General features: G+C 47.3%; 2 protein-coding genes, 1 long non-coding RNA gene and 2 pseudogenes across 5 annotated transcripts; 4 read left to right on the top strand and 1 right to left on the bottom strand.

Moving 5' to 3' along the window:
* Positions 1–13,576: 13,576 nt before the first annotated feature.
* On the top strand, positions 13,577–14,051 carry LOC114883457 (annotated as a pseudogene).
* A 37,997-nt stretch (positions 14,052–52,048) lies between these two features.
* Positions 52,049–94,162, top strand: ANXA11 (annexin A11). Its single transcript, XM_029245521.1, has 15 exons — positions 52,049–52,269; positions 76,902–76,964; positions 78,515–78,627; positions 79,575–79,961; positions 81,268–81,355; positions 81,603–81,697; positions 82,325–82,438; positions 84,436–84,526; positions 84,915–84,994; positions 85,127–85,183; positions 86,896–86,989; positions 90,059–90,154; positions 91,173–91,231; positions 91,444–91,566; positions 93,378–94,162. The coding sequence occupies exons 2-15, from the start codon at positions 76,910–76,912 to the stop codon at positions 93,435–93,437; spliced, it is 1,512 nt and encodes a 503-aa protein (XP_029101354.1). The 5' UTR covers positions 52,049–52,269; positions 76,902–76,909; the 3' UTR covers positions 93,438–94,162.
* On the top strand, positions 71,861–72,582 carry LOC114908839 (annotated as a pseudogene).
* Positions 94,163–102,673: 8,511 nt separating the features above from the next.
* PLAC9 (placenta associated 9) lies at positions 102,674–115,744 on the bottom strand. Of its 3 annotated transcripts, none has more exons than XM_029201079.1 (4): positions 115,650–115,744; positions 105,407–105,504; positions 103,906–104,230; positions 102,674–103,613 (listed from the first exon to the last, which is right to left on the bottom strand). In XM_029201079.1, exons 1-4 carry the CDS (start codon positions 115,711–115,713, stop codon positions 103,603–103,605), a joined length of 498 nt encoding a protein of 165 aa, XP_029056912.1. In that variant the 5' UTR covers positions 115,714–115,744; the 3' UTR covers positions 102,674–103,602. The 3 variants fall into 3 exon arrangements, with proteins under 3 accessions (XP_029056912.1, XP_029056913.1, XP_029056911.1); XM_029201080.1 differs by lacking the exon at positions 115,650–115,744 and adding an exon at positions 112,330–113,080 and having other exon boundaries at positions 104,105–104,230; XM_029201078.1 differs by lacking the exon at positions 115,650–115,744 and adding an exon at positions 112,330–113,080.
* Positions 115,745–120,015: 4,271 nt separating this feature from the next.
* Positions 120,016–129,078, top strand: LOC114883440. Its single transcript, XR_003790568.1, has 4 exons — positions 120,016–120,148; positions 127,650–127,788; positions 128,653–128,743; positions 129,034–129,078. It is a non-coding gene; the product is annotated as an uncharacterized LOC114883440 (long non-coding RNA).
* The last annotated feature ends 8,821 nt before the right edge of the window (positions 129,079–137,899 follow it).

The raw sequence follows: 137,899 nt of genomic DNA on the forward strand, positions 1-137,899 counted from the left end.
TATCATCTATATCTACATATAGAGAGAAGTTTATTGTAAGGGATTGGCTCCCTCGGTTATGGAGACTGAAAATTCCCAAATCTGTATGGCAAGCTGGAGACCCAGGAGAGTTGATGATCCAATTCCAGTCTAAATCCAAAGATCTAAGAGCCAGGAGAACCTATGATGTAAGTTCTGGTCGCAGTCTGAGTCCGAAGGCAAGAGAAGACCAACGTCCCAGCTAGAAAATGGTCAGACGGAGAGAGAGAATTCTTTCTAACTTAGCTTTTTATTCTATTCAGGACTTCAATGGACTGGATGAAGGAGGAGGGCAATCTGCTTAAGTCAGCCCATGGAGGGTGCTTCTGGATGGTCATCTCATCTCATAATGTATGGCCAGGTATCTGGGTGCCCAAACAGACACCCAAAATTAACCATCACCACATGTAAGCAATTAAAATAAATAGTACATTAAAAAGCGTAAGTGCTAAGGAGAAAAAAAATAAAGGAGGAAAGGAGAATAAGAAAAGTTAGCTGTCGAAGTTTTCCATGGGGCAGTCAGGGTCAGCCCCTCTGAGGAGGTGACAAGCGAGGGCCTGAATGAAATGAGGGGGTAAAACTTTGGGATATCAGAAGGAAATGCATTCCAGGGAGAGGAAACAAGAGTTCAAAGGCTTCAAGGTGAGACTAGGCTGGCCATGTTCAAGGGACACAGAGTAGGACCCAGGAGAGCAAGAAGGAAGGTAGACAGTGATAAGGTTTCGAGAGGAAACGGGGTCCCATGCAGAGCCTTGTGGGTCATTGTAAGGATCGTGGCTTTTATTGGGTGTGACATGCAGAGGCACTGGAGGGTTCTGAGTGGAGTGACAAGATCCGACTTTCACTAGAAGCAAGTGACCGTGGAAGCATAGACGCTGGTTGGAAGCCACCATAGTGATCCAGGCAGGAGATGATGGTGGCTCTTCCCAGGGCCTCTGAGCTTAGCAGGGATATTGGACTCTCGACCCAAACACCCACACACAGTGTGCCAGGCCCGGTGCTGAGGTCCTGACACAGGCACACGGTAGGAGTCCTCTAGATGACTCCAGATCGCAATGTGCTAGTGAGTTCTGCCAAAGCCCACGGGTGTGGGCAGCCCGGAATCTGAGGTGGGTCAGCTGTGGTCCATGTCTGCTGGCAGAGTGTGTCTTGTTCATGGCTGGCTTGCTGTGGCACGGCCTAGGAAGATCCCCAGGCACAAGCTTCCCACAGGGGTCAGCTCCAAGTCGGCCGACCTAAAACAGCTAGAGCCCACAGAGATGCCTCTGCAGACCAGGGGCCAAGCAGCCACCCTGCTCAGGTCCCCGCGTCTGCCTTTCTCATCCGTGACTCCCTTTAGCCAGAGCTGACAGGGTTGGACACTTGATCTTGCCCAGGCGGCAAAGTTTTCTCTCTTGGAGTGAGAGAGACCCAGCCAGCTCCCAGCCCCCGCCATCATCCCAGAGCAAACCCTGCCCTTGGCTTGGTAGAAAGCCAGGCTTAGTGGAAACTCTTGCTCCCAGTGGGCAGGCTCCAAGCAGGTCAGCCACTCCTGACCCCTTCACTGTGTCCGAGGGGCTCCCCTTTCTCTGGAGCCTTCACATCAGTCCTCCTCAGAACCTGTGAAGGGGAAATGGATTTGTTCTTGAATAAGAGGTTAGACTCAAGGGAGGACTCACTGACCCCCTGGGTCATTATCATGATCATCATTAAAGCTTTAATTAATTTCACAGTGTGGACTTGTTTTTCAGAGTTGGTCACTGCCCCTGGGAATTTGTAATCTGAGACAGATAGACTTGTTTAAGACACGAGTGACAGAAAAGACATTTGCAAACCTCAGGCAGAATTCAAAACTCCACAGATGGAGAGAACCTGAACTTATGCTGAGTATATCTTAGATATGCCACCAAAAGTATAAGCAACAAAAGAAAAAAATAGATAAATTGGACTTCATCAAAATTAAATTTTTTTGTGCACAAAGTAAAATTTTAAAAATAAGTAAATAAAATAAAGTGAAAGGACAACCAACAGAATGGGAGAAAATATTTGCAAGTCATATTATCTAATAAGGAATTTGTATTCAGGATATATAAAGAACTATTACAGCTCGTTAATAAAAAGACAACCCATTTTTTTTTTCCAAAATGGGCAAAGGATCTGAATACATATTTCTCCAAAGAAGATATACAAATGGCCATTAAGCACATGAGAAGATGCTCAACATCATTAGTCATTAGGGAAATGCAAATTAAAACCACAATGAAATACCACTTCACAGACACTAAGATGGCTATTTCTTTTTTTTTTTTTTTTGCGGTACGCGGGCCTCTCACTGCTGTGGCCTCTTCCGTTGCGGAGCACAGGCTCCGGACGCGCAGGCTCAGCGGCCATGGCTCACGGGCCCAGCTGCTCCGCGGCATGTGGGATCTTCCCAGACCGGGGCACGAACCCGCGTCCCCTGCATCGGCAGGCGGACTCTCAACCACTGCGCCACCAGGGAAGCCCAGATGGCTATTTCTTTTTTTAAAAAAATGAAAATAGCAAGTGTTGGTGAGGATATGGAGAAGTTGGTGGTAGGAATGCAAAATGGTGCAGCTGCTGTAGAAAACAGTTCCTCAAAGAGTCAAACGTAGAATTACCATGTGGACCGAGAAATTCCACTCCTAGGTATATACCCCAAAGTGTTGAAAACAGGTACTCAAACAAATATTTGTACAGACATGTTAATAGTAGCACTACTCACAAGAGGCAAAAGGTGGAAACAACCAAAATGTCCATCAACTGATGAATGAATTTTTAAAAAGTGAATATTATTCAGCCATAGAATGGAATGAAGTACTGATGCATGCTACAGCATAAACCTTGAAAACACTCTGCTAAGTGAAAAAAGACATACACAAAAGAATTCATTTTGTATGATCCCATTTTATATGAAATGTCCAGAACAGGGAATTCTACATGTAGGGAGAAAGCAGTTTAGGGGTTGCCAGGGACTGGGGAGAGAGTGGGGAGAACCGGGAATGATTGCTAATGGGTATGGGGTTTCTTCTTGCGGTGATGAAAATGCTCTGGAATCAGACAGTGGTGATGGTTGCACAACTCTGTGAATACACTAAGAAACACTAAACTGTGCACTTTAAAAGGATGAATTTGTGTACGTGAATTACACCTCAATTAAAAAAAAAGACCCGGTGTAAATTTTCAAGTCCTGTAGGGACCCGTTCTCCAGCGCCCCCTAGGGGTGAACAGACTCTGGTGTGTTGCCTCCATCTTGGGCTGTGTTGAAAGAAGGACAGCTGGGGGCATGGAACAGGAGCCCTTTCAAAGTAGCTCTAGCACAGGGGAAGATTTGCCCGGTAAATGCAGGAATAGCTCGTGATGCCTGAGGCCAGGCAGTGCAGGACTCACAAGGTGTGAAAACAGGAAGGGAAAGTTGTCTGGAACTAAAGCAGCCGCTCTCCCAGCCTCCCTCCTGTCTCTGCTCCAGGCTCCTCAGCCCCCGGGGGATGCTCTTCGTCTCTATTTATGTACGAATCCTCATGACTGCTCCTGAAGGCTCTACCCCTGAAGAGCTCAGCGCTGGCTAATATCTGACCCCGACACGGCATGCTCCAATTCTAGGAGACACAATCTGATAGGACTGAATCCAGCTTCTGGATTGATTCCCCCAGGTCAAAGATGTTCACCCACAGTCCAATTAGCTGTACCTCAGAAGAGGCTGGGGGAAATGGGCCGTTTCTCTTGTATCTTAAGTATGGTCTGCACCACTACGCAGTAGGACGGACAGGGCCGAAGATCACTTTTGTTCTGTTTCTCTCTGTGTGTCGGCTTTGCTTCCTTACTGCAAGCTGGTGTTTTCCATGTGGCTGCAAGCAGCTCCAGATCTACGCACCTTGGAGAAGGAAGGATTCGTCTGCTTCTAACCTGAAGAATCTCAGAGAAGGGACTTCCCTGGTGGCACAGTAGCTAAGAATTCCCCTGCCGGTGCAGGGGACTCGGGTTCGAGCCCTGGTCCGGGAAGATGCCACATGCCGCGGAGCAACTAAGCCCGTGAGCCACAACCACTGAGCCTGACCTTTAGAGCCCACGAGCCACAACTACTGAGCCCGTGTGCCACAACTACTGAAGCCTGCACACCTAGAGCCCGTGCTCTGCAATAAGAGAAGCCACCACAGTGAGAAGCCTGCTCTCCGCAACGAAGAGTAGCCCCCGCTCGCCGCAACTAGAGAAAGCCCGCACGCAGCAGCGAAGACCCAGAGCAGCCAAAAATAAATATACTAAAAAAAAAAAAAAAAAAAAAAAGAATCTCAGAGAAGAATTCTGTTTGGTCGAGTTTAGGTCATGAGAAGGTACTGAGGTCAGCGGAAACCCAGAGGATGGGTAATAATCCAGCAAGGTGCTCCCTCTGTAGACATGTGAATGGGGTGGGCATGGCTCCCAAGAAGAGGAAGGGATCCAGAACTACAAGGTCCTCTGTAGGGTCCATAAGAGTTGGAGATTAGGAGAGGATAAGACCACTAGCCTATCTAAGCAATAGATGTGAGAGCATCTTGGAGGAAGGTAGGAGTTGAGGAGTATTTCCATGATAGAAGAGTTATCATCTGGTGCCTTCAAAGCTGCAAAGTCACTAGAACGAGGCATCGGGAACCATCTCAACAGATTCTGATAATCAGAGGAGCATCCAGGGAAGCCTTCACCAATAAAGCACCCTAATACACGTGCCTGGTAAGAACCTAGCACATGCTCAGTACTTTCACATGCCAAGAGCACCTCCGCAAATGAGTTCCTTTCCCTGCTTTTCAGATAAGGGGAACCGTGGCTCTGAAAGGCAAAGTCACCCATCCTGGTGGAGCAGGATTCCTTGCAAGGCTTCTGACTCCAGCTCAGACTCCTCCCGTTGTCGTGTACTGCCTCACCCTTTGCAGAGCTCTGAGATGGTGCGGGGGGTCAGGGCCGGGGCTGGGTGTGGAGCCTGGATGTGTGCGGCCAAATGGAAGAAGCCCAGACCTCAGGAACTACAGTCACAGAGCATGTGGCCGTCGCTAGGCACGTCGAAGCTCCTGTGGGAGCTGCAGGGGCGGAAGGCAGGCGGAGTATGTGTGTGTCTGGGAAGCCACATCCTCCAAATAAACACATCCGTGAGGGAACTGGGGCACCTCCCTGTGACTGAAGCCATTTGTTTCCGTGCAGTAAACTGTGGCTGACCGGGAGACTGGCTGATGCTTCCAGGAAAGAAGCTCATCTGATGCTCCACCAGCCCCAAGATGCCTGCCTCCAGGGCCTGCCCCAGCCCCCGACTCCAGATGTTGGAGCCCTTCTGTGGTCACCATCTCTGAGCTGACAGACCTGGAAGTGGTCGCTTTGTTCCAGGGAAGTCTTGAGGGAAATGCAATCACTGCCTACACGTCCCTGTAGGGCTCAGATTTAGGGCAGAAGCAGCAGATGTGTCCTGGAAACACCAGAGACGACAGAGAAAGGAAGATTCCCACCCGACGGGACGAGAGGCCCTGTGAGTGAGCGGGCTCCTGTGGTTAGAGGTGTACCAGCTGAGCTTGAATGGAGGAGAGACGAGGAGGGAATTGCGGCCACGCCGGTGGATTAGGCTATGTGACTTTCCTGGGTTTTTTGGGGGGGAGGGTTTTTTTTACATCTTTATTGGAGTATAATTGCTTTACAATGGTGTGTTAGTTTCTGCTTTATAACAAAGTGAATCAGTTATACATATACATATGTTCCCATATCTCTTCCCTATTACGTCTCCCTCCCTCCCACCCTCCCTATCCAGGCTATGTGACTTTCAAAGTCCTCCCCCAGCCCTGAACTCAAGCAGTACTCCCCCTCCTCCAAGCTTTATCTCCATTCCATTCCTTTTGTTCTAGGGAATACTTCTGTGATGAACATTGCCGTTTGCTTCCCAGCATCCTTCCCACTCTCCCGGCGTTCCAGAGCAGCTGCCATGCAGTTCTGGTGGGACTGACCCTACCCCCGGCACTGGGAAGAGGCCTTGCTTTGCCTCAGCCAATCAGCATGACCCCATCTCTTGCCAGAGTGATGGGTTACTGGGCAGGCAGGGACTGAAGATGAAAGCAACCAGGGCAGATTATTCCCCCAGACACAGGTTTCGGTTCAGGGGTGGGCGCGGGACCTCAGCAGGACAAGCTGGAGGGCAGCCCAGGACCACCATGTGATGGCTGTGGGAAGGATCCCTCCCTGCCCCCGTGGGCATGACTAAAGCAGCACATACCCAAAGTAACAGGTGCACACCGTGCCCTCCCCACATCTCCTGCCCCATATCCCATTGCCAGCTCTTGATTTCTGTTATTTTTCAGCCGGAAACTTTTTCTGGCTGCTGGAGCCCACTCTGCCTGCTCCCAGGACAGGCCAGAGTAGCTGGTCCACTCGGTGGGATAACTCTGACACATAGTTCCCCAAAATTCCTCAGTAGGATTGCACTCTAGTTTTCCAAAGATAATTTTCTTGATAACCTTTTATGGACTATTTCCCTTCTCTGTCTACTAGTGTTTCCTGGGATATCTTCCCAAATAAACTACTTATTCTCACATTCTCATCTCAGGATCTGGGGCCGGGGGTGGGGCTGGGAGAAGGGATCTAGCTTAAGGCACCTGGATTGTTGCTGACAGCCATCCTGAGGCTACACGGGAGCCAGTGTTAGGATGAGACCAAGATATGGAAGAAGGCAGGACAATGAAAAGTGGGTCCTTGGGAACACTGATGAGCTGTTGAATCCACCGTGCCTGAAGTCTGCCTTCCCTCTAGACGTTTCATTTTTGTGAACAACACATTCCCTTTCTAGTTTAAGCCGCCTGGAGTTGGTTTTCTATTACTTGCAACTGAAAGCATGGTAAGCGATGTGATTCACAACGTGGATAACCTCAAGCATGGCCTTGCAGATTGGGGTGATGGACAATGAATGTTTGTTAATGAGGCAGGGAGAGACAACCTGCCATGGGAGACGGAGGAGATGGACGCAGTTAAACTCGCATCTCTGCCACTTAGCATTTAAGTGGATGAGGCACTTACTTTCCCTCTCTAAGGCTCAGTTTTCTTATCCATAAAATAGGAGCCTTTCAGGGTTATTGTGAGTTCTGAAAAAATAACACTTGAAAAGTAGCTAGTCTGTAGCAAATGGTCAGTAAATCATAGGTATAACTGATAATAGAAGAAGGAAAAGAAGGAGAAAGAGAGAACAGAGAAGAAAGAGAATTTATTCTGTGCCCTTGAAGACACTAGTGAACAGAAGTTCAGAGTGGAGGAGGAGAACAGGGCGTTGTTCAGACTGATTGGAGAGGGCCTACCTTGGGATTCAGGGAGGTAATAATAGTAGCTGACAGCTCTTTCTCAGCACCAGGCACTGTTCTGAGCCCTTTTCACTTGTAAATTCATTTAGTCTTCTCAAAAACTCTATGAGGCACATACTAGTATTACCATCACTCACCACTTTGCAGAGAAGGAAACTGAGGCACAGAGAGGTTGAGTAACTTTCCCAAGGTCACACAGTAAGTATGTGGCAGAGTCAGATGGGAACCCAGGCGGTCTGAATGCAGAGCCCATACTCTTAACCTCTACTGACTCTTTTCAGCCCCAAGATAAGGGAAATGCCACAAACGTTGAACGGTTTTCATTACAGGATGAGGCGTCTGGGCTCTACCCGTAGGCAGTAAAGCTTTACTGACACTGGCCTGGGGAGAGTGAGAACGTTGCATAAACCCCTGGTAATTGGTTAAATAGCTATGGAGTCATCCCAGGAACCAGATTTTCATCCCATTCTTCCCATGGTAACAAAACCTCCAGTGCATTTTCCAAAAGGGAAACCAGAGAGCTGAGAAGCTGCTCTTAACCCCTCTGAAAGATAAGAGATGATGTAGGAGAAAGAATGAAAGATAAAATAAAGTAAGAAAAACTTCCAAGTGCTTGTGAGACCCTGAACTTTGCTCTCATAAGAGGTTGGGAAACATCTTTTTCCAAAGAAGGCAGACTTTCACCCATCTTAGGATGGTTTCGGGGCTGCAGGAATACCATGGGACCCTTCAAAGATGAACTCCAGCAAAGGAGATAACTGTTCTTTCAAGTTTCGTGTCACATAGCCCTTCACCCAAAGACCTAAAAAACTATTGCAAAGATATTTAAAAGCTACGAAATAAATACATCACAGTTTTCAGAAATAAGAAGATATAGAAGTGAACCAGAAACTTGGAGGAACCTTTAGGAAACCCAAAACAGATGATGGGCTCTGAAGGGAAGAGGGAAAGCGTGGCACAGGGTATACATGGCTGTGATAGCCATGGTACGTCCAGGGCAAGGCATCTCGACTCAGCTGGAGTTCGGGAAGGGGACTGTGGCTGGAGCTATGACGTGGGGGAGGCCTTAGGATCCTGGCTGTGAGCGAGGGCTCTGAGGGGATGGAATCACCAAGGAAGAAGTCACTCTGGGTAGAGTGAAAAGAGATCAGGGCGAAGGATATCAGAGGCTGGGCAGAGGGAGGTGACTGTTCAATGACCAAGTATGTAATTGCTTCACTGTAACCCTGACTTCCCTTCTTTGTTGGCTTCATCACCTCTGTCACATCCCCCTGAAGGTTCGCTGTAAGACATTGTCTGTTAGGGAGGTGAGGGTGGATGTACCAAACAGGGACTAGAAAATGTTTGGGTTCCAGTCTGTTCATGGGGTCTCGCTCTCTTTGCCCTTTCCTCCTGTCCCACCATTTGTGTCATCTTCCCAGGCTGAGCCTATCCACACATGACCTTGCTCTGAGGCCTCCAGCTCAGAATGTTGAGCCAATTCTCCTCCCTTCCCGACAGGTTCGGGCCTTCAAAGCCCTGAGGTCGGGATCGTTAAGGGCAGGGGGTTGGGACTGAGGACCTGACTGGACGGGCACTGGGAGAGAGTTTGGGAGCAGAGGGTCTTCTCACGGGACTGGAGTCACAGCAGCCCTGACTTTACATCTCCAGGGAGATCAAATCTCTGCTTCTGAGAAAAGAAGGGGGGATACTTCTGGCCGAAACTGGTGGGTTGAACATTGACATTAGGGTTCACTCCGTCCCACTAAAATGACAATAAAAAGGTCAAGATATAAACCCGCAAAAATAACAGGACAAGGAGAGGGGATTATGCAACATAATTTTCCAGGGTGGAAAGCTGACGAGAGAGTGTAAATGACTTAGCAGACCAGAGGGAACGGAATCACCAACGGGCAGGTAGGAAGCCAAGAAGCACGTCGATCTACATTGCAGAACCCCTCACAGGCTTGGAAACAGAAGACATCCCTTTCCTCTGGAAGTGGGTGTGAAGGTGAAGCCAAAAAGAGGAATGATCGGTTAAAAGTCTGTTTAATTATCCAACTGATCTGAAAACTTACATCAACACAAAAACCCTCACACAAATGTTTACAGCTGCTTTATTCATCATTGCCCAAAACTGGAAGCAACTAAGATGCCCTTCTATAGGCGAATGGATAAACAAACACACAAAATTGTATATCCATACAATTGAATATTATTCAATGATAAAAAGAAATGAGCTATGAAGCTGTGAAAAGACATGGATGAATTTTTTTTTTTTGGCCACATTGTGCAGCTTGTGGGAGCTTAGTTCCCAGGCCGGGGATTGAACCCGGGCCCTCGGCAGTGAACGCATGAAGTCCTAACCACTGTACTGCCAGGGAATTTTCACACGGGTGAATCTTAAATGCATATTGCTAGGGGGAAGAAGCCAGTCTGAAAAGGCTACATACTGTAAGATTCCAAATATGACATTCTAAAAAAGGCAAAGCTATAGAGAAAGTAATGGCCAGTGATTGCCAGGAAGCAGGGGAGGGTTGAATTGGTAAACCACTGGGGATTTTTTTAAGGACTTTGAAACTGTCTTGTATGTAATGTAATGGTGCATTTGTCAAAACCCATAGAACTTTATAGCACAGTGAAACTTAACATATGCAAAATTTTTAAAAAATCACTTAGGAGGTCATCAGACCCCAGGATGGAATGTATAATGTGACAAAACAATCTAACTCTATTGCAAATGTATAAATGAGCCTGATTGAAAGGGGCCAGGGCGGGAGGGGGGTGGGGAGAAGTTGCTGACCTAAGTAACTTTGGAAATGAAACAAGACTAAAGGGAAAAGAAACTGTACATAATCACTATATTCTAGTTGCACTCTAATGCTTTCCCATGAGTTTACAGGCTAACAGTTCTGATACTGCTATACATGTGCAGTGGAAGTGAATAATTAGGTAAATGCATGGAGACTGGTTTCTCGCTGTTTGAGTGGGAGGTTACAAACAAGTAAGAAGAAGAGGCTAGGATGATCCGTTTCTTAATGGATTAGAGTGGGAGGTAACAGTATGAATTTATATTTAACTTAGTATAGATACCATACAGACGGTTACATATAGAACTATTTATAGATATGTATATATATATGGTTTAGTGTACACACATACAATTTTTGCTCTGTCAGCTGAGCAAGCCTAGAAGCTACAACATCTCAGTATCAATGAACATACCCAGCACCCAGATCTTGGTTTCTAATACCTCTCTCGAATAAAAGGAACCAGGACTCCTCGGAAAAATGTCTGGTTCTAGAACTGGGGCAGGAAATATACAAACAAGCCTGGGATGGAAAAGTAAGAAAGTGCTCGCACATACATAATGCACACGCAATGGTGAGGGCATGTCCAAGGACAAGGGCACCAATTGGAAAAGCTCCTAACAGCCAAAGTTGGAACAATTTGAGCAACTAAATAAAGTAGTAGTGATTTATAACTCAAAGTATAAAATAAATGCCCATACTGATATAAATAATGATTACATAAACAAGCAGAGGAGGCTAGTCAAATCTCCTGTACAGAAGAACTCCAAATGATTTATGTAGATACTCTGCCCTCAAGGAGGTAGAACCTAACACCCCAGTCCTTAAATATGGGTTGTGCATAGTGACTTCCTTCCGAAGATGACAGTATTGGGAACTGGTGAAAAGAGTCACTTTAGAAGGGAGAAACCTGACAATCAGTACCTCAGTCAGGTGATCAAAGTTAATATCATCGGTGATAAGCCATGTTGGTATTATGTCCTCTTGATATAATGTGATGAGAATGGTGCTGTGCCTCTGTGGTCTTTCTCTCAAGAACACATAACCCAAGTCTAATCACTAGACAAACATCAGAAAGATTCCAGTTGAAGGACATTCTACAAAGTACCTGAACAGTATTTCTCAAAATTGTAAAGATAATTTTAAAAAACATGAAAAGTTTGAGAAATTGTCATACCTAAGAGGAGCCTAAGGAGACATGAATACTAAATAGAAACTTTATTTTTTAAATCCATAGAAACAATAAATGCTAGATAATGCTAGCTAGAACCTAGAACGCCTTGAAGAATCTACTCAACTAAAATATATAGAGGGGGAAAGAAAGGAGGAGGAATAAACTGGGAGACTGGGATTGACATATACACACTACTATATATAAAATGGATAACTAATAAGAACCTACTGTATAGCACAGGGAACATTACTCAATACTCTGTAATGACCTCTATGGGAATAGAATATAAAAAAGAGTGGATATATGTATATGCATAACCGATTCACTTTGCTGTATAGCAGAAACTAACACAACACTGTAAATCAACTGTACTCCAATAAAAATTAAATTAAAATTAAAATATATAGAAATACTCTCTGATAGAATTTTTTGTTCAAGTTCATTCATTATAGGTACAGATTGAGGGTAAAAAAGCTGGATCTTTGGATGAACAAGTGATAGAAAAGTATACATTTTAGTAAAATCTCATTTTAGGGGTGACAAAATAATTCCATCAAATTCTTATTAAAAGGAGATTATTAGAAATTAGTGTATATTACATCTTGTCTAGTATCACCACTTCTGATTTTAAAATTTAAGTCTACAAATAACATGAAAAGACATTAGATATTATTCTTGTAGACTGTTAAAACACTTGGGGAAAATGAAAATTTTCCTTTGGAATAAACTCAATGTATTATGCCCAAAAAAGTCTAAGAAGCAGTTTAACCCCAAATCCATTCCCTCCCTCACTACACAGGTGGAGGACTGTCTGTTCTGCACCTCAGTAGAAGCCTGAAGCTTCACTATCTGGAGAAGATAAAATAAGGATATCCAGACAGGAAGACAGCAGACACAGATGGGTGTAGAGTGTTAAAAATAGGGATGAAATGGAAGTTTACTTACTAGATGGTGAAACTGCTGGTCTTCTTCCCCCACTCAAATCCAAAACTACTAGTAGCCATGTTTACAAGGTCCAGCAAGGACTGGGTAGGCAGGCTCCCCAACAAAATGTTGGCCTAGGGCTTCCCTGGTGGCGCAGTGGTCGAGAGTCCGCCTGCCGATGCAGGGGACGCGGGTTCGTGCCCCGGTCCGGGAAGATCCCACATGCCGCGGAGCGGCTGGGCCCGTGAGCCGTGGCCGCTGAGCCTGCACGTCCGGAGCCTGTGCTCCGCAACGGGAGAGACCACAACGGTGAGAGGCCCGCGTACCACAAAAAAAAAAAAAATGTTGGCCTGATTACCCTAGAGAGAAGCCCACAGTCACCAAGCACACACCCCTACCTCCAAAACACAAACATACACAGAGTGTACAGTCAGATTTTGGTGTCTTCCTCAGACAAGAAGACAGACAAGAATCACCTGTTGTTTTGGGGAGAGCCTCTACTAAGAAATAAAAGCAACCTGGGAGAAACAGAGGCTTGCGGGGAGAGGAACACTTCAGGAAAAACTATCACGAATATTTTCAGAGAGATGAGAAGAATTATTCCATACATGAAACAAAAAGAAGGAACTATTAAAAAGAAGATCCAGAGAACAAAAATGAGCTATTAGACGTTAAACATATAATAATAATAAAAGCTCAGTACCTTAAGAGAAGGAAAAGGCACATCAAAGACTGGGAGAAAATATTTGCAAAACACACATCTGATAGAGGCTTGCATCTAAAATATACAAAGAACTCGTAAAACTGAACAATAAGAAAACCAACAAAAAAAAAGAGAAAGAAAACCAACAAATAAACCAAAAAATAGACAAAAGATCTGAACAGATACCTCCTCAAAGAAGATACAAAAATAAACATATGAAAAGATGCTCAACATTATATGTCATTAGGAATTAACAAATTAAAATAATGAGGTACCAGGAATTATCTAAAAGCCAAAACACTGACAACACCAAATGCTGGTGAGGATGTGGAGTAACAGGAACTCTCGTTTATTGCTGGTGGGAATGCAAAATGGTACAGCCACTTTGGAAGACAGTCTGGAATTTCTTACAAAGCTAAGTGTAGGTTTGCCATCTAATCCAGAGATGGTGCTCCTTGGTATTCACTTAAATGAGCTGAAAACTTATGTCCACACAAAAACCTACACACAAATGTTTATAGCAACCTTATTCATAGTTGCCAAAAACTAGAATCAATCAAGATGTCCTTCAGTAGATGAATTCAAAAAGTACCAATAGCGCCCAGTCTCTCGGCTCCTTGGTGGTAACTGTCTCTTTGGCCTTTTTACTTCTTCATTTCCAGGACTCAAATTCACTGCCATGTCCTCTGAAGAAGAGAAGCTCTTCGTGGGAGCCCACAACTTCAACACTGATGAGCAGGCTCTGGAAGACCACCACAGCAGCTTCAGACCTATTTCTGAGGTGGTTATTGTCAAGGACTGGGAAACTCAGCGATCCCGGGGTTTAGGCTACATCATTATCACCAATCCAGAGCATGCCTCAGACGCCATGAGAGCCACGAATAGAGAGTCTCTGGATGGTCGTCAGATCCGTGTAAACCACGTGGGCAAGTCGGCCCTGGAGAACAAGAGGGGGTTCCTTTGGAGCCTATGGGCGTGGTCACAGTTACTCTAGAGGTCGTGGGGACCAGGGCTATGGAAACGGCAGGTATGACAATCAACCTGGAGGATATGGATATGAAACGTCCAGAGACTATGGCGGCAGAAGCCAGGGTGGTCATGACCGCTACTCAGGAAGAAATTACAGGGACAATTATGACAACTGAGATGAGGCATGCACACCTAATATAGATACACAAGGAATGAAACTTCTTCTGATTCAGGACCATCCTTCCAAATGGCTGTATTTATAAAGATTTTTGGAGCTGCACTGAAACATCTGTTTTAGTACATCAACCTCTGTTTTTGAATTGAGCTCCCAAGGTAGCTTGTTAAAGACCTTTCAGAAAGCTTCATATGTTTTTTAAAATTTTTCTCCCATTTAAAGACAAATTCTGAGCCATTTGTAGAGTATGGGTATTTTTCCTTTTTTTTTTTTTTTTTTTTTAACCAGATTTTTAGTTCAGGCTCTTAGGATTATTGGTTCTGGCAAAAAATGTTTGGCCAGACTGATTGTTCTTAAAAATGTGTATCTAGGAACATTTTAAAAACCTGTACACAATGTTTAATCACGGTTAGGAAGCAATTTCCAACTGTTAACTATAAGAAATCAAGAACATGATTACTTAGGGGTGTTTTATACTCCCGATCTCTGTCTGATTATATAGAAATTTCTTCAAAATATTTGTGTATGTTTTTTTGTTTTCTTTTTTTTTTTTGGCCGAGCTGCGTGGCTTGGGGGATCTCAGTTTCCCAACTAGGGATTGATCCCAGGCCACAACAGTGAAAGTCCGGAATCCTAACCACTAGGCCACCAGGGAACTCCCCTATATATCTTTTTTAATACTGGAAGAAAAAAATATTCTGTTGTGTTTCATGGAGCATTTAGGACATCCTTCACCAAGTTGATTCAAAAGATGAAACCTGAAAACAAAATAAAAAAAAAAAAAGCACCAATACAAGCAAGTTATTTTGAAATATGCAAGTAAATAAAAGCTTGCATATTTTGAAGTTGTGGGCTCCCACGAAGAGCTTGTTTAAAAGAGTTGAAAGTGGTTGCCTCTGGGGAAAAATAAATAGTGAGGACGGGGTAAGAAACTAGTCTTTGTTGTAACAAAAGAAGAATTTGCCTCTTAAACAGTGTTAGTGGATCACTGTGATAAAAGTAAAAACAAAAATAGAGAAAAAGAAAAAAAGAACTGGAGGGGAAGGAAGACTCACACATAGACTGAGCCCCCACTCTGGGCCAGTGCTGTTCCAGACACATCTTCATGCTTTGTCTCTTGTAATCCCCACCAGCCTAGAGCATGTATCACTCTCCTGTGAGCCAGGTGATAAGACAGAGGCCCGGAGTCACCGAGAGCATGCCTGGGGACACATATCTAACAAGAGCTGCCCAATCTCTTCATCTCCCTGCTCCCACCACTTTGGGCAGCTCCCACCAGCACGTTATTTTTCTTCTGAGTTAGTTGCTCTAAGGAGAAAAGGTCTTCCCCAAAGCCTTCCTCCAGCCCCTGCTGACTTGGGGACAGAACTCTGTCAGTGATTTAATACAACCCAGATGGAAGGCTCCAATTGGCTCTTAAAGCATGCCTTTTGGGAGATTTGCAGATAAGCCTTGGGATGTGAGCGGAGAACAATAAAACAGGAGGGTGACAGAATACAAAGGCTGCGAGAGGGGGAGTCACTTAGGGATGAGTATGAACCTGACAAAGCAGCCTCCTGCACAGCTGTCAGGCCTGTGGCCCGGGTTTGGGGCTCGGCCACCAGCCCAGAATCTTAGAGTCAGAGACACATGTGCTCCACACATTCACAAATTCCGGAAACACTTTTGAAGACCCAGTGGCAGGCTTTGGGGTGGGAGCTGGGATACAGTGTTGAATCAGACACAGACCTCTGCCTTGAAGGGCTCACAGACTAGCAAATGAGACAGAAAGATGGACGGATGGATAGCCAAATATTTATGATCCAGTGGGATCATAAATAAACATTACAGTAGAGGCAGGGACAGAGTATAAGAGGAGGACAAGAGAAGAGTCCTTGTTATGGAGGAAATGACGTAGGGCTGGGTCGTGAAAAATGAACAGACACATGCCAGCAAAAGACGTTGGGAGGGGCACCCCAGGCAGAGAAAAGAGCAGGTGCAAAGGCATAGCAGCTTGAATGGATGGTGAATCATAGAAGCAGAGTGAAAGGAGCTCTCAGGGCTGTTTGGAGCAGCCCCGCAGAGCTCAGAGGAGCTGATGTCGTGAGATATGACATCCATTCCTGGTCCCTCCCCTTCCTAGTGTTGTGACCTAAACAAAGTCACCTCACCTCTCTGAGCCTAAGTTTCTTCATCTATTTTAATGGGTATGATAGATTTTAATTTTTTTAACAACATGGAAATAATATATTACGTTGCATTTTTTTAAAATCAAGAAATGTTGGGCTTCCCTGGTGACGCAGTGGTTAAGAATCCGCCTGCCAATGCAGGGGACAGGGGTTCGATCCCTGGTCCGGGAAGATCCCACATGCCGCGGAGCGACTAAGCCCGCTCGCCACAACTGCTGAGCCTGCGCTCTAGAGCCTGTGAGCCACAACTACTGAGCCTGCGTGCCACAAGTACTGAAGCCCACGCGCCTAGAGCCCGTGCTCCACAACAAGAGAAGCCACCGCAACGAGAAGCCGGCACGCAGCAATGAAGACCCAACGCAGCCAAAAATAAAATAAATTAAATTTTTTAAAAAAAGAAATGTTATACACATGTGTCATGAAAAACAGGTTTCTTGGTCCAATCCTTTCTACCCCTGACTCACATCCTCAAGGCAACCTCTTTTAAACATCTATATTTTTGTTTACTTAGGTGGTAAGCCTCTGAAATTATTCCATTTCTTGATTTACAGATTTTAGGTAATCTATTGACTCCACGGTATGAAAAATGAAAATTTAGTTCACATAAATGCCCTTCTTTTTCTTTTCCTCTCTGTTTTGCCTGCTTATCTATCTATCTATCTAGTCTATCTATGTCTTCTTCTGTTTACATTTGAACATTTAAACAATGTACTTACTCTTCTATCCCTTGTTTGTTTTATCAACTCTGGTCAATATCTCAGCAATCTTGTATGAGAATTAGACTATTAACTTCTCCACTTTTTATTTCATTTCCCCACCTCTAATTCAAGTATTCCACTGACTTTACATTTATTTTTATATTGTCAAAAATTTTAACATTGACATTCTATCTTCAATCATCACTGAGTTTCTATGCTTTGTCTACAAATTGTTTCTAAAAATTGAAAATAGTGTTTATATTCTTATGACTACATATTGTTTACTATGTAACCAATAGGATGCTATGATTATATTACCTCGATTGGGTTTTTTTGCCTTTTTTTCTTTTTTTTTTTTAATATGTTGTCTTTTGCCTTTTTTTTTTTTAATTTATTTATTTATGGCTGTGTTGGGTCTTCGTTTCTGTGCGTGGGCTTTCTCTAGTTGTGGCAAGTGGGGACCACTCTTCATCGCGGTGCGCGGGCCTCTCACTATCGCGGCCTCTGTTGTTGTGGAGCACAGGCTCCAGATGCACAGGCTCAGTAGTTGTGGCTCACGGGCCCAGTTGCTCCGCGGCATGTGGGATCTTCCCAGACCAGGGCTCGAACCCGTGTCCCCTGCATTGGCAGGCAGATTCTCAACCACTGAGCCACCAGGGAAGCCCTTGCCTTTTTTTCTTGACATTTATAATCGCCTTTCATTTTCCCCCTGCATTACCTTATTTTGCCCTATCCCTAAGTTCTTCCAGTGTCTCTAGGATAACATAAAATCTATGTAATTTCTAGACTGTGAGCTCCACAAGGGCAGACATTTTTATCTGTTTTGCTCACTGTTGTGTGTCCTCAATCTGCCATCTTGAACCTGAAGTCAGAAGTTTTTTTTATCTACCTCTCAAGACTATTTTCTTGGCCATGCCGCATGGCATGTGGGATCTCAGTTCCCTGACCAGGGATTGAACCCGTGCCCCCTGCAGTGGAAGCGTGGAGTCCTAACCACTGGACCGCCAGGGAATTCCCTGAAGACTATTTTAAGAGGCAATTGTGCCAAAACAACTTTTTAAATGTCAAGTAGGACTTCCCTGGTGGCGCAGTGGTTAAGAATCCGCCTGCCAATGCAGGGGACGCGGGTTCAAGCCCTGGTCTGGGAAGATCCCACATGTCGCGGAGCAGCTAAGCCCCTGCGTCACAACTACTAAGCCTGTGCTCTAGAGCCCATGAGCCACAACTGCTAAGCCCGCGTGCCACAGCTACTGGAGTCCTTGCGCCTAGAGCCCGTGCTTCGCAACAAGAGAAGCCACCACAGCGAGAAGCCTGTGCACAGCAACGAAGACCCAACACAGCCAAAAATAAATAAATAAATAAATTTATAATAAATAAATAAATGTCAAGTACTATAAATATAAAATTATTATTTCTATTAAATTTTTTTATTTTTATTTTATCCATCACCTCCCAGACTGATGACTGTTCAACCTCTGTATGCAGTAATGAGAAGCTCACTTTCTATATTTAGGCATCTCTGATTCCTAAAACATCTTTCCTCTATTAAGCTTAAATTTGCATCTCCGTACTTTCTTGCTATTAGGCTTAGCTCTTCTTTCTAGGGTCTTAGCATGTCAGATAGCTCATTGCCTCCTGGGCCTTCCTTCAGAAACAGGGCAGCCACATCATGACCTTCCTGGTGCTCATCTGTAGAGTTCACTCCCAGCTCCTCCCTTCATTCCCCCGACCATGCAAGTTCCCACCCTTCACTGTCCTGACCATGCTGCCCAAAGGGCAGCGCCTACAACTGCCCACAGACTCTAGGCCCATCTCAATCCTCACAGTAGACAGTAAGTATATGAATGGTATTATTTTCTTAAACTCTCAATCCTTAAAACAGCATGAGGACCAAATATAGAAAACAACAATCTCTTTCTCATTTAAAATGTCAGGTCTTGTTAATACACAAAATATGTACTGAAAAGCCAGTATTGACACTCTGCCTTATTACTGCAATCACAACACAGCCTCCTAACGTGGAGTTCTTCTCAAACCAGGTCCTCACGTCAGCTTGCTCCAAAACCCCAGCCCAAGGACACAAACTGGTTTGTGGTGAGTTTTTCATTTGTTTGTGCAAAACAGAAAAATTGAGGGCAATAGAGTGAATGTTCCATAAAGTTAAATGTATTAATTTAGAGGACTTTTCTTTATTCAGACACTCTGTTCCTCTTCCTTGTTTTGGTATTAAAATAAAAGTATCGATATTAAACTTTGTATTAAAATTATTTTATAAAATGATGAGTGATTCCTATTCAAAAGTTCAAGGAACTACATTTTGGGAAAACTGAAGTGCAGATCAGATCATATTTTAATGGACTTCTTGGAAAATAAAAAGTAGGGAACCTTATTTAGCCCTCCAAATTGCAGGCAGTGGACACGGGGGTGGGGGGTTGTCGCTTATACGCCCTTAAAATCCAGGAGTCTGGGAACTGGGCTAGATGGGTAGAGAGTAGAAATCCAGACGGTCTCTGATGTTAGTGGCAGGAACTTTAAGTCTGTTCTGAGAACGTGCAATTACCTTTGCTATCCTGAAGATCAGCCCGGGGCAGTGGTGTGTGAGTTAGGCAGGGTTGCTGGATGAGATGGTAAACTGGGACGGGACCAGGGCCGACTTGCTGCGGCTCAGGCTATGGCACAGGCTGGCTCGTGGGGCATTGGAATGAGTCTTCTCATCTCTTCCTCTCTTGGAGATATTGTCCAGGAGGGCCTGTGCCTGTATTTGTTACAAATGAAGGGAGGGAAGAGGTTTTGTTATACTAAGATGGGTAGAGCTGAGCATCCAGTTAGTGACAAAAAATGAGGTATCAGAGGACTTCCCTGTCAAATAACCTGGGGAATGCTACATTTAACAAAATCATACAGGCTTATTCACTACAGGGCTTTTAACATGTGTTAACTCCATGTGAGATGCTTAATCTCCAGGAATCAAATATGCTATGTTTCCTCAAATTATGGACCCTTTACCCAGAAATGACTATGGAAAATAGGGGAGAAACATGATGAAGAGGTTTGACAGGCTAAGATCATAGAAAGCCTTGAACCTGAGGTTCTCAGTCCTTCCTGTGTATGAGAGGAATGTGGGCTGAGTATTAAAAATGCAGACACCTGGGCCTCATCTCCTGACAAGCGGTCTGGAGCAGGGCCCAGGAATCTACATGTCTACAAACTAGTTCCCACGCAAGGGCTCTAGGGACCACACTTTGCGAACGTGGAGTGCAGATGAGACGGTATCCACAAACAGAAGGCCTGGAAGCTACAGTTCAGACGGCGTGCAGGAACTCAAGCCTCTGAGCAGGTAGAAGTCTGGAGCTGAGAACCTCGTGGGCAACTCCACCCCTGCCCAAAGGAATGGGAGTGGGGAGAGCTGAGCTGTCTTCTCTCTGTCAGAGCAGAGGACATCCCAGCAAAGCCACTTGTCTTCCCCCTGGTGTCTGAACAAGATACTGCAGGGCAAGGCTCACAGACCTAGAGAGCAACAGACCAGCAGCTGCCCTGGGAAAAGTAAGTGGACAGGACTCAGCCCAAACCTTGCCTCTTCCAGAAAACTTCTCTTAATTTCATCCTCTCATCGGTGCTCCGAGAGTTTCTGAAACATACCAATTCACTCTGCCATGCCTCCTTCTGATGTCTCTGAAATGCTGATTTTCGAGCTTATGGGGACACGGATAGCTTTATTTCAGAAAGTGCAGAGCCTTAGGGGTACTTTTACAGCTGGAGGTATACATATGCTAATTAGAGCTATGAAGATAACAATCAAGGAACAAATACCAGCCATGTAGCTGGACAGGGAGAAAGGGGGAGGGCAGATAGAATAATCTCCCATCTAATACGGCCGAACCTCAATAAAGTAGGTAACTTAAGAGACAGCAGAAAGGCTACATACTGTAACCCTCCATTTCTATGACATTGTGGAAAGGGCAAAGTCATGGAGACATAAATTGGATCCATGGTTGTTAGGGAAGATTTGAGGATGAGCTGGAGAGGGTAATTGCTTTGCAATCAGGCTTGGAGGCAGGAGGAAGGGGAAATATACTGGGGAGCGGGAGTGGGTTAGAGAAAGTCCCAGAAAGCATCCTACCTCGGCAGACCATGCCACAGTAGTGCGGAAAGCAGCCTGCTGGGCTATGCACAGCACTCTCCCAACTCTGCCCTGGCCGCTGACTAATGTCTTAGGGATGTGAGAGGCCCAGGAAAGGATGCTGCCAACGATTCCAGGAGGGGCAGGTCACAGAATCTTGGGTAGGAACGAGAACAACAATTAAAGCAACTGACTTGATTCAAGCTTCCCATTTGCCCGGCACGGTATGCTATAGACTTTACATATATTATCTCATCCAATCCTTGTAACAGTTTTTGGCATTATTACCCCCATGTAACAGAGGAGGAGACTACTGGAGCCCAGAGATGTTAGGTAATCTGCACAAAGTAACACAGCTAATAAGAGAGAACAGGATTTGAACACAGGCACCTCTGTCTCCAGAGCCCTAGCCCTTACCCACCACCATGCAGGCCATCTCCCATCACCCCAGCAATGGCAGTCTCCTCCAACACCTTCCTGCAACGTGCCCATCCTGCCTTGGCTTGCATACCTCTGTTGGTGGGTACGTATTATTCCCCTGCGAAGGTCATGCTTCAGTGGACTTAAAATTGACTTCTGAATGCATTCACCCATAGCCCAGTTACCCCTCCCGGCCCTGAGATCATCATTAGTGCTGCCCGTCAAACATTTCCATCTGCTCCTGGGTCCTGGGTGGGTCTGCACTTCCAGCCCCCTGAAATTACGTGTTTCCACGTGACTTCCTTCAACCAATGAAATGTGAAGCTTTAGAAGTCAGGGTGCAGTTCACCTCTTTACTCTGCCACGGTGTTTGGGGGGCAGGGGATGCTCATGTCTGGAGGAAACCCCACTTGGCTTGGATCCCTGAGTGACCAGGATGAGCAGAGCCCCTCCTGCTCTGTACTGTGATGTCAGCAAGGAATGAGCCTTGGGTGCGTAAGCCACTGAGACTTGGGGATTGTTCCTCATCGCAGCCAAACCTAGCCTGTCCTGGCTGAATCGGTCCCACAGAGCAAGTCAGTCTGCAACAACCCAGCCTCCTCTAAGCCTTCTCTAAGCTAGTTAGCCCATTTTTTTCCAGCTGAGCCTCCTATGACTTGGTTTGTTGACTTGTCACCTGATCTTTTCTTCTAGACAGGTTGCAATGTGAGAACTCTTGCAGGAGCAGTTGGCAAAGCCGTTGCCTCTCCCCTCCTCCTCAGCTCTCGACCTCAGTTACGCAGCCGTGATTGCACTAAGCCTTGGGCAGGCAAATAAGTCTTCCCTCTCCCCGGGGTTCCATTCTGACCTGCCTGGTTCCAATTCTTTGGGCCCTGGCTAAAAAGAACACTCAGGATTTGGAATTAGAGTGACCTGGGTTTATATCGTGGCTCTACTACTAACTTACTGAGTCACTGTGGGCACGTTACTTAACCTCTCTGAGCCTGTTTTCGCAAAGGGATAGAAATAATAAGACCCAACCTTGGTATAGTTAGAAGTACCAGGTCAAGTGCCCAGCACCCCCCTGGTATCTAGTGGGCCTGTACAGATGTTATTTTCCCTCTTTTCCTCCTAAACCCCATCTCCTTCAGGTTCACAAAATGAGGGGAGTGGAAGGCATTTTTGGAATGAAGCCCCAGGTGGCTCCTCTACCACTGCTGTGCCCTAATCCCCACGTCTCAGGCCACTCAGGGGCCCCTCCTACGTCCCCTCCCAGGTCGCAGCTGTCTGCTCCCCCTTCCTCCCCCTCTGCGTCTCAGGGGGCTGGGAGAGAGGGAAGTGGACGCCAGGGTGCAGATGTTCAGAGCTCAGAGAAGGCTGCTGAGCTAATCCCAGGTCTGCTGGTGAGACTGGGCCAGCGCCTCAGAAGTGGGCGTCCAAGAGGCCCTCTCCTGCCTGCCGGCAGCCTGAGGCTCAGCTCGAATTTCCGAGGCCCCAGCTCGGGAACAGCTGCGTGGCTTCCCCTCCCCTGCCTCCGTTTTCTCTCCTCTCTCCTCCCGACATGAGTCAAGTAGACAGTGGGGCAGGGCTAGCCAGGGGTCTGGATGGAATCCAGAAGGCTCCCAGCCACTCAACCCAGGTCTCTAAACCCCCAGGGAGCTCAGATACACAGCGTTTCTTGGGCCTTTCCACTCCCTACTGCTCTCATCTGGCCAAAAATCTCAGGCCCTGCATTGATGTTTGGATTGGTGTCCACCCCTCTGCTCCGAGCCTGGCTGGCCTTCACAAGACAGCTCCCCAGTGCGGCGGGCAGGACTAGACTTGGGGTGGGGCCTCTTGGTTCAGTGGTACCCTCACCTACAAGCCTCCGCCGCTTCCTCCCCCCCCCCCCCCCCGGCCCAGTTCCTAAATGCCTCTTCCAACTGTCTCCCAGGGTGCTGGATCTCTGACCTCCCTTTTCACATCCCCATCAACAGCCCCCCTCCTCACCCTCCGCCAGCAGAGGTATGTGTGCACGCTCACCACCACTTCCTGCATGTTTGGTACATGAAAATCTTGTTTCCTTTTATCCTCAACAGTCTTGCTTTTTCCTCTTTGACAAATAAGGAAATGGAGAACCAGAGAGGCTAACTTGTTCACAGAAATATGAAATAGCAAAGTCAGGATTTTGAACCCAGTTCTGATGTGTTGATGACTTTTGAGCCCAGGCCCTCTCTCCACCCAACCACCTGGCCTAGTAAACACGAGCCCAGTCCTCTGGCCTGGAGCACGCAGGGCAGCTGCACCTGCTAACTTACTTACGGAGCACCCTGGGAGCCGTGGATCTACGTGTGCCATTTCAGCTGAACACATCTGGCCAAGGGCGAGAATGAGGAGAGGATGACTTAGCTAGTGACTTAGGAAGCGGGCGACGGGAGGGCGGAATCCACCACCCTTGGCTGGGTCCCCAGTCTCCAGCACAGTTCCTTTTCATGCTGGGAGTGATTCTGGATGAATATAGGGGTACCGTTTGTGTGTGACCTTGAAACACAAGCCTGCTACCACTCAAGGATCTGAGCCCGGGCGGGAGGGAAGCCCACCCCCGTGGGTGTATTGAGGGGCTGCGTGGAGGGTCCCCCAACTGTCTCTTAAGATGTCTTTAAGGGTAATTTTGACTCTACGCAGTCCCTGCCTGTGATTGTGAACTAACTCTAAATGGGAATAGTTGTTCCTTATTCCCAGGGAACTGGCCTATAAGGGTGGGATTCCAGAAATGGGGGGAAGTCAGGGGACCTGAGGCCTTTCAGGACCTCAGTCTCACGCTCCCCCTTGTCCCTCTCCATCTAGGTTTTCAGTGTGGAGCCACGAAGGAGTGTTGGACAGGAAATGAGTTCTGTTTCTGCGGTGGGACCCTGGGCAGGTCACTTATATCCGCAGTTTCCTCAACTGTCGGATGAGGCTGCTGGACAAGCAATGCTGATGAGATGCTAGAGGCCCCTGGGGACTCCACCTGGGCTGGGGAAGGCTCAGAACACTGGCCCGGGGGCAACCCCGCCTCCAGTACCGGCTGTCCTGCCTGAGGCCCCTCTGCCACCAGTGGTGGCTGCTTTGGGTTCGGGGCTGGCGACTAGATCTGCTTCCACGGATGGTGTCATCACCTCATTTTCTAGGTGAGAAAAACACCTTTGTTGCCTGTGTGGCCTGTGCAGCCTTCCCCTAGCCCTACCCGCTTCCCAACACCTCCATCCTCCCTGTGTTCCCCTGTTTCTAAGCCCCATCTTCCAGCATTGTCCCTCCAAGTCCTGCCTTTCTGCTGAGCCTCAGGCTCAGGTCCCCGCAGGCCTCCCCCATAACCAGCTAGGTGCCCCATCCCCCAAAGAACTGCCCCTGCCCTTTCCCTCTGCTTCAAAAAGTCCATGTTTTGGCTCGAAATGGTCATGGGCCCAATTGCTCATTAATATCGGCTAGGTGACCTTCAATAGATCACTTCAGCCCTCTGAGCCTTAGCTTTGACATTGGCAATATGAAATATGAACAACAATAATAACAGTAATTTGAGCATCAATCTTATACTGGGCGCTTACCCTGAGCCGGGCTGAAAACCAAGTCTTCACAACAAGCCAATGCAAGGAAAGCAGTTGTCTCTCAGATGAGGAATTGAACTTCAGAGAGGTTAAGTAACTTGCCTAAGGTCACAGAGTGAGTAAGTGGTAGAACTGGGACTGAGCCCAGGGATGCCAGTTGCCGAGGTCACTATGCCACGCTGTACTTCTGGGACCTCTGTGAGGCTGAAGTGAGATGACAGTGCTAAGGGACTCAGCAAACAATGGCAGGTCTTTCTTCATGATCTTATTGAATCAAAGTTCATCATATCCAGTGAGAATGTGAGTGCCTGGTCGTCTCCAAAGCCCTGGGGATTGTGTCTTAGAAGGAAGAGTGTAGCCCTGACCTTGGGCCCTTACCCCAGGAGGGCCAGGTCTTGCCTAAAGTTTGGGACATTCTCTAGGCACTGCCCAGGCTAAAGGCTAATGCAGCGGGAGGCCTATACATATGCACCTGCCCTGGGGTGGGGAGGCCTATACCCATAGCGCCCTGGGCACAGCAGAAGGTTGGGAGTGAGGCAGAGGGGGAAGTTTGCGCTGCTGTGTCTGAGGTGTTGTGGGGGGACGGTAGGCCTGTTGGCAGTGCAAGGGGCTGGACTGAGGTCTAGCCACCCACGGGAGAGCCACAATGTAGAGGCATTGGGCACCTCACAGCTTCTCCTCTGGCAAGTGGGGAGAAAGTTCCCGCCCGGCAGGGGGTTGTAAATGTTCAGCGGGGCGCTGCTACACGGTAGGGTTAGCTAAATAGGGACAGCTGCATCAAGCTTGCTGGATCCCCGGAAGGACGGGCTCAGTGTGAGTTGGCTGAAGAACCCCCTGCCTGCAGTCAGGGCTGGCCTGGAGGGGGGTTGAACCTCACTGGTAGTAGAGGAGGGGGTGTTGGTGGGACAGCGGCAGTATCTGGATGCAGCAGAGGCTGGGGAGGGAGGGAGGGGAGGTGCAGTCACCCTGGGACTAATGCATTCACTGAAGTAATAGTCAGGTAACATACAATTCACCACTTTTTAATTTATTTATTTTTTTTTAATTCACCACTTGAGGATTATAATTTAGTGGCATTTAGTACATTCACAGTGTCGTGCAACCACCACTTTTATCTAGTTCCGAAACATGCTTAGCATCCGCAGAGGAGACTCTTTACCCACGAAGCCTTTGCTCCCCTGCTTTCCCGCTGCCCGGCCCCTGGCCGCCACCAAATCTGTTTTCTGTCTCTTGGATTTACCTGTTCTGGACGTTTCAGATACATGGATTCAAGCAACATGTGACTTTTTATGACTGGCTTCTTGCACTCAGCATAACGCTTTCAAGGTTCATCCATATTGCCCCATGGATCAGTATCCCATTCCTTTTTTATGGCTGAACAACATTCCATTGGATAGATACACCACATCTTATTTATCTATTCATCATTCATCAACCATTCACCGAATGCTGGTGGACATTTGGGTTGTTTCCACCATTGGCCCCATTTTGAAGTGAAAGTCATTGAAAGGCTGAGGTCCCACCATCATCACTCAAACGTCGGGGTGAGCAAAGCTCCAACCAGAGTCCCCCCACGAAGCGTCAGTCCTTTCCTGCCCGGGCAGCTGCCACGATGGTCACAGCAGTGCTCTGGGGCGGCTGCTGAGCATTGCCCCTTGGAGAACAGCTGAGTTTCTTGGTCTTTATTCAGATCCCCTGGCCCAGGGCAGAGGGACAAGAGGATGGGAAGAGAAAGGGAAGGTGGGAGGAAAGAAAGAATGAGTATAAGCTCCCACAGGAGCCTCTGGAAGCTCCGGGCCAGTGAGTGGTGTCCACGGTGGAAAAGCCTAGTTGTGCCTGAGTCTCAGTGGAGCCCACCTGAGCACCATCAGCTGGACAGGCTTGTCCAGGTGGGGAAGCTGAGCCCTGGGGAGCAGCGGTGGCTTGACCAATCTGGAGCCAAACCGGAGATCAACGCTGGCTGTTCTGATTCCCAGCCTGGGTGTTCGCTGCCTTCCTGACGTCAGCACGGGGCCTGGTACGGGCTTGGAAGGGCTGCCCCACCTCGCCAGTGGGCCCATTCTGCAACCAGGAAGCAGGTAAGGGGTCTGTCTCCTTCCATCACACGCAGGAGACGGAAGAGGGAGGAGCGAGCACTGGATCTGGAGCCCTGGGTTCCAGCTGCCCTCCTGAGAGCCCCTCCTGCCCTTGCAGCTTCCCTTCGCGTCCCCCCCCACCTGTAAAATGGAAATTTTAGCTCCCTGGCAGGGGACTTTGGGGCCCAAATGAGACCACACCTGCGACAGGCACATGCAGGCTGTAAAGCCGTACGCCGACGCTTCGCTCACCGTGGCCCCGGCAGGCGAGATCCGGCCGTCCTGTCCTCCTGGAGGAAGGACTGTCACAAGAGGGTGTTTATCTCACCCTGGGCCAGTAACACACTTGACCCAACCCAGCCCCCAGCCTCAGCCCCAGCCGCAAGGAAAGAACAGCACCTGATCTGCATTAATCTCCACTCCCTGCTCCATGCCAGACTTGGGCTAAATTAAGTGCATCCTTGGCCAGCAGTTCCTTCCCCAGAAACTGAGCACATCCTTCCCGGCTCCCCTCCCACCCACAGCTGTGCCTTCCCATCAGGCTGGTGGCTGGAAAGCAGGCAGGCCTCCCACCCATCTGCAGCCCCGATCTGCCCCCTGGCCTCTGGCTGTCCCCAGTAGTACCAGGGAGGGGACGCTCTGCCACACCCCTCACCATGGGCCTGGCCCAGGGGGGCGGATGTTGGCATTAAGTCCCTCCCTCCTTCCCTATATATGTTTTGAGCACCTTCTAAACGTCCTGTATCCTCTCCTCTAAGTACAGATCCCTGCCCTCAAGGAGCTTACATCGTAGTAAGGGGAGACAAAGAGGAAACATAACAAGTAAATTATACAGTGTGTTAGAAGGTGAAAAGTGCTATTTTAAAAAAGAGAGAGAAAAGGGACCAGTGTGAGGGGTCAGGGTGCAGGTGGGTGAGAATGAGGGGTGTGTTGCTGTCTGAAAGAGGGAGGTGGGACAGGCCTTACTGAGAGGATGGCAGCTGAGCAGGGCCCACCCTCCCCACCTAAGGATTTGCGTACGTTTGCAGAGCGCTGGCAGCAGGCACTCGTTTTGACTATTTTCAGGGGCAGCGAGGGCAGCTGCTGACGTGGCTCTTCTGTCCGGCCCAGGCACGGCTCCTCCCGTCCTGGGCAGGGAGCGTTTCTGCTGTGGGTGGAAGTCCCAAGGGAGCGGGGCTGCTGGCCTGGCCTGGAGGGCACCTGCCGTTGGGGACGAACCAGTGTGAAACCTCGGTCTGTGCCAAGGATGTGGGCCTGTTTGGAACAGAGGAAGCCCCAGCTGACACACTGAAACAGGCCTCGGCTGGGCATGCTGACCAACTAGGCAGGGACGCCAGGGCGGGTACCTGGGGGCCGTGAGCCACAACACACATGCCGCTAAGACGTGAGCGTCCTGTCCCGGCTCCCTCCGCGCCAGACCCGCCACCCCCAGATACACACACTCCCACCACCCCACACGTACGGCATCAGCAGACTCAGAAAGACCCACCGTCACACTCTCACACAAGAATATCACAGCACAGACACACAACGCACATACACGCACAGTATATCACACACACACCAACCATCACGTCACATACATGACACACCCACCCCACACACCCTCAAGTGAACACACCCAACATATACACGCTACTTCACACAGACACATACATGCCACACCTCACTGACACATATCATACATCCACCCATTGCCATATACACAGCACACATGCCATCCACACCCCACACTTTGTCATAAAGTACAGGTCTGAAGCGCCTAGATGAGCTCTCTGGTACTGTCTCTGTCACTTACAGAGTTGGGACACCTGCGATGTGTCCCCTGACAACCACTTTATCTCTGTTCCACGGCAGGGAGGAGGGAGACCTTCAGAATTCTTGAAGTGTCACTTCATAAAATGTCCACTAAGGAAGGGGAGTTCTCTTTCACCACGCAGAGCTCTCTGGAACAAGGGGAAGATCTGGCATAAATACCAGAAACTGGGTTTTACTGCTAGCCTGACTGATTACCAGTTACATGTCACTAGGTAAGTTACCTTTCCCCTGTAAACCTCAGTTTCTTCTTCTGCAAAATGGGAATAAAAACTGCTCTTTCCAAACTTCTCAGATGAAGAGAAACTCTCTGTGAAATTGCTTTGTAACCTGAAGAAATACTGATACAAAATAGGATTGTCAGAAATTCATACAGGACTTCCCTGGTGGTGCAGTGGTTAAGAATCCGCCTGCCAATGCAGGGAACACAGGTTCGAGCCCTGGTCCGGGAAGATCCCACATGCTGTGGAGTAACTAAGCCTGTGTGCCACAGCTACTGAGCCTGTGCTCTAGAGCCCGCGAGCCACAACTACTGAGCCCACGAGCCACAACTACTGAGCCCATGTGCCACAACTACTGAAGCCCACACGCCTAGAGCCCGTGCTCCGCAACAAGAGAAGCCACCGCAATGAGGAGCCCGTGCACCACAACGAAGAGTATCCCCCGCTCGCCGCAACTAGAGAAAGCCCGCGCGCAGCAACGAAGACCCAATGCAGCCAAAAATAAATAAATAAATTTATTTTTTAAAATAAGAAAGAAATTCATACAATTGTACATGCCTTGTTGTTCCTCCCTCATCTCAATCCCCCCACGCCCACCCCCACCCCTGCCACACACACACACTTCCGGTCAAGTCCCGGCATCCTACGCTCCGTGGGGTGGTATGAGCAGGGGTCCCTGCTGCTTCCAGGGGAGGCTGAATGGAGTTACACAGGAAGTGAGATGGTGCTGCAAGATGGGCTCTCTCTTTCTTCTCAACCCAGGCCCCAGCAGGAAGTGATTCTTGCCAGCGACTGCCCTCCCATGGGCTGTCTGGGGCAGGGAAGTCACAGCCACGATGAGGAAAACACCAGTGCAGGACAGAGAGCCCAGCTAGGGAGGAGAGACACAGAGCTGGGGCATCTATCACTCGGCGCCAACCTGCCCATCTGCTCGGGGCTGACACTTTGCAGAGAGCGCTGGAAGGACGTCTACACTGGAAGAGAGCTTCTCTGGGCAAGGTAATAGCTGCTCCGAGCCATCGCAGGGCTGGGGGGTCCTAGGCAAGAAGAGAACTAGGTCCCTGTAAAAACATGCAGTAAGATCTTGAAGCTTCCTGAAAGATGGGGACTCTGTCCTTCTCAAAATCCACAAAGGCTATAATAGCTTGGGTGGGCACAGGTCGGCAGCTCCGAGCCATTGCTAAATTGCGTGTTTCATGTAACAATCCTAAAGGCAGTCTGGGGCTGGGGCAGCAGCCCTGTGGCTCTGGGGACCAGGTTCACTGCAGTTTCTCTGCCATCATCTTCATGGTCCAGAATGGCCCACTGATGTGTCTGCAGTCCAGTGGTGGGGTATTGTGGGGCAGCCTGCAGTCTCTGTCACAAAAGGCAAGGAAAGGAGCCCTTACGCGGGTCATTCTCTCTTGTCACCCCTTCCTCCACTTTTTTCCTTTCCTGTCTCTCGGCTCTGTGCTGGGGGGGCTCACCCCTGCAGACTGAGTCCTCCTGGCTCCTTTGCCATTGGCTTCCTGTTGGGTTAACCAAGGGAGGCGCAGGGGGGATTCTGGAAGGCAGGAGGAGAGAGCACTGGGGTATCTCTCCCCTGCTCCCCACTCTCTTCACCAGCAAGTATCCATCTGCCGGTATGACCCCCACGGTCGCAGTTCCCTCAGGAGATCCCTCCTCCATGGCTCCGGCTCTCAAGGGGCCCAGAACACAATTTCCTTTCCTAATTCCTTCAGCCTGGGAGTGATGAAGTCTTCCCACCGCTGCTAGTCTCTATAAGCCTCTTGCTTCCCTGTCTGTTCCCCTAACCTGCCCACACCTCTGTCAGTAATCTCTTTGTTACAGCATCTTCATGGGTACCATCTGGGGTGATTCTGTTTCCCAAAGAGACCTTAATGGACACAGCCCTCAAGGGAAAATGATGTCTAAACACCCGGCTCACATGGAGTATGCTTGACTTGAAATTTAAGCTCTGGATCATCATCAACGACCCCTCTCCCTCCTCTCTCCTTGCAGATTCTGCCTTCTCCTACATTTCTTTCTAGATATGCCCTGTGTCCCCCAAGACTTTTGTGTTTTTTTTTGGATGTGGACAATTTTTAAAGTCTTTATCGAATTTGTTACAATATTGCTTCTGTTTTATGTTTTGGTTTTTTGGCCGCGAGGCATGTGGGATCTTAGCTCCCCGACCAGGGATCGAACCCACACCCCCTGCATTGGAAGGCAAAGTCTTAACCACTGGACCTCCAGGGAAGTCCCTCCCCCAAGGCTTAATCTGAACACATAGGTGCAATTTAACACCTTCCATCAAATGAGAAATGACCGTCTCAGTGCCTAAATGAATTGGTTGAGAACAGAGGACCCAAGGGGATGAGACTGCCTTTCTCAGCCTCCACTGAAAGCTTAGGGGCCTCACACTCACCTGGCAACATTCCACCTCATGCAGAAATCATGTGAGCAGTCTCCCTGGCGGATGGCCAACCAATTTCTGCTCGTGTCCTTCTGGTGACGGGGAGCTCAGTACTTCTTGTAGCAGTCCATTCTAAATGGCTTGCTCTCAAACCAGTGAGAATCAAAATCTGTCTCCCTCCACTTTCTACCCACGGGACACAGCTGTGACCTTCGCACAAGTGTTGCGGACTTTGAAGACGTCAGTAATTGTGTCCTCCTGAGTCTTCTTCTCTCAGGCATTTCATGTCTAACCCAGCCTTCCCATGGCTTTCAGGTGACCTCCCTCTCTCCCTCCCTCCTTTCTTACCTTGATATGAAGAGTTTACAGACTATTTCCTGGGGAGATGGAAGAAGAAGCACATCTCACCTCACACAGCAGAAACTTAGTAACATTTCCCCTTAAACATTTCTGACTTTTCCTCCAAAGCTCCTTTATCCTGCTGCTACTTCACCTTTCTTCCCCTCCCCCGCCCCCTCCTCGAGAGTGGTCCTTTCACCGGGGGACTCCGAATCTCTCCGCAGCCTCCAGGCCCACAGCATAGTGTGCGAGACTGTACTCTTCTCAGTCACCACCAGAGGTCTCCCTACTTGAGTCTGGTTTGCTCCCATTCCAAGCCACTGTGCATCTTGGACAGTGGTTTTGCCTGTGCTGTTCCCTCTCAAGACTGTCCTTTTACCAGTGTCCATTTTTTGCCATCTGGATTAAAATATCCATTTATGGAGCTCCTAATTATCTTTCAGATATCAACTGATATGGAGTCTCTGAGGAGCGTCCTGGACCTTTCTGGTCCTGAGCAGTGAGATAACATTGCCTCAGCACTCTCTGTACCCCGCTAGAGTACTCATGACATGGTATCCTCAACGTGATGGCTTTTCTATCCTTGAACATAAGCCTTGTACATTTGATACTCTCTACACCAAATATAGGCCTCGTATAATACGCTGAGCAATGTGGAATATGGGACTATCACCTCCCTTGTTCTTGTTTTTACATCTTTGTGGCTAAAGATGGCAAAAAAAAGTTTTTATTTTGTTTTAGTCTTGGAGTCAACCCAAATTTCTAGACTTTTTCCCAAAGATCCTTCCTGAGTCAGATGTTCCCTGATCCTGAATTTGCGAAATTAATTTTTTTGAGTCCAAGGAGATAATGTTAACAGGGACCTGTAGCAAATCTCTCCTTGTTCATTTTGGCCTCTCATCCATCTTTACAAGGTCTCTGTGGACCTTGGTTGTGTATAGAGCACAATTCCCCAGGTTTTTGTTCATGAAGGCTCACCGCATACCAGTGAAAGCTGTACCTTCCCCCATGACTCCCAGGTGGAGCACACGACCATCAAAACACAGTAGCTTCTCCTCCTTTGAAGGTCAACTCTGAGCATTTCTGTCACCTGTCTTTATCCTCAAAGTCAACCAAATTCCAAAATGCTCTCCCATAACCTTGGACACATAGTAGGTGATCAAGAAATGTTAGTTCCCTTTTAGGCTACACAATGATCTCAATACTTTCTTGTTACTCATTCATTCAGTAAAGAAATCACGTTTACATGCTAGTTCTACAAGATACAAAGATTTTTAAAATACACTGATTCATCAAAAGAAAAAAATTAAAAAGACATGCTTCCTGCCAACAAGGAGCTTAAAATAAGATATAAACAAGCAAGTGAACAATGATAAGACACTGTAAACAAGTGTTACATAGTCTCTCCTTCCAAATTTTTGAAAATTCTTCTATATAATTAGTTTCCTGCAATATTTTAGAATGAAGTAGTATCTCAGTCTTCCTAGGGATAGCCATAAACAGAACAAGCATTGGTACCAAAAAGGTATCATTAGATTTTGGAAGAAAGTATATCACCCATGTGTTCAATTCTACATCAATAAATACCTGTATTCATTCATTCAACCACCAAACATGTATAGAAACTGTGTTAGGCAAGATGCAAGTTAGGTTGTTGTAACAAAGACGCCCCAAATTAAAGAGGCTTAAGCAACAGAGAAGTGTATTTCTCTGTCATACGAAGAAGCACAGTTGGTAAAATGAGAAGCCATATAGGCAAGCCATATTGCATAAAGTCCTCGGTCAGTGAGGCAGGCTGGAGGAGAAATACTGTCCACTGTGAGCTCTGCCTCTGCCATGCTCTGTTAGCCTGGAAAAAGTAAATGCCAAAATAACTCAGACACACAGCCCTGTGTCCTAGGGAAGATTCCAGCTGTCCTGAAACACAGTCCTGCCCTGCTCCCCAGTGAATGTCTTACAAATATCTAGTTGAGGAAAATTTTTTCTCATTCACAGATAAATAATAATCAAAGAGGAACGTGGTATCTATAAAAAGATACTCCATAAAAATAGGAAAGTGACAGAATATTTGTCAAATGAATGCCAGAATGATAGAAAAATATCACTACACAGCAGTTGGAAATTGTGTTCAAATACATCACCATGAATTTTATAAATGTAATAAAGCAAATTCTTCTATTACACAAAAATTCTAAGCAAATACGTAAGAGGTCCGGGAAGATCAGACAAGACAACAGAGGAGATAAGACAGACCCTGATGGAGATCTTGAAAAGAAGTGAAGAGAAAAGAAGCATTCCAGAAATGAACAGCACACCAGGAGCAGCAGAAGAACAGACACTGGAAAACACAAAGAGAGATGGAGTATTTCTTTATCTTATCCCAAATCAAAGAGACATACTTTGGAATGAACAAACAATTTAAAACAGGAGAGAAAATTATAGCTATGGAAGACAAATGATGAACACTCAATAGAGGGAAACTATACCCAAAGACATCATAGGAATTGAAAGAACTTGAAGAAATATTTAAAGGTATAATTTTTTTTTTTTTTTTTTTGCGGCACGCGGGCCTCTCACTGTTGTGGCCTCTCCCGTTGCGGAGCACAGGCTCCAGACGCGCAGGCTCAGCGGCCATGGCTCACGGGCCCAGCCTCTCCGCGGTATGTGGGATCTTCCCGGACCTGGGCACGAACCCGTGTCCCCTGCATCGGCAGGCGGACTCCCAACCACTGCGCCACCAGGGGAGCCCCCTAAAGGTATAATTTAAAGTTTCTGAAACATGGCAGATTGAACTTATGAGTTCTTGCCACTCCTTTCTTAAATACCATTAGTATGCTAGTAAAGGTGTAAAAAGCCCATAGCACCACAGGAACAAGAGAATTAGGGGAAGAAACAACAGCAGAGAGGAGATGTCAACAAAATTTTAGAAATTGGAAAAGAAATGACTGTGTGCTAATCCAACAGGCGGGAAAAAACCCCACGTTCTCGCTTGGTGGAGGAGACAGCCAAGGATCTAACACACAGAGCAGATTCCTGGAGACCGTCAGGAATTGGAGGCACCAGGAGGGGGCAGCAGAGTCACAATATCTGTTCTCTTCCTTCAGAGTAATGGAACGGGAGCTGGGCACATGATTGCTCAGCTGGACTCTAGTTTTCCGTCCTCCCTTGCATCTCACTGTGGCTATGGCCTAAGCGATCAGTGACCAAGTGTGTGTGAGGTAATGTGTGCCATTTCTGGGTCTGGGCCCAAATACCCTGGGTGTCTGCTATTCTCTCATCTTTATCCTTTTCAGAACCGGAACACAGAGATGCCTTTGGCCCGGCTTTGACCATGCAGAGGAGGACCGTGTCCTAGGAGACAGCAGAGCAACAAGATGGAAGAAACCTGGGTTCCTGAATGACAACGTGGAGCAAAGACTCTCGCCAACCCGGACTGCCCACCACGGCACTGTTTCATGTAAGAACATGTAAGAAACTTCTATTTTCTCTAAGCCACTACATGTTTAGGTGTTTCTGGTTTTGTTTGTTAGTTACACTGGCTTTAGCCAGTTACCTGAACTAATGCAACCAGAGTATGGAGTAGAGCTAAAAGCAGGAGTATTGGTTGAGAGTCTGAGTAAAAATCAGTAACAGTCCTAGATTTTCTTCTCCACTCACTGAGTCTGTAGGTCTCCCTCCTCCACCTTAGCAAAACCACGGGAGGTCTACTCAGAGGAAATGTTTTACCCTCTGGCCTCAGGGGCACCAGGCTTAGTCGCAGGTGGGCATTAGATGCTGGAATTAACATGGGATTAAGTATGGACAATACCATGAGCACTGAGGCTCCTGCCCTCTCAGGCCACAGAGCCCAAACATTGTCCTCTGTCCTCTGCTCTAGAATGCTGGTAGCAGATGTATTACTCCAAACCCACATGCCAAGCAGGAGATTAGTAGATTCCTCTCAGGGGGAATTGGCCACCTTCTTCCCCAAAAAGATTTATAGGAATTCACATTTGGGTATCCCTACACAGTCACCGACAGTGAAGGCCACCAGTTGACAAGCCCTACTCATGCACACAGGCCTTCCAGTAGATGTTTTAGTGCCTCACTAAAGGATTTCCAGAAATTATCACGAAGTTTTAACATGAAAGATGGAGGCCAAACAGAAAAACAGCACACCTAGAAAACAATTTAGAAAACACAAAAAACAAGCAGATAGAAAAAACTAAAACTATGCCACTAATATACTCAGAAAGATAAAAGAAGATTCATAAACGTGAAACAAGAGTAGGCTGTTTAAAAAAAAAAAAGAGCAGTCACGGGACAAAAAAGATCCAATGAATTTTATTTAAGAAAAACCATAAATGATGATTCTACAGAAAGAATATAAAATTATAGGACTCCTCCAAAACCTAGTATGAGAAGAAAATAGGAGAAGAAAATGTGAGAAAATTAGAAAATCAATCCAGAGATGCAGCATTTGACGAGTAGAAATTCCAGAAAGAAATAACAGAAAAACAGATTGGGGAAACACTTTTTAGGTAAATAATTTTTAAAAAACCTTTCCAGAATAGATAGGCATGAGTTTCCAGATTGAAAGGATACCCAAAGCACCCTGTGAAATGGATGAAAAAGAATTCATACAGAGCATACCACTGTGGTGTTACAGAGCCCCAGGAATAAAAAGAAACTTCCAGAAAAAAATTTTAAATAAGAAACACAAAGAAATCAAGAATTAGAAAGACATGAGACTTCTTAATAAAATCATACCCTTGTGGGCAATGTAGGTATGCCTTCAAAATTCATAGCAGAAATGTTTTCCAACATGGAACTACATATCAAGACAAAATAATTACTCAAGTTTGAGTAGAGCTATTTACACAGGTGCAAGACTTCTAAAAACTTACCTTCTGAGCATTCTTTCTCAGGAACCTAGTGGAGGATATACTGCAAAAAAAATAAGGGAGTAAAAATCAAGAAAGAGGAAGATATGCAATCCAGGAAAACACAAGAAACTGGCAATGAGAATGCCCAGGATGACAGTTTAAAAAAAAAACAACAGCAAAAACAACAGCAAGCTAGCAGTGGTGCAGTGAGCTTACAGAGCAATCAACACAGAGGGGGCAGGTCAGAAAGCTCCAGACCAGGAAAGGTATCTCCAAGGCAATTCAATTTACAGAATACTTTATGTGGTGATGTAAACTCATAGCAGAGCATTGGGAATGAAACGTTCTAAGTACTTAAAAATATGGTAAATCAATAAAGAAAAAGTTGTTTACTCCAAGAAAAATTTTAAATGTACAAATTAGGGAAAGTAATTATGGTATACTTCAAGATTCAGCTGTGAATAACATGTACAGAGTCACCATTGAATGGAAATGGAAACCCAGCAAGACACCATTCACCCCACCAAATTAGCAAAACTTAAAACATCAGACAATATCAAGTGCTTGCAGTGAATTTGGTGTAATAGGGATCCCCCGTCCTCCACACATACACAAGCATACACACTCCTAACGTGAGTTTCAACTGGTGGAACCTCTTGCGATAATAAATTGTAATTATCTATAAAGTTGAAAATGCACATGGTCTACAACCCAACAGTTCCACCCCCTGAGTGTATACTTGACAGAAATGTATGTGTATGAATGTCCAAGGCAGCAAAAAACTGGAAACAATGGGAAGCAATTCAAATGTCCCTCCACAGTAGAATTTGTAAATAAATGATAATATATTCATATAATGGAATACTTCAAAGGAAATGATATGGTTCCTACTTCTTAAAGTTGGCAGAGATTACACAGGAGTTGGTTTCATTCTTCCTTCAAGAAGCCCTTCCCATTCCTCTGTCCCTGCCCCTGAGCAGCTGTCAGGGGAGGAGAGATGCTTAGAGATCTGAAGCCTAACTGGCTTCACAAACAAAGGGACAAGAAGAGGACACATGTCAGGCTTTCTAAAGGGCGTGTTTTGAAACCCTTCGTCTTAGACAAACCCTCAGTCTTAGTCTGCCTAGGATGCCCTCCTTTCCTTCTCAGTACCCACCTGTAACAACCTCTTCATCTTTTAAGGCCCTCCCTCCAAATCCTTTGTCCATCCACCTGTTGAGAAAACTGAAGTTGAAAGCAGCCGAAGAATGTGCTTGGGGAGCACAGCCATTGAGAAGCAGCCCTGGCTCCCTAGAATCTGTGTCCTGTTTACAGGCAGCATCCAAGACTAATTCACATCTGCATTCATACCACCCTTGAAGATGGTCCTTTGTAAACAGTAGGTGCTCAACATATGCCACGTCCTCCCTCCAGGTCCTTAGGTAAGTTTAAGTAAGAGTGTTGTAAAACTATTAATATTTTGATGCTGCTACACAGAAAATGACCAGCAGATGGCAGCATGGAGCTCTCCTGGCTCCTAAGGTCCCACTTGCAGGTGTAGGGGAGAAAAGTTGGTTTTTCTTTTCCATCTTCCAACCTCTGCTGTCAGTGCCTCCGGAATGCCCATTGCTCCCGTTTGAAACACCCGTCCTCCTACTCCTTTGATGAAAAAATGTACTGAGCATCTGCGGAAGCTGCAGTTTGGGGCACAGTGGCGGGAGGAGAGCCCAGGGACATGCAACAAGGACGTGAACACTTTTACTCTCTACAGAGACTTAACATGCCGATCCCCATGGCAAGCCTGTGGTACAGTGGCAGGGAAGGCGGCTTACTTAAGGTTCCAGTTTTCACTTGGGGAAACTGAGGCTCAGAGAGGCAAGGCGATGTGCTCCAGGACACACAGCAAGGTCAGATTTTCTGACTCCTAATTCAGCGCACCAAGTTAGTTTTACCATTAGTTTCTCAAAGGCAAAATCTACCCTGAAGGCACTTTCAGCTTACATATGCAGATAGGAGACCTGAGAGTTAAAAAATAATGCAAAATGCCCCACCTCCCCAGAGGGTTCAATGCCTTGTCCAGGCTTTCCTGTGGCTGCCCTGCAACCATAGACAAGCCTGCCTTTGAATAACTTACCCTCCAGGCACTCTTCACTTGGGGTCTGTGAACACCCTAGGAGTAGTATACCACATGAGCAGGGGAGATTATATATATATATGAGCACATGTATGAGTGTATGTTTCCACATTTATGTGTTCCCAGTTTCTTCACATGCCCCCACCAATAACTGTGCTAGTTATTCATGTATTATTCCTCAACTCCAAATTCACCCACCAATACCAGCTCTGTGCTGATGGGCAGAATTCCCATAAGCATCTCTCCTGTACAGTGAGCATAGTGCTATAATGTAAGCTTTCTCAGTAGAGGGTGATGGGAGAACACTGCAGGAGGAAGGGGCTTCAATTGCTGGCTTTGCCAGTTATAAGACATCCTGTGTTGCTCTGCCCCACCCACATGCCCAGAAGGTCCTCCAGAGACCTTGCAGTCCTGCCTGGCCTGGTGATCATTTTCCCATGACCCTCCCAACCCAGACACTGTGCGTGCCATGGCACCCGCCTACACTGCCACTTGACCCCCTCTACATGCCCACATGCCTACCCAGCAGGTTGTGGCTCAACTGTGCCCTGGAGGTTTGCTTCCTCCTTGTCCAGCAGCTGCAGACCAGCTCTGGCCCAGGCACCAGCTGATCTCTCAGCCTCCAGTGGGAGCCATGGCACCTTCTCCAATGGGGTCTGATCCCCAGCCTAGGAAGGGGGCCCCCTTCCATGGGTCCTCTTCCTCAGATGAAGGGAGAGTAGCCTTATAGGGTTCTGTTTACATCCTATAGTTATTCTTTTATCATAGCACAATATTCTTTAATTAAAGTCCCATTTCTTAAATCCCTATGTGGTTTCTGTCTCCTGATTGGACCCAGACTGGGACTTGTATGCTTGTGGCCCCCCAAATACTAAGATCCTGGGACTTCCCTGGCCCAGTGGTTAAGACTCTGTGCTTCCAGTGCAGGGGGCACGGGTTCGATCCTTGGTCATGGAACTGAGATCACACATGCCGCATGGCACTAGCAAAAAAATATTTTAAAAATCCAAAATATTAAGATCCACCATACCTAGACCCAGATAAAACAAAAATATAAAATTCTCAGCTCATTGCTGAGCACACAGAGAACAATAAATCTAAGTTTTTGTGTTACTACCGTATGCTGGGGATGGAAATCACTTCCCCTGTTGCCACAAAGGGTTGGCAGCTCTGGCAATCTCCCTGAAGGGGTCCCTCTTGCTTGTTTAGCTTGAGTTGCATTCTCTCCTGGTGTAGCAGTAAAATAACAAGCAATTAGAGCTATCATTTATAGAGCCCACACTTCATTTCAAGTGGTGTGCCAAAGGTTTTATATGTACTATTAGCTCCGTTTTACAGATTAAAAAAAAAAGCAAAGGACTAAAGAAGTTAGGAACTTGCCCAGTTTCACAGCTGGCCCAGGAAGAGCTGGATTTTGAACCCCACTATATCCAATTCCAAAGCCCAAACTCTTAAAGACCATGGTATACTTCTTCATAGCAAACATCTATTACTGTGTCAAGCTCTGTGCTAGACGATTCACAGTAGTTATATAATGTCTCCTATAACAGCTGTGTGTGATAAGCAGTTCTGTACATTTTATAGGTGAAGAGACTAAATTTCTTACCCAAGGCCGCTCAGCTAGTGAGTGTGGAGACAGGGTTTCATACTGGCCCTCAACTCCAGAGCCCACAATTTTATTTTATTTTTTTCATAATTTTGGAATTAATAAGGGCTGTCTTTATTAAACAAGAGCACAGGTATAAAGAATATTGTTGAAAGACTTGATTACACACACATAGACTGAATTACATACCCATATACATGAGTACACAGAAAACCTTACCCTAAACAAATATAATAATAATCTCTAATGGCAAAAGGCACCAAAAATAAATTTTAAAAACCAATAACAGCTTGGAAAAAAATTTTTTTAAATATGTGCAGTGTGAACTTCAGAGCCCACATTTTTTTTTTTTACATCTTTATTGGAGTATAATTGCTTTACAGTGGTGTGTTAGTTTCTGCTTTATAACGAAGTAAATCAGTTATATGTATACATATGTTCCCATATCTCTTCCCTCTTGCATCTCCCTCCCTCCCACCCTCCCTATCCCACCCCTCTAGGTGGTCACAAAGAACTGGGATGATCTCCCTGTGCTATGCGGCTGCTTCCCACTAGCTATCTATTTTACGTTTGGTAGTGTATACATGTCCATGCCAATCTCTCACTTTGTCCCAGCTTACCCTTCCCCATATCTTCAAGTCCGTGCTCTAGTAGGTCTGTGTCTTTATTCCCGTCTTACCCCTAGGCTCTTCATGACATTTTTTTCCCCTTAGATTCCATATATATGTGTTAGCATACGGTATTTGTCTTTCTCCTTCTGACTTACTTCGCTCTGTATGACAGACTCTAGGTCCATCCACCTCACTACAAATAACTCAATTTTGTTTCTTTTTATGCAGAGCCCACATTTTTAACGTCTACAGTGTACTATTTCCCAGCTCACATACTGGAAGTGATTTTGGGGGTGAGAATGTACCCTGACCTGGGGGCCATGATGGGTGAAACAACGGAAAGCACATGGTGCCTGACTTCATATTCAGTGTCCATCAGTTGTCAGTCATGTCATATGTGTTACAAGATAGGAAGCTAGTAAAGGAGACCCGTACCAGCAGATGTGTCTCTCTCCCCTCATCATCGCCCTACTGCACCTGACCTTAACCCTCACTCTAAGGAGGAGGGATGATCTGCAGGCACCTCTGTAGGACTGCTTTGGAGGGACCTATGATCATCTCCAAACCTCATCTAGGGAGGGATTCCCTGACACTCAATGGGGCAGGCACGGCCCCCTAGAGCATCTTGTCAGCACCCATGCTCTGATTCTATACTCATCAGTGGTGTCAATCCTAGTGATTAGTCCCCTTTGTATGGTCTCATGATTGTTCACTAATTTAGCTCTAAGACCCTAGCAGCTGATGGAGAGAGGGAAATATGACACATTATAAGATTCAGAGTATTTGCAGGTTGCTAAGAAAAAGCAACTATTCTAGGGGCTTCCCTGGTGGCGCAGTGGTTGAGAGTCCGCCTGCCGATGCAGGGGACACGGGTTCGTGCCCCGGTCCGGGAAGATCCCACATGCCACGGAGCGGCTGGGCCCGTGAGCCATGGCCGCTGAGCCTGCGTGTCCGGAGCCTGTGCTCCATAACGGGAGAGGCCACAACAGTGAGAGGCCCGCGTACCGCAAAAAAAAAAAAAAAAGCAACTATTCTAGATAGTGAGGCCAAAGAGCATATTTATTTCGATGAGTGGTCCTCATGAAGAGGCCACTGTGAATGTAATAAGCTATGCCCTCAACAGCATCCCTACAACAGATAGGGGCTCAACGTTCAAAACTGTATTTTGTATAATGTCCCTCAGTGTAGGTCGAAGGCCACCAACCAAAGCAGAAAGCATGAAAAGTAATTCTCCAGGAAGCCATGGGAGGTAGTCACAGCACAGAAGTCTGCTGCTCTGGCTGAATTGGTAATATATTTAAGAATACATGTCTAGAGATTGAACAGATTACATACTTTATAGGCACTTGTCCACCAACAGCATTTCTCTTAGCCAGCTTTTGAAAAGTACTTTGTGTCTATGGGTTTTAGCTTCTACTTGCAGTGGTGGTGCTTTCCATGGCCAAATAAGAAATGAGCCACATGCCTTAATAATAAACTGGGCTGGAACTTTTATTCGATCCTCTTATGAAAACTCAGGCACCGACAAGAACATATCCCTAAAGAGAAGGCCAACCCACATCCCCTCCAAAGTGCGTTGAGGGAGTCCTTGCCGGCAGAGCCAAGATTTCATTTGGGAGGAACTTTGAGAGTTCTCTAGCAATGCAACAAATGGGTAATTGAGGCCCCACAGTTCCACATCCTAAAGTGTGACAGCAATAAAAATTAGCCTAGAGACATGGTAAAGCGGGTTGCTAACCATCTTCCCTATTTGGCCACACACGCAAAAACCTGCAACACGTCTCATTTTGAGCAACAGATCTGCTAGTTAAACTGGTTGTGAAATGTCCTCCCAAAGTAACTGAATAAGGTAACTTACTATTTATAATTATTTTCTATACATCTCCCTAAAGTTGGAGGCTAGCTATTAAAATTATTATCTCAGATCCAGAATGTTTCTGGAGGTAATTAGATAGTAGTATCAATTGTCTATTAAGACCATTCCTGGTCCATGACATGAAAATGAGGTAATTTGCATCCCAAAGACTGCTTGGCTTTCTGTTTTCCAGTGCAGGGCAGGATGGCACGGGGAGACCACTTTTAACTGCGCGCCTGGCACAGACACTGACCCTTCAGAACTGACACTGGCTGGCGGGCTGCACTAAGTCCAGCAAGAAGCAAACCTGCAGCTCATCCAAAAGTGGTTTCAAGTGATAAAGATCAAGTTAAGAAGGACGTTCTATTTACTAGGCTATTTACTGCCCGATTCATAATTGTTGAATAAAGCTAGTTAGATCTTCAAAAAAAAAAAAGATCAAGTTAATAATAAAAGAAGCCAGGACACATCTTTGTTTGACCCGACTGGATGTTATGAATAGTGTAGACCATAATTTTCCCTACATATTGTGTCAAAGGCTGGGAAAGGATCAGCAAAAGTCACAAGCCATTGAATACAATTTTTGGCAGATTTTGCCTCAAGGCCCTATAAATTAGAGCGGATGACTGTGCACACAGCTTGCAAGCTGTGCACGGAGAAAGTCAGGCTTGCAAATTGTTAAACAGAAGCCAAACTGTTGGATTTTGCTTGTACTTGCTGGAGTAGAGTGACCAGCTTGTACTGGTTTGCCAGAGACTTCTCCAGTTTGAGTCTGAATGCCCAGTGTCCTAAGAAACCCTTCAGTCCCTGGTAAACCAGGATGGTGGGTCACCCTACCTGGAGGTCTTCCTTACAAGCTGGTGATCTTGGGCTGGACATCCGCATTTGGAGGTGAGGCACAAAACACCGCCTGGAATCTCTGGGTGGGAATTGGGCTTGTTGACTGATGGAGTTCACTGCAGGGTGTTTAAGCATCCATCAGCGTTGGCATTGAGAGAACCAGTAACTATCAGTCATTGGAGGACGTTTGTCTGGGATGCTCATTTTCTGCACAGATGAATCCTCCAGTTACCTGCTTGTGGATGGTAAATCAGGTTGCTTACTTGCTGGGGACTGGGGTCCCATTATTCAATATGCAGATTTTTGCTTATTCCTTGCTTAGCCCAGTACCTTACCTCCTCCTCCCAAATTCATTGCCTTACATCTACCATTTTGCAGTCCCCACAGTTCAGCTTATATGACAAATAAGTCTCCTTTCTCCCATATCTCCCTGAAGGAGATAGGGAAGGTGACCTAGGGTTTCCACCGGTGCCCCTGTCACCCTGTGGGTGGGGTGGGGAGAAATAGCTGGCTTCTCCTTGTTTTCTCCCTCTGGGGGCCCCCATGTTGAAGCCTCCTCTATTCTACCAAGTTAGTTACCACTTCTCCATATGTTTTCTATCATCTAAAAATGTGTTAAAAATTCTCGTCCACTATTTTCTTCTCTCTTGTTCCTTTGCTCTCGTAGGATTTTACCTTTGCTATTCCTCTCTCGTGCTTTTTCCAGGATTTGGGGAGGAAGAGGAAATAAACTTGTGCTGCCAATCAACCACACTTAACTGGACATCCATTACTCCAGTCTCTCTTTTTGTATCATGTGATGGATGGATGTTGGCATTTCTGCAACGATCTTCCATGTCCATTATCTTTTCTAGTTTCTATTTATTTCCCTTCCTGTTATTTTCAGGGAAAACTGCTTGGTCCAATCTTTTAGCTCATGAGCTCTTCAGCTGCACACATCCTACTACTTAGCTCATCCACTGAGGCAGTTTTTTTCACTATAATTATAAATGATGTATTTTTTATTTCCAACATCTCTAACTGATTCTTTTTATCCTCTCTTATTTGAGAATATTAATTATGTTTACTTCAAAGCTCAGTACTGGTTGTCCTATTTGTTCTGTTTAATCTTGGAATCTGGAGCAGACAGCCTGGGAGACAGAAATGTGCTTCACACACTAAGCTGTATGACTTTGCAGGAAGTTACTTAATCACTTATACCTTAGTTTAGTTTCCTCATTTGTAAAATGGGGATAAAAATAGTTCTACCTTAAAAGATTCTGGTAGGGTTAAAGTCCTCTTGTTTTTGTTTTAAAATGCATGTGGTACATTTAGAATAGTGCCCGATGTATAAATACTCAGTAACTCTTTCCTAGTGTTGGTGCTTCTCCAGTGACCTTTAATCTTTTGACAATGAATTTGTGTTTTCCTATGAGATTTCCTGCAAGAAATCTGCTTGCATAACCCACTCTGAGGAGGGGTGAAAACCATTTTGCAAATGTGTGTTCCACATTGCTTCCAGGGAGAGTGCAGAATGGGCTGGATGCCTCACGAGTGGATGCTCTTTTGGGTGGTCTTTGGGGCTTAGCTGCTACCTTTCTTCCCTGGCTTTGCCATCCATCTGGGCCCTGCGCTGTCTCTCACTCCCTTAATACAGCTTGCACCTGGAGCTTGGCCACCTTGTTTGCAAGGGTGGGATTTAGGGAGCTCTCCAGGAGTCGGCTCATCTAGCTGCTCCCATGGGGATGCTTGTCTAACCTTCCCAGCAGTACTCCATTGGCCCCGTCTTGCTCCACGCCTCGCCTATCTCCGGGCATGGAGTGCCCTTGTTGCTGTTCTCACTTTTGTGGTATATATTGTAGTATATATTGTAGTGTAGACATTCAAGAATATATGTAGTTGTAAAGCAACTATACTTCAGTAAAAATTAATTTAAAAAATTAAAATTTTAAAAATCAAAAAAAAGAATTTATGTAATGTACGCTCATGAGCTGGGCTGTAATGTTAAATCTCGTTGTGTCTGCTTTCAGTTTCTTAGAAATTCCTCAGCACTTCTGATTCTCTGAACATGTCATCTTTTTTGAGGACACTAACCTTTTCCTTTCCTGTCATTTCTGGAGTTTGGGTCAGGTACTCTGTCCACTGTGATGAAGAAGGAAGTCAGAGGATTTCTAGAAAAGCTGAAAATTAAGCAGAATCTTGGAGAATGAACAGGAGCAGCCTAATGAAAAGGGAGAGAAGGACACTGCAGGCTGGAGGACGGCAAGAGCAAAAGTATGGGGGCACACACGACACGGTACGGTAGCGGGCGGGGGGGAGGGATTACAGGCACTTGACATTTCGAGAGAAATAGGACCTGTATGAGCTGCAAAGGGAGAGGCAGGGCATGGTCTTCTGTGCCAGGTTAAGAGGTTCAACCTTATCCTGGAGAGCTCCAGATGGTTCTAAAGGAATGGCATAGTCAGATGTGTGTCTTGTGCCGCTCTGGAGGGTAGGTTTGAGTGGAATGACACTGGAGCCAGGAAGACAAGCTAGAAAGCTCCTGCAGAAGTCCAGTTTAGAAATCATAAGACCCTAGAAACTAGGGCAGTGGTACTTAGGGGGTGGAGAGTAGGGGTCAGTGCAATAAATATTTAGGAAGGAGAATCTACAGACAGGGAGGATTTTCTAATAGTATTGGTTTTCTTTAGGTAGACTAGAAAGAGACTTCAGTCTTCTTCCAGTATGGTCATATGTTTTTGTAAAATTTGCGAAAGTAAGCTATTTTCGCTACAAATAGTTAATGCTGCTGGTAGTATCATGTAAAGTTTTACAACTATTGCCAAAGTTGGAAATACTTCTACCAAGTTTCATGTATGAACTATGAGATTTCAGGGCATTTTAAGTTTTCTTGTACAGTGTCTAATCTTAAATACTTCTTGAATCAATACAAGTATTTTCCAGTTTAACGTGAATGTTCCGATTGTGGTGGTGAATTGAGTTCTGTGTTATCCTTGTAGATGTAAGTATTTCATATAAAGTTATCATGAAATTTAATATTTTATTAGTGTATGCCTCTGGAATTTACAGACTTCATTAGGATGAAATACATCAGAGAAGCTAAGATGCAATCTGATACAGTGAGATGCATGAAGCATTTAATTTCACATGCAGGCATGCTTCGATTTGCAGTACCCCCACAGTTTGTGCCTTACTACACAAGAGTTTAATAAAATATATTCCCTGAAATTGTTCAAAAAAGATGTATGTATATATGTGTGTATGTTGTCATTGTATAGGTTACCTTATCAAGTATATTCTCTATAGGAAAGAACTTTTCTTTCTTTTTATTGAAGCATAATTGACTTACAATGTTGCATAAGTTTCAGGTGTACAGAAAAGTGATTCAGATGTATATATATATAAATATATCTGTATAAATATAACTATATATCTATTCTTTTTCAGATTCTTTTCCACTATAGGTTATTACAAGATACTGAGTACAGCTCCCTGTGCTTTACAGTTGGTCCTTGTTGGTTATTTTATGTACAGTAAGAGAACTTTTGTTTTAAATAGGCATGGACGAGAATAGACTTACATGCTTAAAACTTTATACATACAGTGGTTGAAAGAGTTTTCCATTGACCAATTTCTGGCTCTATAAATGTAGAGTCTTTTTTCTCCTCTACTACCTACATACTTCTGAGAACAGATGCTATTTGGACACATTTATTATTGAGATACCATCTCTGGCTCTACTGGCTGAATCAGAACAGTGCTCCTAAAAGCTATTCCCACACTGGGAAGACTAGCAGTAATGTAATTACACATAGAAGTGACTGCTAACAACATAAACATAACCTACTAAACCCAAACTAAATGTATCTCCAGCTCACCTTTCCCTAGCCAGACCCTCAAGTGCCCATGGGCACTCCAACTCACGGGAGGGGCTTGAAAAGAACTGAGATGGAGGAGAAATCAGAGTAGAAAGAGGCTGCCATCTTAACTGTTTGTACCTAAAATAGCTTACTTTTGCAAATTCCACAAAAACATAGGACTGCGTAAAACATTGCTAAGCCCCTCCCCTGGAAACAAGGGGCCCTGCAGCTTCGTGGTGAATCTTCCTAATGTACAGGACTTGGAAGGGGATTCTGGCAAATCAAGTAGCTACCAGAGCTCTAGCCTGGATGCCTTGGCAGAAGGTGGTATCTCACCTGAGATATAGGACCCAGAGGAAAATCAGGTTGAGAGGGAAGGATGGTTAGTTCATTTTTGACATTATAAGTTGGTGATTTTTGAGGGATATTCTGGTAAATGTATCCAGTAAGCAGTTATTTATTCATACATTTGTAATTCTAGTATCACTCCCCTGTTTAAACAAAGAAAATTCAAACAATCCAAAGGTAGGTAGGAAAAGAGAAAAAAGAAACCAAGAGAAAGCATATGTCACATGATATTCAAATATTAAGCCACCTGTATGGCCTGTCTGCTGACCAATTAGAGACTTGGAAGAGGTCGTGGAAGGCCTCCCTGTGACAAGCACTGCCTCTTTTGTTGCTAGATCAGGGGAAGGTCAGGGGTGGGGGTAATGTAAGGTCTCAAGGCAACAGCTATTTACCAAACAGGACAGAAGAATTTCAATTTGTTATGTCAACTGGTTCTAGTTGCATATTAGTATATCAGTCCTTAGGGCATATATATATATATATATATATATACACATACATATACACACACACATAACAATAACAAAAAAGGGGCAGAAATAAGTCCCAATATTTCTGTAGTCATTATCAATATAAACTGGTTAAACTCACCAATTAAAAGCAGATACTTAGATCTATTTTTTCATTTGTGGAAAAAAATTTATGTCATTTCCAAGAGAAAAACCTAAAGAACAATATAGTAAGAGTGAAAAAGAGAGAGAAAAAACATATACCAGACAAGCACTATCTTAGATAGCAACACTAAGAGCAGGCATAATAATTTTTTAAGGAGAAAAGTAATAAAAGGAGATAGTCACCAAAAGATAAGACAGTTATGAACTTGTATGAACCTAATAATGTGTTCTCAAAATTATAAGGCAAAATCAGACCAAATTATAGGCAGAAGTTGACAAACTACAAAAAAGTGGAAAATGTTAAACTGTCTCACAAATCAATGGATTGAACAGAAAAGAACCTCAGGATAAAAACAATCTAAGTAACCAGATTAGCAAACTGGATGGAGAGATATAGAGAGAGAATCTTGCACAGGTAAAGAGTGAATATACATTTACAAAAACTGGGATATTCAAAGTCTGTTTACTAGAAAACAAAAAGTCTTAACAAATTCTAAAAAGAGCACATCTCTCATCTCCAAGAATTAGAGTTAGAAATCTATGACAGAATATTTTTTAAAAAGCCATAACTTTGAAAACAAAATTGGAAAATACACTTCTAAATAGTCCATGAATTAAGGATAAAATTCTAGTGGAAAAAAACCCAAAATATTTATAACTAAGGCATAACAAAAGCATGGCATATTAAAACTTGTGATATGTAGTTAAAGCAGGATTTAAAGGGAGATTTATGCTCTCACATAAATATTAGAAAACAACAACAAAAGATTCTGAAAATAAATGACTCTAATATTCAACTCTAGAAACCAGAAAAAGAACAGCAGAGCAGACACAAAGAAAGTAGAAGGAACAAAACTATTGATACAAAGATAAAAGTAGAAATTAAAGGAATAGATAACTTTTTGAAAAGAATTAACATGATTTTAAAAATTAGAAGGATATTCATTGCAAAGCCTGGCAAGACTGATCAGAAGACTTTCTGCACTCCAGTCTCTCACCTGCATCTCACTTACCCCGGGTATCCTTTTTGCAAGCCTCTATTGTGTGGGGGATTTACAATTTAATTTTTTCTCCATTAAAGAAGAACTGTGTTTAGAGCAAAGGGATTTTCTTTTGCACCTCTTCCTGTGGCACCTAGCATAGGGCCGGTCACGTTGGCTGGGTCACGCTGGCTGTATTCAACCATTGTCAGTTGAATGAATCGATGTAAGAAAGATGACAGTACTGTACTACTCTAGAGCTCTACAGCACTTGACCTTTTTACAAGGCACTTAACTTTCCCTTCTTTTGATGTTTGCATCAACCCTGAGCAACAATGAAGCAGAGGTTACTTTCCAGATTTGTATAGATTGTTTTGAAAATTTTATAGGCGAGAAAACCAAGGTTTGGAGAACGCATCGCTTGCGAGTGTCAGAATGGGAACCAGAACCCAAACACCAAATCTAGAGTCTTTTCCCCCACGTGGTGTTCCTACCGAGTCATAAAAAGCACAGTGGTAGCTATTCACCATTCTGGCCTAGAGGGTCTCAGTTCCAAGGCAGAAAAGTTTGTGCTACAAATAGAAGGAATTCCACCCTAAATGATTTGTTTATTATCTTTTAAAGTGGTATTTCAAGAAGCGTTCGCTCAGCCACGAGAAAAATGAGCCATTCAAAGAAGCTCGCTTTTGCTGCTGCGGGGCAGCAGGGAACGCTGCAGGGCGCGGGTGCAGGGTGTTAAGGCAAAAGAAAGGGCTGGGTGGGTGCCAGGTGACCTTCCCGGACGAAACCCCCAGCCCAGAGAGAGCGCCCGGTAACAGAAGCCCCCCGGAACGCCGCCAGTTCGGTCGGGGGCTTCACACTGGCGCCTGCTCTTGTGCCGCCGCAGGCGTCCCCACCCGAGTAACAACAACCCTGGGAGAGACGCCTTGTGCCTCTGACCCTCCGCTCTTCTTCAGCTCCGGGGCGTGTTTCCTCCGAGCAGCTCCCGAGCCTTTGACCTGAGTTTCATCCTCCCCCGCCCAGTCATCTCCAAAAAATGCAGTCCAGTCCCGAGAAAGAGCCGCGCCTTGGGGGAGGTAGGGGTGTTGGAGAGGCTGCGGAAGATGACTGGATCCCCAGTGTTCGTAGCTGGGCTGCGGCCAAGGCTGCCGCAGGGCATGGCTTGCGTCCAGCCCCCGCACGCCGGCCTCCTCTGCAGCCCACCGCACCCGGCCCAGTCCCGCTCCTTGCACTATTAAAACGCAAGCTGGACCAGCAGTTTTTTGTTTTTTTTTTGAACAGCCTCAAACGGGCAACAATCTAAAAGTCCTTTCGTAAAGAGCTAAGTAATTAAGAATGGTGACGCACAAGACCGCTAGTATTATGCAGTGTTTAGGAAGAACCAAGCTGATCCAGGTGCGCTTGCATGCAAAGACCCTCCAAGATCTAGTGAGTAAAAAAGCGCGTTGCAGAAAAATACAGCAACACCGTTTTGTGGACAGTACATCTATGTAATGTATGAAAGGCAAGCCTAAAAGTGGGCTGGGGGAATGAAGAGTGAATCTGTTTTTTAAAAATATTTATTTAATATATAATATCAATATAAATAAATATATTCATATATTGCATAGGTGTCCTTTTTTCAAAAAAATAAACTTTATTTTTAGAATAGTTTTAGATTTACAAAAAAGTTCAAATAGAGTTCTCATAAACTCCAGTTTCTGCTATTACTATCTTTTATTAGCATGGTGTTTTACTACAACGAATGAGCCAATATTGATGCGTTATTATTAATTAAACTCCATACTTTATTCAGATGTCCTTAGTTTTTAGCTAATGCCCTTTTTCCAGGATCCCATCCAGGATACCACGTTACATTTAGTTTTCGCATCTCCTCAGGCTTCTCTTGGCTGTGACAGTGTGTGTCTCAGACTTTCCTTGGTTTTGATGCCCTTGACAATTTTGAGGAATACTGGTCAAGTTTTCCATAAAATATCCCTGAACTGGGATTTGTCTCATGTTTTTCTCACGATTAAACTGTGATTATGTATACTTGTGAGGAAGACCACAATCGGTACATACTATCACTGTTGATTTAACATTCTTGATGTTGACCTTGATCATCTGGCTAAGGTAGGTGGTCGCGGTTTCTGCACTACAAAGCTACTCTCCCACCCTCATCTCCATTTCCATACTGTTATGTCACCTTTTTAACGTAGAGAGGGTCACCTTTTTAATGTACACAGTCACTAAGTAAGGTACACTGGGCTGGAGGGGGCTTGGGTAAATCCCCTCCCCACGAGTGCGGCGCAGGGCAGGACCGGTCGCGGGAGGCAGTGGGGAGAACTGGCTCCTCGCCTACCTCCAGGCGCCTGCTGTATCCTCCTCCCGCGACAGAACGCCCTTTAGCTTCCTTCCCCTGCTCGGGGAGGATGCTCGCAGCCTGCGGGCCCAGGACCGCCCTAACCTGGGGGCGGGGCCGAGCGCAGACCACGCCCCTAGGGCCCGCCCCGCCCTGGCGCACGCGGCTCCGCCCCGGGGCGCGTTGGGGCGGCGGGAGAGGGGAGTTTTCCGCCCAAGGGCTCCTCCTCCAGACCCTCCCTGACTGCTGAGCAGCTCGCGGGTCCCGAGTGCCCAGCGAACCCCGAGAGCGGGAGTGGGACATAACTCGAGGCTGGTCCGAGGTGCCGCGCCTGGGACGCCCGCAGAGAGAGCCGCTGCTGCCCGCGTCCCCGTTCGCCCCTCGCGGTCCCCCACCCCGGTGGCCAGTGGCTAGGTGAGTGAGGGTTCCCCGGCCTGCTGGGGGCAAGGGACGGGGCGGTGGCAGGGTTACGCGGCCCCGCCGGAAGGCCCCGGACTGTTCCTCGCCCCTTCCCGGTCCGGCCCTGCGGCTTCCTGGTTACACGGCGTGTAACCGTAAGGGGGCAGGTGTCGGGCTGGTCCCGGACGGGCTGAGTCGGCCGGGCTGCCCAGCTCGGTCAACGGCGGGGAGCCCTCCCTGTGGGGTGGGGGGTGCACAGGCGGGGCCCACAGTGGCCAGGGCCACGTGATTGTGCTGCTCCGCCGGAGTCTGGGGCTCAGGGCCTGGGCCGGATTGGGACCGGGTCAACCTGCGACAAGAAGGCGACTGGCTGGTGTGGGGATGGCCGGTGGCCACGGCCCCTCTGACCCCGTTGAGTTCTCGGGAGTGTGTGTACCCTTCTGGGAAGGGCTTATGTTGAGGAGAGCTAGCAGAGGAGGCTGCCTTCAGGAGCTTTCCTCCGGAACTGGAAAGACGGAAATTCCTGGGAGCTGCTAGTTGGAGTTGATTTGCAAGGCACTCTGAGAGAATGCGGGATCTATCCCAGGTGCTGTGTTCACCTGTGTGTTTACCTTCGCTGCCTTTCCTCCATTTCAACCTTGAGCTACAGTTTCAGGGAGGGATTCTTGACTTTTACCTCCCGCTGGGCTCTACCCAGTCCCCTGAAGATTTAAAAAGGTAGAAACGCATCTCTTGGCCTAAAGGAGAGTTGTGCAGTTCATCAGCTTGAGACTTTGGGGAGAAGCTAAGCTAGACAGTTCTAGCCCAAGCTGGGAACAGTTTGCCTGGCACATTTCTGTCCCTGCCCCTCTAATCAGTGACCTTTCTTCGGAGATTGGGTGTTTTAGGACAGACCTGGGGGATCTGTGGTAGCCCGCCGCTCTGCCTTCCCTCCCTGCCGTCACTTTGCTCCCTGCTCCTTTGACCTGGGCATGGAGTGGCCCTGTGAGGGGTGAGCCTCTGCCCTGCCCCACGGCAGGGACAAAAGTTTACAGGGCAGTGCCAGGCTGAGTCCAGGAGCTGGACAGGTAGGGCGTGCTATCTTGCTCCCCCCCCACCCCGGACTGGCTCTCATCATACTCCTCCGTTCCTTCCTTGTTTCAGTCAGTTGTTGGGGATTCCAGGAGGATTAACAGGGCCCCTTCCCTCAAGGCACTCTTCATGCTACCGGGTGTTCCCTGCCAGGAGAGGCCAGGTGAGGTGCCAGGGCTATTTGTTGCCCTGGCGTGGGGTGCTCACTACCTTGGGCTCCTGCATCCCTCCCGAGTCTCACCTCTTACTGGTCTCTATGCCTTCATTTCCTCACCTTTAAAGTGGGGGGTAGTAATAATACCTACCTCACAGGGTTATGGTGAGAATTAAATGAGTTAATATACTTAACAACCATACAGCTCAGGCACTGATCTGAACAGGTGGTGACTGGTGCACCATACCCCTGTGTCCCAGGATAGACATAAAGCTTACAGCAGGGCCTGGCGCATGAGTAATCATCTGGAAGAGTCAACAGTAATAATAACAATAGCTATCACTCCCTTCGTGCCCTGAAGGGCGGAGTTGAATTACTCTCCTTCTGACCTCTTCCTCTGTCTTAGCTCATGCTGTTCTGCCCTCCTTCTCCCAGTTCTGCGTGTTATTCACCACCCTCCTGGGAGCCATCCAGGTGCCTGGAGCAGGAAGGGACAAGACATGCTGTGAGCCCATGCAGCACTCCTCCACTCCTTTGGCATCACTTCTCAAAACTCGCCTTGGAGTAATAATTATATGGCCACAAGTCTTCTCTCTGCCCCGTCCTCTGTGTCTGGAGGGTGGGGGGTATTTCTCACTCGTCTCTTGGTCTCACAGCATCCAGAAGGGACCTTGCCGAATGTTGGTACTCAGTAGATATTAGCTAAGTGAAAGAGGCAGGCCAGGGAAGTAAGGTTTCCCTGTTCTTAAAATGTTTGACTTTGGAAGCTGAATTAGGATAGGCCAAAAAAACCCAACAGCTTGGGAGAGTGAGATGGAAGTGAGTCCAGACTGAGAGGTGAGCCTAGGAACTGGCTGAGAGGCCAAGTGGGAGTCGCTTTGGACTTCTTTATGTCTCCAGGGCAAGGATGGTAGTCAGGACTCATCCTGGATTGCTGCACCTAAGATCCATTAGTGATGCCTTGGCCACGTGATTTTGGGAGGATGGGTAGTCTGAGGTGGTAGGAGTGAGAATTGAGCCAGAATAGGTGAGTGTGGGTTTTTCTTGGGAATTCACTTGGGCGGGGAGGGTAAACCCTGTGTGGGCAGGAGGTGAATGTAGAAATGAAATCTGTGCCGAGTGCTGGATGTTCAGAGGACCCAGGGTCTTTGTGGAGCTCCCCTTCCTTCTTGCTCCTTCCTCTTCTCAGCTGCTGTCTTTTCCCTCCCGCTAAGCCTGAACCAAGTCCCTGATACTTGCCCCATGGGGACCACTGGAGGAAGATTCTGTGTATAGGTGTATTTTACAATCACAGCCAAGCAAACAGACTCAGGTTTCTCTGAGTTTTTCTCCTCAGCACCCTGTGAGCCCATTGCCTGCAGAACATCAGGAATCTGAGGGCTACCTAAATAGAAAAGCTCTTAGGGGAAATGAAGACACCAAAGTTTCCTTGTTGGGAATTTGCATTTTTAAAAGGAGTTGTGAAATTCATGGCGCTTTCTAATAACCCTGAAACCATACCATATTAAGCCTACTGACCCTGAGCCCGGGTACCCCATGAAATAAAGGTCTGATTTCACGTGGCGGTTTGTATTTGGGAGAATCCTGACAGTGCAGCACGTACAGTGACTTGAACCACAGCTGGCTTTGCTCCTGATGTGAGAAAGTAACAGGTGAGGCCAATGGAGGAGTGAGGAGACAGAGTTCTCATCCGTGCTTGGTATCCTGGGACAAGCCACATAGCCACACAGAGTCCCAGAGTTCTGGGTGGTAAAATGCCTACCTCACGTGGTTGTTTGCACAATCTGGTGAGGTGATGTTTGCAAAAGGGGTTTGAGATCAGTTAGGGGGTGGTAATGGCAGTGTTGATATCTTCGTTGTGTGCCTGCGAGGAATCTTGAAGCTGGGGGTGGAGTGTGCAGATGGCAGGTAGCTGACTCCTGGTTCTGTGATCTCTGAGTGTCTAGTCTTCCAGGGGCTTGTGCTCCTGAAGGTCCCATTAGCAGAAAAAAAAGGGGAGGAATCACTCCTGAAATTGAGAGGGAAGTCAGGAGCCCCCAGCCTCTTACACCTGTAGCTGGGGAGAGACTGGCTTAGAGGACAGCGTGAGGGACAAGGAGAAACTCAGAGGCTGATAACAGGGAGCCAGAGGGAGTATATGGCAGATTAAGCCTGGGGAGTGGCATCCCTGGGGGAAAAGGGTGTGTATGTGGGGGGCTGGTGATAGCAGACATCAGCTTGCTGTGTCCACCTAAAAGGTCACGGCTATTTTAGGAAGCGGGTGACAAGGGATATTTCTATTGAACTCAGTGTTAGTGAGTATCCACTGTTTGCCTAGCCCTGTGCTGGGAGCACAAAAGCAGAGGCCACCCCTACCCGCCCTAGGTTGTCCCCTGCCTGTTCTGTAGTACAGATGTAAAATAATTTATTCAACCTTTCCCCCATTGCTGGGTATGGAGACTGTTGACTGTTTTTATAGTTTGAAATGGTGTTGGAGTAAACAATCTATAAAATCCTGTTTGGAATGTCACTGAATGTTTTATTTATAAGGAAGAGTTCACATTTTTATGATATTAAGTTTTCCAAATCAGGGACAGATTACAGGCCTTGTGATGTAGAATGTCTTCATTAGATTTTAAGAATAGGATTCTAATTGGATATGCTGGAGATATATATATATATCATAAAATATATGTCATATAATTTGGAAATTATTTGTAAATAATTTTTTTTATTCCTACCTTTTTTTTCTGTTTGTTGGTCATTCATTTCAACCTTTATTGTTACTCATTTCTTTTTACTTCTGGCTTATTTTGTTGCTCTACTTCTATTTTATTTATTTATTTATTTATTTATATTATTTTTTTGTGTGGTACGCGGGCCTCTCACTGTTGTGACCTCTCCCGCTGCGGAGCACAGGCTCCGGACGCGCAGGCTCAGCGGCCATGGCCCATGGGCCCAGCCACTCCGCGGCATGTGGGATCCTCCTGGACCGAGGCACGAACCTGCGTGCCCCGCATCGGCGGGCAGACCCCCAACCACTGCGCCACCAGGGAAGCCCTGTTGCTCTACTTTTAACATCTAAATTGGTTCATTTATTTTTAGTGTTTTATTTTAATTTAAAAAGTATATAAAGCTCATCGTTTTCCTCTGAGTGCAACTCTAGCCAATGGGCCTTTGTATGAAATGCTCACCTTTCCATTGCTTTCTAGTACTCTGTAGATCAGTTTTGATCCAAGAATTTTTTAGAAGGCAACGTCCTGAATTTTTGAGTAAGTTTTGTGGGGGGTATGGTCATATTTTAATGTTGACTGCTAGTTTTATTGAGTGAATGTGCTCAGCAAAATCTCTTGTTGGACTGTATTAAGATTTTCTTTGTGGCCAGCTACACAATCAATGTGAAAAGGTTTCATGGACGTGTACTCTCTGTGGGATACAGACTTCAGATACATCTGTGATCTTGAGGTTGCCCTCTGCATCCCTGCTTATTGAATCTTTTTTTTGAGTCAAGCTCAACTTATATTTGTCTTGGATTTATGAATTTGGCATGCATGTTTGGTGTATACAGGTTTATCAAGCTTACCTTTGTGGATTGTACCTTTTGCTTTTGTCTTTTGCTTATTCAATGCTTTTGGCCTTTGGCCTTAAAATCTGTATTAACTCTTTTAGGAGCATATATCGCCAAGAATCTGGGAGAATCCCTTCTTCTTTACAGTCCTAAAATTAGTAACTAAGTGCATTTTATAGGACAGTAAGTGAAAGCCTCAGAAATTTGGAGGCAGGCGTCAGTCAGGGAGGGGGTAAGCCGCATCCTTTAGTTTCCACTCAGACTCACGCAGAGTAGGTAGTAATCAGACTGCCCCCGCTTGCTTCTGAGTCAGGATTACTGTGAGCTCTCCCTCCTTGCCTGTCCCAGTGGCCCCCATGATAGCCAGGTTTTAGGAGGGATGGATAAAAGGAGATCTGTCTGCAACGCCCAGGGATGGGCCTGAGTACCACTCCTCTGCCTTTGTGTTTGGTTCCCCCCCATCCCTTAGGTCCAAGGAGGTGGACGGCTGTGACTCGCAATTACATTTCCTTCCTCATCTGAAGCGGCAAGGCGTACTTTCTCTGTTCCCCAAGGGATATGACAAAACAGTACAGAAAAATGTCCCAGGGCCAAATGTCAGGTATAAAGACTTGGGCCACAAGTTTTACACTCGTTTCTATGTTTGTGTTTTAAGTCACATAAACTATTTCAAGGGACTAGAATGGCCTAAGCCCTGTTGTACCATGGATTCCTAGGGGGTAGTTTTCCAAGTCTTGTGTTTCCAGATGGCTGAGAAATGGTTGGAAAAAACCCTCAGTTTGCAGAGGCAGGATTATTAGAAAGTCCTCAACATGTTTTTAATATTAATATTTCCACTTCTGGTTTGTCTTTGTGTTTACCTAGTATGTCTTTGCCTTAATTTTTAACTTTTCTTTCTCGTTTAAAAAAAAAAGTGTTTCTCTTGTAATCAGCACGTGACTGGGGTTCGGGGACATGGCGGAAGGCAGTGATAATAGCAACAAACCGAATTTGGTCATTTCTGTCTTTGGTAGAGAATTCAGACTGTTTGCATACCAGATGGTCTTGATTTTATTTCTTGTGTCTTGTTTTCTGTTTATTATTTACTATACTTGGATGTTGTTTCCTTCCTGATTTCTGCTGTCTGGGTTAAGTTTCTCATCATTCCTCTTCCTTCCTCTTCCCCACCCACTTGCATTAGGATTCAGGTTTGGCCATGATTTAAGAGAGGAGTTTCTCTATCTCCAGAAATTGGAGTCCAGAGTTAATAAGTGTCTGTTCCATGAGGTTGTCCAGGCACGAGGCTCCTTATGAAAAGTTGCTCCCAGCATTCTTCAGGGCTTTGGTTTACAACCTTGAGCATGTTTAAGAATAACTGGCAAGGTTTGTTAAAACACGGATTCCTGGGCCCCACCCCTAAAGGTTCTGATTTAGGGGGTCTGTGGTGAGGCCCGAGAAATTTCCTTTATGACAGGCACCCAGGTTGTGCTGATTCGACCAGTCTGGGGACCACACTTGGGCAGTGTTGCTCTGGGTGCTTCCCTTACCTGCAAGGCCCAGGACAGCTGACTCCCTGACAGGGCCCTGCCTTGCTGCCAGGGAGGCTTGGAAACATAGTCCTTACTTGGGGCTGCCATGTGCCCGGCTGCAGGTAGTGTTCTGTCATGGAAGCAAGAGGCAGATGGTTGAGGGGGTGACGACTGAAGTTTCTGGAACACCACCCACTGGTGCCCTCAGTCTGAAGCGACTCCTGTGCTTGTCGGTTCTGCCACTGGCTAAGCCAGCCTTCCTCGGGTTAGGGAGTAGGAGTGGTATCTTGTGACAGGGGCAAGCCAGCAGGCGGTGCAGGGGGTGGCAGCCCCGATCCTGAGGGCAAGTTGCTGCTGCTACTTTGCTCATGCTCTGAGGGTCTCGCTGCTTCCAGGCCATTCCCAATAGTCAGGTCTGGCAGCCATTCGTTCTGCCACTTGGAGTCACCTCCTGATCTTAGAGGGCCCTCGGGATGCGGGGGCGGGTGTCCCTTCAAGACCCAGCTTTGGGATGGAGAGAGTCTAACTGTGCTTCCTTCTCCCGACTTACCTTCATCAACTCCAGGTGTGACACATCATTGTCTATTTCCGGGAGAGCTTGGGGACAGAGGCCATTTGAACCCTGAACTGAGTTGGGCTGTTGGTCAGCGCGGCTCCTGATACCCTGGAGAGATGAAAACAAGAGGCTGCCAACCCCTGCTCTCTGCTTTTGTTAACTCATGGGGGTGAACCTGGAGGGAAGCAATGTCACAGAGGCTTCCCCTGGGCAGAGGATGCTTTCTCTGTGGCTTAATGATATGGGGCTTTATTAGGAGGCAACAGAGTCATTTTCTCATTCTGTCTTTCCCAGGGTAGCCTTTACATTTCCAAGTCCATTCTCCAGCCCAGGAAGGTGGAATGGCGCCCAGAAGCGTGAGTGGCGGGCAGCCAGCCTGGGCCGCGATGCATCGGCCGGGAGGTCGAGAAACATGACTTGAGTCTTTGTCCTGTCCCAGCCGATCCTGAGAGCCGAGGCAGGCCTTGCTCTCTAGGCCTCGGCTCCCACCTCAGTAAAACAAGCTGGTTGAGTCAAAGAAACTCCTGAAGGCCCCTTCCAGCCCTGATATTGTAGGATTCCTGTGTAATCCAAATGCCAGCGCACTGGGAATTGGCTTTATTATTTTTATTTTTTTAAAATAATTTTTATGGGGCTGCCCTGGTGGCGCAGTGGTTGAGAGTCCGCCTGCTGATGCAGGGGACACGGGTTCGTGCCCCGGTCCGGGAAGATCCCACATGCCGCGGAGCGGCTGGGCCCGTGAGCCATGGCCGCTGAGCCTGCGTGCCCGGAGCCTGTGCTCTGCAACGGGAGAGGCCACAACAGTGAGAGGCCCGCGTACTGCAAAAAAAATAAAATAAAATAAATAAAAATAAAAGTATAAAATAATTTTTATGTATTTTATTCATTTATTTATTATTTTTGGCTGCATTGGATCTTCATTTTTGCACGCGGGCTTTATCTAGTTGCGGCGAGTGGGGGCTACTCCTCGTTGCAGTGCGCGGGCTTCCCACTGCAGTGGCTTCTCTTGTTGCAGAGCACGGGCTCTAGGTGCGCACAGGCTTCAGTAGTTGTGGCATGTGGGCTCAGCAGTTGTGGCTTGCGGGATCTAGAGCTCAGGCTCAGTAGTTGTGGCACACGGACTTCGTTGCTCCGCAGCATGTGGGATCTTCCCGGACCAGGGCTCAAACCCGTGTCCCCTGCATTGGCAGGCAGATTCTTAACCACTGCACCACCAGGGAAGGCCTGGCTTTATTTCTAAGAGCTGTCTTTCTGAGCCTGCTTTCTCAAGTTCAACCCCTTGGTCAGGCCTGGACACTGGTCCGTGGCCACTCTCCAGCCTGCTTTGCCCAGAGCTTCTCCAGGCTGGGCCTCCCCAGGTGCCAGCCCTCGGAGGGCAGAGTCTGAGGCACTGTCTGGCTAATGATTGACATGGGCTCCAGCTATTCCTAATTCATGGGTGTGAGTGAGGAGTTGAATGTTAACAGCACTTTCTATGGGCTTTTTGTTCAGTGCCTGGGAAAAGACGGTCAGGGTTGGTGGAATGTGGCCCTGGGGCTCCCTGGCTTGCTCCTGGGGCCTGATGGCATCTGTGACCCACACCTCAGAGGTGAGGCAGTGCCCCAGCAGAGTCGGGGATGTTCATACGCCCTCTCACATAACTTGAGGTTCTACCTTGTCGTGGGAGGGAGAGAGGGAATGTCTTAGATCAGTCCTTTCTGCCCCCAGAATTCCTGGAGCCTCTGTACCAGAAGCTCTGACTGAAGAGGTCATTGGGACAGGTGCCACCAGGGTGTGAAAGAGATGAATCAGGGTACACTGGTGTCCTGTTGGTGTGTGTCAGGGACCTTGCTGTGCCCTGCCCCATACTGGCCAGTGGAGGAGGAGAGGAGAGGCCTGTCCTATAGCCCGGGCACTGACTTTCTCACTGGGAGACCTAGAAAAAGTAATTCTGGCTCGGGCACTAGTCTGGTGTGTGATCCTTGCTTGTCAAGAATTATCCCTGAGCCTTAGTTCCCTTGAGGTGATAATACCTCTCTTGCAGGATCATTTCAAAGGTTAATGAGGTGATATATAATGAGGTAATATATGTATTAATACCTGTCATAGGTACTGGAAAAGGGGGAGTATTATTAGAGCACTAAGAAGACATAGAAAACATTTTAGGCCAAGTGCTGGTAAATTCCAGAAAGGGAGATCATCGTTGTGGGTGGAGAGATCAGGGTGGGCTTCCTGAAAGAAGCGGGGCTCCATCTGGCTAAAAGGAAAGCCAGAATTGACTTAGGCTTAAGGAAGGCACAAAGGAGATAGGAGGACAGACCTGGTAGAGGGACTGTTTGAGCAGAAGTTCTGAAGATGGAAAGTGCTGAGGTATTGGCTTGACTGAGCTACAGACATGCATTTCCTGCATTCTTTCCATCACACAGAGACCTCCAGGGACCTTCCGTTTTCTGGCCATGGCACAGCCCAGGGCGGGTTGGCAGGCTTTAGCATCCCACCTGCACAGTGATCAGCCCCACCTGAGATCTGAAAGAGCATCTTCTCCTCCAGGGTGATCTGCAGATTCTGACGGGGATTTCTTTTCAGCTTCCAGCTGAATAAGACTGGCTGGGGACTTGGTCACCATTAGAAGAGCAGCCCTTGATAAGTGCTATTTGAAGGAGAGATTTCCTGGGGCTTCCAGGAGCTGGAGTATATACTCTGTCAGGTCTTCTAGGTTTGAAGGGACTGGGCCTTTCCAAAGGCATTTGAACAGGCCCCAGGACTGTAGAGGCCCAGGGACTCCCTGCTGCCTTTAGGTCTTTAGTCTTGTGCGCCACCCCTCTCCCCACCTCTTACCTGGCAGGGCCCTGGATGAACATCTGTTCCTTTCATTACAAATACCGGTACCTGCAGGGACTGCCCTGGTGGGGACAGTGGGCAGCCGAAACAGGCATCCTGGATGAAGGGGCAGCTGCTGCAGCCCCAGCTGTGTGCCACAACGTGGGAATGTAGGACCCTCGTTGCCAGGTTTCCTGTTTTTCCATTTAAAACAAAATTTAAGTTGGAGAGTCTCTTTTGTGGCCTCACCTCTCCCCTCCCCACAACAAAATAAATGTTTGTGAACTACAAAACCTCCAGGGAGCCCCAGGTCCTGGGCAGCACAAATTGACAACCACGGATCCCTTGCGGGCTCACTCATTTAACAGATGAGGGAGAGATGCCCAGGGGAGCCTTGGGTTCGCCAAGGCCCATCCATCAGAGAGAAGCCGCTTTCCTAGACACCATGCCTCCCACCTCTCCTCCCTCCTCCTCTCTGCTCTCAGAGCCCTTTCCTGATTCTCAGCCTTAATCTCCATTCTGCCTGGGAGTGGCTCTTAAACATTTTGTGGGTATTTTCCTGTGATTGCTCTTTTGTGTTTATCTCCCCAGCTAGAGGGAAAGCCTGGTGCAGGTCAGAACTTTTGTTTTTTCCTCCTGTGCTCCGGGAAGTCTAGCCCAGCACTGGGTGCCTCTCTGAGCCCAGAGGTGGAACTAGTGTTAGGCTAATGAAACTTAACCTTCAGGTTGAAGCCCCCCCACCCCCCCAGTCACTTGCGTGTGTCCTTTGCAAGGCTGTGGGAGAGGCCCTGCAAGTGAATTCACAAAGTCATATAGTTTCGTAGAATTTGCAAGAAAGTGTTCTGCATCCAGGGTCTTAAAAGGGCCCCTAAAATTATATAGGCTTCAGGCTCAACAAAACCTGAACCTCCCTCTAAAGATGCTGTGAAAACTCAGCAATTGGCTTGGGTCCTGCCTTTTGGACAGTGGGCCCTTGGCTTGGGAGCAGGAAGTGGGCGGGTCCTGAGCCAGCCCTGGGAGGATCTTGCTGTGTCACCTTGGCCTGTCACTTCCACTCTCTGGTTGTCAGTTTCTCCACTTGTGAAATAGGAGCCCGGGTTGGGTGGGCGGGAATGAACTGAGTCATCTCTAGGGCAGAATGGGGAATGAAGTGAGTCATCTCTAGGGCAGAATGATCTCTGGTGTCCCAGTTGCTTGGTTTTGGCTGGCTGGGTGTGATTTTTTTTTTTTTAACATCTTTATTGGGGTATAATTGCTTTACAATGGTGTGTTAGTTTCTGCTTTACAACAAAGTGAATCAGCCATACATATACACATGTTCCCATATCTCCTCCCTCTTGCGTCTCCCTCCCACCCACCCTCCCCATCCCACCCCTCCAGGCGGTCGCAAAGCACTGAGCTGATATCCCTGTGCTATGCGGCTGCTTCCCACTAGCTATCTACCTTACGTTTGGTAGTGTATATATGTCCATGACTCTCTCTTGCTCTGTCACAGCTTACCCTTCCCCCTCCCCATATCCTCAAGTCCATGCTCTAGTAGGTCTGTCTTTATTCCCGTCTTACCCCTAGGCTCTTCATGACATTTTTTTTTTCTTAGATTCCATATATATGTGTTAGCATACGGTATTTGTTTTTCTCCTTCTGACTTACTTCACTCTGTATGACAGACTCTAGGTCCATCCACCTCATTACAAATAGCTGGGTGTGATTTGATTGCCCCACCAACCCGAACATCACACTGCCCACCTTTCCCCTCCCAAGAGCATTTGCATTGCTGGCTGGGTATGCCTGGCCAGGCATAGGGAACCCACTCACAAGCCCTGGGTCTCACCATGGTGACTTTGTTGACTGATAATAATACAAGCAAGCAAAGCTTTACTGAGTGAGCTCTTATTCCCAGACATGTAGGAGACGTGAGCACCTGGTCCCTCCCTTCTTGGTGGAATGGTTTTTTCTGTGGTCTTGGTTTATTGCTTCTCTTGCTGACTGAGGTAGACTTGTGCACTGATCTCTTATACAAAGAGAGGCTTTTCAAAGAGGACACCATGGAAAGATCTGGAGGGAAGGAGAAAAGCGGTGGTCACTGTATGTACTTGTTTTCTATTGCTGCTATAGCAATTTATCCATATTTAGTGGCTTAAAACACACAGCTTTTTTTTTTTAATACCATTTTAACCATTTTTCGGTCTGCTGTTTGGTGGCATTAAGTACATTCATATTATTGTGTAACCATCACCACCATCCATCTCCAGAACTTTTCATCTTCCCAAACTGAAACTCCGTCTCCATTAAACACTAACCCCCCACTCCACTCTCCCCTCCCCCCAGCCCTCGGCACCACCATTCTACTTTCTGTTTCTGAATCGGACTACTCCAGGTGCCTCATACAAGTGGACTCATAGAGTATTTATCTTTTTTTTTTTGCGGTACGTGAGCCTCTCACTGTCGTGGCCTCTCCCGTTGCGGAGCACAGGCTCCGGACGCGCAGGCTCAGCGGCCATGGCTCACGGGCCCAGCCGCTCCGCGGCATGTGGGATCTTCCCGGACCGGGGCACGAACCCGTGTCCCCTGCATCAGCAGGCGGACTCTCAACCACTGCGCCACCAGGGAAGCCCCGTATTTATCTTTTGACTGGCTTATTTCACTCAGCATAATGACCTCAAGATTCATCCATATTCTCGCATGTGTCAGAATTTCCTTCCTTTTTAAGGCCAAATACTCTTTTGTTATGTATATACTGCATTTTGCTTATCCATTCATCTGTTGATGGACATTTGGGTTGTTTCCACCTTTTGGCCGCTGTGAATAATAACTTCCGTGAACACTGGTGTACAAATACGTTCTTTTGGGTACGTATGCAGAAGTGGAATTGCTAGGTCGTACGTTTAATTTTTTGAGGAACTGCCCTACTGTTTGCGGCTGCCCCATTTTAGCACACAACTTTACTGTCATACGGTTTTGTCTCACGGGTCTCCTGGTGTTTGTTGGCAGGGTTATATCTTTTCTGGAAGCTCTAGAGGGCAGTCTGTTTCCTTGTCTTTTCTAGCTTCTAGAGGCCGTCTGCATTCTTTGGATCCTGGCGCCCGTCCTGCATGGATGGAATCCCTCTCAAGCTTCTTATCTCTTTCTTTTCATCTTTATTTCTCCTCATCCTTTCCTTTCATCCTTAACATAGCAAGGAAAGGACTCATGGGTCCACCTGGATAATCTAGGATACACTACTCATCTCAAGGTTGGTAACCTTGATCACATCTGCAAAGCCCCTTTGTCATGTAGGGCAACATAGTCACCCGTTCTGGGGGATCAAGGTGCAGTCTGTCTGTTGGGAATATTTTTGACAGACCTACAAGGAGCCTGATGGTGCCTTGATCGTTGGCTTTGAAAAGCCCTCCCCTCTCCCCTTTCCCTTTCTCAAAATTGTCTTGAAGCACCCATGACCGTAAGAATTGGTTAGGTACTACCCTCATTGTGTGGGCTAGACACCTGGTAGACACTGAATAAGTTTGGGTGTCTGTCTAGGATCTTTGAAGACCCTTTTTCCCCTCTCCAAACATCAGAGCCTGTCCTCTTTGACCACTTGGGAGGGTACAACACTGGCTGAATTGGTCACAGAGTGGAGAAAACTCTCCTTATATTACAGAGGTCTTCCCTGTTCTTACTTCATTCAGTCCTCACAGTAACTTCAAGGTAGGTGGGCAGACAGCTTGGAGGTTCAGAGAGGTTAAGTTGTCCTGTGAATGTCACGCAGCAAGTGGTGAAGTTAGGACCCAGACCCTACCTACCAAGCTAATGCTCCTTAGGGAGTAAGTTAAAATTAACTGAGCACCTACTCTATGCTAATAAGCTACATGATGGATAGCTTTATATGCGTGTATCAGTGCATCACACCCTCAGCACCACACAGTAAGATGAATGTACTTTCCCCAGTTTTAAGGAGAAAGGCTCAAAGAGGTTAGGCAACATGCCCAAGGTCAAACGGCCAGCAAGTGGTAGAGCTAGAATTGGAACCATTGTCATTGGACCCTGTGTTTCTCCCTGGTTGCCCAGCAGCAGTGTTAGAAGATTCTATCAAGGCTGTGTGGGCCGTGGGTAAAATTCATACGACAGAGCTCTCGATGGGGGAGTGTGGGTTGTGCAAAGATAGGGGCACTGGTTTAGAGTGTGGGAAAGAGAGTAATTGGAGGTGGTAGAAGGACCTACAGAGGACCTGGGGTTGGATGTTATGAGACCCAGTGTTGGTGATGCTTAGGCTGTGTGACCTGGATGAGCCACCCAGCCTCCCCTTCCCCACCCAGACGAGGGAGGGGTTCAGAGGAGGAGCTCCCCAAGTTCCTTTCCAGCTGAGCTTCTGACGGGTTCATTGTGCAGACAGTACCTGCCACCGAGCTTGGAGTGAAGTGCACTCCTGTGGGCCCAGGCGATCCTGGAGGAACAGCGCTTGGATTGGAGTTTGCAGGAAATGCAGGGACTTGAGCGCTAAGTCTGGGACAGCCAGGAGGCCTCTAGTACTCTGGGGCCTGTGCTTGATTTACATCCGCTAGTCCCGAGGAGCCCCTTCTGATCAGGTGGTGTGATTGCCAGCAGTTTCCCCACGCGGAAGTGGTGAAACTGACAGACACAGACCTGCCTCCCCAAGCCTGAGCTGCACTTAGAAACAAACCACGGTTTCCGCATTTGGGGAAGGGGAAAGGGGTATGTGGGGAAAGGGGTATTTCCTTAGGTCCTGGCCACACCTTGGACTTAGGTGGGGGGATTTTTCTTTCACTGCCACTGTGTCTGTCACAAGAACCTTGGCGACTACAAGAACCGCAGCCTGAGCCCCCGTCGTGTCTTGGGCCTGGTTGTCAGCCAAATACTGACACCATACCTGGGTTCACCTGCTTCCTCTGTGGCTGCTTTCCAGTTCTCGGAAATCCTGAATCGGGGTTGGCATTTGGTTAAGTGTTGGCTCTTCCGGAAGCCTGTTTGGTATGGGCACCTGCCACAGGGGTCTCTCCCGATGAGCTGGAGTGACCCAGGTTTGCCAGGGCTGTGCCGTAGAGGAGTTAGTAGAGGGACCTGCTGTGAATCTCCCTGTCTGCCTGCAGGTACTTTTCCATGAAAGTGTTCCCTCCTGCCTCGCCCCCTCCTCACTCCTTCTCCATTCCCCCGACCTGGTCTGGAAAGGCAACTGAGAGCAGAGAATATGGTTTCTATCAGGGCCGTCCCAGGGTGGACATGCTGACAGCAGGCTCCTGGGTGCGGGCAGGGCTGGAGCTTTGTGCAGGCTGAGGCCCTGCTCCGGGCAGGTTTCTTTTCCAAAGGCCTTTTCAAAGGTGCTTCCTCCTCCATCCCTCCCACCCCCTTTTTTTCCTGGAGCTTGGACCAAGCCTCCAGGGCACCCAGGCCTGCAGCAGGGATGGAAAGAAAACACTGCCAGTTTCCTGTTGGTGGTTTCTCCTCGTGGAGATTGGAAAATCCAACACAGCCATTCCCGTCCAGGATCTGCTGCTGCACTGGGCTTGGTGTGGGAGAAGGAACCAGCTGACTTTACTGCTCCTGTCCTCTGCCCTTCTTCACACTGTTCTGACCCCAGCTCTCCACCCTGTGCCCTCCCTGCTCCCACATTTCTCATCCTGTGTATTATCAAATGGCCCAGGGTCCTCTGGGACCCTCTAATCCTGTTTGCTATTTTATGTTGGGGAAACTGATACAATGAGAGGTTAAATGATATCATGAGAACATATTTGATGTTAAACTGTTACTATCTACATTTAACAGATGTGGAAAACTGAAGCCCAGAAAGGTTAAATAACCTGCCCAAGACCACGCACCTCTTAGGGAGCAGAACTGGGATTCGAGCCTGGGCCACATCTGGCTTCAGAGTTCATGCTCCTCCCACCACCCTAGACTGCCTTTAGTGAGATGCTCGGGATCACGGGGAAACCTGGTGTCCTGCTTCCTAAGTCTGTTGTATTCCATCAACCAGTGTTTTTAAAGTTTTGGTCTTTGAAATACTAGCGTCTGGGGCTGGTGGGCCATGTGAGGGGTAAAAGTCCTGAGCCTTGGAGCCTGGCTGCTTGGGCTTGAATCCTGGCTTATCATTTACTAGCTGTAACCTAGGGCAACTGGTATAATCTCTCCATACCTCAGTTTCCTTATCTCTAATACAGAGATCATAATCTTAGTATTTGTCTTATAGAGTTGTTGTAAAGTTGTTGTAAAGTTCTATTCCATGTATAGCACTTAACACAGTGCCTAGTACATAATAAGTATTCGATAAATGTTAACTATTATTATTATTGCCTAGTAAGTTTGGGAAATTGAGGGAAAAAGTTAAGCAGGCACCTTTGTTACAGGACTTCTCAGAGCCTTTATTATCCTATTAAGTATTGGCACTTTTCCGGAAGGGGATGTCGTAGGCAGCGTTTTCCAAAGTTTTTGGACAACTAATCTCTTTCTCTTTTTTAACTGGGCACCTGGTGAATTCTCAACTCATAAGATGTAAGTTGGTGTCGGGGAACACAGTTCAGGAAGCACTGAGCTCTACATCATGCTGCCTGTTTTTGCTTGGCAAGGCTGAGCTGGAGATGGGAGTCCAGGCTAGACCTGAGCACGACTTTGAAGGACTGTGTGTGGCAGAGCTTGGGCTGTGCCAGGCTTCTCTCCTCCTGTCCCTGTAGGTATGGGGAGAGGGAGGTGGTGGGAGCCGAGGCACCTGAGGGTTTCTGGAACCTCCTGGCCATGAGGAATGTCCTTGGCTGACCGCAGTTCAGAGCAGTCATTGCACTGTCCTTGGAGGAGGGGTCTTAAACTAGGTCACCAGTGGCAGGACCGGTTGGGACCACCAAACAAGCCAGCCCAGCCTAGGTTGAAATGGTCACAGGTTTTGCAGTATGACCCTCTTAGGGAAAGGTAGGCAGGCTTTGCTCCCAGCAGGCTGAGTTCTACCTTGGACCCTCTCCCCATGTGTTTGTGACTTGAGTAAACGGTGTCCCTGGCATATTTTGGCTCCAAAACCAAGGTGGTTAGAAACTAGATAACCTTCAAGTTGCCTTCCAGCGTAGGCATTTAGGAAGTCTGTAAATCTAGGATTGGGGTGAAAACCTGAAGAGGTGTTCCCTTCAGGAGTCCTAAAATCCAACTAGGAAGAGCCCCAAGAGGTGAAGCCCCCTGTCACACCCGAGGTCTGGGGAGGTGAGGGCCTGGCTCCAGGTCACTGATCGGGGACCTTTTCCGTATTAACATTCTTGGAACTGACTACCTTAAATAGTCTTGCTTTGGGCCCCATTTGCGCCCTGCTCTGGGTTGTTGCCTCTCAGCAATGACCCTGGAGAGATGGGCAGTGTATGTCGGTCAGGAGCTGCTCAGACCGGCTCAGGGCTGGCTAATCCTTCATCTCCCAGCAGCCAGGTACTGGAGGTGGGCCAGGAAGGCATGTGGCTGACCGGTTACACCTTAGCCTGCCCAAACCTAGCTTTGCACTGGAGCGAGGAGAGTTTGCAGATAAGCAAATTTCTTCCTTGTATTTTTAAAAATTATACATATATGTATACACGAACATACATAAACTGTATATATATACATACATGTATGCATTTACATTTGTGTGTATGTGTGTGTGTGTTTTGTCTTGAATTATACTTTGGAAACTGCTCAGTGGCGACCTTTGAGTAGGGGATTAGAGGGGAGAATGAACTTTGTTTCTTTGTGCCTTTCTGTTCCATTTGAATTTCCCTACAGTGTGTTTGTATTCCTTTTATTTTTAAATGTGATTTATTTTTTAGAGCAGCTTTAGGTTCACAGCACCACCTCCGCCACTATCATCACCCCACATCAGAGTTACAATTGATGAACCTATATTGACACAGCATTATCACCCAAAGTCCATAGTTTACATTAGGGTTCACTCTTAGTGTGGTACATTCTATGGGTTTTGACTAATGGATCCACCATTTTAGTGTCGTACAGAATAGCTTCACTGTCTTAAAAATCCGTTGTGCCCTGCCCATTCATCCCTTCCTCCCCCTAACTCCTGGTAATCACTGATTTTTTAACTTCTCCAGTTTTACTTCTTCTAGAATGACATACAGTTGGAATCGTGCAGTACATAGCCTTTTCAGACTGGCTTCTTTCACTTAATAATATGCATTTAAGGTTCCTCCCTGTCTTTTCGCGGCTTGATAGCTCATTTCTTTTACTGCTGAATAATATTCCATGGTCTGGATGTACCACAGTTTATTTATCCATTCACCTTTTGAAGGCATTTTGGTTGCTTCCAAGTTTTGGCAGTTATGAAGAAAGCCACTATAAATATCCATGTACAGGTTTTTGTGTCCATGTGTGTCTTCAGCTCCTTTGGGTAAATACCAAGGAGTGCTGTTGCTGGATCATATGCTAAGAGTAAGTATGTTTAGTTCGTAAGAAACTGCAAACTGCCTTCCAAAGTGGCTGTACCATTTTGCACTTCCACCAGCAATGAGTGAGTTCCTGTTTCTTCACATCCTCACCAGCATTTGGTGTCATCAGTGTTTTGGATTTTGGCCATTCTAATAGGTGTGTAGTAGTATTTCATTGTTATTTTAATTTGCAATTCCCTAAGGATGTATGATGTTGAGCATCTTTTCATATGCTTTTTTGCTATCTGTATGTATTCTTTGGCAAAATATCTGTTCAGGTCTTTTGCCATTTTGTAATTGAGTTGTTTTTTTTTTTTCTTTTTAATTGAAGTATAGTTGATTTACAATGTGGTGTTAGTTTCAGGTGTACTTTATTGTTGAGTTTTTAGGAGTTCTTTCTGTATTTTGGATAACAGTCCTTTATCAGATGTGTCTTTTTAAACATTTTCTTCCACTCTGTAGCTTGTCTTCTTTTCCTTTTATTTTTAAAAAGAAATCAGCAAGGATCATCTGAGCTGCATGGTTTAAACTCTACATTTAAATTTTTGCATAAACACAGATTGAGGATTTAATGTTAAAAAACTAGCACAAATAAATACTCTAGCCCCCAGACTGGGAAGGCCGGTGGAGGGGTCATCCCACGAAAGCGTCCACCCTAGTCCAGGCCCTCTTGGTCTGCTGCTGGTCACTGGGGCGGGAGGTCTCACGGCCGTGTAACTTCTGGCCCTGGGAGACGCGTCCAGGTCTCTGCCCCCTCTCAGTGTTAGCCCGCTGTGAGCTGTGTCCCCACCTGGCCCTCTGGGGAGGACAGTGCTATATCCTTGTGTGAGGCATGGCCCTGCCACCCTCCTTTTTCCTCCATGTCCCTGGAAGTGAGGCAGGACACCCGAAGATGTGCATAGTGCATCGCCCAGCCCTTATTGCCATCTCCCACTGTGGGGGTTGGGGGAGCAAGAAGACTCCCCATTATGGGGTGTGTGGCTAGGTCAGGGTAGTGAGGTGCCTCTTGTTCTGGGTGATTTTGCCTCTTCTCCCAACACAACAATTTCTAGATTCCTGTGTTTGGGACTCTGGCTAGGGCCTTTGCGGGGCCCTTGAAATTGAATGGTATTCTTGTGTACATGTACACAGTTTTAGGGAACATGCCATTTTACGGTCCCTGAGAAGCCCCCTATGTACCTGCTGTATGCTATCAACATTCACCTAGGAAACTGAGGCTTGGTCTCATGGGATCTTGGGATGCCCAGGTTTGGTGTTTATCCTCAGAGTTTACTGCTGGGAATAAAGGCTAGATAGAATAAGCTAGAAAGTGTCGAAGTACCTTAAAGGAAAGTTTGTTTCCTAGAGTGTGGAGCACAGAATCAGTTACATCAGAACTTCTGCAGGACTTCCCTGGTGGCGCAGTGGTTAAGAATCCGCCTGCCAGTGCAGGGGACACGGGTTCGAGCCCTGGTCCAGGAAGATCCCACATGCTGTGGAGCAGCCAAGCCTGTGTGCCACAACTACTGAGCCTGCGCTCTAGAGCCCGCGAGCCACAACTACTGAGCCCGCACGCCACAACTACTGAAGCCTACCTGCCTAGAGCCCGTGCTCCTCAAGGAGAAGCCACCGCAATGAGAAGCCCACGCACCTCAACGAAGAGTAACCCCCGCTCGCCGCAACTAGAGAAAGCCTGCGTGCAGCAATGAAGACCCAACGGAGCCAAAAATAAATAAATTAAAAAGAATCCCTGGAGGTGGGAACGGGATGCTTGTTTATATTTCGGATTCCTGGACCCTTTTCAGACTGAAGGGCCCAGAATGATTGGGGCCAAAGCCTCGGCATTGAGAATGCGGCCACCACCATCGCCAACATGAGCCTCCTCAACAAGCCCAAGAGTGAGATGACCCCGGAGGAGCTGCAGAAGCGGGAGGAGGAGGAGTTTAACACAGGGCCACTCTCCATGCTCACCCAGTCGGTCAAGAACAACACCCAAGTGCTCATCAACTGCCACAACAACAAGAAGCTCCTGGGCCGCGTGAAGGCCTTCGACAGGCGCTGCAGCATGGTGCTGGAGAACGTGAAGGAGATGTGGACCGAAGTCCCCAAGAGTGGCAAGGGCAAGAAGAAGTCCAAGCCAGTCAACAAGGACCGCTACATCTCAAAAATGTTCCTGCGTGGGGACTCGGTCATTGTGGTCCTGCGGAACCCGCTCATTGCCGACAAGTAGGGGACTCCTCCCTGCCGCCAGAACTTGCCCCCTCGTTTTGCGAAGACCTGCCCTTTGTGCTGGGAATAATAAAGTCATGTGTTTTTTCTAAAAAAAAAAAAAAAAAGCCTCGGCATTTTTAGCAAGCTGTCCAGGTGATTCTCACGTGTGATGAAGCGGTGCTACAGAAAGTGTAGTCCAGAGTCAAGGAGTATCAGCATGTTTGGACAAGTCTCAAACCTACGCTTGCAGAGACTGTGGGGGCAGGACCCAACAATCTGGGTTAAAACAAGTCCAGCAGGTGACTGTTTTGCAGACTGAAGTTTGAGAAGCACCAGTTTAGCCAGAGAGGGCCACAGCTGGATGAAATCAGGCATACAGGTGCAAGTCGATGGTCCCAGTGAGGAAGGAAGGGTGTTATCTGTGCTGCATCGTGCCCCAAGAGAAGCGGGACCAGAGGCCGGAAGTTCCCTGCAGGCTGGTTTCTAGGAACTGGAGCAGTCCCCGAAGAGGCCAGCTGCTTGCGGCACTTGGAGGCCCTCTCCAGTGAGTCCCGAGACAGAGTGCTCTGACCAGAGCCAATGGGGATGTGCCCAGCCTGTTAGAATCCCGGCCTGTCCACTGTGTGAAGCATCCCACCCAGGCACCTTTTTTCTTTCTTAAAGGGCAGAAGTAGGAGGAAGGCATTGGTCATCACAGAAGGTGTGATATTCGTAGATGCCACGGAGAAAGCAGATCTGCTGGATTATAACCCAGGGAGTTCCCTTCTGTCGTGAAGAGTGAGGGTTGGACAGAGTTGGGAGGGGAAGATGAGGCCCTCCCCTCCAAGCCCTGCCCGAGCTCCCCTCTGAATCAGGATATAGCACCCCACCGTGCCAGGCCGACTTCACCAAGGACAGTGGGCCCTGCTGGTGGCCTCTTTTGAGAAACATTGGAGGCCAGAGTTACCCAAAGACTGGGCCATGAGCAGATTTCTTAATTTTCAAAAAAGCGGGGAAGGCTGTAGATATTGGGAGTCAGAGTTGCGTGCTGATCTGGGACATGTGGTCGTTGGGAAGGGGCAAGGTGGGCACTAGGGCATCCGAAGGTCGAACCAGGCTCTCCGGCTGCCCTTGCTTTTCTCCTGGGGATTATTAGACGGATAAGCTGGAGGGCTCTAGGCCCGGGGTGACGTGTTAGCATTCTCATTTGATGGAGGCCCTCTTTGTACTGTTGTGAACAAGATGAGGAAACAGGTGTCGGGCTGTGGTAGAGTTAGGTGGCCTGGTAGCTGGTTGAACGCCTGTACCCGCGTGGTCCTGGGTGGGCTGATGTCGGGCTGGGAATTGGTCGGCAGCGACAGTTCAGGAGTGCTCTTTCTGTATCACTCGCCTGGAAGAACGCAAATGCCATGCTTTCCCAATCGGTGGATATAAAAGAAAGCTGAGAGAGAGTGCTAAGATGCTTGATGTTGGTCAGGATGGCAGGTCTCAGTAGGCTAGAGGGACGATGGGCAGAATGGAAGAGAAATTTAACAGGAATCAGCATCCCGTCTCCATTGTCCAGAACACCCAAGTGTTACCCATCCGGGGAGGTGGGGGGGGGGAGGGGCGGAGCTACTGCCCTGTGCTCTCCAATCACCCCTGGGGCCTTTGGTTCCCAAGAGAGCTCAGAAGGAGAACGGAGTGGGTCGCAGACGCGAAGCTATTTCAGGCAGGAAATGGTGGGATAAAAATGAGAAGACTGGAGGTGGTCTCTTGGGGAGAGGTGAAGATGGAGTCCTGGGGGCATCGTCAGGGAACTCTGGGAATGAGCACCATCACCCTGTGAGCGGGCTGAGGCTGGCCTGCGGTCCTGCCCCAGGCCGGGAACCTTAGCGGTCCCTTCAGGTCCGAGTCCCACGGTATATTTATATAATAATGCCAACCCCAGGCTCAGAGCCGGGCAGCCTTGCACTGAATGGACCCTGTGTGAGTTATTCAAATCTTGGAAGAACAGCATGGCCTCAAGTGAGCTCAGAAATCCCCACCTGAATTGGGCCTTTTTTAAAGTTGTTTTTTTTAATTGGCATACATGCATGTGGCAGGAGATGCAAATATAAACAGTGAGCTTCATTTCTGTTCCAGTTTTCCTCTCCAGAGGCAACCAGTTTCTTGTTTAACATTCCAGGGATGGGTGTGTGTGTGTGTGTGTGTGTGTGTGTGTGTGTGTGTGTGTGTGTATACAGCACTAAATTTGTACATTTTCTTTCTTTAAACGAAGTTAACATACACACAGCACTACACCTTGATTAATAATGGTGATCATTTCACATCACCACTTACAGAGCTGGCTATCTCTAAAAGCTACGGAGTATCCCTCGTGTGGATCTGCTTGATTTACTTAACCAGCCTCTGCTGGTGCGTATCTGGGGGCTCCTTCTTGCTGTTGTGGCTGATGCCGCAGGTTAGTGTGTCTGGGAAACAGACTTCCAGAAGTAGAGCTTCTGAGTCAAAGCATGTGTCATGTTTAATTTCTACATCTCTATTTTTAACTGGCAAGTCAGCATATTAGTGAGGGTGAATATCTGCAGTTCCTTTTCTGTAATTGTTTGCATCATTTGAGTTTCTATAAAGGTTATTGGTCTTTTTCTTATCATAAAACATTTTTCCTAAATTTGTCACTTCCCTAGTCTTTATGTTGTTTTCGTTACTTGTTTCTTACGCAGAAATTTAATTTCATCTTTGGGGATAAGGGCTACTTCTTATGCTTAAACTTTGGTCTGGCTGAAGTTTTATTTTGGCTTATGGAACAGGGTAGTATCCAGCTTTTTTGTTTTGTTTTTCCATCCGACTGTGGATGGGCCTTTGGGCTCGTTCTCCTGGGAGGTGGTCTCCAGTGACAAAGGTGTCAGGAGCACAACTGCAGCTCCCCCTGTTTTTCTGAGGGCCGGTTTCTCTTTCTTCCATCAGAAAGTTCCTGGCCCATCCATCATTTGCCTCCCCAGGGTATCTCCTCAACAATGACATCTGAGGGTTCTGGCAGATGGGTCAGACTGAAAGCACCACTAGGGACCTCAGTCACCACGTGACAGCGTGCTTGGGAGAGGGCCTTTGGCCCACACCACAGGTCGCCAATTCTAGCTCTCTCCAAGGTCACTAGGCCATCATCTGGCCTCCCATTGCAGTCACCAGTGGGACCCACTGACCCAAACAAATTACCATGCCCACAGAGCTGAGAACCCAGACCCATCCCATGGGGACCGGTGGCACCTTGAGGAAGCCCTTCAGCTTCCTTGGAAACAGCATGCCTAGTTCGCCAGTGTAGCTGTGAAAGGCAGCCAGAGTCTTGTAGGTGACTAACAGCGTCTAGAGCAGTGTTTCTCAAAGTGGGGTCCTTGGACTATCACCTGGGAACTAGTTAGAAATGCAAACTCTGGTTCTACTGACTCAAACCCTGTGGGTGGAGCCCAGCAATGTGTTTAACAAGCCCTCCAGGTGGTTCTGATGCACACTGCGGTTTGAGAACTAGCTTGGGACCCAGCCTGGGAAGAGAGCAGCTAACCTAGGGTCCGCAGGTGTGATTGTTAAGGGGGCCCGTAGGTCTCCTCACTCTACTGGTGGTTGGATGCCTCTCAAACGGCAGCAGCCACTGGTTAGCAAGAGTAGGCAGCTTGCCTGACAGTGTGTGGTGTTACGGCAGATCTGTGTCCCTCCCGGGCAGTTCAACTAACGTGAGACACGGCAGAGGGATCTGTACAGAGAGGGACTTTGTGAGAACAGATATCACACCATCACCAACAGGTGAGAGCTCTAGGTTCTGGCCTTTCTCCTTCCCTTACTACTGATCTGCAAGTCCCTTACCTTTCCGAGCTCCATCTGCCCCGTCTGTAGGGACAGGGTTGTGCTCCCTCACTTGTCCTGATTCCGTATCCTGGATCAGATGAGCCCCCCTGAGGTCTCTCCTTGTTTCTAGGAATGATGATATCATACCCCGTTCCCTTGCCTGGTGAACCAGAGGTTGGAGAACAAAAACCGTAGTTTGGGGCAGAGCCAATTTGGAGGCTGCTGTGTATAGCTTGGGGTCTGTAGGTTGGGCACAGGGAGATAGGGGCTCTGGCTTTCCCTGTTGCTGGATGGATGGTGATAAAGAAGATACCAGCAAATAGACCTGGACCCCCCTGAGAATGAGGTGGGAGAAGAGCTTCACACACGTGCTGCATCCCTTGTCAGCAGAAGTGGGAATGGAGCTTGGGTGAAAGGGGTTTTCAGGGAAACTCACTGGTTCATGGGTGGTGAATCCTGTAATGCCCCCGGTTGCTGTTGCTGGCGGGGGCCCAGCAGGTACAGGGTGAGCTGGGCTGCCCACCATGGGTCAGGCCTGATGCAGCTCCTCCTGCAAGGGCCAGCTTGCGGCTGACACTGTTCTCCGGTAAGACTGGTGAGAGCCCCCGGCAGAGCCTGAACACACTTTCCTCTTTCCTTTCAGATCTAACCATGAGCTACCCAGGCTACCCCCCGCCCGCAGGCGGCTACCCGCCAGCTGCACCAGGTAAGAGGGTCTGGGGCAGGCGAGGGAGGGAACGCCCTCTCTGCTCAGGGCCCAAGAGAGGAGAGGGGAGGAGTGATGGTGTTTTCCAGTTATTTCCTTGCTCCCTTCGGACCCCCACAGTGCAGCCAGGCGGGGGAGGGGCTGGAGAAGAGCTTGGACCTTGGGGCCAGGCGAGGTCAGGGTTTGAAGCCACTTCTGGAAAGCCAGGACCAGGCCGGGCCCTGATCTCTTGCCTTATTAGCTGATAGCAGCAGACAAACGTGTACCGTTCTCTGAGACTCAATTTTCTCCTTTGCAAATGGCTTCAAACATCTCCATCACTGGGCTGGCCCAGACAAGAACACGATAGCCAGGTAAAGCCTCTGGCACAGTGTCCTCTGGAGCACTCCTAGGTGACGATTGCCCATTGTCGCTTCTCTTGCCCTGCGCTCAAGGTGTGTGGTTTCCCAGCAGCAGGGCCCCTGCAGAGGGAGGAAGTGGAGGCAGTTGCTAAGGGTCAGACGTTACTGCTGCAGCTGCTCCTGTGGCCCGATAGCAGGGAGGCTGCGCCAGCTGGTCAGGCACCCATGTCCTACCACTGCCACCTGTGTCATCACCTGAGCAGCAAGAGAGGGAGCAGGCGGGCGATTCCGGGAGAGCTCCGTCCTGAGTATCCCGGAGCCCTGGGGCTGGAGAGCCAAACACGAGACCCTCAGGGCCTTTTCGCTGTCATGGACAGGGCTGCATCTAACAGGCCAACAGCCCGCAGGATGATGCTAGCTGCCTAGCTGCCGTGCTGCTTGTCATGGTGACAGCTGTAACATATGAATGCTCGCCGGGCTCCCAGCTAAGCCCTGCCCGGCATTAACTCTCTTAATCCTCCTCACAGCAATTTGAGGCAAACACCAATTATCCCCACTTCACCTGAGGAAACTGAGCCAGGGTGGTTGAGTGCCTTGCCCCAGGGCACATACCCGGGTCCCGATGGGTTCAGAGCTGGGGGTCTTTACTGCTGTTCCCCTGTTGTCCCCTGACAAGGACAGGTGTCTGTTTTCCATAACCGAGCCCTGTCTCCCTCCATCCTGTCATCCTGCCTCTCCCTGCCCCTTACAGACTTGTGATGACAGTACCCAGCCAGATTGGCAGGACACCCCACCCCGACGCCCACCCGCCCCCGCCATGGCTCTCCATCACTGTGGACTCTCAGTGATCCCTGAGCTTGCCGCTGCCCTGGGCTTGGCACAGTGTCCCCGAGTGACCTGTCTTTATGTCTATACTCCCACTCCATAGGGGTGAGCCCAGGAGGGCAGGTCTGCCCTTGGCCCTCCTACCTTAATACCCACAGAGGGTCTTGGGAGTGTTTGCTGAACACCGAATTGAAGGTTCCCTCCTCCCTTCCTCTGGCAGCGGGATCTGGCTAGACTTTGTTGCCCGAGTGTTTGCCGTGTGGTCTATATAGGACTGTCCACGGCTCTGCTTGGCTTCCCCTCCGACCACCTGGGAGCTTGATGTCTCTGCCTTGTCCTGCTGGGGAGCCGCAGGGGCGCTGACAGGCCTGGTGTTGCTTTCAGGTGGCGGTGCCTGGGGAGGTGCTGGCTACCCACCACCCAACATGCCCCCCATCGGGCTGGATAACGTGGCCACCTACGCAGGGCAGTTCAACCAGGACTACCTCTCGGGAATGGTGAGTCCAGCCCTCTTGCTGGGCTGCCCCGGGGGCCACACCGGCGTGGCCAGAGGGAGAAAGGCTGCTGGCTTCCGTGGTGTCAGGGGGGTGGTGTGTGCACGTGCGTGTGTATCTGTGGGCGCCGAGGGTGTTAAGCTATATCTTAGGACATGACGGTTTCCATCAGGGCTCTCACCGGCTCACTGTCCCTCTCTGCATCTTGATTTTCCCGTCTGTAAAATGAGCGGTGGGGGAATGCATTGGGCCACATGGTCTTCCAGGTCCCTTTCAGCTCTGGGGGATTGGGTAGGGGTGGGGCCTTTGTGGAGTATGCATCGAGCACCTTCTGTATGAGCTCAGCGTAGGGATAGAGGGGTGAGGGTGTGCACCTGTGTGTGCATGCATGTGCCATGTGCAGGTGGCCACATGCGTGCGGGGGCTGTTGGTACACGTGGATGACTGTCCTGGTTGGGCCTGGCAGCAGGTGCCAGGTAGCACGGACGCACATGCTACTTTTGTTGATTTGCTTGTTAAAATAGCATATTTTATCATCTAAAAACAAATGTATGCTCAATGTAAACGGTGTAACCACTCCACAGTCTAATTTGTGCCAGGCCCATTCTAGGCACTGGAGATAGAAAAATCCCAGCCTGGGAGTACTTACCATCCACTGGGAAGAGACAGACAGTAGCATAAGGAAACGGTGTGGTGTTAGAGCGAGTGTGGGTTCTTTGGGCACAGGGCAGGTAAAGGGGGTCAGCAGTGCAGGTAGAGGGCGTGTAGCACAAGGTGGGTGGGCAAGGTGGGCCTTGCTGAGAAGCTGGTGGTGCTCGGACTTGGCTTGAGCTGAGTGTGGCTCCTGGGTGCCCACTGCAGGGCTCAGGGCGGGGAAGGGCAGATGGACGGAGTATGGCTGTGCCCCTCAGGGGCTGTTAGTCTAAGGCTCTTGCTTCGTGGACTTTCAGGCTGCCAACATGTCCGGGACGTTCGGAGGAGCCAACGTGCCAAACCTGTACCCGGGGGCCCCTGGGGGTGGTTACCCTCCCGTCCCCCCGGGGGGTTTTGGGCATTCCCCTTCCGCCCAGCAGCCTGTTCCTCCATATGGAATGTACCCACCCCCTGGAGGAAACCCACCCTCTGGGATGCCCTCGTATCCGCCATACCCAGGGGCCCCTGTGTCAGGCCAGCCCATGCCGCCCCCTGGGCAGCAGCCCTCGGGGGCCTACCCTGGACAGCCGCCCATGACCTACCCTGGGCAGTCGCCAATGCCACCTCCGGGACAGCAGCCGGTGCCAAGCTACCCAGGATGCACTGGGTCCGGGACCGTCACCCCTGCTGTGCCCCCAGCCCAGGTGAGTGCCAACTTTGTGCTACTCTCTGTCCAGTCCTGGCTCCAAGGGCCCAAGACATGTGGCCCAGTGTCCTCTGCCAGCAGGGCTGGGGACCGTGCAGGGGACGGGGGAGGACTAGGTCCTCCAGCTCTAACTTGTAGTTTTCAGTGTCACTTCCTCACAGACTCCCCATTCCCTGTTTGTACGCCTGAGGACCTAGGGAGCTACCGTCTTTGTGCCAGCTTGTTAGATGGTCCCTGTGGGAGTTGGGTCTGAATGCCTCCGGGTACTCTTCATTCGGCTGGTGTTATTTACTGCCTGGGTTTTGTAAGAACTGGTCTCAAGGCCTTTGCCCAGTGGCTCTTAGTTTTCAGTCCCCCGGATGTGCCCTCCCAGACTAGCCTCAGAGGATTCTGAAAACCAGCTCCTTTGGGTAGGGAAGATTGTTGGCAGTTCTTTCAGGGCTGCTCTTGGCTCATTTTGGAGAGCAGTTCATGTTTGCAGAGCCTAGAATTCATTGTCATGGTTACACAGTGAAACCAGCCAGGCACAGGGCTAGTGGTATGTGGTTGACTACTATTTTTAGTCAGAGGGTCCCTTCCCCTCCCTCCCTCACACCCACACATCCCCCTACCCCTGCCCTGCTCTGCATCCTCCCTCTCTGCCTTCCCCCTTATTCTTTTCTCTCAGCTTATCTCCTTAACTCTGTTAAAACCAGTTTATACTAGATAATCCACCAAGGGAGAGTTTCGGCAGGAAAAATCAAGTTTGCTTGGAGTGTAGCTGTCATGCCAGGAAGGAGTCCAGCAGGCAAGCAGGCCGTAGAGTCCAGAAAACAGTGCTGGGAAATGAGAACTAGTCCGAGAGGTAGCAGGGCGGCATGTACCATCGTGAAGGCTGGACACCTGCATCCCAGAGGGAACACCGGTTTCTCGTGTGCACGAAGGCGGACTAAGCAGGCCCGTGAGGCAAGCCCTGATGTGTGCTGAGGTGCCGAGGCCTTGAGGAGAGACTGCACCCCTGTTCCCGAGGCCTCCCCTTCATTAAGAGCCCGGGCCCAGGCCTGGAGGACCCGGGCATAGGGTAGATTCTCAGCATCAGGACTCAGCTCTAGGTGGGCTCCTAGCCACGGGAGCCAGGCAGACGTTTCAGTGCCAGGACAGGTAATGGTCACGTTAGGCCGACTCATTGTCGAGTCCCCTGTGCTGCTGACTGCAGACTCCTTCAGGTACCCCAAGTTTTAGAGGAAAGGTCATTTCCAGAGTCTGGGGCAGGCAGTCTCACATCTGGGGGATATAGCATTCTTACTGTCTGTCTGTCTGAGCAGTTTGGAAACCGAGGCACCATCACAGATGCTCCTGGGTTTGACCCCCTGCGAGACGCCGAGGTCCTGCGGAAGGCCATGAAGGGCTTTGGTGAGAGACCCCAGGTGGTGCGAGTCCTAATCACCCCCCGACTCCCTAGGCAGTTACACAGTGGCTCTGTGGGCTGGGGTCGCTGGGTGGAGGCAGCCTGGCCCCAGTGGTGGAGGAAGAGAAGGTGGATATGGGGGTGCAGTTGGGATGCCCAGGAGAATTGGAAGACCCAGGCCAGGAAAGTCTGTAGCCGCAGAGCATCCGCACGACCCCCAGCCCTGCCCACTCCCACCTCTCCTTCCTCCAGGGACTGATGAGCAGGCCATCACTGACTGCCTGGGGAGTCGCTCCAACAAGCAGCGGCAGCAGATCCTCCTGTCCTTCAAGACAGCTTATGGGAAGGTGAGTGTTGGCGAGATGGCGGGGTGGGGGTGGGGTCCCTCCTGACTTAAGGCATATCCTCTAGCACAGCCCTACTCCTGCTTTTCCTTGGGGCCTAGTGGGTCTGGATCTCCCGGACAAACCATAAGGCACATTAGGGCATTTCCTGCTGTCTCTCAGCTGATGGCATCTTCTAGAAGCAAAGGATGTTCTGAAGGAGAAATTCCAGAGTCCACAGGGTACTGAGGTTTGATGAGAGGCGCCCAGGAATCTGGGTTCCAGTCTGGCTGTGCACGACTCACCAAGACCATGGGCAAGTTATTTCCCTTTGAAGGAAGAGGCTTTAAGTACTGAACAAATGCACGGGGGCCATATTTTGATTTGGGGGGCTTTCAGATCTTTAGATAGGTAACCACTGGGTACATATAGGCTAGTGTTCTGGCCCGGTGCCTCTCCTGCTTTAATGGCCATGAGTCCCCTCGGGATCTGGTTTGAATGCGAGCTCTGGTTTTGCAGGTCTGGCCGGGGCCTGAGGTTTGGCTCTTCTCCAGATGCTGCTGGTCCCTGGATCTGGGATATTGTCCCTGTTGGTCACCTCCTGTGGATTCTGAAAATAGGTTTTGTTTGTTTGTCTGAATGTCCAATCAGGATTTGATCAAAGATCTGAAATCTGAACTGTCAGGAAACTTTGAGAAGACAGTCTTGGCCCTGATGAAGACCCCGGTCCTCTTTGATGCTTATGAGATAAAGGAAGCCATCAAGGTGTGTATGCGGGTGTGTGTGTGTGTGTGTGTGTACCCGTGTGGACATACAGCCCCGGGAAAGGCCTGGGTCACGTGGTGTGTCTTCGCTCACTTATTAGCTACGGTTGTCAGCACGGCTCCTGGACCCTCCCGGTTGGAGTCCAAGTGCTGTAGAAAGGGGAACTTCTGGTGGCTCCCACAAGAGGCAAATGAGGCGTCATTCATCATCAGGGAGCATCTAAGTCTCTCCACCTTAAAAACACAGTGGGAGCTGGGGAGCTGGGGTTGCAGAGGGAGCTAGTGATGCAGTGATAAGAGTGGGAGGTGTGGATTGTATCCTCATTCATTAGGACTCTGTTGTTAGCAGATAACAGGAACACACTTGAGGAGCTTAAGCGGAACAGCAGCCTGGCTTGGCGAGGGCCGGGGGCCGGGCAGACTTTTCTCTCTCATCTCTGCTGCTTCTTGAGTGTGCTTCATTCTTCCATCTGCTTCTGTGCCTCTCCTTCCTTAGCACAGCATCCCTGTCGACCCCTCTCCATGTAGCTGTCAGAGATCCAGCTACAGAAGAGGCCAGCTGTCCCTTGGTTCAAATTCCAAATGGGGGCAGGTTCTGATGGGCTTCGTTTGGGTTTAGTATCCCCCTAGTTCAATCAGTTATGACCAAGCGGAGGGTCCTGCACGTTTTGTACAGTCCTGTGGCTCCCAAGACCCCCAGCAGGTGTCCTGTGGATGGGGAGGGGCCACACCCACAGACAGGGGAGTCCTTGTGAACTGAGCAGGTGCCGCAGAAGGAATCTAACATTCCTCAGGGGCCTGATAGGCACAGTGACTTTTCTTGCCCCCACGAAGATGTTACCTGAAACTGGGTTCGCCTTTTTGTGGCTGTCAAGAGACCCAGCCAAGCCAAAGAGCGAGACAAGGAAAGATTTATTACTTGCAGCAAGTAAGAACATTGGGGATCTTTCCCAAAGCCGTTATCTCCCGGAACTGCAAAACTGGGGAAGTTTTAAGCTAAAGGCACATGCATATTCATGAAGGGGCTTGGGTGGTCCACAGAGTCCAAACTTGAAAAGGCCAACCTCTTCATCCCTTAGGTTCCAGTTGATTTGGTGGTTGAGTGCCCAAGGGGGTTTAAATTCTGCCAACAGCTCAAGAAAGTGCTTCAGGCTAGTCTTTACCATTGAAACAGAGCTGGGAGTCTTTACATCTGATTTGTTATCTTTCCTGTTGTTCTTTTGTTCCTTTAAGGGCAAGTACTGTGGCCAGGCTTAGATCACAAGATAGCTTAGGCTAAAAATGGTTTCTCTTATGTCAAGAAAGCCATTCCTGGTTCTCTTGCTCTGGGGACACCCTACTCTGTCTGCCTGCAGAATCACTTCCATTTTATGGTCAAGGAACCTGAGGCACAGAGAGGTGAAGTGACATGCCCAAGGTCACACAGCTAGTGACCAGCAGAACCAAGATTCAACCTGACATAGAAACCAGGCTACTGACCCTGTCCTCTGCCTCCTCACTGTCCCTGACTCGCTCATCTCTTCCATCCTCGATGTTGCTGCCTTCTCCTAGGTGTCTCCAGATGCTCCACAGTCCACTCTAGGACTCACGTTTTCCCACATGTCATGCTCTCGCTTTAAACCCATTTTCTCAGTTGCTTCTCATCTCATTCATGGGCTGAACTTGGAATAAAACAGATCCAGGTCCACCTCTCAACCCCACCATTTACTGTGTGGCCTTGAACAGGTTACTACACTTCTCTAATTCTCAGTGTCCTGGCGGGTGGAATGGGGATGTTCCTTCCCATGATCTCTGCTTATCACCGTGTTGCTGTCATTACTGGTACCTTCCTGGGACTGCAGAGGGGAGGCTGGCTGCTTCAGGCCCGGGCCGCAGCAGCAGCACGATGGGCGAGTCTGTGTCTGTGGCCTGTCTCTGGGGTTTGTGCCCCGGGGGATCCTGAGTGCCAGGGAGGAGGCTGTAACAAGCCTGTGCTTTGTTGTGCTGTCTGCCTCCCAGGGGGCAGGCACTGATGAAGCCTGCCTGATCGAGATCCTGGCCTCCCGCAGCAATGAGCACATCCGGGAATTGAACAGAGTCTACAAGACAGGTTAGGCTGGCCCCGGGCCCTCTGCCCCTTGCAGAACCCTGTGCTTTTAGGGCCTTGGCCACACCCTCTCCCAGGGCCTCTCTTCCTTCCTGGCCTCCTTATCTCCTGCCACCCCTAACACACTGGGATTCCCTCCCAGACCCAGCCCTGCCTGCTGTTTACACTGGAGCAGGTGACTGAGGTAAGGGGGCGCTGGGGAAAACCTCCTGGGCGAGGTTGGGGCCAGGTCAGCCCGGAAGTCACAGCCCCTCCTGATCTCCGGTTGTTTGTTCCTGGGGGCCACGTGGGCCACCTGTCTCCTCATGCCAGAGCCCACTGTTAACTGTGTGCAGTGTGCAGCTTGGTCCACTGGGCGACAGGGCAGCCCTTTCCTGTGTCTCCCTTTTAGAATTCAAAAAGGCCCTGGAGGAGGCCATTCGGAGCGACACGTCAGGGCACTTCCAGCGGCTCCTCATCTCTCTCTCTCAGGTACCTTTCCCAGGGCAGAGATCGGGCCCACAGCAAGGAGAGGTGGATCTCTGGGCCATGGGGAGGAGGAACAGGGAGGGAGGGGTGCGACTCCAAGGAGTGACCTTGACCTCACAGCCTGCTTCCTTTCAGGGAAACCGGGATGAAAGCACAAACGTGGACATGACGCTCGTCCAGAGAGATGTGCAAGTGAGTGTGGTGGCCGCTCACCTGGCTTCCTGAGCAGGGGAGTGTCTTCCACTTTCTTGTGTCACAAGGGAGGGGTTCTGGGATTGAAAGAGCAACAGATAAGGAGTGGATTCCAGATGCTGTGAGTTTTGCAGGGGAACAGTCTCTGGCTGTTTCCTCTCTCGGTTCAGGAGTCCGAGTGCCTCTCCAGAGGAGTTTGGGTTTCCCACTAATGAATTCAGACCATAGCAGTTCTGGCTGGAGAGAGCCCTGGCTTCCTGGTGGGATGGAGCTGGGTGTGCCTCTCCCCACCTCACTGCTCCCGCCCCCCAGGGCGCTGCATTCACCAGGAGCTGCCAGTAGGCTCCTTGTCTCTGTCATATGTCAGAGGACTTCCGTAGTGCCCTCTTGTAAGGGCTGGAAGAGAACCACTCTTCTGGTCTGGCCCATTTGCTTTCCAGGTAAGGACACTGAGGCCCAGAGAGGTTGAGCATTGTGTCCAGAGAAACCTGGAGGCAGAGTCTGGGCAAGGGCTCACTCTCTGTGCCCAGACGGTGCCTGCCTCTGCCCTAGTCCCAGACCGCTCACTTAACGTCTCCCTGGCTTGGGACACCCATTCCTATAACTGGACTCAGGGCTGGATATCGCCAGAGTCCTGGGCCCCAGCTCTTGCCCCAGTGGGGATCTTCCAGTTTCTGTTTCCTGTCCAGGCCTTTTCCCAGCTGAGGCAGAAGTTGCCTTGGTTGCAGGGTCTCGTGCCTACTGCTCTGCCTTCCTAGGTCTGGACCTGCTCGGCTTCACCTCGACCTGTGGGGTCTCTGAGCCCCTGATGGCCACCTTCTGCCCTCAAGTATCAGTGCCTTTAGATCCAAGAGCTGCTATCTGAGGCCTGGAAGGCACTTTTGAGCCATCTGGTACAAGGGTTGCAAATTGGCAAATAGATTGGGCTCAAACCTTCAAAAACCGAACAGGAAAGTGCAAATTCTCCCCATTTGCAAACATAACAGTGTATGCAGTGAAACGGCAGGCAAGCACCTGTCACATAAAATCCCACATCCACAACTGCGATCTATCAGTTGTTGTTATAATTATTGTCTCATGTGTTCCCGCTTATAGATAGGGAAACTGCTTTTAAAGATTGAGAAATTTCACGTAGATATCGGGGTTTCTGGTTCCTCATGAAAAATGGGTCCGGCAGCTGTGAGCCTTGTTCCTCTGTCATGTACTCGGCTGAGAAGTAACTGCCTCTCTGCATGGTCCCCACCACTCTGGCCTTACAGCTGGCCTGATTCCTGCATTTAAGTTACCCAGCTGGCCCCTTTGGGCTTTCAGGTTTGTGACCCCGAATCTAATCCAAACTTCGTGTTTTAGAGATGAGGAAACTGAAGTTCAGAGAGGGCCGGTAGCCTGCCTAGAGTCCCGTGGCAAGTGGGTAGAAGAGCTAGGTCTCAAGCCCATGTTTTCCTCTGTGCTGCTGCTCCCTTGGTTGGGTTAAAGCTGTTCCTTGCCTGTCCTGGGCCCCCACGGCCTTGGCTCTCCTGGCTTAGTGAGAGGATGTGTGGATGGTGTCTACTTCGGCTCAGTGAATGGAGCTCAGCTGGGGCCCTGCCCCCCTTTCCCTCCCCTCTGGGCTTGTAGGGCTTGGAGACTCTGCCCAGCTCTCCTCGGTGACCTGGGCCTGGAGTCTGGGGTGAGGTCTGCATTGCATGTCTATCTGTCCCTCTTCTGTCCAGGAGCTCTATGCAGCTGGAGAGAATCGCCTCGGAACAGATGAGTCCAAGTTCAATGCAGTTCTGTGCTCCCGGAGCCGGGCCCACCTGGTGGCAGGTAAGGCAGTCCCGGCCTCCCTGCAGCCAGTTAATGAGGTCAGATGAGGTATGGCAGGAAACAGCTTGCAGGAACACTTAGCAGTTCCGCTCTGCATGGGCCTTTCACTTCCTTGAAAGAGCCCCCTGGTGGAGATTTAAAAGATATTATCAGCGGTTTCCTGAGTCTGCAAGCATATCCCGCTCTGCAGGAAAGCAAGGGAGGAGGTTAGACAAATGGGAGCCTCCTGTTGGCTGGTATCTTTATCTGCTATAATGTGGAATATTAGAGTTGAGAGAGCCTTCAAGAGCACCTGACCCAGTGGTTTCCAAAGTGTGGCATAAAAAGTAAACATCACAATTAATAGTACTAAGTAACACTTATTTACTCTTTCCTTCAACAAATATAAACTGAGCTCCTGCCACGTGCCAGGTCATGGAGTAGGTGTAGGGAACGGCACTGCAGAATCTCTGTTCTCAGGGGGTTCACCTTGTTTGGGGAGCCTGGCAGTAAACAAAAATCAAATACAATCTGTACCAGTTTGTAAATCTTTAGAGAAGAATAAGTTCGAAACTGGGATAGGAAGTGATAAAGGTGTCGGAGGGTGCTGGGGGCATTCCTCACTGGGGTAATGACATTTGAGTTAAAAACATGAAGGGGGCTTCCCTGGTGGTGCAGTGGTTGAGAGTCCACCTGCCGATGCAGGGCACACGGGTTTGTGCCCCAGTCCGGGAGGATCCCACATGTCACGAAGCGTTTGGGCCCGTGAGCCATGGCCGCTGAGCCTGCGCGTCCAGAGCCTGTGCTCCTCAACGGGAGAGGCCACAACAGTGAGAGGCCTGCGTACAGCAAAAAAAAACAAAACATGGAGGAGTTGCAGGTGCAAAGGCCCTGAGCATGGGGTTCCCAGTGCAACCGAGAAACAGTAAAAGGGGCTGGTGAGGTGGAGTAGATGGAGTGAGTGCGCATAGGAGGAGGTGAGGTCAGAGACGGTAGGAAGCCCTGATGACAATTGCATGGACTTAGGTGTTTACCCTGAATAAAACAGGAGGCCATTGGAGGGCTCTGAGTGAAGGAGAGATGTGATTTGACTTAGGTTCTGTGAGTGTCCTGGCTGTTGTGTTGAGAAGAGAGAAGGGATCAATGGCAGAGCAGGAAACCAGTTAGGAGGCTGCCGCAGTAACTCCAGGGGAGAAGTGACAGTGGCTGGGACCAGCTGGCAGGGGCAGGTGGCAAGAAGCGCTCAGATTCTGGCCCTGTTTGCCAATGAACTGGACGTGGAGTGTGAGAGAGAGAAAGGAGTCAGGGATGACACGGGGTTTGTTCCTGCTGAGTCAGTGGAAGAGGGGAGGGGGCCCTCGACCAAGACTGGGAAGCTGTGCGTGGAGTAGGCTTTAGGAGGGAAGGAAGTCAGGAGCCTTGAGCCACAGATACCATGTAGGCAACGGGTCTGCGAGGCCAGAGGCCAGGAGAGGTCTGGGCTAGAGATGGCAGTTTGGGAACTATGAGTGGGTCGAAGGAGTTTGAGGCTCTGGGACTGCAAGAGGTCCCTTCAGAGGGAGACGGGAGGGAGACCAAGCAGTCTGAGGACAGGGCCCTGGCCATTGCAGGAGAATTAGAAGGGGCACCCAAAGAAAGGGGCATCCTGGAAACCAGCAGTGTCAGCGGCGAATATGAGAGGGCAGGTGAGGACAGAGAACGATGACCACACTTAGCAGCGTGGGTGGGTGAAATCGCCGCGCCCGCTCTGTGCAGGCACTGAGTCTTCAATACGTGCGAATAGGGGCCATTCTCCTGTTTCGCAGATGAGGAAGCTGGCAAAGGGCAGTTGGGGAAGTCAGCTACCCAGGTGGTAACGTGGCAGAGCTGGGGTTTGAACTCAGGCCGCCTGCCTCCAGAGCACACTTTTTAACCTCTGCCCTATTCTGTACTGGAGCGCGAGCGAGCATATGCTCATCTTAATCGTTGCTTATTTTAATGAGTATGGAATATATCTGTAGCACATCAAACCCCCGCTTTCACAAATGTTATTAACGTCAGGGGGAAAGAGGAGCTGATCGGAAGAAAATAGTAAGTAATGAAGTTGGATACAGATGTAGCAGAAATCATGATACTGATATGCAAATCACAGCAGTTTGGAGAACACAGATAGAAACTGAGACCCTGGCTGGGGAAGAGGAGGTTTATATCCTGGGGCAGAGCTCAAATTAGGACTCAGGTCTCCATGGCACACCTGCCTCTCTCGGAACCCACAGCCCACACTTCCTGTGGGTGCTCGGCCCATCCCAGGGTAAGCTGGGGCACTGGATGGGCGTTCGTTCACCGTCAGACTGGGAAAGATTGGCACATAGAATGACGGAGCAGGGCTGGGACTGGAGGTGCGGGGATCTGGGGAGAGACTATCGGTGTCAGGGCTCCTGGACCAGGGATTGAGGTGTGATGGGTGAGCAGTGGCGAGGGCAGTGCTGGTAAGGGGACGGTGAGCAGTCCTGGGGGGCGGGGGGGGGGTGCACTCTCCCTGGGGCAAAGAACTGGCCAACCTGAGAGCTGAGCAGGTGTGGTCACTGGGGCCGTCCAGGGCACCGGGAGCAGAGGGCGAGAGGTGGGCTCTGGGAAGGGGCAGAGGCCTCCTCACCACGTGTCCTGTACAAGTCAGGTAGGGCTGCCGTAATAAAATACCACAGACTGTGTGGCTTAAACAACAGAAATCTATTTTCTCATAGTTCTCATAGTTTCTCATAGTTCTGGAGGCTGGAAGTCCAAGATGAAGGTGCTGGCAGCCATGGTTTCTCCTGAGGCCGCTCCTCTTGGCTTGCAGACGACCCCCTCCTTGCTGTGTCCGCGTGTGATCTTTCCTCTGAGTTTGCAGCCCTGGTGTTTTCTTGTGTGTCTAAATCTCCTTTTCTTATAAAGATACCAATCAGATTGGATTTGGACCCACGCTAAGGGCCTCATTTTAACTTAATTACCTCTTTAAGACTATCTCCAAGTACAGTTAAATTCTGAAGTCCTAGGAGCTAGGACTTCAACAAAGGAATTTGGGGGGGCACAGAATTCAGTCCATAACATGTCCCTCTGTCTTGCCACTAGTTTTCAACGAATATCAGCGAATGACAGGCCGTGACATTGAGAAGAGCATCTGCCGGGAGATGTCCGGGGACCTGGAGCAGGGCATGCTGGCCGTGGGTAGGTATCTTGGCCTGCCCGCTGCGGGGCTGTCGTGTGTTGTGAGTTTTCAGGGTGCTCACCCGCCCTCCGGTTGAGGAAGATCATAGTGAAAGGGTCCAAGATTGCTAAATCCAGTTGCCTACATGGTGGGAAATCAGGCTGCTTCTCGATTGCTGAATAGTTGTACCCCCAGTAGTCCTGGAGGTGTCTTGTTTATATTTCAAGCCCAGCCCTGGGGGAGGGAGCTGCAGTGCGGGCCCTAGTGGGAACGTGACCAACTGTTCTCCCGGAGGAAGATGATGCATATCCTGCCAAGTTTCCTCTAAAAATACATCCCTGCAGGCAGTTGTCAGATGTTTGTGATGGAAACACGTGGAAAGATTTTTTTACTTGCAGCAGCAAAACAGGCCCTGGGCAAGGAAAGCTGGCGTAGCTCCCAGGACACTGGTGTACTTCCTGCAGTGCCTGTGTCATGTCCTCCAGAGCAGGGCCTGATGGGCTCCAGGTCCGTCCTACCCCCTCCCCCAACCCTGAGGGGTTGGCCCCTCTTTATACCCACTTGGGAACATCACGGTTTGCCCTTCCTCTGTTTTGCTTTTCTTGGAGCTTTCTGGATGGGACAGATTTCCCTGTGTACCCCATGGTAGGTATCGTGGCCTGAGAACCCTAGTTAGATGTTCGTTCCGCTCGGCCATCCTTTTCCATGAGGGTCATGGCATCTCCAGCCTGTCCTCTCCTGCCTGAGCAGCAACATGGTTCCACACACCATTCACGTTCCTTCCCTGCACAGCTTCCTGCATCACACTGGTTGTCAGGAAATGTGTTGGGTTGGTGTCCAGGCTCTGCATGTCTCTGTTCCAAAGGGCTGGAGCCAGGATTGTAGGATAATTGAGCCTAGAGGAGATGAGGGGAGAGGAAGGTGGATGCAGCGGTGTGTTTGATTGGCATCCGGCCTCCTAAGAGGATGCTGTGTGCGTCATGTCACCCTGGACTGAGTTTTCTGCAGATCGAGTTATGCCGTGTTTCTCTCTTCTAGTGAAATGTCTTAAGAATACCCCAGCCTTCTTTGCTGAAAGGCTCAACAGGGCCATGAGGGTAGGTAACCCCCAGGTGCAGGGTCTGGGTGGGGGGTGTCTCAGCCCACTCGTGACTGGGACCTTGCTCAGGGGAGGAGGCATGAGGAGGGCCACCCTTCAGCCAAGAGGACAGAGGGCCCCGGGGCGGGGAGGGGCCCAGGGCCCAGGGAAGGTGGGGAAGTGGACGGTGAGGAGGCCCGTTGCTCATGCCCCTGGGCCCACTCTCTTTAGGGAGCAGGAACCAAGGACCGGACCCTGATCCGCATCATGGTGTCTCGCAGCGAGATCGACCTCCTGGACATCAGAGCAGAGTATAAGCGGCTGTACGGCAAGTCCCTGTACCACGACATCACGGTACGGGCCTCTGGGGGCTGTCTGGGCTGCCTCTTGGCGTCCTGCTCACCCACGGACCTCCCTGGCCACTCCCACCGTCCCCTTTACTCTCCCTCCTCAGAGCTCTCGCGGGCTCGGCTTCAGCCAAGTATGGGCATCTTGTTTGTGGTCCTCGTACTTGCCCTCTTCAGTTTTCACTTGTTCATCTGGTTGTACAACAGCAGGTTGTCAGCTCCTGATGGCAGGGTGCCTCTTGACCCTGCTGTCGCCCCTCTCTGTGTCCCAGCATCCAGCACATCTGCTGTTCAGTAAACAGTTGTGGGGGGGAGGGTCCAAAATCGGCATCAGGGAACACAGGACCTCCCCCACCTGGTGCCTGGCCTTCAGAATCCAGCCACCCTGTGGGTCTGTGATCCATCAGTGAGAACTCAAGCCCCGAGCCCCCCGGAGGGTGAGCGGCTCTAGCTCCCTGATTAGTCCCCTCCCTCAGCTCTGTGGTGGAGGCAGCACAGGAAGGCAGTTCAGAGGGAGAGCTCGGGGGTCACACTGCTTGGGGTCCAGCTCTGGCTTTTCTACTTGCTCACTGTGTGATCTCAAGCAGCTTGCTTAAACCTCCCTGAACCCCAGTTCCATCATCGTTAAGAGGAGGATAATAATAGTACCCCCCGCCCAGGACTGTTGCGTCTTAAAGGAGGTGGTCCACGTGAAGCATGTTGTGTGACACATGTACGTGTCTGATAGAGACTAGCTCCTGTTTTATCACTGTGCCAGAGCCAGTCTGATAAAATTGATTCCTGTCGCGGCAGGGGTCAGGGGGTCTGACACTTTATTTCTGAACTCACATGAACCTTGAAATTGAAGTCACCACACCCAGGTCCTGATTTCAGACTCACTAACGTTTGATGTTGGGCATGTCACTGAGAGAGGCTTCTCTCTCTTTTCTTGGATATAAAAGCAATGCTGTTGATAGCAGAGAATCAGTAATTATTCACAAAGTATCTTGTGTGTGCCAGTAGGTTGTGGTCACCGAACAGGCCTTGCCCTCAAGGAAGGAAACGATGGCAGGAAATGATGAGAAATTAGCTAAGTGTGGCCTTACTTCTAATGTAAGTGCAGTGGACTCAGATAGAGGGGATATCAGCGTGAACTGGGATGCCCAAATAATAACAGTCCCCTTCACTGGACGGTCGTATCATAGTAGATTACACTTCCTGTACAGGACACAGTAGTGCATTATGGTATAATCCCAACTTAGTGCAACAGAAATGCACTGGGCAAAGGCCACTGGTAGGTAGCCCTGGGTAGGGGGGGTTTTGGCTATTTAAAATTTTTTTGTATTTGTTTTTCAAATTCTGACTTTGATCATTCGGGTGAGTACAGTTTTCTCTCTTTTTTTTTTTGCGGTATGCAGGCCTCTCACTGTTGTGGCCTCTCCTGTTGCGGAGCACAGGCTCTGAACGCACAGGCTCAGCGGCCATGGCGCACGGGCCCAGCCGCTCCGCAGCATGCGGGATCCTCCCGGACCGGGGCACGAACCCGCGTCCCCTGCATCGGGAGGCGGACCCCCAACCACTGCGCCACCAGGGAAGCCCCCAGCTTTCTCTTTTTTAATGGGAGGGCTCAGGAGGCTGAACTGCGTTGGCAAAGGCCTGTGCCACCTGCAAGGCCAGCGTGTGAGCCTCTCACCTGCTCTGGCACCAGCACGGTGGGGAATTTCCTAGGATGGGGCTGCCTCTCTGTAAGGGCACCTGGGGCAGAAGAAAATCAGGAGCCAGGAAGCCAGAACTGGCCGAGCCTCGCTTAACTGATGCCTTACTTGTTTCTGTGACCAGGGAGACACTTCTGGGGACTACCGGAAGATACTGCTGAAGATCTGTGGTGGCAACGACTGAGTGGTGACTGGTGGGTCACTTCTGTCCACCTGCTGGCAACAGCGATGCCAGGAAAAGGCCAAAAGAATGTTTGTTTGTAACAAATCCACAAAAAACCCCTTGGTGTCCCAGCGCGGACCATCCGTAGAACCTTGGCCCCGTCCCCCGCCTGCCCTCCTGATCCGTGTCTTGTGCTCGTGCTGAGGGACCTGGGTTGGTCTTGAACTTTCTCAGGATACCTCCTCCCCACCCCCACTCCTCACAGCCTCTTGCAGCTAAAGTAGACGTTTTGTTTCCTGACTCATGCAGTCATTCCCCTTTGCTTGTGGCTTAAACTCCTGGCTTCGTTTTAGTCATATAATGTTGTATGTGTTATTTGGAGGTTTTTTTTTTTTTAATATATAGTCGTTGCAGACAGATGCGTACACGTCTTTGCTGCATACACAGTTTGGGTGAGACAGGTGGGGACTGGGGGCGCCATGTCCTCACTGAGGAGTAAAAGGGAAAACCTTTAAGAGTACTCTTTGCATCTGGTGAGAATGTGTCATGAGCTTTGTTATTGCCAAACTCACTCCTTTTTAGGAAAGAAAAAAGCCAGAAAGTCATCTGTTCCACGCAAAACCACGAGAACAAAGCCAGCTCCCTGCCAGTGACAGGGTTACTTGTAATTGAGAATGTGCCTTAAACCTGAATGTCGATGGCCGAAAGCTGTTTCCAAATTAAAGTCAGCCAGTTCTGGAAGTGTTTACCTGGTGCCAGCTTGTTTTCCTGTGCTTCATGATTCTGCCCTGTAGCGCAGGGGTCCAGCCTTACTAGCCGGTGGAAATTTTTATGACTTTAAATAGAAACTTGTGCTTAGGAAACTCTGAGCATAAGTAATTTGCAGGGACTGGGTCGTAAGGACATGAGAAATGGAGGTTCCTGAAATTCGTGCTCAGGGCCCGGACGCTGAAAAGGCATCATATGCGGGCACGGTGAGGCCCACTAGGGCGAGGAGGAGGAGCGTGGTCCTTCCCCCCAGGTCCGGAAGGAGGGGCACAGAAAGGAGGGGGTGTGTGCATGACTCCTGGGGGAGGCCTTACCGAGGAGGATCAGAGAGGCGTGAGACCGGCTTCTCCCCTCAGGGACCCTTCAGTCTGAAAGGGAGCTCCTGGCTGTGGTCCCCGGCAGGCCCTTTGCCCCTTGGTTGGTGGTGTTAGGAGAAGGCAAGTCCAGAAGGGACAGAGTTTCTAGAAGTCGTCGTCACTTCTAGAAGCCCAAAGCTTGTTTTCTGGTCAGGGATCTTCACTCCCTTTCTGGTTTCTTATGTTGAAAGTTTAGAAAGGAGAGAATCAGAGATTATGGTGGGAGCCCAAGCCTGCTGGGCCCTAGCAGGGGCCCCAGGGAGTGGCTTGTCCACAGAGTAGACGTCTGCTTGGGGACACCACCCTGACTCCTCCCTGCCTTGTGGACATAGAAGAGGGGATGGCCCAAGGGACGTGGGGCAGCCGTGAGCTGGACACTAGCCTGGTCTACCTAGACCTGCCTTGCCCAGCCAGAAAGGCTGATGTGGGCCCTGGGATGGACGGCAGGCCCTGCTTGTCACGTCAGCTCTGCTTCAGTTTCCATGCCTAGAGCCTCTTGACCAGGACCCAGCATGCTTGGCTGCCCTTCCCCAAGGGCGGGCCCCTTGCCCTTGGGTGCCAGGTGGGACCTGCCTGGTGGGATGAACTGTGAGGCACTGCACAACTTGCCGTGGGTCCAGGCCGACTTTGGTGGCCTCCTGCACTGTGCCAGAGTCTAGATTCAACCTCCCATAACGTGACTGTAAATGTTCTGTGACATTACTTTGTCCCATTGTCTGCACCGGAGGTTCCAACCTGGTGCCCAACAGGCAGTATTTAACCTGTACGTGCATTCACTTTGGTCCCCAAAAAGTCCTTTTAGAAATCTGAATTCGTTGCCAACATTTAAGCATTGAGCAATTTCATATTTTTAAAAATCTGGAAGAATGGATTCTCACGAAAAGCCAAAAATTCTAGTAACGCTTGCCCAGAATTCCTGCACAGCAGTTGCTGCTGGAGCCAACTCACAGGTGCCCTGTTTAGGTGTGTACTCTCCATTTTGCCACAGGCCCCACTACTCCCTATTGATATACCATGTGCACGTTACCTGTTGGGCCCTTACGCGTCTTTGAGTTTGAGACCCCTGGCCTACACACTTGGGGGCCACCTGTGTTCAGCCTGGTCCTTATTTTCTACCTTTCTGTCCCTCTGACTTCCCTCTTGGTCATGCCCATGGGACCCGACTCATAGTAAGGATGGGCTGGAGGACTATGTGAATGCCTCACAGATCTCTCCAGAGACAAAGAAAGGCACCCACTGCCTTCTAAGATCAGTAAAAGGTTATTAACACTGACGGTGATGCTCAGGATAAAAAAAGATGAGGGAGACATTGATCTTACAGGTCATCTTTCTGGGAGGAAACTACACTGGGTCTTTTCCTGCCTCCTGGAGGTGCTAGTCAAGGCCGGTCCATGCCGCACATCTAATGTCACTTCCAGAATAGCAACCAGAGGATGAGGCATGAGGTGAGTTCAGCCCTGAGTCTGTTTTCAACAGCTGTGGGGACATTGGAATGAACACTGTGTGTTAGGGACAGGGACAGGACTAGGGTGAGGCAATGAGTCACTTGCCTCAGGTGCAAAATTTGAGAAAGGAACCTTGGAGTGCTCACTTTGTAGACGGGGCAACGGTCCTAAGTGGTGGTTCTCAAACCCTAGTGTGCATCAGGATCTTCTGAGGAGCTTGTTAAAGGCGCAGGTCCCTGGGCCCTGCCCTCACAGATTCTGAGCAGCCATGGGGGCCAAGAAACTGCATCTGTAACCTGCTTGCCTTATATTCTGATGCTGATCTAAATACTCCTGCACTGAGCCAGAGAACTTCTGAAATTAGAAATGTTCACACACAGGGCAGGTGAGCAGGTGGCAGAGTGTTTCAGTCCGGCGGTGGGAGGTGGGACTGGTCCACTCCCAGCTTTGGCAAGAAGGATCTGAAAGATGAGCCTTTGCAGATGCCCATGGTCAAAGCAACAACTGGATGGCCATGCCATGTCCATCCTTGTGCTTTGGCAGGGAGTTATAGTCCTAGCCTAGGACTTGGCCCCTTATTTCTGCCCTCGGCTCCTTCCTACCCTGGCTGATATGGAGTGGAGTCAGACATGAAAACAGAAATCAAGCTAATCATTTCTCCAGGCAGATACTAGACTAGCTTAAATTTTTTACCCCATCAAACCTGAAAGCTTCTCTGCTCGTGTTCCTGTAAGGACAGGGACATCATTACTCAGTCCTCCAACTGGCCCTATACAGGGTTCCCTCTCAGCAAAGGATTTGGTCGGTCAGGGTCTCAACTCTGTAAGGGGCTCTTACCCTCAACGCCTACTCCTTGGAAAGCTTGCTTTGGCCTAATACTGGTGTCCACTCTGAACCTCGTTCCTTCCCAGCAATAAGAGCTGACACAGCCCTGAATCAGAAAGAGCACTGGTCCAGGAGTCAGGCATCCCTTTTCCCGTCTCAGCTCAGCTACTGGTTTGCTGTGTGACCCTGGATAAGCCACGTCTCCTCTTTGGGCCTAAAACGAAGGGAAGACTAGATCAGAGCTTCTTAAACTTGATTGTAGTCAGCGAAAATGGTAGAGTAGGGAACTCCAAAATGCCTGTTCCTCCGTAAAAAGTGACAAATAAGATGGCAAAAACTGTCAGAATCAACTTTATGAGAGCTCTGAAAATGAAAGTTTGCAACCAAACAAAAGCTTAAAAAACAAAGTTGAGTCTTGGTAAGAGGATCTTGCTTCATTTTCACTTACTCCAGCCTTATCCTCCTCACCACAGCTCGGCATCAGCCTCAAAAACAATATCCACATTCTGTTATAGGTTCCTAGCAATGAATGGAGCAGAATGGACCTTGTTCTCAAGAATTATGGTTGGTTGTTTTGATCTTTCTTGTTGCTCCCTGAAAGACTGGCTCAAATGACTTGCTTTTATTTTACCTAATTTGGAACTCTCCCAAGGAGGAGGTGGTAACCCTCAGGGACATTTGAAGGCAGATTCATTAGCACTGATGCCTGGAGAGAGGGATAACAGTTGGGGCAAACAGGAGACAAATTGAAAAGTTTGGGGAGCAAAGGCCGATGATGTGATGCTTTGGGGAATAATGGTTTTAGAGTGCTCCCATTAATTCCTGGGAATCTAGAAGGCCACACACATGCCTAGGGCTGGACACATGCTTAGAAAAGACTTGAGAGGACCGTAAGCTCTCACCTCTGGCTGACCTTCAGGCTCTACACATGCAGAAAGTGAAGCAGGCAGAGTCATAGACTGCCTGGCAGAGTATCCAAAGATTTTCCCCAACACACACATAACACATTTGTAAAGACTGGGAAATTTGGGGTTTTGTGGTTGTTCCAGGAGTTTAAGGAGTTGTGTTGGATCACTAGTGACCACTGAGTTAACTGAACAGAAACTTCAATGACCACACCAAATACAGACTTTAAAAAACTAGTTCAGAAAGTCACTAAACAAACTACAACAAATTCAAGAAGCAGCAATAACAAACTCTGGGGAGGGGGAAGAATCTGATTTCCACAGTTTTCACATAATGTTCAAAATGCCCTGTTTTCAACAAAAATTATTGAGGCATGCCAGGAAACAAGAAAGTATGACCCATACTCAGGAAAACAAGAAATCTGCTCATAGAAATTGAGGAAAACCGAGATATTGGACTTACCAAGAAAAGACTTTAAATCAACTGCCTTTAAAAAGCTCAAAGAGCTAAAGGAAACCACGTGTAAAGAACCAAAGGAAACTAAGAGAATGATGTCTCACCAAATAGAGAATGTCAATAAAAGGAAGTTATACAAAGGAACCAAATAGAAATTCTGGAGTTGAAAAGTACAATTATAAATTTTTAAATATCACTTAGAGGGGCTCAAGAGGAGATTTGAGAAGGGAGAAGAAAGAGTTGGCAAACTTCAAGATAGGTCAATTGAGATTTCCCAATCTGAGGAGTAAAAAGAAAAAAATGAAGAAAAATTAACAGAGCCTAAGACCTGTGGGACATCATCATGAAGTATACCAACGTACACATAATGGAGGTCATAGAAGAGAAGAGAGAAAGCAGAAATACTTGAAGAAACAGTGGCTGAAAGCTTAGAAATTTGATGAAAGACAGTAATCCACACATCTCAGGAGCTCAGTGAACCATAAGTAGTATTTTTAAGAAGATCCACTTTGAGACACATTATAACCAAACTGTTGAAAAACAAGGAATCCTGAAGTCAGCAATAGAGAACTGACTTGTCACATACAAGGGATCTTCAATAAGATTAACATCTGATTTCTTGTCAGATACCATAAAGGCTAGAAGGCAGTGGGATGACATATTCAGTGTGCTGCAAAAAGAAATGTTAACAGGAATCCTATATCTGGCAAAATAGTCTTCAAAAATGAAGACGTTAACACATTCCTGGGTGAACAAAAATTGAGACAGGTTCTTGCTAGTAGACCTTTCATGTGAGAAATGCTAAAGAAAGTCCTTCAAACTGAAATGAAAGGATACTGGACAGTAATTCAAATCCACCTGAAGAGATGAAACATTGGTAAAGATAAACATAGGTAAATATAAACATCAGTATTAATATATATTTTTTGGTTTGTAGCACCTCTTTTTTTCCTATATGATTTAAAAGATAATTGCACCAAACAAGGATTATAACACTGTGTTGATGGGCATAAAATGTATAAGGACGTGATTTGTGACAATAACATTAAAGGCAGGTGATGGAGCTATATAAGACATATATAGAGAGACAAAGCTTTTGTATACTATTGAAACTTGGTATTAATTCAAACTGGTTATAAATTAAGATGTTAATGTAATCCCAGAAAATAACAAAAGTAGTAAAAGAAAGGAGAAGGAATCAAGTGGTACACTTGAAACCATCTAACATAAAATGTGGCAATAATGGAGGAATTAAGGAGCCCAAAAATTACGACATAGAAAACAAATAACAAAATGGTACAAGTCTTTATTTATTAGTAATTACTTTAAATATAAATGGAGTAAATGCTCCAATTAAGAGGCAGAGATTGGCAAAGGACATTATATCCTAATAAAATGGTTAACCCATCAAAATATAACAATTATAAACATATATGCGTCTAACAATAGATCCCCAGAAAGTTTGAAACAGACTGACAATTGAAGGGAGAAATAGTCCCAACAATAATAGTTGGAGACTTCAACACTTCACTTTCCCTATTGGATAGAATAATTAGACAAAAGATAAACAAGGAAACAGAAAACTTGAACAGCACTATAAATCAACTAGACCTAACAGACATATATAGAACTGTCCACCCAACAAGAGAATATGCATTCTTCTTAAGTGCACATGGAAAATTCTCCAGATAGACCACAAAAGAATCTAAATAAATTTTAGAAGATTCAAACCATACAGAGTATCTTCTATGACCACAATGGAATGAAATTTAAAAGAAATATCAGGAGGAAATCTGGAAATTTTACAAGTAGGTGAAAACTAAACATACTTAAAAAGAACAGTGAGTTAAAGAAATGAGAAATTAAGAAATACTTTAAGATTAATTAAAATGAAAGCCCAAAACTTATGGGATGCAGTGAAAGCAGTGCTCAGAGGGAAATCTATAGCTGTAAATGCCTACATTAAAAAAGAAAAAAAAAATCTCAAATCAGTAGCCTAACCTCCCACTTTAAGGAATTAGAAAAAGAAAAGCAAACTAAACCCAAAGCAACCAGAAAGAAGGAAATCATAAAGATTAGAGTGCAGATAAGCAAAATAGAGACTAGAAAAACAATAGAATCAATGAAACAAAAGCTTCTTCAAAAAGATCAACAAAATTAACAAACCTTTAGACTGACAGAAAAAGGAGAGAGGAGACTCAATTACTAAAATCAGAAATGAAAGTGAGGACATTACTAACAGCTTCATAGAAGTAAAAGGATTATAAGAAAATACTGTTAACAACTGTATGCCAACATTATTAGATAACCTAGATGAAATGGGGAAATTCCTAGAAACACACGAAGTCTGAAATTTGACTCAAGAAGAAATAGAAAGTCTGAATAGACCTATAAGAAGAGATCAGTAATCAAAAACGCCCAACGAGGAAAAATCCAGAACCAGGAGCCTTCACTGGTGAATTCTATCAAACATTTAAAGAAAAAGTAACACCAATCCTTCTCAAACTCTTTCCCCCCAAATAGAGGGGGAAACACTTCCTAACTCATTCTGTGAGACCAGTATTACCCTGATACCAAAGCCACAATAAATGTGCAAAAAACCTCAGTGAAATACTATCAGACTGAATCTAGCAGTATATTATAAGGATTATCCAGCATGAACAAGTGGGATTTATCAAAGGAATACAAGGAGCATTCAATATGTAAGAAATAAATCAATGTAATACATATTGACAGAATGAAGGGGGATAAAAACTACATGATGATCTCAATTGATGCAGAAAAAGCATTTGAGAAAACCCAACATCTTTTCACATATAATAAACCTAAGAAACTAAAAACAGAAGGAAAATCTATCAACCTGAAATAAAGGGCATCTACGAAAAGCATACCCAATGGTGAAAAAATAAAAGCTTTTCCTTGAGATCAAGAACAAGACAAAGATGTCTGCTATTGCCACTACTACTCAACATTGTATTGAAAGTTATAGCCAGGGTAATTAGGCAAGAAAAAGAAATAAAAGGCATCCAGATTGGAAAGTAAGAAGTAAAACTCTATTCACAGATTACATAATCTTATATACAGAAAATCCTAAAATATCCACAGAAAACCCATTAGAGCTAGTAAACGAATTCAGCAAAGTTGCAGGATAGGATATGTGATCAACCAAAAAAGTCGTTTATATATCCATGCACTAGCAATGAACAATCTGAAAGTAAAATTAAGAAAACAATTCCATTTACAGTCATTGCAAAAGGAATAAAATAAGGATAAATTTAACCAAGGTGCTGTAAGACTTTACACTGAAAAATACAAAAAATACAAAACATCCTGTGCTCATGGATTGGAAGACTTAGTATTGTGGAAATGGCAATACTCTAAAAATTGATCTACAGATTCAATCTAATCCATATCAGAATTCCAACTGCCTTTTGCTGATGTGGACAGGCTGATCCTAAAATACATATGGAATTGCAAGGAACTGTTCCTCAAATAGCCAAAACAGTCTTGGAAAAGAACAAAAAAGTCAGGGAACTCATACTTAATTTTAAAACTTACCACAAAGCTATAGTAATTCAAACAGTGTGATACTGGCATAAAGACAGACATACAGAACCATGGGATAGAATTGAGAAGTAAACCTAAACGTTATGCTCAATTGATTTTTGACAGGGTGCCAGGACTATTCAGTGGGGAAAGAATATTCTCTTCAACTAAGTGCAAGTAATGAAGCTGAATCCCCACCTCACACCACATACAAACATTAACCTAAAATAGATTTTAAAAACTAAATATAAGAGCTAAAGCTATAAAAATCTTAGAAGACAGGATTAAATGATTCATAACCTTGGATGTGGTAGTGGATTCTTAGATATGACACCAAAACAAGAAGGAACAAAACAAAGATAAATTGGATTTCATCAAAACTGTTGTTTCAAAGGACACTATAAAGAAAATAAAAAGACAACCCAGAATATGAGAGAAAACATTTGTAAATCATATATCTGATAAAAACCTAGTATCCACAATACATAAAGAACTCTTACAACTCAACAGCAAAAAGACAACCTAGTTTTTAAAATGGGCAAAGGATTTGAATAGACCTTCCTCCAAAAAAGACATACAAGTGGCCGACAAACACATGAAAAGATGCTCAGCATCACTAGTCATTAGGTAAATGCAACTTAAAACCACGAGATAACCACTTCACACCTAGTGTGACGCCTATAATCAATAAGATGTGTAGGGGAGGATAAGGAAAAATTGAAAACCTTATATATACATTGCTGGTAGGAATGTAAACTGGTACAGTTGCTATGCAAAAACAGTTTGGTTGTTCTTCAGAAACTTAACATAGAGTTACTATTTGACTCAGCAATTTCATCCTTAATTATAGACCCAAGAAAAATGAAAACATATATCCACACAAACTTATACATGAATGTTCATAGCATTATTCGTAATAGCCAAAAGGTGCACACAACCCAAATATCCACTGATTTGATGAATGGATGAATAAAATGTGATATATCCATAAAATGGAATATTATTATTCAGCCATAAACAGGAACGAAGTGCTGATACATGCTACAACATGGACGAACCTTGAAAACATTATGCTAAGCGAAAAACAGTTAAACACAAAAGGCTTTGTGTCTGACACAATCATACACAAAAATGTATGATTACATTTATATGAAATGTCCAGCATAGGCAAGTCCACAGAGAAAGAAATATTAGTGGTTTCCAAGGGAGGATGGGAGGGGGAATGGGAAGTGACTGCTTAATGGTACAGGGTTTCTTTTGGGGGTGATGAAAATTTCTGGAATTAGAAGGTGATGACGAGAATTAGAAGGTGGTGATGACTACACATTATGAACCCACTGAATTTGTACTGTTTTAAATGGTTAAAATTTTGAATTTTATCTCAACAGAAACATTTTTTAAAACTTTAATGTGCACACAGATTCCCTGGGGATCTCATTAAAATGTAGATCCTGATTCAGGAGGTCTGGGCAGGGCCCCGAATTCTGCATTTTTGATAAGCTCCCAGGTGACACCCCTGTTGTTCACCTACAGCCACATTTTGAGTAACAAGTTTACTCAAAGGGCCCTTCCACTGTGTCGCCTTAACGATTCTGCGCCTCAGGTGCCTCACCTCTTGAACTAACTCCTGCCCTGTCCACCCCTATAAATAAGGAGGGCGGAAGTACAGGTCTGAGCCTGCAGGGGGTGTGAGTCTCAGCGCATGGGAGCAGATGGAGAAGGGGCTGTGGCTGCAGGGGTCACTGTCAGCAGACACAGAGGGGACCAAAGGAGTAGCTTTTATTTTGCACAAAGCTGAGGACGGCAGGCCAGAGCGCACGGCTCTGTTCTCAGAGGAGAGCTGTTGTATCACTGCCCGCTGTTGGGTGGCTCCTGCTCTGGTGCTCAGAGGCGATCTGAAAGAAAGGGGGCGGCCTCGGAGTGAGCAAACAGGGTGCTGAAGGCTGCCTGTCCTCCCCTCCCAGTCCCCTGGGGACTCCTGTGCCAGGACGCAGGGCTCGAGGGAGCAGGTGGCAGTCCCTCCACTGCCAATGAGAGGGATGCCAGGCTTCCCTGATAGGGTTTGGTGGCGTCAGAGGAGTAGGAGGGAGATGGTAGGAGCTGTGACGTGTGTAAATGGCCAGGGGAGGAGGCAGCCGCTCTGAGTCAGGGTGGTGCTGAGAGTGGAACTCTTCCAGGTGCCCTTACCCGATGCTGGGCTGCAGCAACCCCGGGCGTGGGGGCAGAGAGCACTTGCGGTGAGCCCGGAGGATGCCTCCCACTTCTGTCCCAAGGAGGAGCTGGAGCCTCCCTGGCTTGTCCAGGCTACACCATGGGGGTGGAGCAGCCGTCCCCACGCTGCTGCCCAACCCTGGAGGCTGTCATCTCTGCTACCTGAGCTGCTCACCGTCTCCTCTGCGAGGTCGGGGATCAGGCTGAAGGGGCCCGGGGGCAGATTCCAGGCCAGCTCCTCCAGCTGAGCCAGCAAGCCTTTCACTTCTGCCTCCAGGTGCTCCACCGTCTTCTCCACCGTCTAAAGCAAGGAGAGAAGTTGGGGGAGGAGTAGAGGACAAGAGTGGTGACAAGTCCCACTTAATCAGCCACATCCTAAGGAGCACCTGGAAGTCCAGTAGGGTGCAGTGGGGAGAGAACTGGGTGCCAGGGGACCTGGCTCCTCTTGGTTGAGGCCCTGCCCTTGCCTGCCTCTCACCTCCCCAGATAACAAAATCCTAGGAGCTCACTCTCTAAGGCTGCTTGCTTCTGCCTCTGGCACTCAGGGGTTTTACCCAGTCATTGGTTTGGGGCTTGGAGGGACTCTGGGATTCTTTTTTCCCTTTCAGGATGTCACCACGGGGAGCTCACATTCCTTTTGTTACTCCGCCCCCTGGTGGCAATTCTGCCAAATGACAGTATTGGGATTTTGAAATTTTCTTTATTCAGGGTTCTTAACTTTTTTCGCAAATGAACCCCATTAGCAGTCTGGTGAAACCTACAGACCGCCATCAGAAAAACGCTTTCATTGAGAAAAATAAAACATACAGGATTTCCAAGGGTATAAACTGCAGTAAAATACTGTTAAAAGTATTAAAAATTAAATTTTGATATAAACATTTATGTATTGATTAACTTATTTAACACCAGGTCTAACAACTACTGAAATTTTTTTTTCTTTTTTTTTTTTTTACTACTGAAATTTTGACATACTGATAGTAAACAATATATTGAGGTATTCACAATGACTGTAATAGGATGAAATTATCTGTGATTTCTATTGCTGACAAAGTCACAGTACCGTTAATACTCCTGCAGTTTGTTGTCTGTATTTATAGCGAATGAGAATGCTAAATCTCAGCTAAAGGTCTGAGAAAATGAAGTGCAATTTTTTCCCCCCACACAAGTTTATGGACCCCAGGTTACAAACCGTGGCTGTGTAACAAAACACTGCAATTGAATTTCCACCTTCTCATCTGGTGATTATGGGGAGATCTCTGGCTGGTGGGAAGCAAGGTCCTGGGGAGGCAGGGTCTGTTGGGGGCTGGACAGCCTAACAGCCCAGGTAGGGCAAGGAGATGTTTAACATAGTGGCCAGGGAACAGGATTGGCCCAGATTTCCCCAACTTTCCAAAGCAAGATTGGCCTGAACCCTCCAAAGCCACCAGCCTGGCAGGTGGTCCTGAAGCTGCATGCCCTCTCAGGTCACCCTCATTACCTCCTCTATGACGTCTAACCGGCCATGGACAGCCATGTGTCTGTCACACCCTGCAGTCCGAGCTGGGTCTCCTCGGGAGGGGATGAAGGGTTCAGCAGCTGCAGGAAAACAAGTCTTGTCACTGTGGGGTCCTCGGTTTCCCTGTAACATTAGAGACTCCTGCAAACATGGGGCTCAAGGGAGGTGGGTCCTAAAAACAGTCCAAAGAGAAGCAGAGGAAGGCTCAGTGTGGATCAGGGTGTGAGTGTAGGGTTGCCCCACTCACTCACTTGGCCATGGTCTCCTACAGACCCAAGTAGGCTTCCTTAAGGAGGTGCTGCCTGAACTGGGTAAGAAAAGGAAGGGAGGAAAGGTTTCAGCCAGAAGGAACGGCATGTGCAAAGATAGGAATGAAATAGCATGGCTCAGTGCACAAACCCTCAGGAAGCCTGAAGTGGCTGGAAAGTACAGGGTGGGTGGGAGTTGAGACTGGAGAGGTGGATCGTGGAAACAAGGCCGGGCCCTAAAAAACCAATCACAATGCTTGTTTTGGGGTTTATTTAAACAGGAGAGTCATGCAGTCATATGTGAATTTTTAAAATACAGAGAATGGATTGGAGAGATTCGTCTTTGAAGGCAGGAAGTTACTGCAGTAATCAGCGTAAGAAGTGATGAAAGGAGGCAGTAACCGTAGGAAGAGAGGAAGAAAATGCATGGAGACACTGTAGTAATAGTAATCGTAACTGACATTGGTGACCAGTCAGTAACATCTGACACGAGTGAGTGCTAAACAAATGTGTTAACTCAGTCAACCTCTACAACCAATTATTACCCCCAATTTACACATAAGGAAATTGATGCACAGAAAGGTGAAATGATACGTCTAACGTCACACAGCTAGTAAGCGGAATATCTGAGGTTCAGTTTGTTCAACATCATTTTCCTCCCCAACGTTGGCTCCTCCTTGGTTCCTTACACCACCAACCTTCACACCAGAAGTCTTAGAGCCCGGGCTTTGAGCTCAAGTTGCAGTATTGGTGGCTCTGAGATAACCTGCAGGGCGTCTGAGTTGGCTGAGTCCTTGGAGAACCTGGACACACAGAAAGGAGGATGCTGCCCCAGAAGCAAGGAGAAGCCAAGAGCTTTCAAAAGGATGAAGCAGTCAGCATGGCCTAAAGCAGCATGGAGGTCTAGCAAGATAAGGACTCAGAGCAACAGAAAAGTGGATGCTGAATGCCGTCCCAGCGCTTCTAGTGGAGAGGTGCCGACAGAGCAAAGTCTAGTCGCAGTGGGATGAGAAGGGAAGGAAAAGTCAGGAGGAGGAAACTAAGATCCTGGAAAACATTTCCATGAAGCCTGGCTGTGAAGGAAGGGAGATCAGATCACAAGGTGATCTAAAGCAGTGTTTATTGTTGTTGTTTCCAGGTTTTTAAGCATTGAAGAAACACAACCATGCTTATAGCCTGAGGACAGGAGGAAGCCAGGAGAACTGAAAGAATGCATTTCCCAAAGAGATGTGAGGCCACGGAATCCAGAAATGGTGGTGGGGGTAGGGGTCACATGTGGAAGGAAGAGAGAGGAAACGCAGCAAAAATGGGTAAAAAAGTTCTACTTAAAGGGCCAAGAAGTTGAGTGAGTCCCACCTGATGGCCTCTGTTCACTCGGTAAAGTAAGAGGGGAATCATGTGCTGAAAATTCATGTCGGGTTAGGAAAGGAAAGCGAGTTGTGAAGCATTACCAGGAATTCTGTGAGTGGGTTGTTAGACACAGCCACTAAAATGGGAGCCATGGTGAAAGTATTGCCACCATGGAAACTGACAAATGCTTTCTTTTGTTTTCCGAAAGCCAGTGTATCAGCCCGCCCCTGGGTAAGAAGCTTGAATAAAGAGGGGGCTCCAAAAGGGGATGAGGAGAACGAGGAAGGCGGTTAGGAGGAGGATGCAGAACAACCTGACGTCACAAGGAAGCCCTCCCGCAGCAGCTCAGCAGGTGGGTGTCAGCAGCAGAGACAGCTGGCTGATGAGCTGAAGCCTGGGAGTCTGTGGCCTGAGTGCGGTGAAGAACAAGAGTGAGGATTCGACCAGCAAGGGCTTAAGGGGACGAGCTCGGGCATCTAGCTTGAATAACGAAGGAGAAGGCAATAAGGGGGCCAATAATTGGGAGAAATGGAGGGGCTGAAGGCACTGCAGATCTCAGTGAGATGATGGGAGTAACAGAAGGAACAAGTGATAAGGGATATTGCAATTTTAGCTTTTAGAGGTGGAGCAGCTTCACAGTGACAATACCAAGGCTGTGGGCATCTGAAGCAGAGCAGGGGTAAGAGTTATTGGACTTGATCTTTGTAGATGCAAAACTCTTGTAAGACCTCGATGTTGGCTGGGTTGCCCGAGGGGACATATAAAGTTGCCCAGGAGGTTGGCAGGTCTTGAGGTAAGGATAGTGAGCTATTTTGCTGGTGATGAATGTATAACTCTGAAGGCTGAGTGACTTGTCTATGATCACACAGTCAGCAAACGACTGGACGCCAGGCACCCTGGCCTTCCCCTGGCCCCACCTCAGCCAGCTGGCCTTCTGGAGCTCTGCCACCGTCCCCCTGCCCTGAGAGTCCCTGGTCTCAACTCTCTCTGGATCTCAGCTCTTCCACTCAGGGGCGAGAACCAAGTGCAGGGGCAAAACTTCCTTCCACTCTGAGCATCTTTTGTGGAGAACAGTTTGGGTTTTTACATTCTCCCCTTCATTATGTCCATCCACTGAACTTAGAAAAACCTCTTCAAAAAACAATGGTGGACTTCCCTGGTGGCACAGTGGTTAAGAATCTGCTTGCCAATGGAGGGGACACGGGTTCGAGCCCTGGTCCGGGAAGATCCCACATGCCGCGGAGCAACGAAGCCCATGCACCACAACTACTGAGCCTGCGCTCTAGAGCCTGCAAGCCACAACTACTGAAGCCCGCGTGCCTAGAGCCCATGCTCCGCAACAAGAGAAGCCACCACAGTGAGAAGCCCGTGCACCACAAGGAAGAGTAGCCCCTGCTCGCCGCAACTACAGAAAGCCCACACGCGCCAGCGAAGACCCAACACAGCCAAAAATAAATAAATAACTTTTAAAAAAAAACAAAACCCAATGGTCTTGGGACCTCCCTGGTGGGCCAGTGGTAAAGAACCCACCTTCCAATGCAGGGGACGCAGGTTCGATCCCTGGTCGGGGAACTAAGATCCCACGTGCTGTGGGGCAACTAAGCCTGCACGCCACAACTACCGAGCTCATGTGCCTCAACTAGAGAGCCTGCGTGCCGCAAAACTACAGAGCCTACGCACCACAACTACAGAGCCTGTGCACCACAACGAAGATCCTGCGTGCTGCAGCTAAGACCTGATACAGCCAAAAGAAAAGAAGAAAGAAAATAAATAAAAATAAGTATTTAAAAAAACAACAATGGTCTTCTTGTTGACTTTAGGGAGGGAGGGGATGTTATAACTTTGGTTATTTTTTTTAAGGGAGCCTTTTAGAGAGCTATACTGAAAATATTTACATGTAAAATGCTATGATGTCTTGGCTTTACTTCAAAATAACCCAGGCCTGGGAGTGGGAGGAGGCATGGGTGGGAGTATTGAGCAAACAAGATTGGCCAAGATTGGTAACTGTTGAAATTGGGTGATGCGGACGTGGGGTTAATTCTGCTATTCTCTCTACTTTTGTATATATGGTTTGAAATTTTCCATAATAAAAGCCAGTTCTCTGATGGGGTTGTTAGCAAAAAGCAGAAGCCATGGGTTTCGTGCATTGATACAAAATGTTCAGGATGGGTGTCAGGGGGTGGGTGGTCTGAGAGACCCCACCTGGAGGGCTGGGCTCCATTCTGGACCATTCATCGTGAGAAGGCTTTTGACAGGCAGAGCCAGGGCTAAAGGGAGCCACCGTGAAGGGACTCCAGATTTTGACTCCTTTGTGTCAGCTGAAAAAGCTGGGGTGCTCAGCTAGAGAGAAAAGATTTTGAGGGGGCAGGCAGAGCTGTTTTCACCCAAATAGAGGGCTGTCAGGGAAGAGGGGGTCTGTCCCGGTCTAGGTCCGGGCCCACACACACCCTCTGCAAGCTCCGCCCAGGGGCCTTAGGCCAAGACTTTCCCCTGAGTCCCACCTGCCCCCTCCCAGACCCTAAAGTACTCTTCCCCCTCCTCCCAGCTTAGGCCAAGAGGAAGCAACCTGACCCTGCCGGCCAAGTGGGGCTCTGCCAGCTCTGGAAGTCACGAACAGCATGAATCTGCTCCCTCCCTCAGCCTAAAACATCCTGTTCTCTACGTGTCAGCGATGAGGTCTCACTTGGCTCCCAAACCCCTCCAGGGAAGAGGCTGGGCTGAGGTTGCTCTCCAAATCACACAGCACTAATCCATCACATCTGGACGCAACTGCGCCCTGGGCTGCACTGCACAACTGTCTGTGAGCTCCCAGGCCTCCGGAGGAGCTCTGCTGAGAGAGAGCTGGGGCAGAGCCAGGCCACCCTGCGCTGCGGCTCCCTCCCCCACGTGGGTGCTCATGGCATTGACCTCAGCGCATGATGGCAGAAAACACACTGCAGACCTCCGTTCCCAGCCATGAACTGGTGCAGGGCCGTGGGAACTTTCTTCTCCCTGAGCCTCTGCTGCCTCCTCTGTAACACGGGTTTGGGGGCGGGGGCGGCACTGCCGGATGCAGCTCATCCAAGGTTTGCCTCTGTCTTTCAGGCCTCAAAAATTAGCTACGAAGACCGAACCAGGATGAGTCAAGGACAAGTTGCTTCTTGGCCCAGAAGCTCCAGCAAGGCAAGAACTGGGCAAGGGCTCCCTTTGCTTCGTGCTTCCTCACCAGTAGAAAGGGGCTCACGGTAACGCCAGTTTCACGGGGCTTTGGGGAAGCTCAGACCAGAGGAAGAGTGGGGGAAGCTGAAGGATTATCACGAATGACCATGCGCGGCCAAGGCTGTGGTTCCTGGTGCTCCCTTCCCTCCTTCGATCCCGCCCTCCCTGACCTGGCCAGTTGGGAAATGGACCTTCTTGGATGCAGGGTTGTTTTCTCTGGCCTGGCTTCTGCTCAGGGCCTATGTGCACCCCGGACGGCAGGCGTGGGTGGAACATGGTGAGAGCAGGCTGCCAGTGGAGACGGGAGGCCCAGTGCAGGCACCAGTTAAAGGGACACGGCCACTGGGCCTCCCCCCCAGCCCTCCCCCACTGACAGGCATAGGAGACCTTTTGTTTCTGGATCCGAACACTAAGAAGGCGCACACAACTCAAAGGATTTCTGACCCCGAAAGGTGCTGCTTTGACCAGCCACACTTGGCACTTGGGGGTTAATTCTATTTGACCACAGTCAATATAATAGTATAATAAATTTCACCACATTTGATATTTGTATTAAAATTTGTGCTTCATTCCAAACCATCAGTGGTTTTTTTGTTTTCTTTCTTTCTTTATTTTTTAATCAGAAGAACACTATTTTCAAACAACTATATGAAGAACTCTAGTCTATGGATGTGCTCTGGCTGAAAACAGGAGAGGGACCCTTGAGCCCCCTAAGAGGGAGCTCAGATGCTAAGGAACATTTTTGTTTTGTTTTGGGAGTGATATGTTCTGTCTCCCTTGTTCTCTGGTCATTTTCCAGACGTGGATTTGAGCCTTGCCGATCACTCTGAGAGCTTACCAACGTCAGTCCAATGCAGTCGGCGTCTGGTTAAGTGAGGATACGAGCTGAGCTGCTGCAACAAAGAGCCCCCCTCAATCACACATGTGTTTATTTCTTTCTCACATATCAGTTCAGAGGTGGACTGGCTGATGGTCAGGGCTGGCAGGCAGCTCCGCTCTCCAAGGCCATCCAGGAAACCAGATTCCTTCTACCTTGGAATATGGTGATTTATAATCCACTGGGTTATAAAGTACTAGGACATTCCTAAACCCCCAACATGCTGAGGTCTAGGAAGCCATCCAGGATAAACCTCTCTCCACACACTGTCTGGGACTCACAAGTCTGGGAGTCAGAGGCACGGTCCCACCTCCACTGAACTGTGTTCTTTGCCTCTGACTCAGCTTCGTCTGTGAGGGATCTGCCCTACTCTGTCTACTTGGTGGGACTGCTGTGTTGATCCAAGGGGATCCTGCATTTGAAGTTGCCTTGGAACTGCCAGATGATGTGCAAATGCCGTGTAGATTATTCACCAGGTGGACTGGAGACTAAGCAGGTCAGTGAAAGCCCCTGCAGCCCCGCCTCTCCACCTGGAGCCAGTGCTTTTCACTAGATCACTCTGACCAGGTCTCCTCAAGATGGGGAGGCATCTGCTCTAGGACTATACCTGTGCAGGAGTCCAAGGGATGCTTGGGAGGGGCTTCTCCGACAAGCAAACAGAGGGCTCAGGGCTGACCGGGCTCTCTGGGCTCTGTTACAAGCCAATCCCACTTGCTGGATCCTTAGTTTCTTCACCTTTAGAATGGGCACAACCATACTCTATATTTGAAGCTACTGTCAATTTGTGATCAGTTATTATGGGCCAAGCTTTTTGTTGAGTGCTTACATGCATTAACTCATTTAATTCTATCTGTGAGCTCAGTACTCTTACTTACCAGTTTTTTATAGATTAGAAAACCAAAGATCAAAGAGGTTGAGTAACATGCCCAGGACTACACTGCTAGTAGGTAGTGGGGACAGGATTTGAATCCTACCTGCAAGACACTGTCTATACTATGTTCTGGCAGTTCTGTGATGAGTTAAGGGCCTCCTATCTTGGGGGTCTCAGCTGCCTCCTTTGTAAAATGAGGGGCTGGACAGGAATGGGGCAAAGGGGACCTATACACATGACATCTTTGCACCTGTCTTGAGGCCCAACAAGAGCCCAACTGTGTACGTTGAATCAGATTGTCTTTGAGAGGTTCACTCCCCACAACATCCATTTTTGTAAGAAGAAATGCAGTGATCCTCACCATAGCCCTTCAGCGTCTTCCTCTTCCACCCAAAGCAAAAAGCAGAATCCCAATGGAAGACAGATGTCCACAGAGACCTGGAATGGTGGTGGACAGTGAGAGCTTCCCCCTGTGGGCCCCAAGGCATGGGTGAGAATGGCTAATAGGACTAGGCTCTAGGACTTGATATCCCTCTGATAGCAAAATAGGAAAGGAGCTTAACTGAAGCCTTAACTTAAAAAACAAAAATTCTCTACAAGTAGCACAAGACAGTCTGCTTCACTCAACACATAAAGAACTTTTATAGATCGATATGAAAAAATCCCACCACCACGATGGAAAAGTCTAAGACAATTCACAAGAATTAGCAGAAATGACCAATATGCCTTTGAAGAAAAATCCAACCTTGGTAGTAATCAAAGAAATGAAAATTAAAGCAATAAACCATCTTAAAGTATTCTTGCAAAAAAAAATATCTAACTGGAATTAGCTGAAGCTTCTAGATCTAACTACCAGTTTATAGACAATATAGGGGAGAGAACAATTTAAATGACACCTGGGGGATGCAATCAGCTAAAATTGAAATGGGAAAAACTTTATAAGACTAACAACCCAGTTTCTTCAACAAATAAATTTTAAGAAAAAAGAGGGGAAAAAGAACTTACTAAAGAAACTTAAAACTTACTAAAAGAAACTTAACAGATATATCAGCCAAAAGCAATGTGTGTACCTTATTTGAATCAAACAAACCAAATATAAAAACATCACACAATCAGGGACAGTTGAACGCTGATTGGATATTTGATGACATTACGGAATTATTGTCCATTTTTAGGGAGTGATAATGGTATTGTTATTAAAAGATTATTTATCTTTTAGAAATACATAAGGCAATACTTACAGATAAAAATATATAATGCCTGGAATTTCCTTTAAAATAATCTGAGGGAGGGGAGAGAAGGTGGGGATGATAGATGAATCCAGATCTGTCAGGAATCCATTCTTGTTGAAACAGTGATGGGCACATGATGGTTCACTATACTATTCTTTTTTTTATTATTATCCTTTTTCAAATTCTTTTCCCATTTAGGTTGTTAAATAATATTGAGCAGCGTTCCCTGTGCTGTACAGTAGGTCCTTGTTGGGTATCCATTTTAAATACAGCAGTACGTACATGTCACTCCCAAACTCCCTGAGTATCCCTCCCCCACCTCCCAACCATAAGTTCGTTGCTCTCTAAGTCTGTGAATCTGTTTCTGTTTTGTAAATAAGTTCATTTTTATCCTTTTTTTTTAGATTCCGCATATAAGCAATATCATATTTGTCTTTCTCTGACTTACTTCACTCAGTATGACAATCTCTAGGTCTCTATTCTGTGTTTATATCCAACAGATTTGATAATCAACAGTTGAGAAAAACCATGGTATATTGTCTGAAGTCTGAAAGGTTGTACACAAAAATGTGTGAGCTCAGTGTGAAATTACATTAATATGTTTATACTCTCCTCTTTTTTTTTTCCTTAATCTGGAGGAATGAGGATGATCAGCAGGAAAATAATGTTTAAAAATGGCTTTAAGCTAAAATGTATATACCAGTCATAGCTAAAGGGGCCACAAAAAGTCTGCCACTGTGGGCGGCCAGCTCCTCCCTCTGGGGGGGCACAGACTCGGCTTTGTCCCCTCAGCTCCTGGAGGTGGGGACTCCAGGCAAGATGGGGCGGGGCGGGGAGGCAGAGAAAAAGGACAGCACCTGGGCCAGGCTCTGTGCTGCATGGTCCCAGCCACTCCTCACGCAGCCTGTGAGGAAAGGGTTGTTGGTCCTCCTTAGCCAACCTCAGTGGAGAACTGGGCCTCAGAGAGCTCAGCGGAGCTGTCCGAGGGGATGAGGGAAGGAGACAATGTGTGTTGACAGGTGTTCCGTTCTGGGTACTTCCCTTTCATCCAGCTCTGCTGGTGGGTACCATTCTCCCCACGTTACAGAAGAGGAAATAGCTTCAGAGAGGTGACATGACTCACCCAAGTTCACTCAGCCAGGGGCTGCCCAGGATCAAGACTGGCCTCAACCCTTTCCCTGGATGCCCACTCCCACAGTTCCCTGTGCCTGAAAGGGGCTGGGCCAGGGGTCAGGGGAGCTTCCATCTTAACGCAGGGCAGGGTGACTCACAGCCACCGGCTCCAGGTTGATGGGGGAGCAGCCTTAAGTGTGGACAAGGGCCTGGCTGAGGGGGTAGGGTCCCTGGATGCCTGGAGAGACTGAGCCTTCCCCTCGCCCGTTCAACTGGGATGGGCACCAGCTGCCTCTGGTTGAGGCCAGCAAGAGACCTTGGGTAAACGGGAACGTGGCTTGTAAAGTGCTGTATAAAGTGCAGTCTTGGGGTGGTGGAAGGAACACCTGTGCACACAGTAAGTCCATCTGCAGCCACCTTGTCCGAGCCTCACCAGTGAAGGGGCAGCACTAAGACTGCTGTCAGGGAAGGGTAGAAGGGACAGGGCACAGCAAGGAACCCAGCCAGTGGAGCGCCCAGAGGGCCTCTCCCTCCCGCAGCCTCCTCCCACCCACCCAAGGCAGCTTCAGGCCCTCAGGGAAGCTCTCCAAAAGGCTGACGACTGGCCTCCTCCACAGACTGCAGAAGCCCCTCAGACTACCTGGCAGGTAAAGCCGTGGCCTCCAGGGGCCGCCTGCCTGGGCCCTGACCGGCTGTGCTGGGCCAGGCCTGGGCGCCTCTGCAGGCCCTCTGGGCAGGGCTGGTCTGGAGGGTGGGGAGCTGGGGCTGCCCCACCCTGCAGACTTGACCTTCCACCTTGTGATCCTGGTCTCCTCCTCTCTTTCCTGTCGACCTGGGGCAATGGGCTTCTCCACTCCCTCTCTCCTTTTTTGTCTCTCTCAAATCGGCCTCGCTTCCTCAGTATCCTCTCACCCTTTCTCTCTCCCCCACCCCCTTTCTCTTGCCATTTTAGTTCCTCTATTTCCTTCCTTCTTGTTCCGTTTGCCTCTCAAACTCCTTTTTCTCTCTATCCTCCTCATTCATAGTTCAGACCCATCTGTCTACCTCCAAAGTTTCTTTCTGTCCCAGCCTCTCCCTTGCTCTCTGTATTCTTCCCTCTCTCCTTTGTAATTCTCTCTGTTCCTCTGCCTTTATCTCTCTGCCTTTTTTGTCTCCATCTTTCTCTCCAATTTCTCTCACCATCTATCTATCTCTCTCCCTCCCTGCATCTCCCTCTCTCCATCCCTCTCCATCTGGCTTCGTTCCCATCTCCCTCCCTCTTCCCTCCCTCTCTCCTGCTCCTTCCTCGCGGTCCGCGGCCTCCCCGACCCTCGCCCTGCGTCCGGGCCCCACTCACCGGTGAAGGCATCCGAGGCGCGGAGCAGGGCAAGCCCGGCCAGCGCGCAGAGCAGGGGCCGCATGCTGCCGGCTGGCGGAGCGCAGCGCCGCGTCTGCCCGCTGCCGCCCTCCCCGCCCTCCCCGGGATCGCGACGGCCCGCCCGGGAGGAAATGCTCGCAGTCCCCGCCAAGATTCCTGGGCGGCTCCGGGCTTTTTGGCTCGAGCGAGTCCGCCCCCTCTAGAGACCCCGCGGGCGGAGGGGCGACGCGCCAGGCTGGGCGCCTCCCCTGGAAGGGGCCGCGCTCTGAGCCCCCGCGCCTCCCCCGGGCCCGAGCGCAGAGGAGTGGGCGATGCAGCCAGGGGTCCAGTGATCCGTTATGAGCCCATTTCACAGACGGGCGGACTGCAGTTTCGAGAGAAGTGCCACCCACACGTGTGGCACGGGATCTGAATTCCTGACTCCACGGGGTGTGAAAGCTTTTCTCTGCCCACCAGGAACAAGTAATCAACTCTCATGACATCGGACAGAGTGTTCAGCACATACTTAAGGTCTGTACTAGTTAGTGTTAGGTAAACTTTGGAGGGGGGAGGAAACGAAATAATTCTCATATTCACATGTCTGCACTTGAGGAGTTCGTGGTCTAGTGACCACCCCAGTATGAATGAACAGTAACTAAGCTTTGTTTGATTTATTCTACATACACCATCTCTCTGATCTTCACCGCACCCCCATCAGGAGTGCATCATTACGTCTATTCTGCAGACCAAGAAATTGAGGCTCAGAGGTGTTAAGAGCCTTGCCAATAGTCACACACTTGGTGTAATGTGGAGTCAGGATTTGAATCCAGTTCTGTTACTGGTAGATAATAATATATTGATACAACGTATTAATGAGAGCCGGGTTCTTTCCCCATTCTAAGCAAACCCAGAGTAAGAGCTGGGTGGGCTTTTCAGTTAACTTCAAATCATCTCCACCTCCCTCCAGTTTAAAAAACAGTAGTTGAACCTTCACCTATGGGACACGCCCACTCAACAAATGAAAAAAAAAAAAGTTAAGATTTGGGAAAGCAAAAGCCACAGCCCTAACATCTGCACTGCAGAGCCTTGAGTGCATGTCCTGGCTGCCAGTGGAGCCCCTTCATTGCCAAGCCCAGGAGTATGTTTTTATCCATCAAGCGGCCCCTTTAGGGTTAACTGGAGCCCTTGCAGATCAAGGCTGCACCTCTGCCTTCTCTGTTACTGACTGTGGCTGTGCAATTGTACAAATATAGCCACCACACTAAGCAATAATCCTTCCTTCTCACTTCTTCCTCCAGATAATAGCCTCAGGAACAGAAATTCAGGTTTTGAGTCAGCAGATCTTGGACAGAGACTTGGATCTAAATTTTTAAAAAGCTCTCTTGGGAATTGGGATGCCCACATGAACTGGCTCAAAAGAACTATTTATTTCAGAAATGCCAAGAAGTTTTCACACTTGGTAATAGGACTTTCTTGGTAGTTTACCTCGGTGGGAAGTTGTCAAAGAACAGTCAAACCCACAGGTTTGCAGCTCAGAATAAGTGGGGTGCCTAATATTTTGAATTTGCAATAAAAACAACATATATACAATATTTTCTTATTGTGGTAGAGGCGCAAAGTAATAAAGCATGCAGGGTAAAACCCCTCCCTGTCACAAACTCCCCCTACCGGGTGATTGTGTTACAGACCAGGCTTCTTGGCCTTCTTAATCAACAGAAATTGGTAAGAAGCCAGACAAGAAATTCAGGCAAGGCTTTACTGGGGCTGGTGCTGCTGCACGAGGGAGTGAAAACAAGTAACAGTTTCCCTTGCTTACTCCCTGGGGGGGAGGGGAGGCTGAGCTGGTTCCTTATGTGGGGTGAGGGTAGGGGTGGGTCCAGGGGTCTTGCAGGAGGGGTGGTCAGGTGGTCTGCCCACCCCCTTGGTGGTGCTGCGTGCAGGGCGCATGCACAGTACCCTGCTTTTGCTCCCGGTTCCTCAGAAGTGGCCGTTGGGTTTTGGTCCTTTTGTATCTTGTTGTTCCTAATTTGCCCCAACTGCCCACTCACGCAGTTATTTTTAGTCCTGTATAGTTTCTTTGTATTATGTTGCTGGAGGAGACATTCGTCCAGGTGCAAGCACTGCAGCAAAGGGTCCCAGGTCCCAGGTCCCAGCCTGTCTCAATTCCAGTCAAGTTCCCTCAGCTTGGTGGACTCTTCCAGTTCCTTGTCTGTGCATTCCCTATCGATCTAATATAAATTCAGACACAAATATATAAACATAGGATTGAATAATATATTTTTGGGATTTGCTTTCACCTTCATGTTCATCTCAGTCATAACACCAAATCTTAAAGATCATTCTATGTTAGTACACCTAAATCTGAGACAGGCAAAATATCTCATGATTGAAGGCGCTATTATTTGTCCAGATGATCCCCTGTTGATGGACATGGAGTTTGTTTCCTTGTGTTTTTTTCCAATATAAAGCATGCTTCAGTGAACATCCTTTTGCATATATCTTTATGTATATATTACATAATTCTGTATTTCTGAAAGGCCTTATTCCTGGAAGAGGAATCAGTGATTCAGAGGGCCTTTTACATTTTGCTAGATATGCCAAAGGCTCTTACTAAGCCCAAAGGAGGGGCGAGGCACTGAGAGCAAGGCTCCAAGGTGCACCCAGTTACATTGTAGTTTATGTTGCAGTTGTGCTGTAGGGGGCGCCATTTACATAAAATACATCTGGAGTGGGAAGAGCTGAAGTAGATCTGGCAGCCCTGTACATTCTCCAACACTGAATATTTATCTTTTGATATTTTGACAGTTTGATGATGAAAAAAATGTTACCTTTTTGCTTCTATTTACATGCTATTTATTGAGTGAAGATGAGCTTTATTTGCCTAGTCAAATACTTTTTTCTTTTCTTTACATATTCTGATTATTAATCCAGTAATGCCTGATAGATATGTTGGCAATGTTTTCTTCCATTCTTCTATTGTCTTTAACTTTCTTTGTGATATCTTTCATTATACAGAAGTTTTAGGTATTTATTTAGGTAGCCAAATTTCTCAATATTTTCTTTCATGGCTTCTAGATTTTACAACTTGCTCATAATTCCTCACATCAGGGATATAATCAAATTATATTTGATTCCTCAGATATAAAAGTATTTTCCGACATTTTCTTCAGACAGCTTAAAGTTTTTTTAAAGGTGTAACCTCTACTACTTCTAGAATTTTTATGTGGTTCCAAGGAATGATTCAAGCTTAAATTATTTTCCCACATGGACATCTAAATAGCCTGCTCTTTATTGCACAGTCCATCCTTTAGCCACTAATTTGAACATAAAAAAAGTTGTTGGTTTAGCTATTCATTCCCAAGTGGAGGTCCAAAAAAATCTCTCGCCATCATGTCTCGCCAAAACTAAAATAAGCTTATCATTTCAATAAATACTGAAACTATTATTTTATGAAATTAAATAGCCATCCCAGACTTAAAAACAACAACAAACTCTAAGAGGTAGAAATAAAGAAAATAAAAGTACATTTTCTTCATAAGATAACTACTTTTACCTTACGCAACTGGTTTGCACATACCTGCAGGAGAAAGGAGAGTGGCATCCTTTAGGAAGCCAGGAATGAGGTAAAGACACCATCCATCACCACTATTAATTATCTGTGGTCTGAATGATGCAATAAAGTACCAGTGAAAAGAAGAGTTACCGTAAAGGAGACAAAATACTGATATTAGTAGAAGATTCAATTGCTTTCTCAAAAAATCCAGTAGAGCTAAAAGAACTACTTGAATTACTCAATAAATGGGCTGGATTTAAGATAAGTGTTTGGCGATCAATTTATTTCCTGATACCAACAGAAGCCAGCCCAAACATATGAAGGAAAACTTCTGGGCAGGATGATAAGGACCCAGTTTGCTAATGTCCTCCTTCCAATGTTCTCTAGAAATGACCAATGAAGTTAAAAATAGGGGAAATTAGGGAAATATGCCAGCCATATGCTGGGCCTCAAAGCAAGTTGGTGGCCAGCTGGGACTGGTGACTATTAAGTATCATTATTTAGTATTACTCTGATATTTGCTAAACTTCTTTGAAACAGGTTGTGCTCAGGCTGTCCATATGTTATTTCATTTAATCCTTGCCCCAAGAAACCTAAAAGGAAGGTGTCTTTATCTCCTTTTCAGATAAGTTTGATTAGGTCAGAGGGCTGCAGATGCCAGGTTGGAAGGCAGGTGGATCTGATTCTAAAACTCACTCTCTCTCTCTTTTTTTTTTTTTGCGGTACACAGGCCTCTCACTGTTGTGGCCTCTCCCGTTGCAGAGCACAGGCTCCGGACGCGCAGGCTCAGCGGCCATGGCTCACGGGCCCAGCCGCTTCGCGGCATGTGGGATCTTCCCGGACCGGGTCACGAACCCGTGTCCCCTGCAACAGCAGGTGGACTCTCAACCACTGTGCCACCAGGGAAGCCCTAAAACTCACTCCCTTAAGCATTATCAGGCCCCAGGTGAGTAACTAGGTAGTGAGGAAATCTGGAGGGAGGTGGAGGTGGAGGTGGAAGAGGACAAATCGGGTATTTGGGGGCTCAGAGCGGCAAGTCCTTAAGCAGTTAGGGGGAGACGACCCCTAACTGCCTGCATAGCTGAAGTGCCATAATGTGCAAGCTTTCCTTTCCTCTAATGCTTCTGTCACCCTGGCAGGTAGCACCAAGATCCACGGTGAACACACACAGTCTGAGGCTTGGAGAAGTTAGGTGGTGGCCTAAGGTCACATAGAAATGTGGGGATTTGCTCCCAGGGTGCCAGTGCCCCCATAGGCAACGCTGCAGGATGTGCACGGCCTCCCAGCCTGGCCATGTTGTGGGGAAGATGGGGGCAGAGGGCATCTGGCAGGGTTTGTTCTCCTAGTCTGCACCCAAAGGCAAGGGGCCAAGGCAAACAGGAAGTAGGGGGCTGGCCATCCCTCTGGGGCTGGAGGCGGGAGAGAGGGACCACCCACTGAAAGGGCCTCAGTGGCTGGGAGGGTTGGAGCCATACAAAGCCTCCTTGTCTTCTTGTCTTGGTTCAGATAAAACCAATTCCAGGAAGCCTTCAGCCCCACGTGGGCCAGGCCACCCCCTTTCAGCACAGATGGAGCAGGGCTGCTAGCCCAGGGCCACACAAGTTACAGGCAGAGAGAGTGAACCAGTGGAGTGTGGCTGTAGATGCCTCTGTAGGGGATGGAAGGTGTGGGGGACCTAACAAGATGAGATTTAAGAAGGTTTTTGTTTTTTTTTTTTAATCTACCCCCTTTCTGGCAAGCAGTCCCAAATTCTCCCAGGTAGGGGAAGATGTAGGAAGATAGGGAAATCTGCTGGGTACAGGGAGGAGTGAAGTGGGGATGGGGGTAGAGGCCTAATGTTAACAAGTATAATATCAATAATTATAGTCGCAAAGGCCAACATTCATTGATGCTGACATTCATTGATTCCGACTTTGCGTCAGGCGCTTTTCCAAGCACCACATGCTTGTTTCTCAGTTAATCTCGGCTGGTACTGTGTGAGCAGGGTTCTGTGGTTATCCCAGAGGTTGGCAAGAGCAGTTTCCCACCCAGTGTATTTTGAAGTGTGATGAATCCACATTAAAGGGGGAGGAAAACAGCCTAACAGGGTCCACCTGCTCAGTTTTGAGATATTTTTGCATAGATTCACATTGCTCAGTGTCAGCTCAGTTCATTGTTAAAGCCATAGACATTTCCCAAGAATGTGTTCATTTATGACTCCGGGATCCTTGTGGGCTTGGGAGGGTAGGTAGTCAGTTGGCATTTCCCCTAGTTCTGTGAGAACCTTGTCTGCAATGTTCTCTAGGGAGATGATCTCATTTTGCTCCTTGAGACCGGAGTTGGGGTAAAATATAAACCGAGAACACTCCTTGTGTACTGGCCTGGGCTCCTGGACTCTTTAATCAATAGAAGTTGATAACAGTGCAGACAAGAAACTCAGGCAAGGCTTTACTGGGACTTGTGCTGCAGCAGGAGGGAGTGAGAACGAGTAATGGGTGTCCTTGCTCACCCCCTGAGGGAGGGCGAGCTGGTCCTTTAGATGTGGTTGATGCCAGGATCTTGGTTCCCTGTCCACCAATGCGGAATAGAAATACTGAGACAGTAGAAAAGAGTAGCTTTATTCTTTTGCCAGGCAAAAGGGAAACATAGTAGGCTAGTGCCTCAAGAACTGTGCCCCCTTCCCTGGGGAATAGGGAAAGGTTATATAGCCCGGGGCTCCTGGTCTGGGGTAGGGGATAAGGCTCAAAGTAATTAAGGTCTTGCATTTCTTTTCTTCTGCAAATTCATGGCCAAAGCTGGCGTCAGGTGGCTCAGCAACCGGGTCTGGTGTCCCTGAAGTTATCACCCTGACCTTCTTTCTGAAATGAAGAGTGCTACAACGGAGGGTAGTGGGAGAAGAATTGCCAGGTACAAAGGGCGATTCACATGGAGTCAGAGAGCAATCAGCATTGTGAAGGACAAGTCTAGCTACAAGTGTTTGTTAGTAGTAACAGCTAAAGACTAACCAAGATTGCTTAACTCTTTCAGGCCTGTTTATGTTGTTTCCCCAGCCAGGTCATTGTTGCAAAGAGGGGGTAACAATAACTCCTACCTCATGGCAGAAAACGTGATTTTCCTTGCCTGCCTCTGAGGAGCTTTCCTCAGCTGGTCACTGTTGTTTCGTCACCTTATTTATCTGCAGGTTGGGAGTTCCTTGAGGGTAGAAAGGGTGTGAGCAATGCGCAGGCCTGCAGAGGCCCTCAGGTGGAGTTAAGGGTTTCCAGGTGTTACCAAGTACAAGCTCACACTGCTTGCAACAGGACAGCCCAATAAATTCGAGAGAGGAGTTGTTGGGGGCAAGGAATAGTGACTTTATTCAGAAAGCCAGCAGACCGCATGGACTAGTTTCCCAGAGAACCATCTTGCTCAGGTTTGGATGCTAGTTTCTTTTATGGAACAAAGAGGGGGAGGTGAGGATGTAAAGTAAAAAAAGGAGATATATTTCCTGGTTCTGGCCAGACTTCCGAGGGGGTGTGTTAATTTCTTCATTCCTGAAGCCATTCACAGGTGGACTTGGTCAGGATGTTTCCAGTGAGCTTAAAGAAAAGTATTTTAGCTTAACCCTCAGGCATGGGAGGCAGGGTTTTCAGAGATGGGCTATTATGTATACTTTAAGGTATAGCCCACATCCCTTTAGTGATTAACTTGTAGCAAAAGCGGTAGAATACAAAGGTTAAAAAAAAAGAAACAGATCCAATATGGAGTCAGATTTGTTGTTCCCTATTACACAGGGAGTCAGGAAAGTCAACTGCTGACCAAGTAAGAGCCGCTGCTGACTCTGCTTCCTGAAGTAAGTGCAGAGTTAAGGCCCCATGAAGGGGGCCTTTGAACATGAGTAGGGTTTTTCTAAGCAAGAGGTACTGTGTGCCATGGAGATTAGTGGGGTGTGAGTGGTTTACAGGAGAGTGGGGAGCCATAAATCTGGGGGGATGTTTGGCCAGATTATTGAGAGCCTCGAATGCCACTCTCAGGAGAGTCAGCCTTTGTGCTGTAGGCAGAGGTGCTGGCAGGGTTTTTGGCTGAAGGATGACTCAATCATGCCAACCCTCTTCTTTTTTTAAAAAAACTTTTTGTTTTGAAATAAGTTTAGATTTACAAAAATAATACAGCGAGTTATTGAATATTTTTCACCAGCTTCCCCACATATTAACATCTTAAGAACTGCAGTAGAATTATCAAAGTCAGGAAATTAACATTAATACAATGCTATTAAAGAAGCTACAGACTTTATTCATATGTTGCCAATTGTCTCACTACTGTTCTTTTTCTGGCCCAGGATGCAATCCAGGATCCCGCATTGATTCAATTGTCACGTCTCTTTAGGCTCCTTTAATCTAGAACAGCTCCTGTCTTTTTTTGTCTCTCATAATTGGACAGTTTTAAGAGTCCAGGCTAGTGAGTTTTGTCTTTCATAACCTTGACACTTCTGAAGAATATTGTCCAATTATTTTGTAGAATGTCCCTCAACTTGAACTTTTTTCATGAAGAGTTTGAGTTTCTGCATTTTTGTTGAGAATCTCGTATGAGTGATGCTGTGTTCTTCCAGTGCACCACATCAGAAGACACTTACGATACTGCTCTGTCTCATTATTGGTGTTGTTACCTTTGAAAAGACGATGTGGTAAAGGTGATGTCTGCCAGGTTTTTCCATCGCAAAATTACTGCTTTCCCTTTTGTAACTAATGGGTATCTTGTGGGGAGGTCACTATTATACCCATCCTCAGCCTGGCGGAGGTAGCCCTTCTCCCAGTCCTCTGGGCTGAGGATCATCTTGTCAGGCTCCAGTGGGCCTAAAATGACCTATCTCCTCAAATTTGTTTCTTCTGACGGCTCTACCTTTCCATGATGTAAGCCTCATTGACTGTTGTTGGGAATATAAATTTGTACAGCCTTTGTGGAGGGCCATTTGCCAATGTCTACAACAATTTTATATGTGTATACCCTTTGACTTTACAGTTTCACTTAGACAATGAAACACACAGATGACATATGGTATACTAAGGAAATGAAACACACAGATGACATATGGTATACTAAGGAAATGAAACACACAGATGACATATGGTATACTAAGGAAACGTTATAATAAATGAATTTCCCTTTTCTCCACATCCTTGCCAATGCTTGTTATTTGTTCCTTTTTTTTTAAAATTTATTTTTGGCTGTGTTGGGTCTTAATTTCTGTGTGAGGGCTTTCTCTAGTTGTGGCAAGCGGGGGCCACTCTTCATCGCAGCGCGCGGGCCTCTCACTATCGCGGCCTCTCTTGTTGCGGAGCGCAGGCTCCAGACGCGCAGGCTCAGTAGTTGTGGCTCACGGGCCCAGCTGCTCCGCAGCATGTGGGATCCTCCCAGACCAGGGCTCGAACCCGTGTCCCCTGCATTAGCAGGCAGACTCTCAACCACTGCGCCACCAGGGAAGCCCCTGTTCCCTTTTTGACAATAGCCATTCTGACAGTGGGAGATGATACCTCATTGTGGTTTGGTTTGCATTTCACTGATGATTAATGAGGTTAAGCATCTTTTCATGTGTCTGTTGACCATCTCTATGTCTTCTTTGGAAAAATGTCTATCCAGATCTGCACATTTTAAAATCAGCTTGTTTGGTTTTTTTGCTATTGAGTTGTATGAGTTCTTCATATATTTTGGATATTAACATTTACAAATATCTACTCCCAATTCGTAGGTGGCTTTTTCATTTTGTTCATAGTTTCCTTCACTGTGCAAAAGCTTTTTAGTTTGATATAGTCCCATTTGTTTATTTTTGTTTCTTTTGCCTGAGACATATCCAAAAAAAATTTACTAATATTGATGTCACAGAGCTTATTGCCTATGTTTTCTTCTAGAATCGAGTCTTACATTTAAGTCTGTGATCCGTATTGAATTTACTTTTGTGCATGGTGTGAGAGAGTAGTCTAGTTTGATTCTTTTGAATGTAGCTGTCCAGTTTTCCCAACACTGTTTTTTAAAGAGGCTGTCTTTTCTCCATTGTATATTCTTGCCTCCTTTGACAGATTGTGTATGTCCATTTCTGGGCTCTCTATTCAGTTCCCTTGATCTGTGTGTTTGTTTTTGTGCCAGTACCACGCTGTTTTGATTACTGTAGCTTTGTAGTATAGTTTGAAATCAGGGAGCATAATATCTCCAGCTTTGTTCTCCTTTCTCAAGATTGTTTTGGCTATTCTGGGTCTTTGTGTTTCCATACAAATTTTAGAGTTATTTCTTCTAGTTCTGTGAAAAATGCTCTTGATATTTTAATAAGGGTTGCATTGAATCTGTAGCCACTATGGAAAACCATATAGAGATTCCTCAAAAGATTAAAAATAGAATTGCCATATGATCCAGCAATTCCACTCCTGGGCAGTTATCTGAAGAAAACAAAAACATTAATTAGAAAGGATACATGCACCCCTGTGTTTATTGTAGCATTATTTACAGTAGCCAAGATACAGAAGCAACCTAACTGTCCATTAATAGATGAATGGATAAAGAAGATATATATATGTATGTGTGTATACACACACACACACACACACACACACACACACACACACACAGTGGAATATTACTTAGCCATAAAAATAATGAAATCTTGCCATTTGTGACAACATGGATCCACCTGGAGGGTATTATGCCTAGTGAAAGAAGTCAGACAGAAAAAGACAAATACTGTATGATTTCACGTATATGTGGAATCTAAAAAACAAAACAAATGAACAAATACAGCAAAATAGAAGCAGAATTATAGATACAGAGAACAAAGAGGTGGTTGCCAGAGGGGATGGGGGTTGGGGGAGGAAAGAAATAGGAGAGGGATTAAAAGGTACAAACTTCCAGTTGCAGAATAATTGAGTGGCAGATACTGATGCCCAAGGTCTTGGCTCTCTGGGCACCGATGCCAGAAAGAAATACGGAGACCGAGTTTTGGAGGAATGAGGAAAGTGGCTTTAATCTTTGCCTGGCAAAAGGGGTAACAGCAGGCTAGCACCTCAAGAACTGTGCCCCCCCTTTTCTGGGAATAGAGAGAGGTTTCTATCCTGGGGCTCATGGTCTGCAGGTAGGTGATAAGGTTCAAAGCAATGAAGGACTTGCATTTTTTTTCTTCAGCAAATTCATGGCCAGAGCTGGTGTCAGGTGGCTCATCAGTGGGGTCTGGTGTCCCTGAAGTTATCGGCCAGTGACCTTCTTTCTGAAATGAAGAGTGCTACAAGGGAGTATAGGGGGAGAAGAAATGCCAGGTGCGAAGGGTGATTCATATGGAGTCAGAGAGTAATCAGCTTTGTGAAGGACAAGTCTAGCTACAAGTGTTTGTTAGTATAACAGCTAAAGAATAACCAGGATTGCTTAACTCTTTTAGGCCTGTTTATGCTATTTCCCCAGCCTGTTCGTTGTTTCCTTATTTTACTTGTTTATCAGAAAAGAAATGTCTCATTTCTGTTTTTACTGCAACAATATGAAATGTACAGTGTGGGGAATATAGTCAATAATTATGTCATATCTTTGCATGGTGACAGATGACAACTAGACTTATCATGGTGTTCATTTTGAAATGTATAGAAATATCAAGTCACTATGTTGAGTAACAGGAACTAATACAGTGTTGTAGGTCAATTATAGTTCAAAAAACCCAATCACAGAAACTCATCGAAAAAGAGATCAGATGTGTGGTTACCAGACATGGGGGGTGGTTGGAGGGGGAATTGGATGAAGGCAGTCAAAATGTACAAATCCCAATTATAAGACAAATAAATACTAAGGATGTAATGTACAACATGATACATATAATTAACACTGCTGTATGTTATATATTGTGTGAAAGTTGTTTGGAGAGTAAATCCTATGAGCTCTTGTTAAGGAAAAAAATTTTTTCTCTATCCCTTTAATTTTGAATCTATATGAGATGATGGATGTTCTCTAAACTTATTGCAATAATCATTTCATGATATATGTAAGTCAAGTCCTTATGCTGTACACCTTAAACTTATACAGTGCTATATGTCAATAAAACTGTAAGTAAATAAATATTTACTGTAAGCAAATAAATAAATTAATTAAATGAATGAATTCTATCTATGTACACCAGCATGGAATTACCTCCAAGATTTACTGTTGAATAAAGAAAGCAAGTTGCAGAAAAATGTGTGTAATACAATCTCATCATGAACCAAAGAATGTCTGTGAGTCTGTGTGCATGTATATTATACACTGTTTTATTTATATATACATATTTTATATGCGTATAGCTGAAATCTAGAAGAATGCACATTCAGCTGCTAATGGTGTAATCACTGCTATGCACAGGGATTGGGATGAGAGCGAGGGTACTAACGTAACTGGGGACTTTATGTTAGACATTCTGATTGTTGAATGATTTGATGTTTCACAACAAGCACAGGATACATTTGTAATAGCAGTAACAACTCCTGTTGCAGCCACATTCATCTTTGTCCAGAAGAGGAAACTGACGTCCAGAGAAAGGGCCTTGCCCAAGTCCAGCCAGGAGGTTAGCAGCCAGGAGGTTAGCAGGGCAGCAGGAAGCAGACGAGAGAGCAAGACTGGGAGAGACCAGAGGTGAGCAAACAAGGCCCGGCTGGGGAGACTGTAGAAAACGTGCTGAGTGTTAAGGGAGAAGAGGGGCTGGGCCCTGCCTCCCCAAACTCTGAGAGCTCCCTTATCCCTGAGAAAGTGGAGAACAGGGTTTTGAGACCCAGCATAGGACGCAGTCCCTGAGTGTGAAGGACCTGGTGGAGGTGACCATGATGCTGATTGAGGAAATGATGCCGAGGACAATCTAACTGCCTCTGAGTGAGATAGGGAGTGGGTGCCAGAGATCAGGGTGGAGCAGCCCGGGACCCACTATTTCCACCTTCATCGCCCCCATTTTACAAATGGGATTGAGAACAGATAGGAAACCTGCCCAAGGTCACACTGGACTCCAAAGGCTGCTCTTCACTGCGGACGTGCCTCAGGCTATGGAAGTACATCTTGCTAAGGGTGGATCCCAAAACTAGCGTGTGACCTACACTTACCTAGGCCTTGAACATCCTTTAAAAAAAAACCCCACACTTAAATTGAGAATTTTGCAACCAAAATTTGAACACCACTGAACTTGACTAAGAAGGAACAAAAACAAAATAGAACAGAAAAGAAAAAAGAAAAAGGAAGGAAGGAAAAGAAGGTATATGCAAATATCTTAGCTGTGGAACAATTCTGCTTTAACTCAGTTTCCTAGGACTAAGAGATATAGATGAGTGCAGAATTCTCAACTGTTCCAACCAGTCTGCAGATTTTATTCCTTTGTAAATCTAAAATATAATGAATATTTTGTATGGTGTTGTAAAGCTTAAATGGGGGGGGAGGTAGGGTTGCACATTTCTGACTGAGGTATAAATTTAGTTTGTAAACTAAATGTTCAAATGATTGCTGTCTCCTCAGGGTTGCCACTTGAGCCTGAATTTCCAATCTGCCCAGATAAAGAAGAGAGGATTTGGGAGGGAATTCCACTGGAGTGATGGCTCGGAAAAAGGTTAGTAGTTGGGATATGTACTTTTGGGTCAATGTTAGTGAAGTAATTTGCCTAAAAGGGGCAGAAATGCCGATTCAGGATCAATAAGAGGTAAATTTGGTTGTGTGGGGCAAGGTTAGATTAGAATTTTTAAAAGAGCCAGAGAATTTAACTTTTTTTTGTTTTTGTAAATTAATTTTTATTGGAGTATTGTTGCTTTACACCGCTGTGTTAGTTTCTGCTGTACAGCAAAGTGAATCAGCTGTACATATACATATATCCCTTCTTTTTTGGATTTCTTTCCCACTCAGGTCACCACAGAGCACTGAGTAGAGTTCCCTGTGCTATACGGTAGGTTTTCATTAGTTATCTATTTTATACATAGTTGTGTATATATGTCAATCCCAATCTCACAATTCATTCCACCCACCACTTCCCCCTTGGTATCCATACATTTGTTCTCTACGTCTGTGTCTCTATTTCTGCTTTGCAAATAAGATCATCTGTACCATTTTTCTAGATTCCACACTTATGTATTAATATATGATATTGGTTTTCTCTGACTTGCCTTACTCTGTATGACAGTCTCTAGGTCCATCCATATCTCTGCAAATGACACAATTTCGTTCCTTTCTGTGGCTGAGTAATATCCCATTGTATATATGTACCACATCTTCTTTACCCATTCCTCTGTTGATGGACATTTAGGTTGCTTCCATGTCCTGGCTATTGCAAACAGTGCTGCAATGAACACTGGGGTGCATGTATCTTTTTAAATTTAATTTTAAACAATTGCTACTCTTGCGAATCTCTAACTTGTTGTGCCTGATCTGTAGGCCTTCGTCAGAAAAAAATGTGTATATAGCAGATCTCAAAACTGAGGGACATATGAGAGCAACCACGGTCATAGGGATTAACTTGCCAACTAAGGAATGTTGCTTGCCATCCAGTTCTACAGGAATCAAGATACTAGCCACTGCAGTTACTGACGTATAGCAACACTCTGGAAAGAATTCAGGGTGAAGCTCAGGAATGAGGCACTCTGTGCTCTGGGAAAACTGTGACAACAGGCCCTCAGATAGTTTCATATTTTTGGGAGAAATTTTTATGGACCCAAATTCTTGCACTGTCCCATGCTTAGAAAAGTACTAAAATCATTAACTGAGATATCTGATCCTTGTGACTGGTAGCAACCTTCTACAGAGATGTGTGCTTGATTGTACATATCCCTTCTCCAAAATCACATACCTCTTCCTCCTGGGCTCTAGTCCTCAGTAAGACAGTAAATAAACTCAACTCACAGCTCTTACGTTGTGTGTGTGCGTGTGCGTGTGTGTGTGAGTGTTTCAGTTAACAAGCTAAAAAACAGAATGACATTGAGAACTGGCCTGGAAGTTAAGGTTCAAGGTAGCTGTTTCCCAGCTCTGCTGCTTATTTGCTGTGTGTGCTTGGGTAGTCAGCTCACACTTTCTGGGCATTCGTTTCCTCTTCTGCAAAATGAAGTGGTGGGTGTAGGGAGCCCAGAGGAGCTGAGGCTCTCAGCAGCGATGGCAGCTCCTTTCTGCTCACGTCACAAGCCTTAGGAAAGCAGCCTTGTTGGCAAGCTGGCTGTCTGCATTCCATACTCAATTGCCCACCTTGGAGGAAGATGAAGTTGGAGGCAGTCACGTTGCCTTGTACTCAGAGCCCAGGCCGGCAGAAGGCATGCCTATCCTGGCTGCAGCAGGTGCTAAAGGCAGAACTGGGCAGTGGTTAAGACTTGGGGGAGTCAGAGAAACCTGGTCTCCAATCTCAGCTCTACCCCTTTCTAGACATGAGATCTCTGGTAACTTGCTGTCTCTGATCTGAGTGTCCTCTGTAAAATGGGAATGTTAATAGTACCCACGCCTCTTGGGCTTGTTGAGAGAATCAGATAAGATGTGTATAAATGCCTAGAACAGTGCTGGGCACATATTATGTATTCAATCAATGTTAACTATTATTATTTTTGTTGTTTTTATTACTCAAAATCAAATCTTAACTTCCTACCTAATATAGGAATTCTTTCTATGGCATATGGGACAAGTGGCTATTCTCACTCTTCTTGAATACTTCCAGTGACAGGAAGCTCACTACTTCTCCCAGTAAATTGTTTCACGAGTGGATAGTGCTTTTGGAATTTTATGGACTTTTAAAGCTGGTACCTTATATAAATCTCAGGTTTAACTGCCTCATGAGGAAACCCAAGTTCAAGAGGTATCAATAAAAGATTTGCTCAAGGCTGCATGGCTAATTAGGTGGCAGCTGCTCCCTTCTTCTGCCTTCCAATCTTTTCAATAGATTTATTTATATTTTTATTTATTTTGGCTGTGCCGGCAGCTGGGGCACACGGGATCCCCGTTGCGGCATGTGGAATACTTAGTTGTGGCATGTGAACTCTTAGTTGCAGCATGCCTGTGGGATCTAGTTCCCCGACCAGGGATCGAACCTAGCCCCCCTCCCCCACCCCGCCCTGCACTGGGAGCGCAGAGTCTTACCCACTGGACCACCAGGCAAGTCCCCTGCTTTCCAATCTCATTCACTAAGTCCATTTTCCTTAGCGCATCTGAGAGCTTTGATACTGCATCCACCAATGCCCCCCACTCTCCCCAAAGAACAATTCCTGGAGGGCCCAGGCTGTCTGTTGCTGGGCCTCTTTGGATCCCAGATAATGTTAAAGGTTCATTGACTCACTCGTGGTTGCTGGGATAAAAACCTCTATTTTAGAACTTCCAAATGATGAAGGCTGAGTTCTCCTTGCTGCATTTTCCAAGACAGTCCCCTCCCCCCACCCCAATGTCACTGGGATGTTTCAGCTCTGCCCCATTCCTCAGCACAGCCCTTTGGTTGCCCAGCCCTCACTAGTCCCACTGGCCTCTTAATCTCCATCCTGATGCTGTTTGAATACGCCTGGTCTCACAGGCCCTAAAGGCCAATGCCCATTTCCCTACCTGCTCCACCTAGTCTGGATGTATCGTCACACCAGAAGTGGTACCCCCTGGGGACAGTTATAGCTGTCCTGAATGGAGCTATCTTCCCCACAGTGATTCCAGAAAAATAGCATGTGTACCTGATCAGGAGAGGGGCCTGGCCACCCCCACCCCCAGAAGCCCTCAGTGCCACTGACTTGACGTTGGATGATGCCTCATAGCATCATCAACAACATCAGCCCTCCTACCCAGCTCACTCGCTCTGTGCTCCTGATCTGGCCTCTTCCCCTCCCCCTCTTGAATTAATCAGGAAGCATCACTGTGATCTTTATAAGGCCAACCTCCAGTGGTTTCAGAGGAGGCCTCTCTAACCAGTCCCTGGTTAGACTCATGTTCAGATGGAAACATCTTTTCCTTCCAGATGCCATTTCAAAGGGATATTTGAATGGATTGCTTACTTGAAGTAGAATTCAGATGATTTCTACACAAGGATTTAGATGGTGGAGTCCACTTTAAATATGTATTTCACAGAGCAAAATATTTCACTGTGAATATATGGATGCCAGAGAGAGATTTTATGCTATGGTTGCATCTGTAATTTACAACGAATAGGCAACAAACACACATGTAACAAACATACGTTTGGGAGTCACAGCTATCTCTTGACTCTTGGTTCTACCCCTCACTAGCTCTGATTGTTAACGAGCTACTTAATTTCATTAGGCCTCAGTTTTCTAATTAGGAAAATGGGATGCCAGGGCATACCTCCTAGGAGTTAAAGTGAGGATTAAATGAAAAAATGCAAACAAGGCTCTAAGCATAATGCCTGGCCACCCACTGACTGTTCAGTTAATGTTACTCTTATTATTATTAACATAGAAGCAACATTCTATGGGATTCCTGCAGATTCAAAGGATATAATGGGTTTACATAAGGAATGCTTGTCTCTGGCCTACAGTGTGTTTTGCAACAGCCATTACAGGATGCCAGGACAATACTAAATATGTTTCAAAATTGAAATTTCATAATATATTTATTTTCAGTTTCCTAGGAAATATTCTGTAATACCCAGAACATAAGCCCAGCAAATTCTTTTGCTATGCAGACATTAAAGCTTCGTAAATGCTATAAATAACCTTTTCAGTGTACATGTGCAACGTATTACTGCTGCACCTTTAACCAATGGCAAGAACATCCCTAGGTCTGCAGAATGTTTACAATATTTGTACATTGCTATGGCTACAGTATCAAAGGCAGGCGCCAGTAACATGAACAGGATGTAGGGGTTTAGGGCCGCTAACAACAATGATGGAAACTACTCTCACTCTTAATGCATCTTTCTTGGATAATATTTGTAAAATATTTGGGAGGTGAGCCATGCTGTTGAGAACATTACTTTGGATGTTTCATCCAATATGCTGACAGGCAGCTTGGTGAAATAGCAAGGAGTCAGAGACCCAGGTCTGACAGCAAATTGATTGTGTGACATTGGTGGTTACCTTTCTCTGTAGGCGCGCAATTTCTCCCAGTGTAAAATGATGGTGGGGGGTGTCTATCTGAAGATTTCTGTAGTCCGTTCCAGCATTCTGATTACGGGTTAACCACAGACATCATTTGGTCTCATATCCTGTGTAGTTAAAAGGCAATTCTGGCTAAGTTGAACAAAGTTAAGACAGATCTTTGGAGGCATCCAAGATGAGCTATACTAGTTGGCCAGCCTGGACTTTCTTTTTTCTGTTGTTTCCTGTCTTGTTCAAAAGGCTTGTAAGTTCCAGTTGGCTCTCACACTGTCTTAGAGATGATTTTTTTCCCCTCCAAGGGAGCAACAGGGAATGTGGGCAACTCAGCTCTTTTTTGGCAAATTGTCAAAACTTAACTAGAAATCAGATTAAGTTACCAAACTCACACTGTCCTAGGAGTCCTTCTCAAGATGCCAAAGTTTAGTAGCAATTGACATATGGCAACATATATATTACTATTCATTTAAATCAGAAATACTTGCTCACAAAACAGCAGTGTACATTTTCCAAGAACAGGCACAGCAAACACCTTGGAATTGTTGCCTGGAAGTGGGGGCATCAGGGAGATGGAGATAAAAGGAAATAAACAAAACAAGAAGGGAGTAGACACTGGGACTCAAAGACATGAGATTTATCTAGGGTAATATAGCTGGTAAGTATTGGGTAACAGTTTGAACATAGTTGTCACTCAAAAGCCAAGGGTGCAACACATATATATGGAATCTAAAAAAATATGGTTCTGATGAACCTAGGGGCAAGACAGGGATAAAGATGCAGACATAGAGAATGGACTTGAGGACACGGGGAAGGGGAAGGGGCAGCTGGGACGAAGTGAGAGAGTGGCATGGGCATATATACACTACCAAATGTAAAATAGATAGCTAGTGGGAAGCAGCCGCATAGCACAGGGAGATCAGCTCGGTGCTTTGTGACCACCTAGAGGGGTGGGATAGGGAGGGTGGGAGGAAGGCTCAAGAGGGAGGGGATATGGGGATACATGTATACATATAGCGGATTCACTTTGTTACACAGCAGAAACTAACACAATATTGTAAAGCAAGTATACTCCAATAAAGATGTTAAAAAAAAAAAAGCCTAGGGTGCTATTCCATTACACCCTGCTGCCTTTTGCTCTTAAGTGGAAACACCCATTACAATAAAAGATTGAAATGTGACTTGTTATTTATCAGTTCTCTCAGAGGGTTGCTATGTTGTTACTTTTCCCTTAGAAAGTAGAATACCTGCAAGAGTCCCTCTTAGGGAGCTTTCTCTTTATCAGATCTTATCTTTTTGGGGTGATTTCATTTCCTAGTAGCAGGAAAGATAAGATTAATTCATCTCGGGTTTTCTGAGGTTGTATCAAGGTGAAAAATTCTAGTTCATTGAGATTTTAGAGGACTCTAGAGGGTTAGAAAGTGGAAAGTTCCTCAAACTTTGGTTCTTTTTTTTTTTTAGATGTTGGGGGTAGGAGTTTATTAATTAATTAATTAATTTTTGCTGTGTTGGGTCTTCGTTTCTGTGCGAGGGCTTCCTCTAGTTGTGGCAAGCGGGGGCCACTCTTCATCGCGGTGCGCGGGCCTCTCACTATCGCGGCCTCTCGTTGTGGAGCACAGGCTCCAGACGCGCAGGCTCAGTACTTGTGGCTCACGGACCTAGTTGCTCCGCGGCATGTGGGATCCCTCCAGACCAGGGCTCGAACCCGTGTCCCCTGCATTAGCAGGCGGATTCTCAACCACTGCGCCACCAGGGAAGCCCTAAAGTTTGGTTCTTTTTAAAAAAATTTATGTATGGTTGACTTACAATATTGTATTAGTTTCAGGTGTAGAACATATTCAACATTTTTATAGAGTACACTCCATACGAAGTTATTATGAAATATTGACTAGTTTCCTGTGTTGTACATTACAACCTTGTTAACGTTTATTTTATACCTAGAAGTTTGTACCTCTTAATCCTTTTCATCTATTTTGCCCCTCCTCCCAACCGGCTCCCTTTGGTAGTCACTAGTTTTCTGGTTATGCTGAGCAATGGCAACAGCTGCAGCTCCCAGTCAGCCAGGAGATAACAGGGGTAAACAACCGATGCACTTACAACCATTCCGTATCCACACAGTCATTCAGTACAGTATTCATCAAATCACATGACATATTTAACACTTGATTATACAATAGGCTTTGTACTAGATGATTTTGCCCAACTGTAGGCTAATGTAAGTGTTCTGAGCATGTTTAAGGTGGGCTAGGCTAAGACATGACGCTTGGTAGGTTAGTTGTATTAAATGCATTTTCTTTTCTTTTTTAAAAATTCATTTATTTTTGGCTGCACTGGGTCTTCGTTGCTGCGTGCGGGCTTTCTATAGTTGTGGTGAGTGGGGGCTACTCTTCATTGCAGTGCGTGGGCTTCTCATTGTGATGGCTTCTCTTGTTGTGGAGCACGGGCTCTAGAGCACAGGCTCAGTAGTTGTGGCGCACGGGCTTAGTTGCTCCGCGGCATGTGGGATCTTCCCAGAACAGGGCTCGAACCTGTGTCCCCTGCATTGGCAGACGGATTCTTAACCACTGCGCCACCAGGGAAGCCCCTAAATGCGTTTTCGATTTACAGTTCAATGTACAGTGGGTTTACTGCGACATAACTGAAGAAGCTCTATATTTCAACTTACTCTCATGCCCAGGTCACTTATCCTTCTGCCCTCCCTCCCAAACACACATACACATATACCCATCATGGAAATTGGCTAGAATGTATATAATTTAAATTTGGGCTTGTTTCTATCCTTTTATTTTTCTTTGATGCCTCTCCTCCCTCCTTACCCTATATCTCTGGCAGCATTGCCTGACTTTTTTCCCTTTTATTATTTAAGGACTTTTTCCAAAAGTGTTTTCAATGTGGGTCTTTTTGTGTGGCAAACATTCTGAGCCCTTGAAGGCAGGGAATCCTTTTCCCATCACTCTCTCCTGTTTGAATGATAATTTGGCTGAATATAAAATTCTACATTCAAAGTAATTTTTCCCCAGTACTTTTAAACTATTTTTCACTGTCTTCTAGCATCCAGTGTAGCTGTTTGATGTCTGTTCCTTGTCATTCCTTTGGAGGTTGATCGTTCTTTCTCTCTGGAAACTTAGAATTTTCTCTTTGTCTTGATTATTCTCAAATTTTATTGTAATGCCTAGGGATTGGTATGCCTTATCTCCTTTGTTTGGCCCTTTATAAGTCATTTCAAATAAGGTCATTTGGGGGAAATTACTCTCCATTATTTCTTCAAATATTTCTTCCACTCCATTTTATTTTTCTCTCCAACTGGAAATAATACCCCTAGGCGCTGGCATTTCTATGTTTATCATCCACATTTCCAGGCTTTTCTTTTGTATTTTATGTTTTGTATTTTCCTGTGAGACATCCACAAGTTTGAGTCTACAAATTCTTTCTTCAGCTACATCCATTCTATTTCACTTGTTCTATTTTCATTTAATAGGTTCTTTATTTCAACTATTTTATTTTTCATGCCTAATATTTTCACCTAGTTCTTTTTTGTGTGTGATTTCTTATTTGTATATCATATTGCTAACATATTCTCTTATTAACTCCTTATGTCCTACTTAAAGAGGATTTTTAGATTCCGGGTCCTTATGTTCCAACACTTCTGTTTCAGATGACAGGTGTGGCTCAGCTTATGCTTGTCATTCTCTGCTGCCCAGTGCTTTGGGCTTGTGATCTTGTTTTCCCTTGGGGCATCAACCAGCAGGTCTGATAATGCATTGGGGGAGGGCTAAGGCCAGGCCCTAGTCTACACTGAAATCAGTGATTTAAAGATGAGAATTCAGGAACCACAGAACCCTTAAAGAGTCCCTGTTTGATACCGTTCCATTGGTCACTCTTTTGCCTGAGGTTTTCACTTTTGAACCTTTAGGAAGAAATAACAATGTAGTCCACAATCCTTGTGATTTGATTGGGAGTATAGGGGAGTGATTGCCTGAGGGCTGTCAGCCTGTTTTCATGAACTCTCCCCCATCACCCGGTGGGGCTTTGTGTTGCTAATATCAGGAGAAGCTGCCATGGACCCTGCTACTGCCCACTTCTGTGCTGAAGGGTCAGGCCCATAACTGTCTGCTCAATCTGAGGGAGAGACAAGAACAGAAGATGAAAAGTTCTCCATCAACCTAGTTCTCCCTGCTGCCCAAGGCTCCCCTTTCTCCACCTCTACACCAATTCTAGTCTTCTGTCCAGGATGGTGGGCGGGAACATTCCCTACATTTTCCCTTTGGTTTTAGGAATTCATACTTCTCTCATGTGTTTACTGTTTCTTCAAGTTTGATCTTGGGAGAAGGAGTCAGTGGCCTGAGCTGGTCAGCCATTTGGGCAGGGATCTCCCCTCAGTGTCCTCAACTTTAAATTGTTACCTCAAAGAGTTGTGGATGTTAGGTATGTCATATTGGTGTCTAGAATAAAAATAAATATTTGAAAAATATTGAGTTCTTTTTTACTTTCAAAAGACCTCAATCCCAAACTTTTATTCTCAAGGAGGGAGGAGTATGCGGATATGCCAACTGGCTAATTTCATCAGCTTTTTAAAAATTCTTTTTTTAAAAATCGAAGTATACTTGATTTACAATATATATTAGTTTCAGGTGTACAACATAATGATTCAAAATTTTTATAGATTATACTCCATTTAAAGTTACTATAAGGTACTGGCTATATTTCTTGTGCTG

Source organism: Monodon monoceros, unplaced genomic scaffold, assembly GCF_005190385.1.
Source record: "Monodon monoceros isolate NGI ecotype Baffin Bay Population unplaced genomic scaffold, NGI_Narwhal_1 Super_Scaffold_4, whole genome shotgun sequence".
NCBI classification, from domain to species: Eukaryota; Metazoa; Chordata; class Mammalia; order Artiodactyla; family Monodontidae; genus Monodon; species Monodon monoceros.

Bases quoted from the DNA above. Each gene is read 5' to 3' on its own strand.
- ANXA11 (XM_029245521.1), top strand. From the start codon at position 76,910: ATGAGCTACCCAGGCTACCCCCCGCCCGCAGGCGGCTACCCGCCAGCT. The intron at 79,962-81,267 runs GTGAGTGCCAAC...CTGTCTGAGCAG, and splicing joins CTGCTGTGCCCCCAGCCCAG to TTTGGAAACCGAGGCACCAT. The intron at 91,232-91,443 runs GTAGGTAACCCC...CACTCTCTTTAG, and splicing joins GGCTCAACAGGGCCATGAGG to GGAGCAGGAACCAAGGACCG.
- PLAC9 (XM_029201078.1), bottom strand. From the start codon at position 112,456: ATGCCTTGGGGCCCACAGGGGGAAGCTCTCACTGTCCACCACCATTCC. The intron at 105,505-112,329 runs GTGAGGATCACT...GTTTTCCTGCAG, and splicing joins GAAGACGCTGAAGGGCTATG to CTGCTGAACCCTTCATCCCC. The intron at 104,231-105,406 runs GTAATGAGGGTG...TCCTTGCTTTAG, and splicing joins GGTTAGACGTCATAGAGGAG to ACGGTGGAGAAGACGGTGGA.